This window comes from Jaculus jaculus, chromosome 2 (assembly GCF_020740685.1).
Source record: "Jaculus jaculus isolate mJacJac1 chromosome 2, mJacJac1.mat.Y.cur, whole genome shotgun sequence".
In the NCBI taxonomy this organism is placed as follows: Eukaryota; Metazoa; Chordata; class Mammalia; order Rodentia; family Dipodidae; genus Jaculus; species Jaculus jaculus.
Window position 1 is genome coordinate 125,538,591 of NC_059103.1, and position 121,896 is coordinate 125,660,486.

The 121,896-nt window shown below is 39.4% G+C and overlaps 2 protein-coding genes and 1 pseudogene across 9 annotated transcripts; 2 read left to right on the top strand and 1 right to left on the bottom strand.

Moving 5' to 3' along the window:
- The first annotated feature begins 35,005 nt into the window (after nt 1-35,005).
- On the top strand, nt 35,006-36,325 carry LOC101606644 (annotated as a pseudogene).
- A 9,905-nt stretch (nt 36,326-46,230) lies between these two features.
- Nucleotides 46,231-86,229, bottom strand: Tmem68 (transmembrane protein 68). 5 transcript variants are annotated; one of them, XM_045142868.1, is made up of 9 exons: nt 85,844-85,960; nt 81,912-81,951; nt 79,357-79,428; nt 78,004-78,397; nt 68,096-68,263; nt 58,876-59,069; nt 53,114-53,174; nt 50,162-50,301; nt 46,231-47,478 (listed from the first exon to the last, which is right to left on the bottom strand). In XM_045142868.1, exons 4-9 carry the CDS (start codon nt 78,326-78,328, stop codon nt 47,374-47,376), a joined length of 993 nt encoding a protein of 330 aa, XP_044998803.1. In that variant the 5' UTR covers nt 78,329-78,397; nt 79,357-79,428; nt 81,912-81,951; nt 85,844-85,960; the 3' UTR covers nt 46,231-47,373. The 5 variants fall into 5 exon arrangements, with proteins under 5 accessions (XP_044998803.1, XP_044998800.1, XP_044998801.1 ...); XM_045142865.1 differs by lacking the exons at nt 79,357-79,428; nt 85,844-85,960 and adding an exon at nt 86,126-86,229; XM_045142866.1 differs by lacking the exon at nt 79,357-79,428.
- Nucleotides 86,230-86,280: 51 nt separating this feature from the next.
- Nucleotides 86,281-121,663, top strand: Tgs1 (trimethylguanosine synthase 1). Of its 4 annotated transcripts, none has more exons than XM_045142861.1 (13): nt 86,281-86,512; nt 93,344-93,408; nt 94,962-95,134; nt 95,320-96,094; nt 97,587-97,704; nt 101,428-101,511; nt 103,888-104,062; nt 105,952-106,255; nt 107,669-107,818; nt 110,250-110,393; nt 114,994-115,210; nt 116,239-116,317; nt 120,630-121,663. In XM_045142861.1, the coding sequence occupies exons 1-13, from the start codon at nt 86,409-86,411 to the stop codon at nt 120,756-120,758; spliced, it is 2,517 nt and encodes an 838-aa protein (XP_044998796.1). In that variant the 5' UTR covers nt 86,281-86,408; the 3' UTR covers nt 120,759-121,663. The 4 variants fall into 4 exon arrangements, with proteins under 4 accessions (XP_044998796.1, XP_004653525.2, XP_044998797.1 ...); XM_004653468.2 differs by having other exon boundaries at nt 95,320-96,136; nt 120,630-121,662; XM_045142862.1 differs by having other exon boundaries at nt 86,358-86,475; nt 95,320-96,136; nt 120,630-121,662.
- The last annotated feature ends 233 nt before the right edge of the window (nt 121,664-121,896 follow it).

Below are 121,896 nucleotides of genomic sequence, written 5' to 3' on the forward strand. Positions count from 1 at the left end.
CTTTCCTGGAAAGAGGACTTTGAGGAAATTTGTATTCTATGAGAAGCGTGGGTTGAAGATATTTTCTGAAAGCACAAATCTCCAGCTCTCACTTGCACTTAAACCTTACAGATGAATTCATAATCCCTGCTGTCTTCTAAAACTCCATAAGAAGTGACAATGACACAATGTTTTTAAGGGTTTAAGAAGAAGGCAGTGAGGAATGTCTGTATGAGTGCCATGTCTACTAGTTTGGTGGAAAGATGATAATACAGCCACAGGGGAAGCTGAGCCTTAATGCTCTCCAGAATAATGCCTACAATGACCCACAATCCCCATTGGGATAACTGGCACCCCAACGAGGAGGATCCCTTCCGGGGGGGAGCAGGGATGAGGGTAAGGATGGTACCAACATGGGCTGTTTACACCCTGAGTATGTACATAAGTAATTTAAAAGAAGAAGAAGAATGCCTACAAAAGCAAGCTGACACTCAAAACAGAAAGCAAGAAGGTCAGGAACTGAGTCTATTGCCTTCAACATCAGATTTGAGAAGTGTGGTGCATGGTCCAAAAAGGGATATTCATCAAAGTCCTGGGAAGGAAAAGCAAGGCTCACTTCCTGTGGAAATTGAATCAGGGAAGTCTTGGGATTTTCCATTGGGCAGAGGGGTAGGAAGCGACATGGTTTTGGAAGGTGGAAGCTAATTGCACCTTTACGTTCTGAATGGTGAGACTTCTTCCCACCCCCCAGTCCTCACAAATTTGATCAGTCAGTTAAGAGGGTGCTTATTCATTTTATCCTTGTAAAGTTACTTATTTTCCCCTCTGTAATAAGCAAGTTATGGACAGATACATTGAGACATCAAATTCTCACCCACTAATATCTGTTTCTTCAATGCACAGGGCACAGGATAAGCTAAACTTTGGTGATTAATCTTCACTTTCAACTTGATTGGATTGGTAATCACCTAGAAAATGAACTGCCGGGTGTGTCTGTAAAGTCAGTTGCTTGTATTTAACTGAGGTGGAAAAACACTCCCTGAATGGGCTGGGGTACCATTACTGGTATGCTGAATGTGGTGCTTTGATTCAGGTGTCCCCCATAAACTTAGGTGTTCTGAATGCAATGTTCCCAGCTGATGGAGATTTTGGAATTAAAGCCTCCTGGTGTCAGTGTATTGTTACGGGCAGGCTTATGGGTGTTATAGCCAGCTTCCTCTTGCCAGTGTTGGGCACACTCTTCTGTTGCTGTTGTCCACCTGATGTTGGCCAGGAGGTGATGCCCACCCTCTGCAGATGCTGTTGTTTTCTCTTGCCATCACAGAGTGTCCCCTCAAGTCTATAAGCCAAAATAAACCTTTTAAACCACAAGCTGCTCTTGGTGAGGTGTTTCCTGCCAGCAATCTGACTGCAATACTGAACTAAATAAAAAGGAGAAAGTCAGGGATGTGGAAAAAGAGGAACCCTTCTACACTGCTGGTGGGAATGCAATCTGGTCCAGCCATTGTGGAAATCAGTGTGGAAGTTCCTAAAACAGCTAAAGATTGATCTACCATATGACCCAGCTATAGCACCCCCAGGCATATATCCGAAGGACTCATCTCATTTCCTTAGAAGTACGTGCTCAACCATGTTTATTGCTGCTCAATTTATAATAGCTGGGAAATGGAACCAGCCTAGATGCCCCTCAAACTGATGAATGGATAATGAAGATGTGGCACATTTATACAATGGAGTTCTACTCAACGGTAAAGAAAAATGGAGTTATGAAATTTGCAGAAAAATGGATGGACCTGGAAAGGATTATACTAAGTGAGGTAATCCAGGCCCAGAAAGCCAAGCGCCACATGTTCTCTCTCATATGTGGATCCTAGCTACAGACGACTGGGCTTCTGCGTGAGAATGAAAATGCTTAGTAGTAGAGGCCAGTAAGTTAAAAGGGAGACATAAAGGGAAGAGAAAGGAAGGAAGGAGGGTACTTAATAGGTTGATATTGTATATATGTAAGTACAGTGATTGTGATGGAGAGGTAATATGATGGAGAATGGAATTTCAAAGGGGAAAGTGTGGCGGGGTGGAGGGAGGGAATTAACATGGGATATTTTTTATAATCATGGAAAATGCTAATAAAATTTTTTTTAAAGGAGAAAGTGAGGGAAGCATGAACATGCCTCTGCTTCCTGATTGCATACTTAATGTGACCAGCTGCCTCACTCCTGTTGCCACAGCTAGAACTGCTTCTCACCCAATGCCTATGCTCATAAATCATAACCAAATCACTAGTGATATTAAAGAGAAACCCCATGTTCTGCAGTGGGGCAATGGAAAAGGAAAGGTTTCCTGGGGGCAAGACCCTACCCACTGAAGGCACTAATTTAAGAAAGTACAAATTTCTCCCTCCCTCTCTCTGTCCTCCTAATCTCTTAAATAAATAAATAAACAAAGTGTTTCAAAAAAAGAAACTACAAATCATTTTGAAAGGAGAGAACCTAAACTGAGAATGCCACTATAGGAGGGTTCTCTTCTTAAAAATGACTGCCTAGGGAAATATTATGTCAGAATCAGACTCAAAGTCACACCAAATCTAGTGCAACTATGGTCCAAGAGGGCTCGGGTACATCTCAGGCTGACAGCAGAACTTGACAGTGTTGTCCACACGCTATCAGTTTCACTGGCATAATAAAGACGCAAGTGTGAGGAGGTCATAGAGGCTTGCACCAGCATTCCAGAACGCCACTGAAGCAAGGCAAAGGTTGGGTTCTCTGAGAGGAGGCCTTGAAAAGCCATTACATGGGCTTGGAAAGGTTGTAGGGAGCACAGCATGTCTGATGAGGAAAGCTACAGGCATAAAGTGGAACTGGCCCAAGTTTCACAAGAGTTTGTGTGCTGCAGAAATGATGGGTCCACTCAAAGCTGTTGGAAACTTTATGATTCCAACTACAGCCTCAGGTGTTGGACATGGAGACGCTGAACTGGGCATTTGCATTGCTGGGTTCCAGTATTGCTTTGGCCTTATCTTTCCTTGCTATGCCACTATGCCTCCCTGTATCATTGTACTTTGGAAGTGTGTACCTTCTGGAGTTTTTTAAATAGGGACACATACAGTTTCACTTACACTTTTTTTTGTTTTTTTGGTTTTTCGAGATAGTGTCTCACTCTAATCCAGGCTGACTTGGAACTCACTATGTAGTCTCAGGGTGGCCTCGAACTCACAGTGATCCACCTACCTCTGCCTCCCAAGTGCTAGGCGTGCACCATAGCTATTTGATAGAACACACAGAAAGTATGCACAAAGCCCTGTGTCCAGTCTTCAACACACACACACACACACACACATGAAATGTACTTACAACAGTTCCTAGAGAGAGTTTTATGGCTTTGAACGGATATATAATAAAATAAGGAAAGTTAAAACATCAACAATCTAAGTGTTCAACACAAGAAATTATAAAGTAAATAAAAATTTTAATGGAAAGGGGAAATAAGAACAGAATAACCAAAGCAGAAACTATGAAGAAAAAGGACCAAAACTGAACCATGAAATTAAATGTTCTGTATCAGGAATGGACAAATGACATCTCTTAAGCCAATCTGCCCAACATCTGTTTTTTGTTTGTTTGTTTCTCGAGGTAAGGTCTTATTCTAGCCCAGGCTGCCCTGGAATTACTCTCAGGCTGGCCTCAAACTCACAGCAATCCTCCTACTTTAGCCTCCCAGGTGCTGGGATTAAAGGTGTGCCCCACCTTGCCAGGCACAGAGAGAGAGTGGGCGCAGCAGGGCTTCCAGCCACTGCAAATAAACTCCAGATACATGCATCATTGTCCATCTGGCTTATGCAGGTTCTGAGGAATCAAACTTGGGTCACTAGGCTTTACAGGCAAGAGCCTTAACTGCTGAGCCATATCTCCAACCCCCAACATCTGTTTGTTTCTGTTTTGGTTTTTTGTTTTTTTGTTTTTTTTTTTTTTTTTTTTTTTTTTGAGGTATGGTTTCTCTCTAGCTCAGGCTGACCTGGAATTCACTATGTAGTCTCAGGCTGGCCACAAACTCACAGCGATCCTCCTACCTCTCCTCCCAAGTGCTGGGATGAAAGGCATGGGTCACCATGCCCAGCCTCAACATCTGTTTTGAAAGCCCAGTTTTGTATGAACAATGAGCAAAACGTGGTTACTACATTTTTAAATATTTGAAGAAAAATCAGAAGGAAAACACTATTTTATGATACAAGACATTTAATTTCAGTGTCTCTAAACGTACTTTTTGTTTTTGTTTTGCTTAAGACAAGGTCTTGCTATAGAATCCAGGCTGGCCTCAAACATGCTAGCATCTCCCTCAGTTTCCCAACTGCTGAAATTACAGGTTTGTACCACCATGATGTAGAAGGTTTTTGTTTTGTTTTTTGTTGTTGTTTGGTTTGGTTATTTTTGGGGGGGGGGGGAAGGTGTGAACCAGGAAGCTTTATTTACACAGTAAAAGTAACAAGCAAATTCCTCAGACTAGAGAGCTCTGGTGCAAGACAGTCAAGGCCTGCGAGGAAGGCCAGGCTGTGTTGGCCGGTGTTGGCAGACAGGATCCGCGTGGTTTTTTTTGTTTGTTTGATTGTTTTTACATTTTACAATGTTTTAAACCTGCCTGCTATTTAAAAACTTGACAAATGAATAAAACAAGCAGCTGAGGAGATGGCTCAGTGTTTAAAGGTGCTAATTTGTAAGCCTGCAAACCCATGTTCAGTTCCCCATATAATGTCAGATACAAAGTGGTGCATATATCTGTACTCCCAATGTGCCTGCAACAATGAATGAAGGGTGGAGGTGGGAGAATCTGGAAGTTCTAGACCAGCTAGACTGATATATATAAATCGTAAGGTGGGATAGGGGAGGGAGGCAACAAGTTAGACTCTGTCTCAAGCAAATTGGAAGGAAAAGACAAACACTTTGAGGTTGTCCTCAGTCCTCAATAGCACACACACAGAGAGAGTTACAAAAAGAGAAAATGTGCTGGAACAATGGCTCAATGGTTTAAGACACTTCTTTGCAATGCCTAACAGCTTGGATTTGATTCCTCAGTAACCCTGTACAGCCAGATGCACAAAGTGGAGTGTGCACATGGACTTCATTTGCAGTTATAATAGGCCCTGGCATGCCCATCCCCACCTCATTCTCTCTCAAACAAACAAATTAATTAATTAATTAATTAATAAAAATATTTCTTAAAAATGAAAAAAGTGATCCAAAGTTTGTAGTCCACACCACTTAACATTTTTACTAGAACTGGCTTAACAATAAAAGCTTAGGAACCCCTGTTCTATGGTAGCAAGACAAAAATAAAGGAAAAGTAGCCAGGCATGGTGACACATGCCTTTAATACAAGCACTTGGGAGGTAGCAGCAGGAGGATTGTTGTGAGTTTGAGGCCAGCCTAGGACTACACAGTGAGTTCCAGGTACCCTGGACCAGAGTGACACCCTACATTGAAAAAAAATAGAGGAAAAAAATGAGTCATTCAGGGGTAGAATTAAAATGCACAAATTATTATTACCAGGTATTAAAGGACAAAATATAACCTCGAATCCTTAAAAATATTAAGAACAACTTTATTTCAATAAATTTAAGATGTTAGAGAAATGGAAAAATTCAATATGCATCTTAACAAGACATTGTTTTTCTTCTTGGTAAGAAAGACATATGGTTTTCTTCTTACAAAGAAAAAAAAAGTATATTTACAGAAAGTAAATGTGTAAGTGAAAACTTCCCACAAAGAAAATTCCAAGACCAGACAACCCCACTGGTAAATTCTTCCATTTGTCTAAGAAGAAATACCAATAATATTAAGATTCCTCCCAAGTATAGATAAAGCTCATTTTTATGAGTTTTATAAAGTTAGAATAACCTTGATATTACAATGTGACAAAAACATTATAAGAGATAAAAGTTAAAGCCAGATGTGCATGTATATTACACTCACTTTTTCACTATTTAAGATTTAAAAATTAAAAATAGAACAGAAAGAAAATCATGCAACAATAAAATATATAAATTTTCAGGATAAAAGAATCTACTGAATACCCAGCTCATTGGAGAAGCAATGATAGGATAAGCAAATAGTTGCTAGAGAGTGAATTAAATGGGATGATATGTACTAAAGAAATGTTTCACAGATATTAAATAATGATTTAAAATAATACCATAAAGCCACTCAGAATAAGAAATAACTCACAAGCCTTTGTGATGTGTGGCTGTCAATGTGTGCAACATGGAAAAGATGACAGATTCACATCCATTCTTTCATTCAGAATAATAGAGATCCTTGAAAGTACAACAGTTCTTTGAAAATAGAAAAGAATTTCAGTAAGAATACTTATTTGTCAAGAAGCACTATACATATTCAAGGGAGTTGAGGCAAGAGGAAAATTTTAAAGGCAAAAATGGGGAGGGTTTCAAAAGACATTTGGAAATAGTGGTATTTGACTGTAAGAATTAATAACAAGAGTGATGCCAGTCCAAGGCTGAGCCTTGCCTTACTTAAGGGGTACATTTACTCAAAGACAAGAAGCATAGACTGAAAATTATAAACTGTTGTTCAAGAAAATTAAAGAGGATATATAGAAATGGAAAGGATCCCATGTTTGTAGATTGAAAGACAGATTTAATCTTAAAAAAAGGGTAGTAAGAAGGGTTGATGATCATGGTATATTATTTAAATTTATGGACCAATAAATAGATTTTAAAAGGCCCCATTGTACATGCATATGCATGTGTGCACATGCATACATAGAAATTTAATAATTTCTGAACTTGCAAATATTTTTAAAAATAAAAAGACTGTAGGCAAAAAAAATCATTTTTTGTTGTTTTTTTCTTTTTTTTTCTTTTTTTTTAATTTGAGAGCGACAAACACAGAGAGAAAGACAGATAGAGGGAGAGAGAGAGAGAGAATGGTAGCGCCAGGGCTTCCAGCCTCTGCAAACGAACTCCAGACGCGTGCGCCCCCTTGTGCATCTGGCTAACGTGGGACCTGGAGAACCGAGCCTCGAACCAGGGTCCTTAGGCTTCACAGGCAAGTGCTTAACCGCTAAGCCATCTCTCCAGCCCTGTTGTTTTTTTCTTTTTGAGTAGGGTCTCACCTTAGCCCACACTGATCTGAAACTCACTCCATCGTCCCAAGCTGGCCTCAAACCCACAGCAATCCTCCTACCTCTACTTCCTGAGCACTGGGATTGAAGGCATGGACAACTACACCCAGCTAAAAGATTTAATTTTAAAATGATAATATTAATGAAAGAACTCTACAGATTCAAAGAAATCTCAATCAAAAAATTCATTGTTTTCTTATTTGTTCTTCAAAAATAGAAAAATCCATTATATAATTCATACTTAATCTCAGAGAACCCAAAGAAAGAAAAACAATATTGATAAAAATACACTTTGAAAATGAGGATGTTGGGCTGAGGAGATGGCTTAGCAGTTAAGGTGCTTGCCTGTGAAGCCTAAGAACCCATGTTCAACTCCCTAACCACGTAAGCTAAATGCACAAGGTGATGCAAGTGCTCACTTGCACACAAGATAACACGCACGTCTGAAGTTTGATTGCAGTGGCTGGAGGCCCTGGCATGTCAATTTTCTCTCTTTCTCACTTTCTCTCACTCTCCTAAAAAGAAAATGTGAATGTTGGTAGCTGTTCACAGACCCTCATTGCTGAGTCCACCTGCTTCTCTAAGTTCTAACTCAGAAAGCATAGCATCCTTTCTTTATTTCTCTTCTTGGGATACTGGCTGAATTCTAAGCATATTTTCCCTGACACTTTGGGTTTTCTCACTCTGACTCGAAACTCTACCTCCCTCCATGCATCTGTTTGCTGACTTCCACTGCTGAACCTGCCTGTTTCCTGGGCCCAAACTCAAAAGGCACTACTGTCTCCTCCTGTTACCCATCTCTCTCTGTGCAGTAGCTGCTGAAATTCACAACTTTCCTTCTCTACAGGTTTTCTCTCAAATGGTAATAAAATTGTCCTTGAGCTTCCCCAAAAAATGTAAATATTGAAAACAAAGTGGAGAGAATGACCACTTCATGATTCCAACACTTTCTATAAAGCTACAACAAATGAAATGGGAAGGGTACTGGCTTAAGAACATACAGATCAGTGAAACAGAATAGAGGACTCTGGAAAAATGTCTTGAATATATGGTCATTAGATTTTCGTTAAGGGTGCCAACACCATTCAGTGGAGAAAAGACTTAACAATGGTGCTGGAAAAACTAAATAACCACTACCAAAAAAAGAGAAAAAAAAATGACCTTATACCTTTATCTTATGATATGAAAAACCTAGCGAAAACAGAGCAAACATCTAAGTGAAAAAGCCGAAACTATAAAGCTTAGGAGAAAACATAGTTCATGGCATTACCTGTGTGTGACAACCAAAGCACAATCCATGCCAAAAATAAACACCATTAAACTGGATCTTATCAAATAAAAAAAAAAGTTTTATGCATCAAAGGACATTATCAAGTGAAAACAAAAGACCCAAAAATGAGAGTAAATGATAAGTGATTACTGTTTAGAATACACAAATAATTCTTGGGGAAAAAAAAAAAAAAAAAACAGGGCTGAGAGATAGCTTAGTGGTTATGGCACTTGCCTGCAAAGCCTAAGGACCCAGGTTTGATTTCATATAACCGACGCAAGCAAGATGCACATGCTGGCACATGCATTTGGAGTTCATTTGCAGTGGCTAGAGGGTCTGGCATGCCCATTCTTTCTCTCTCCTTCCCTCATAAATAAATAAAAAATAATAAAATAATTTAAAAACTTTAAAAAAAACAGGAGCTGGGGAGATGGCTTAGTGGCTAAGACATTTACCTGCTAACCCTAAGAACTCGGGTTCAATTCCCCTGTACCCACATAAGCCAGATACACAAGGTGATGCGTGTGTCTGGAGTCCATCTGCAGTGGCTTAGAGGCCCTGGTGTACCCATTCTCTCTATCTGCCCCCCCCCCCGTCTGTCTGTCTGTCTCTCTCTTTATTAGTTGTGTACATACTGAGTGAGTAAACAGCCATGTTGGTACCATTGTTAGCCTGTTCCCTGTCCTCCCCCCTCTAAAGGGACCCTCCTCATTGGGGATTGTGAGTAGTGCATTGTGGGGGTAGCCACCAGTTATGGGGAAGAGGCAATGTCTATGCATAATGTCCAAACTTGTGGCTCTAACAATCTTTCTACCCTCTCTTTGGTGAATTTCCCTGACCCATGTTGGGTTCGTTTTAGGTCTACTTCAGTGATGAGGTCTTGAGAGCTTCTGTGTATCTGGTTTGGTAGAAGTTGAGTGTTCTCTGTGTCTATCTCCTTCACCCTTGTGCTGATACCAGGTTCGCCAAGAAAGCAGCACACTTGCTCATTTCCCCAGTTGATCTATGGTTTCAGCTGGGGCCCTGGTGAGGTGCAGTGGGCTGATTCTCTCCTCAGGTTCTGCGTCCATCTGAAAAAGAGAAGCAGATTCTCCTATGGAGAGTGAATTCAGCACCAGATAAATAAGATAACCATTATTATTTTAGAGAGAATTTAATAGGTGTAGGCCCTCTTGTAGCCCAAGATTAGTAGGAGCTTGATACAGAGAGCGAATTAGATTTTTGGATATGGTTCTGACTTGTTTTCCAGTTCCAGCTATTAGTTGTGTTCCGCTGAGGGGATCCATTAGCTAATTCAAGAGCAGTTGGCTACACACCATGGTTGTGTGCCACTATTGCACTTGGGTGAGCATCATGCCAGTTTGTTTGCTGCTGAGTAGCTTAGATGGCAAGTTACTGAGACAGATGTTGGCCATTTTCCCCCAGTCACTCATGTAGCACCTCTGGCACTAGACAAGCTAACTGCCTGGGGAGTAACTCTCTTCCAGATTCCAGCCATGTCTCTCCATGTTCCATACCAAAAACATATGGTGGCTTTGGTAGTCGGGTCTTACCATTAACCTTTGGTGGGGAATCAAGTGCTCTGACAGAAATCTGTCTTCTTTTGGGAAACCTTGTAGGTCTCTCTGATCAATAGCTCATTGTGGATATTAACCACATCCTGGTACTGAGAGTTGCAGGCCAGTGCCAAGAGAAAAGAAGGAATAAAAAGATAGGGGATATGGAAGAGAAATAGAGGAGAGAGAGGGGGATAGAAAGAGAGAGAACTAGGAGAAACAGGTAAAGATTAAAGTTAGTTTTCATTATAACCTCTCCAGGGCCCTTTGATTAAAGTATTCCCTCAAAGGACCTGTCCTTGAAGATGCCTATTAGGTATATTAGCATCTGGGGCAGATTCAGGTTAGGAGCCACAGATGAGTGAGACCATGAGATGATTGTCTTTCTGTGATTGGGTAAGTTCACTGAGAATGATCTGTTTCAAGTTCTACCATTTTTCTTCAAATTTCATTGTGCCATTTTTCCATACTGCTTGTAGAATTCCATTGGGTAAATATCCCATATCTTGGTTACCCATTCATCTGATGATGGACATCTATGTTTATTCCAGCTTATAGCTATTATGAATTGAGTAGCTATTAACATGGTTGAGCAAATCTCTCTAAACTGAGGCATGGAGCTTTTGTTATAAAGGCTCAGTAAGGGAATAACTGAGTCCGTAGGTAACTCTATAGTTAACCTTTTTAGGAATCACCATATTGCTTTCCATAGTGGTTGTGCCATTTCACATTCCCACCAATAGTCAATGAGGGTTCCTATTTCTCCACATCCTTGCCAGCATTTGTTTTCATTTGATTTTTTAATGTTTGCTATCCTTGCTGGGGTAAGGTGGAATCTCATACTTATTTTAATTTATGGTTAGGTATGTTGAACATTTTCTTAAGTGTGTGTTTGCCATTTGTATTTCTTAACTCCCTGTTTAGTTCTATGGCCCATTTTGTGAGTGGGTTGTTTGACTTTTTATTGCTTAAGTTTTTGAGTTCTTTGTAGATTCTAGAAATTAGGCCTCTGTCAGTTGTATAGCCATTCTGTGGGTAATCTGTTGGCACTGTTGATTGTATATTTCTCTGTGAGAAAACATTTCTGCTTCATGAGATCCCAATGGTTGAGTAATTGTTTAATTTTCTGAGCTACTGGTGTTTTGTTTAGCAAGTCTTTTCCCACTCCTATATTGTGGGAAGTTCTTCCTCTTTTTTCTTCCAGTAGTAGCAGAGTTTCTGGTCTTATATCGAGGTTTTTGATCCATTTGGACTTGATTTTTGTGCATGGCAAGATGTGTGGATCTAGTTTCATTTTCCTGCATATGGTTATCCAGTTTGTCTAGCACCACTGTTGAAAATGCTGTCTTTTTTTCCATTCTACATTGTTACAGCCTTTGTTGAATATCAAGTAGCTATACTTACTTGACCCAAAATCTGGGTCCCTGATTCTGTGCCATTGGTCTATACTCCTGTTTTTATGCCAGTACCATGTTGTTGTTACTATGGCTTTGTAATATAGCTTTATTTCAGGTTTTGTGATGCCTCCAGTGGTGTTTTCCTTTCTTTCTCCCTTTCTTTCTCCCTTTCTTTCTTTCTTTCTTTCTTTCTTTCTTTCTTTCTTTCTTTCTTTCTTTCCTTTTTGCTGTGAATGTGCTTGGATATTTGAGGCCTTCAGCCAATCTATATGAATTGTAAAGTTATCTTTTCTATCTCTGTGAAGAAAAATGTTGGGATTTTTATTGGTATTGCATTAAATCAGTATATTGCTTTTGGTAAGATTGGAATTATCATAATGTTAATTCTGCCTATCCAGGAGCATGGGAAGCCTTTCCATTTTCTCAAGTCCTCCTCTATTTCATTCTTGAGTGTTTTTATGTTTTCATTGTATAGGTCTTTCACATCCTCAGTTAATGTTATTCCAAGGTATTTTAATTTTTGTTGCTATCAAAAATATGACAATGTTACTAATTTCTTTCTCTGTATCTTTGTCTTTTATATTTAAAAAGGCTACTGATTTTTGTGTGTTGATTTTGTGTACTGATTTTGTGTATCTTGCTACTTTGCAGAAGGAATTAATCACCTTTAAGAATTTTTAAATGGGGGTTCTCCGTTAACTTATATATAGAATCATGTCATCTGTGAATAGGGCTAACTTAACTTCTTCCTTTCCAATTTGTGTCTCTTTTATTTCTTTCTCCTCTCTTATTGCTTGAGCTAGGACTTCCAGTACTATATTGAAGAGCAGAGGTGAAAGTGGACACCACTGTCTTGTTCCTGATCTCAATGGGTCCTTCAGTCTCTCCCCATCAAGTATTGTTTGGGCTTTAGGAACATTATATATCGCTGTTATTATGTTTAGATATAAACCATCTATGCCTGTTCTCTCCAATGTTTTGATCATGGAGTGATGTTGTATTTTGTCAAAGGCTTTTTCTGCATCTATCGAAATGATCATGTGGTTTTTGTGTTTAAGCTTATTTATGTGGTGTATTACATTGAAAGATTTCCACATGTTGAACCAGCCCTGCATTCCTGGGAGGAAGCCTACTTGATCAAGGTGGATAATGCTTTTGACGTGTGCTTGAATTCAGTTTGCAAGGATTTTGTTCAGTATCTTTGCATATAAGTTCATCACTGAAATAAGCCTATAGTTTTTTTTTTTTTTTATTGTGGCATCTCTGCCTGGTTTTGGTAATAGGGTGATATTAGCTTCATAAAAGGAGTTGGGGAGCTTTTCCTGTTCTCCAATTATGTGACACAGTTTGAGAAAAATTGGTTTCAGTTCTTCCATGAAGGTTTGATAGAATTCAGTTGAGAAGCCATCTGGTCCTGGACTCTTCTTTTAGGGCAGATTTTTTTTATTGCTTTTTCAATCTCAATGGGTGTGATAGGTTTTTTTATTTTATTTTTATTTTATTATTTTTTTTTTTAGGAGATTAATCTACTCTGAGTTTAGCTTTGGTAGGTGGTATATGTCCAGGAATTCATCCACTTCCTCCATATTATCCAGTTTTATGGAGTAGAGGTTTTTGAAATAGGTCCTGATGATTCTCCCAACTTCATTTATGTTTGTTGTGATTTCTGGTTTTTCATTTCTACTTTTGTTCATCTGAAGAGTCTTTTTTTTTTTTTTTTTTGATCAAATGGGCAAGGGATTTATTTTTTTCAAATAACCAGCTCTTTGCTTCATCAATTTTGTTAATTGTTTTATTAGTTTGTAATTCATTAATTTCTGCTCTGATCTTAATTATTTCTTTCCATCTGGAGCTTTTTGGGTTGGAGTCTTTTTATTTTTACAATGCCTTTAGGTGGATGGTTAGGTTAGGTCTAATTGGTGTATGGTGTTGTTGAGCTCTCTTACTTATCTGTTAATTTTCTGTTTGGATGATCTATCTATTGTTGACAGTAGAGTATTGAAGTCCCTGTCTATGATGTGTTGGTGGTTATTTGTTTTGTTGTCAAGTAGGTTTTAGTTTATGAATTATGGTCCACCTGTGTTTGATGCATAGAGATTGATGATTGTGATATCCTCTTGTTGGATCATTCCCTTGATAAGTAAGATGTGGCCTTCTTTGTGTTTTTTGATTACTTTTGATTTGAAGTCTATTTTATCTGAAATTAGTATAGCTATACCTGTTTGTTTCTTTTTTCCATTTGCTTGGAATATCATTTTCCACCCTTTCACCCTGAGGAAGTCTCTGTCTTTAGTGGTGAGGTGGGTTTCTTGAAGACAGCAGATTCAGTGGTATAATTTTCTGATCCACCCTGTTAGCTTATGTCTCTTGATGGATGAGTTAAGGCCATTAATGTTTGGGGTAATAACTGTGAGATTTGATTTAATCCCTGCCTTATGGTGGTAGTTTATGTGGTTTGGTGTTTTGTTGGAATTTGTAGTTTTTTGTTTTCTCCAAGTTTGATTATTGTGATCTGCTTCCTGTAAGCACTTGAGGTTGGTTATTTGACGCTTCTGCGTGGAGAATTCCATGAAGTACTCTCTGTAGGTTTGACTTTGTGTTCATATAGTTGTTAAGCTTAGTTTTATCGTGGAAAATCTTTCTTTCACCATCTATTATGAGGGACACTTTTGCTGGATACACTAGTTTGGGTTGGAATTCATAACTTCTTAGACTTTGCAGTGCTCCATTCCAGGCCCTTCTGACTTTCAGGGTTTCCATTGAGAAGTCTGAAGTAATTCAGATGGGGTCACCTTTATATGTAATGTGTTGTTTCTCCCTAGCTGCTTTTAGGACTTTTCTCTATGTTATTGATGTTTAGGGGCTTAATGATAATATGTCTTGGAGAATTTTTCTTTTGGCCCCGTCTGTTTTGAGTTCTGTTAGCATCTTGTAACTTGATGGGACTTTCTTTTCAGAGGGTTGGAAAGTTTTCTTCAAAAATTTTGTTGAATAAGTTCTCCATGACTTTGGTCTGAATTTCTTCCCCTTCTGGTATTCCCATGATCTGAATGTTGGGAAGTTTAAGGGTATGCCACAGTTCCCTCATGTTCTGTTCACAAAAATTTTTGAACTTATTGAAACTTTTGGACTCATGAACTATTTCTCTGTTTTGTCTCCTAGTTCTGAGTTTTTATCCTCCACATGGCTGACTCTATTCTTGAGAGTTTCTATAGAGTTTTGGACTTTTTCAATTTGGTTTGTATTTTCTACTGCCTTTTTACATATGGTTTCCATTCCTCTGTCAAATTCCCTTGTCACATCATTTTCTGATTTTCTTAATTCTTGTTGGAATTCATCCTTGCATTTATTTATATCTTCATTGAACTTAGCCAGGTGATTATTATTGACGTCCTTTTTTTTTTTTCTCTCCTTCAGATCATTTAACTGTCTTTGGAACCCTTCCTGGTTCTTCTATCTTAGGTCTCATCTAGTGAGGACAACATTCATACAATTATTGGACCTTTATTGATTTTCTGCAAGTTCTGCTAATTGCTTGGCCAGGGTTGCATAGCTTGTATCTTCATTTTGGAATTCTGATCCTATTGTATCTTCCATTTTGTGATTACAGAATTTCATTGTGTGACTGGAAACCTGTTGGATTTACTTGCATTTGATTTTTCATGTTATTCCTTTTGTGCTGGGCTCTGCTCATCACAGTGTAGGAATCTAATTTAGGAGGAAGAGGTGTCTAGAAGTGTCTTTAGTGATTATTCTCTCTCATGTTTGCTTCGATTAGGCTTCTGATGGCAATGTGGCCTTTCTGCTCAGAGGAAAGGAGCCCACAAGGATCTGGTGGCGTCCTGAGGACCCAATGAAGGGGTTTGTTGGTAAGCGGTTTGGAGTGTGGGACTGAGTGGTCAGGGGACCCAAGGGAACAGGGGGTAGGAGGGAATGGGATAAAGCAGACTGGTGTTGCAACGGGGTGGTGAAGTGGGGTGGAATATGGGATTGTATGGTGGTTCTGTGATGCTGAGGGATGAGGGAATGGGACTGAGGGGTCTGTTGGGACTGTGTAGCAGGAGGTGGATGGGACTGATGGGTCCTGTGGCATGACAGAGTGGGGATATGGGACTGCTGCAGGTCAGGTGACACACTGGGGGGGGTGGGTGCTGATCCTGGTGGGGTGGTAGGAAGAAGGAGAGAGGCTGAGTAATAGCCTGCTGACCAGGGCCAAGTAGCAACAGGAAGTTCATGAAAACTATGGGGGGGCGGTCACATGTGGAGGTGCTCAGTGGCGGAAAAACCAAGGAGGGGGGGACACTAGCCTGCTGACCTGGGTCTGCTTAGCCTGCAGGTAGTGCATGAGGAATGGGCAGCTGGGACAGAGGATGGGACTGCAGCTGGGACAGGTGGATGCTTGAGAGGATTGGAGGACTCATGGGCTCCCCAAGAGCATGGGAATCACCAGATTCCCTATTTTGCTCCTCCATGCCCTCCTACTGGAGGTCCACTAAGATCAGAAAACCCCTAAAAACTCCAAAGATATTTGCTTTCATTCCCCAAGAGGTGAGGTGTGGTTAGGCTGATGCCATCTTGACCAGAAGTCCTCCCTCTCTCTCTCTTGAATAAATAAAAATATTTTTAAATTGGCATTGCTCTCTCTCCCCCAAAACGTACAATTCAAAAATGAACAAAGTCCCAGTATTCAAGAGGCTGAGGTAGAAGGATCCAGAGCTTAAGGCTAGCATCAGCTACATAGTTAGACCCAATCTCAGCAAAATAAAATGGACAAAGCACCTCCCTTAGTCATAGGATGGCTATTCTCAAATTAAAAAGTAATAATTTTAAGGGGATTGTTAGATGTGTCCGTTGGTAAAATGCTTGCTTCACAAACATGAAGACCTGAGTTTGGATCCCCAGGACCCATGTAAAAGCCAAGCATGGTAATATATATTTATAATCCCAGCACTTCCCACAAATAGCCAGTCTCAGGAAAGACAACCAGTGCTATAAAATTTACTACTTAATAAGATGCTTGCTCATCTACACAGATATGTATCACACACAAATGGTACAGAAATGAGACCAAATAACTTCCCTTTACAAGCACTCCTGCTCCCCCTGGTGGGTAATTCCCTCTCTGAGAATATGACAGCTCTATCTCAGTGTCTCCTGAATCATTTCTTTATTAAGTCCTTTCCATATTTGTCTGGTTCAGCAAATGCTCTTACTCTTGCATCTTTAGTTTGCCACCATTATTCCCGGCACACTTGGCCAGTATGGTGGACTCTCTCCTTACCTCCCTTTACTCTGGTGTTGGTTGTGGCCAGCCAATCAGCCTATGATCAAAGGAAGTTCCCTGGCTGGGGCTGGTTGCCATTAAGATCTGAAGGTTTCCAGGCTGTGATTCTAGACCACGGTTTCCTGTCAAGGTAAAGCTAATGACTTTCTTTTGGCCTTTGAGAAAAGCCTTACTTGATATTTTCAACCGAAGGACCCTGGCTAAGGCTGCTCTTCAGTGGAACCAAAGACATGCTGTCCTCCTTCTGGGACCCTCTCACTCTCAATGTGGCATGGCTGGCAGAAGCATCTCATCTCCACACATATTATGAAGACTCCATCTTCCTCCTCCTCTCACTCCTTTCTCCATCGTAGCATTTGTCGCCATTCTCCAGAATGAAAGAGAGCAGAGCTGGTGGCTGACAGTGTCTGTGCCCACTCATTTTTCCTCCTAGCCAGACTTCCTGATCCAAGAGACCTGTGGGTCACTACATTTTTTTCTTTCCTTCAGACTGGAAACCCTTACCCCAACACACATGTACCCCTTTCTCTCATGACAGAGTGTAGGCTAGTTTTAATTTGTGAATTTCCCATCAAGGATTGGACAGTCTAGCCAGACCAACAAAACCTGTTGGGTTTTCCTTTTGTGAGCTGGAAGGGGTCTAAATTCTCAGGTAGTGTCCCAAGTTGTAGCATACCTCACACCTTACTACAGGGGAAGGGACAATTTCACGATTAACACAGAACCTCATGTAGGACCCCATGATGAGTCTTATTTTCTCTACTGACTCCTTGATGTATTGAGAGAAAAATTTGTCTAAATTTGATCCTCATACTCTCAAAAAGCAAAATTGTGTTTTCTTTTATAAGGCGCACCCAATCCATAAATCACTGCCTCTCTTATTAAAGAGGCAACAGGAGCAAGGTAGCTTTTCATAGGAAGTCAGTCCCTTTAGTCCAGGGACCAATCAGGTCTCTCCCCCACACACCTGTGTCTGATGACAAAATCCATCCTAATTAACTATAAAGTGCTTGTAACTCTCGCTTGGTGACTAATATTCTTGGCATTTGAACCTCCTTATCCCTGGTTCAGTAAGCTCTTTCCCCTTCCAAATCTGTCTGGGAATAAAGATCTCCCATTTGTCTGACTATTTCTCTACTCATTATGTATATTTTGTTTTCACATGCTTTCTCAATCTGCTACATGTATGATTCTCCTCTAAACTCTGGCTCTGTCACATGCACAATAACTCACTTGATTCTATGCTGCAGGCATGGAACTCCTGATTCCTGTTTTGGTGTTCCTGCTCTGTTACCGGTGCAACCTTTCTTCAAGCCCAAGTCCTTCACTGTCCTAATTCTTAGGCTTTCCTGCCTGCTCTGTGAGTGTGAATTTGAAGGGATTAATGCTCTCATGCTGCACTTCCCACAATTGTGGGTGTGTGTATTTCTTTTAAACCTTTTGGCATGGCTTCTTAGGTCTCACCTTCCACGTTGTTTGGGCACCAGGCTTGTACTCTCTTGCTCTTCCCACGTATGAGTATACACCCATTTTCCCTACAAAAAACTTCATAATTCATAATTTACCCTACTTGGAGTCTGTTTCCTCAATTCTTTGTTAAAATGGGCTAGATCCTGAAAGTTGGGATTTAAAGACCAGGGAGGAGGTTGGGAGGGAACCCTGTGCCTCTAAATCCCATAGCATTGTGGCACACTAAGTATAAACTACATCCTATAGTTAGATATCCTTGGTCCTAATTTTCAAAAAAAAAAAAAAAGAAAGAAAGAAACTATGAGATCCCTTATACCCAAACCTTCATGGTTTTGCCACAGGACCTTCAGCTGAGTGGGATGTCATATTTGCCTTACTAGATTTTTGTATACTGTCCCATGTCCCTTAAATTTATTCTCAAGCTTCCTCTGTATGCACTCAAAGTCCTGTTCAGCCTCTGGCCTCCTTCTTCATAACAACTCTGCTTCTACTTATCCCTCTTCAATTTCTTTTTGTTTTTAATTTTTTGTTCCTTTTATTTATTTATTTGAGAGCAACAGACAGAGAGAGAAAGAGGCAGATAGAGAGGGAGAGAGAGGGCCTTCAGCCACTGCAAATGAACTCCAGACACATGCACCCCCTTGTGCATCTGGCTAACATGGGTCCTGGGGAAACAAGCTTCAAACCAGGGCCCTTAGACTTCACAGGCAAGTGCTTAACCACTAAGCCATCTCTCCAGGCCCCTCTTCAATTTCTTCTTCCCACCGTTTCTCTCTGCCTATAGCCATCTCTTCTCATTTTTCACAGGTTCTCCTCCCTCACACCCTTGTTGTGTAACTTCACATAGGAAGCCCAGGGAACAATTAAAATCTAACCCTTCAGAAAACACTCATTATTCCTCTTCATAAGGTGACAGATGGGGACCTCCATACCATCTAGGTTCTTGTCCCCTTCCCCATGTCTGACTGTCCCAAACAGAATCCATACTATGGTTGTTTAGCCAGGATTCCCCTACCTTCATTAAGGAATTTTGACCTAACCTGATGTTATAGTCAGGTTCACATTGCTGGCAGAAATCAACTGACCAAGAGCAGCTTGTGGGAAAAATGGTTCACTCTGGCCCACAGACCTGAGGGGAAGACCCATGATGGCAGGGGAAAATGATGGCATGAGCAGAGAGTAGACACGACCCCTGGCCAACCTCAGGTAAACAATAGCAACAGGACAGTGTGCAAACACTGGTAAGGGGAAACTGGCTGCAACACCCACAAGCCTGCCCCCAAAACACACCACTTCCAAGAGGCACCAACTCCCAAATCTCCATTAGCTGGGAACCTAGCACTCGGAACACCCAAGTCCATGGGGGACACCTGAACCAAACCACCAGACTCCACCCCTGGCCCCCATAAAACAATAACCATCCATTATGTAAAATGCAATGCATTCAGCCCAATTTTAAAAATCCCCTTAGTTTTTATTAATCCTAATGATGTTCAAACATCCCCATAGTCTGAGATTTTTTAACTGAGACATAATACCAAAAACAATCCCCCCAAAACCATAATGGTACAGAATAAACATTCACACTGCAAAAGATACATTTGGCCTAGCAAAGAAATATTCAACCAATATAAATTTTAAAACATCCAGGGCAAGCATCAAACTCTGTAGCTCCACGTCCAATAACTAACCAGTGCAAGTCTCCAAGTCTGATAATCCTAACCACTAATAAGTCTCTGGAGTTCCAATTTCACCCCTCCAGCTACTCACAGTCCTGGAAAACTTCATCTGGTGCTGGTAGCTTTTCTTAGAGCCATCTCATGGTCCTAGCATTTGTACCGGGTCTCCACTGCAACTCATAGTTCATCCCCAACAGCTCCATCAGGGCTCCATGCAGGCAGTGCAGCAAACCTGCTATACACTGCCCATGGCCGTTTCCAAAATACAAGACCATGTTGCAAATTCAATGACCCTCTCTTTCCAGCATTTCTTATACTCCATAATACCAGGTAGGGTGCCAATTTGTTATTCTGGAGGGGACAAGAGGGGAGAAGCAGACTTTGAAGAACAGGACAATCCTTCAGCAGTCAGGCTCCTTCAAAAACCGCATTCTCTCTGCTGTCCCAGTGCAGGTCAGCTGGCCCAATATCAATGGTTGTAATCTCTCATAAAATTGCAGCTGAACAGGCAGCAGTTTTGACCCCCAGATTTCATTGCTTTCTGTGCCATATCTCTTTGCTCACATCAGTCAATTTCTACACAAAGTAACCCTGAACAAATCCTCAGGACATGGGCATAACACCAAGCCTCTCACACAAACTGCTTGCATCCCAGTCCAGGCAAAGCTCTTTATCACCCTCACAAGCCAAACCTCACAGTCCATAGTTCTCACTGCACCCAGGGCTCTCAACTCTGATCAAAAAGAACATCAAGCTGCAATTACAGCACTTCTAGGCATCTTTTATACCAAGGCTCCAAATCCCTCCACATTCCTCTCAAAAATCAGCTTCAAAAGGCCAAAGCCACAAATTTAGGTAGCAATGTCAGACACAGACAGGGTCCTGGGTTGAAGCAACCCTAAGCTGTCAGATATAACTAATGCCACAGGCTATGGAGAGGTCACAGCAGTCTGGACCACTGGACATATCTCACATCCCAGACCAGCAGGGAGGCTCCTCCCCCATTTTCAGGGGTCACAGTGAGCCTGGACCCCTGGACCAAAATCTCAGGCCCCAAGATTGGCAAGAAGTAGCGCCACTCCCTCTCCAGCCCAGGACACCTGGATGCCCTGATAAGACTTAGGTTTAGCTTATAGCACTGTGACCTTTAGCCAGTTACCTAGGAAATTCCTTGTGTGGTATCAGACAGCAGCCTTCACACAGCCCATCCCCCTGCAACTCATGCCCCATACCTTTTTCCTCTACTACCTAGATCACCTACTCCCTTCGTGCTGGAATGAACATCCCTAGGCATCAGCAAGCAACCTTTGAGCCCACCAATCCCCTTAGGACCCTCTTTCTTCTCTCTCTAAACTGATTATAAAAACTCAGTTCCCTGACAAATAAACAAGCTGTTCTCTGAAGCTATCTCCCAGGTGTTTCCCATTGCACTCACAGCCACTCAAGACCCTGCTTCACAGTCACCTGGACACCTTCAGGGAGCTAGTGTGCAATGGCACCCTGAGGAACCAGGGACCCCACAGAGTAGGAATCCCACTACTCTGGTACCAAATTTACAGTTGCAGTCAGATTTGCATTGCTGACAGAAATCACCCAACCAAGAGCAGCTTGTGGCCCACAGACCCGAGGGGAAGCCCCATAATGGCAGGGAAAAATGATGGCATGAGCAGAGGGTATATACCACCCCCCAGCCTACCTCAGCTGGACAATTGCAACAGGAGAGTTGCCAAACACTGGCAAGGGGAAACTGGCTACAACACCCACAAGCCTACCCCCAACAACACACCACCTCCCAGAGGTGCCAACTCCCAAATTTCCATCAGCTGGGTACCTAACAATCAGAACACCCAAGTCCATGGGGGATACTCAAACCAAACCACCACACCTGGCAAGACAGCTATATCATCATAACTACATGCATAAGAATTCCTATATCTTGGGCTGGAGAGATGGCTTAGTGGTTAAGTGCTTGCCTGTGAAGCCTAAGGACCCTGGTTCGAGGCTCGATTCCCCAGGACCCACGTTAGCCAGATGCACAAGGGGGCGTACACATCTGGAATTCATTTGCAGTGGCTGGAAGCCCTGGTGGGCCCATTCTTCCCCCCACCCTCTGTCACTCTCAAATATATAAATAAAAATTAACAACAACAACAAAAAGAATTCCTATATCTAGTTCTTAGCATGAATCTGGGCTGAGGCTCATGCTTGAAACCCAGTTTCAACAGCTAGGCCAGTTTCTATTGCTGTACTTTATGCAGGGCCCTGTCTATTAGTGGAAAATTTAAAAGGCCATTATCAAGTCTATTGACTATAACAAGCTATAGGAGATAACACAGAGAACCCCTGAGAACCGTTTTCTTCCTAACTACACTGCTTCAAACCCTGCACGTGTGTACTAATCTGAATCCCAAAATTCAGAAAGTCCAAGACTTCCTGGCTGTACATTTTAGGAGCCAAATCTTTCCAGATATTAGACAAAAATTTCAAAAACTAGGGCTGGAGAAATGGCTCAGTGTACCAGAATACCCAAGTTCAGATCCCCAAACACTATGCAAAAGAAAGAAGCCATGGAGACCTTCTGTAATTCCAGTATGCTGAGGAGGAGATAGTAAGTGCAGACAAAATTTTCCAGAAGTTCTTGAACCAGCTAGCCTGGGGAATGCAGCAATGAACAATGACAATGAGAAACCCTGGTGGAAAGTGAGGATTGACACCTGAAAGATGTCCTTTGATCTCCATATGTGTGCATGTATCTGTATTCACACACACACAATCAATAATAATAATTTTTTAAATTTCAAAAAGTAGTCCAGGGATCCCAGTTTCCTTTCCCCTTAATTAGACATGAATTTCAAGGTCTCTTATTCCTGGGAGGAGTGTCCACAAGACAGAAGAGCCAACTAGAGGAGGAAAGAGGTAAATGGCAAGCTCAATAGGCAGCCTGTTCCTTACCCATCTCAGGAGAACCTAGAGCTCCACCCAAGAGCGACCACCCAGTTCTAAGGGAAATAATGAAGCTTGGGTCAAAGGACTCTTTGCTACTATCCTTATAATTGGCCAAAGCATTTCAGCCTGGAGTATAAAAAGAGGAACCAAGTGACAAGCACCTCTCTCCTAAGACATACCTAACCTACAGAGTAGGAACCTTTCTACTTCTTGAGGAAAGGACAACCTCTATCCAGGGACCTCAAGAAAAGTCAAACCTGGAAAAGGAAAAAGGCCCATGAAGCTGTTTCTGATCTATGATGAGCTCAATGAGGAAAGAGGCCCCTTTCCTTTTGAGAATTGATGGGGCTCACAGGCTATAGAAGTTCCTGGACTCTGAAAGGAAGGGAGGATACTTAATAGGTTGATATTGTATATATGTAATTACAATGATTGTAATGGGGAGGTAATGTGATGGAGAATGGAATTTCAAATGGGAAAGTGTGGGGGTGGGGAGGGAGGGAATTACCATGGGATATATTTTATAATCATGGAAAATGTTAATAAAAATTTAAAAAAAAATCAGAAGACAAAAAAAAAAAGTTCCTGGACTCTGCATCTGTACAGACAATCCTGGATAGCCCTAGATGTGGCAGAGATCAAATTTAGATTCCTTATAGAAATGAGAGTAATGTCTTTCCACCCTGACTATATTCTCTGTGTTGACTTTCCAGCCCAGGTCCTCTTCACAGGTATTGTTGGCAAGCCCCAAACTGCCTGGTTTTACACCCCTCTTATCTATAGAAAAGTCAGATAAACATCAGTTAGCATTATGTCTTAATTTCAGATCCATTTGAGGCTTTTTTTATACTCCAAAAGATCATATGACAATCCTGACACTGATTCCCCTGTGATATGATGGCCCAGAGCCATCTGGCACCCCAGAGCCCCTTCCTATAGACCCCTACATTACCCAATAGGTCCCCTACCCCAAAGTCAAATTTCTGGATGCTCACTAACAGCTACTCCTTAAGGACACTAACAAACACCTTTCCCTGAAGGCCCCAGTATTCTTTAGAGCCTGAAGTTCTGAAAGGCCTACAGCCTCTTGTTATACAATTCTTGACTACTGGGCTTCTGTGTCCATGTAGCTCTGTGCAACAACCCCATTTTAGCAGTAGAAATGTCAGATGGAACCGTTCAGAATGATCTAGGACCTGGAGGCCATAATAAGGTGATGGTCCCAATCCACCTGATACTCCCCAACCTTACATCGTCTTGAGGCAGATATCCTCCAGCACCTCCTGGTTCCTGGTGGTAGACATTAAGGATGCTTTCTTTTCCTCACCACCCAGACTGTTTCCTATTTGTCTTCAAATAGCAAGACCCTTCTATCCAGGTTACTTAGTAAATACCCTGGACTAGTTTACCTTAGAGCTTTTAGAATAGCCCCAAACATTTAGGACAGGCCCTAGCTAAAGACCTGTACTCTTTTAAATTTCCTTCTGGGAGTAACCTTGAATACATAGATGGTTTATTAATCTGCAACACAGAAAACCCCATTTCAGATCAAAACACTGTCCTAACTTCAAAAACTGGCCTCGTGTAGATATAAGATTTCTCTTTCAAAGGTAAATCTCCCTACCAAAGGTCTAGTTCTAAAGGTCATCTTGCTTGTTGTCAGATCCATCTGGAGGAGGCCCTCTGACCTCTCCCCTTTACAGCCCATTCAGCACAGAAGAACTATGTGCTAAAGGAAGACTGGCAGACAGAGTTTTTTGATATGCCCCAGGCAAGGGACTCAAATATCTACTGGTTATAGTAGCTACCTTTACCAGATGCAGACATTCCCCACTAAAATGGAGAACACGTCAGAGGTAACCACTGTCCTCTTAGAACACATGTTCCCAATTATCAGCTCCTGTGGTCCCTACCATCTGATAATACCCTGACTTTTACATCCATTATCACAAAGGGGATAAGTAAAGCTCTCAAATTCATCTCCAAGCCACCTGAAAACCTCAATATTCTAGAAAGTCTGAAGAGGCTACTTAGTAGCTCTAAAATGACCTCTCACCAAGCTTATACTGAGACTCAACAACGTTAGTCCAGTCTTCTTGGAATTTCAGCTTTAAGACTCCATTTTACTCCCAAGTCTACCTCTTACCTTGGACCTTTGGAAGTCCCTTACTGTAGTTCTTCATCTAGGCAGGCGTATTTCTTATTAGACTTCCAGGCTCATTATCTGTCTCAGTTTTATCACTGGAGACATGGCTATCTGTAAACACTAACTCAGGCCTGCTATCACCATTATGGGATCACCCACTCATATTAACATCTGGGACTGGAGCTATCTTAAAATCCTCCCAAAGGTAAAACACCATTCAAACTTTTTAGACCTGGCATTATCAAGTCTTACTCATGTCTTCAAGAGGAAACCATAATGTCTATCACCATGGATTAACTTACCCAAAGTTAAGCCTCTTCTATTCTGTGCCTCTTGGAAATCTCCATCTCCTTTTCCAGGGAGGCCCAGGTAAAAACCACCCTCAAACAACTTTAGATAGCAATGAGTATCCAAGATTCTTTTATTCACCTGAGTTCTAGGATCACATGGGTGGGAGTTATTTACCAGAGCCTGGACAACTTCCTAATAGCTACTAGTGAAAAAAAAAAAAAAGTTTTCCCCTCTCTCAGAAATCATTTAACTGCCAACTTCAGAGAGAAGTGAGGAATCTCATGATTTCCTCCACCATCGAGGATGGAATACTGCTGGGCCCAATATTGTGTAGATCTTGTGCAGGCAACTACAGCTACTGTGAGTTCAAGATAGCATTTCACACCACTCCTCTCCATCTTCTGGCTCTTACATTCTTTCCATACTCTCTTCTGTCTCGGCAGGGGTAATATAGATGTCACATTTAGGACTGATCACTCAACAATCACTTTTCCTAGCACTTTGACAGTTTTGAATCTCTCTAGTGGTGCCCAGAGCAAAGAAAAGCTCCTCTGATCAAAGCTGAGAGCAGCACTCTCTATTGGCATAAACATAAATAATAATATTTCAGAGGAACATATAACATAGTTATAGTAGTAGCTTTCCTCCTAAGTCCTAATGACTTCCCAAACCATAGGCTTTTGACTAGGTTTTCAGAACAAGGCATGAATTCCCTTCTATGGAGTGGGTCTCAAATCTAATCAGAAAGCAGCTGATTATTCTCATAACAGACATGCCGCAAGTGGGCACACCTTGCCAGGCTAGTCAGTTATGTAACATGAAGAGTCCACCACTGTGTATAACTGTTTGTTATTTTTCATCCCCATCAGCCTACATAGAACTTTCTAGTACTATGCAAGCAGCAACTAGGGAGGAAATTTTCTTAGACCATTCCTGAACTGAGGTCACCACTTACCTTGAGTTGTGACCCCTGTTCTTACTATCTTGCTACAAAATTACTGAGCTCTTTATACTGGATTTAGGGTTTCTTCTCTTTATGATTGCTACTTACCCATGTGTCTTCCTGAAATCAGTCTAATGTGTCATTTTTAACACGTATGACTTCATTTTCCCCAGTACTCTTCTTATCTCCTTCTCCAAAAGCCCCATATCCTCAAACAACACAACTCAACCTTCGCAGAGGACTGATCATTTGCTTGCCCTTAGACCCTAACTGGACTGGCAACACTTAATCTGCCACTTTATTCAAATGAACCCAATTAGTAGTCACTCTCCACACACATTGTCTATCTTGCTGGACTCAGTCACTCCAACATTCTCATGGCTGAATATAAACTCAAATTAACTCCTCACTCATGAGTTTAGGACACAATCTTGTCAAGTATTGGCTTCTGAAACCAGACCCCCATTTGCCTCAAGGCCACTAGTCACAGGAGAAGTCCATTCTTGTGGATACTACCTTACCATGCAACTTCACTCTCCTGTTACATAGGGAAACAAAAATTTCAATCTCTCCTCTCTCACACACACATTCCAATACAACACATACAAGCACATGCTCTTGATATTCTGGCAAAACTTTTGAGTAAAAACTCTCTCCCTGGGTGGGAGGATTTCTGTGAGTTTGAGGCCAGCCTGGGACTACAGAGTAAGTTTCAGATCAGCCTGGGCTAGTGCAAGACCCTACCACAAATGGACAAAACAAAACAAACAGCAATTCCATCAAGCGAGATTGCCCAATGTCCTAACTTTTCTCGTTGGCAAAATTGTACTTCTCAAAAAGACAATCAAGAATGATCCTTGAAAAAAATTCTCATATCAAATATTATATATATATGTATATATTACACATGTACACACAGAGATATGTAGACATATGATCTTTATTACAAGTTGCTGACACAAAGTTGTTTTCTGTTTGTTTGCTTGCTTATTTTTTTTTAATATTTTGTTTCCTTATTTATTTGAGAGAGAGGAAGAGGTAGAGGGAAAGACAGAATGGGCATGCAAGGGCCTCCAGCCACTGCAAAAGAACTCTAGTTACATGAGTCCCCTGTGCATCTGGTTTACGTGGGTTCTGGGGAATTGAACCAGGGTCCTTAGGCTTCGCAGACAAATGCCTTAACTGCTAAGCCATTTCCCCAGTCCCTGCTTGCTTGTTTTTGAGCCAGGGTCTCATCTAGCCCAGGCTGACCTCAAACTCCTGATGCTTCTGTTTCTACCTCTTAAGTCCTGGTATTACAGGCTGTGCCACCATGCCTGGCTCAAAGTTCTTAAGACACTTTTAATTTTCCAAATAAAAATGTTTTTGTACATTAATGAGATGACTCATAACAGGGGGTCCCTATTTAGCTCCAGGAAAGACTGATTATTAGGAAAAATAATTACAAGTGTAAGAATTAGAACTTTTAGCAGTCTCTCATCTTGGGGAAAGAAGAGAGGAGTTGTAACTATTTCTATCATCTTCAGCCAATAAATAACTCAGTGATTTAATGAGTCACTCCATGATATCAGGATGAAGTTCACATGGTGAGGCAAAGCTTTCATGTCCTCTGGACACCATCCTCATGATTTCATTTTTCATAAAATTTGTGGATAAGGCAACACCCAGAAACCATCCTCCTGGCGTTATGTGCTATTATAGTGGTCAGCTTCTTCTTGTACAGAGAAAGATAAATGAGGCCAGATTAAACTAGTGTGAGCACAAGCACAGTGAGGGACATATGCTAAAAATTCCAGGATGTATGGCCTGTGCACATGCAACCTATCCAAACCAGAACACCTGGCAAGCTCCTTCTTCTACCTAGACTTGTAAGAAAGAACCCTGAAAATAAGACCCCTAAGTCATCTTGCCCAAAACCACTGTTCTCTCATAGCATGTGGTGGTTTGATTCAAGTGTCCCCCATAAAGTTAGGTGTTCTAAATGCCATGTCGCCAGCTGATGGCAATTTGGGAATTAAACCTTCCTGGAGGCAGTGTATTGCTGGGGGACAGGCTTATGGGTGTTATAGTCAGCTTAGTCTTGCCAGTGTTTGGCACACCCTCCTGCTTGTTTTCCACCTGACATTGGCTAGGAGGTGATGTCCACCCTCTGCTCATGACATCATTTTCCCCTGCCATCATGGAGCTTCCCCTCGAGTCTGTTAGCCAAAACAAACCTGTTTTTTTTCCCCACAAGCTGCTCTTGGTTGGGTGTTTTCTGCCAACAATGCAAACCTGACTGCAACACAGCGTATCTACCTGCAACTGTTTCTTTCACTTTAATTAAACCATTCTCTGTCAACTGTTTGTGCATGCTGCTTCAATGCTTTATTAAGCCACCAGGAATATGGTGCTCCAACTAGTCAGGAGGGACTCCACAATGATATCAAATACAAGTTGAGGGCTTATCTAAAAAAACAAAGATGCTTTCTCATTTCCAAATTTTGAGCATTACTACTGACAAAATCAGGCTAAAAACTCATTCCTGTGGTAGGAAAACTAACTGAAATGTGTGATTCTACTACAGATGAAGTGCCAGGAAAAATGTATAGAGACAGTATTATTGAGAAAACGGGTACAATGTAATATGGTATAACATGAATGTTCTTTATCAATGACAAACATCCTGCCCACACCATGGCCCATGTGTGGAGGCCAGAAGACAACTTTGGGGTATGGTCTTCTCTTTTTACTGTGCTGTTGGTTTTGCCCCTGGGAAAGTCAGACTAGCTGACCCCTGAGCTTAGGGTTCTCCTGACTCTGCCTCCCACTGCTGTAGGCATGTTTGGATTAAAGACACATGCTCTGCTTTGCCTCTGGCTTAACATGGGTGCTGGGGATCCAAACTCCAGTTGTCTGGAATATGGAGTAAGTACCTTCAACCACTGAGCAATTTCCCAAACTCCAAATTTTCTGGTTTTGATTACTGTTCTATAAATAGATGACTTCACAGTTGCAGTAACAATGAAGGACATGATGTTTTCAGTTACTATTAGGTGCCTCAGGAGAAAAACTATGGATATTCATGTGGAGAGAGGGCAAATACTCCCCACTGGGAAAAGAAAAAACAATGTGACATATTAAAAACCTATGGATATGAGAGAAGAGTACATGAGGGATTTCACACACTGCCATTTTAAGTTTGAAATTTTTTTCAAAATGAAAGTTAATTTTTTTTTTTTTTGAAGGGCATGAAAAATTTCACCAAAAGTATAGCAAAGTCATGTTTTAGTACACTGAGAAATGATCAAGCCCACAGACCAGGAAGCTTCTGGTCAAGATGGCAGGCTTGTGATCAGCTAGAATTTCAGGGGAGAAAGGAGGCAAGGTTCTGGGGCTCCAGCACTAGAGGGGACTTTTTAGATCCCACCACACTGAAGTGCACATATGGGAATCTGTCAGATACCTGCCTGCTCTGTGCTCTGCAGCACAGCTAGGCACCCTGGCTGAGTACTGGCAGGAAGGGCAGGTGGGTGATCAGCCTTCCACTACACCCCACCCCCATGCTCCTAGACGTGGGACCAGCCCATGGAGCAGGTGCACGCACATGAGTAGCTGCTGTGGAGCTGGGAAACAGGGGCTGGGCACACATTCACGAAGGCAAGTGGCCTGAGCAGGTGGTCTGTTCCTCCACAGAGGGGCAGGCTGGAGACACACACACCCTGAATGTCTCCCAGGCCTCCATATACACCAGGGTAGAGTGGGGCCAGTGGAGTGAGCTGGGACCATGCCTGTGTACCTTATCAGCCCAGGGACACAGGCTTGCATTCAGTATAGCTCCACTACCTGCACAACTTAGGCACAGGCAGGGAGCTGGGACACTTGTGGGGGCTGACGAGTAGTTCTGTAGCCATGCAACCAGGTGGACTGTTCCCCTGACCTCCACGGCATGGCACAGATGGGGACCTGACCTCCACACAGGCATGGGAAGAATGAGTGGAAACCATACCTGTGCACTTTGGAACAAATGCTCAGCCCAGGACCACAGATTTGTGCTCAGCTATAGATACACTAACTGCTCAGCTTGGAAAGACTAGGAGCTTGAGCACTAGCAGATGTTGCTGGGTAGCCTAATATTCATGCAACCAAGTGGACTACCCTGAACTCCATGGACAGGGCACAGCTAGGGACACACAGGTTAAGGTCTACCTGACCTCCACACAGATGGGTAGCTGAAGCTTGCTGGGCCCAACCTCCCCGTGAAGGTCTACAACAGGCAACCACCACAAATCTGCACAATCAGGCCACAGGTGCTGAGGCTGCCAGACCACCACACACTGTCCTGTTAGAGTGAACAAACAGGCAATCTTCCTGAATTTCACACATTGACCAATAAACCACAAGCACCTGCATTACCGAGGACTCTGACATGGTTACACAAAATGGTCCTCACCAAAGCACCAGTACACTCCACAAACTCTGAAAGTTCAACTCCCTAAACCATCCACATAGCCATGTGAGCCAGAGAGAGCCCTTCATACTCCCTGATTAAGGCTCATCCCTAAGAGTGGGATCTACCTCTTCAGCTGAGTTTGCCATCTGAAGCTGCAGCCAATGCCACCACCAAGGACGAGCAAGCAGCCAATATGGAGTAGAATGAGACCCTGCTCAGCCACAGACTAGGTCAGGCCTTCCAGAGTCACATGCAGAACCTCTAAGAGATAGCACCCACAATGAAGACCCTCTGTAGATCCAAGTGCACCCAACCAAAACCTGCAATGCCAATCCATTTCCATCTGGATTTACCCAGAACAGATCACTATTTGCTACATCCATAGCAAAACAAGCCTGAGATGGGCAAACCTCAATTAAAAAAAAAAAAAAAAACTGCACAAGACAAACAGAGAGATGACATCCACCAATAATGTCTCCAATGAAAACAGAGAATACACTGGACATACAAACCCACATGAAAGCATGAAAAGCTTACTAAATAAACTTAATGAAAAAAATAAACTTAATGAAACAATAACAAAATCGATGGTAGAACTGAAAGCAAATCATAAAAAAAAAATCCAGTAGTTACATAAATGAAATGTAAAAGAACCATAAATTACAACAAACAGCTCTCATGACTTGTCTTAACATAACTGAAGAAAATCAGAGAGACCTGAAAAGACACAAGCAAATTGAAAGGTGAGTCAACAAATCTCAACAATTAGCTGATTAAGCTTAATGAAGGCATGATCAAATGCAAGAGTGAATTAAAAAAAAGATTTAAATCAGGAAAATCAAATGTGGTCCTGAAACTGGAACTCAACTAAGAATGGATTTGATGCATAAAATTACAATAGAAAACTAATATCAAATAGATCTTTAAAAAGCCTCTCTAGATTATGGTGGTGTAAGAACCATGCCAAAGAAGCCTATAAGATAAAAAAAAGAAAAAAGCAAAATACCCTCTTCCACTAAAAAGTGAAGGTGTATAAGAAATTATCAACCACAGCAGAGAAGTAAAAGAGATCCAGAGCATCTAGAGACCACAGATGCAGGCAAAAGTGGCCGCAGCAGTGGCACCAGGTTTTACACAGCTACCCAGCTTGGCATCAGCTGCAGAAAAAGCAAGATGAGGGGATCTTCCATTCATACCAGTCTCATCACAAACTCAAGAAATGTGAGGGGGAGAACAGCAGGGTTGGTAGAACAGATTGTGAGGAAGAGAACTGAGGACCAGCAGGACAACTTTAGCCACCATCCACAGCCTCCCATCCCCCCACAATCAGTGTGAGCACTAGCAAGCACCAGAGACCTGGGGAAGGGAATTCACCTACACGGCACCTGGCACAGGCAATCAGAGAAGTGATTCGCTGCCAGCCTACATGAGCCCACAGTGCAGCAAAGTGAGACCCAAGAGGGCATGCAGCATAACTGAGTCTAAAACCATCCCAAAAGGTAACTGGGATTACACCAGGTCAGTGTCCACCAAATAAGCCTGGTTTATAGGTTTGCATTGGAAGTGCTAATTGCACCTTACATGTCAGGGTAAACTGTATGTTAAATCTGATGGGTGGTCAGATTTGCCAATCTTAAATAAGCTATATTTTGGGTTTGTCATTTGTTGCTTCATGTTTTATAGTGCCTTTGACTCCTCATCTTTCATTCATAGAGGAAGGGTCTCACTCAGTCACAAACTAACCGTGGAACCCTCTGCAGACCAGAAATCTTAGCCTTCCAGTTGACAGGATTAAGGGTGTGGGGTAACACCTTAGGGACTGTGACTTTGTTAGAGGATCTGTTTGTCATAATATTATTTGTGCTGTTTTTCAATGAATGTATATATTGCTTAGTTAAATTTTAGAATTTTCCTGTATTTTATTCCACCCAGCCTACTAGAATACTCTCATAGCAAGCAAACTCAACCTCCAGGGTCACTTTTGTCATTACTCTGAGAGTCTTAAGAACCAAACCTACCTGGAAGATATATAACATCAGATTGATTGATATATATCTGCCGAAAATGAGAAAAGCCAAGCATTAAATTAATCCAAGATGCAAAAATCTCTATATTATAATACCAGAAACTCAAAAAAATCAAGACAATATAAATCCACCAAAAAATATAAATCCATCAGAAATGACCTCCAGTGAGACTGATTTAGAGGAAATACCTGAGAAAGATTGCAAAAGAATGATTATAAATATGCTCAAAGATATCAAAGAGGAAATTAAAGGAACCAAAAAGAAATAGGAAATAAATTTAATGAAATAAAGAGGTCAATACAAGACATGAATAAGGAAATAGAAATAATAAAGAAAAACCAGTCAGAAATACTAGCAATGAAAAACACAGTCAGTCAAATTAAAAAAAAAAAAAAAAAAAAAAACTCTTGTAGAAAATCTCACCAGGAGAATGGATGAAGGACAGAACAGAATATCTAAACTAGAAGACAAGGTGGCAGTCCAACAAAGTTATACAAAGTTAAAACAGTACAACAAAGACAAAGACAAACCAATAGGAAGGTATGGATGGGAATTTCAAGATACTCAGGACACTAGGAAAAGACCAAACATTCAGGGTATAGTAGAAGGAGAAGAAGTTCACTCCAAAGGCATAGCCGGCGTATTCAACAAAATTATAGAAGAAATCTTCCCCAAAATTGGGAAAGAAATGCCAAGGCAGATACAGGAAGTCTTTAGAACACCAAACAGACAAAACCTGGAAAGAACCTCTCCTCACCATTTTATTAAACTACCCAACACACAAACCAAAGGAAAATATATTGAAAGCAGCTAGAGGGAAAAATCAAGTCACAGAGGCAAGCCCAACAAGATCACAGCAGATTACTCAACACAAACTTTAAAACCCAGAAGGTCTTAGAATGATGTATGCCAAGTTCTGAAAGATAACAACTGTAAACCTAGGATACTTTATCCTGTGAAGCTATCCATTCAAATAGGTGGAGAAATAAGGACATTCCATAACAAAAGCAGGCTAAAGGATTTTTTGAAGATAAAACCAGCTCTACAGAAAATACTTCAAAGGATCCTCCATGCTCAAGAGAAAGAAAAGCACCCATATAAGGAACCTAGAAGAAACAAACCATACTCAAATATTACTTAATACAAGATAGCAAAGTTAAAACTGGAAGAACTACAAAACAAGAAAAATTTACAAAAATAAATACACACCTTTCAATAATAATTCTTAATATCAATGGCCTTATTGCCCCAACCAAAAGACATAGGTTTGCGGACTGGGTTAAAAAGCAGGATCCTACAATTTGTCCAAGAAGCTCACCGTTTCACAAAAGATGGACACTATTGTATGGTGAAAGGTTGGAAAACAGTATTTCAAGCAAATAGGCCTGGAAAACAAGCAAAGGTAGCTGTCCTAATACCTGACAGTATAGACTTCAGACCAACATTACTTAGGAAAGATAAGGAAGGTCACTTTATATTGATTAAAGGAACACTTCAACAGGAGGACATTACAATCCTAAACATATATACACCTAACATGGGGGCTCCCAATTTCATCAAACGAACACTATTAGAACTAAGGTCACAGATAACACCCAACACAGTTAGAGTGGGTGACTTCAATACCCCATTCTCATCAATTGACAGGTCGTCCCAGCAATAAAATAAACAGAGATGCAACTGGATTAAATGAGGTCATAGAACAAATGGACCTAAAAGATATATACAGGACATTGCATGCAAATGCTGCAGAATACACATTCTTTTCAGCAGCACATGGAACATTCTCTAAAATAGACCATATAGGGCTGGAGAGATGGCTTAGTGGTTAAGTGCTTGCCTGTGAAGCCTAAGAACCCTGGTTCGAGGCTCAATTCCCCAGGACCCACATTAGCCAGATGCACAAGGGGGCACACATGTCTGGAGTTCATTTGCAGTGGCTGGAAGTCCTGGTGCACCCATTCTCTCTGTCTCTATCTGCCTCTTCATCTCTCTGTCTGTCACTCTCAAATAAATAAATAAAAACAAAAAAAATTAAAAATAAAATAGACCATATATTAGGACACAATGCAAACCTTAACAAATACAGGAAAATTGGAATCATTCTTTGCACTCTATCTGATCACAATAGGGTCAAACTACAAATCAATAGCAAGAAAAGCTATAGAGCATACACAAAATCATGGAAACTAAACAATACACTGCTAAATGATGAATGGGTCAATGAAGAAATCAAGAAGGAAATCAAAAGTTTCATAGAATTAAATAATAATGAGAACACAACATACCAAAATCTTTGGGACATAATGAGGCATTCCTAAGATGGAAATTTATAGCTTTACATGCCTTCATTAAGAAATTAGAGGTGTAAGCACAGTTGAAGCTTTCCAGCATTGCCAGCCCATGTGTGAGTCTCGTCTAAACTGTCTTTCCAGGGAAAAAAGAAAAAATAAAATGCCCAAATTTAAAGCATTTTGTGGGGCTGGGAGTCAGCAGAAGTATGCGCCTCTGGCCAAGTAGATTCTGGCCGGGGACACCTTGCAGGCTGGGACCCGGGAAAAGCAGCAGGGTCGCGGGAAGAGGAGGAAGAGTACGTGGGGCCCGGCTGAGCCGGCGGATCTTGCAACAAGCGGGACAGCAACAGGAGGAGCTCAAGACCAAGCTTGGCACTGGGGACCAACCCGCCAGGCCACAGAACGCACCACACGCCTGGGGCCAGGAGTGCCACAGGATGGATCTGATGATGAGGACGAGGAGTGGCCCACTTGGAGAAGGCAGCCAAAATGACGGGGTAAACCACCAAGCAGAGGTGGTGGTAGACCCTGAGGATGAGTGTGCTATTGAAATGTTCGTGAACAAGAACCCGCCTGTCAGGTGCACCCTCGCAGACGTCATCATGGAGAAGCTGACAGAGAAGCAGACAGAGTTGGAAATTGTCATGTCAGAGGTGTCAGGCTTCCCTATGCCCCAGCTGGATCCCCGGGTCCTGGAGGTCTACAGAGGGGTCCACGAGGGGCGTTGTGAAGACCAGGTGCTGTCCAAGTACCTCAGTGGGAAACTTCCCAAGGCGTTTAAGATCATCCCCGCACTCTCTAACTGGGAGCAGATCCTGTATGTCACAGAGCCTGCAGCCTGGACTGCAGCTGCCATGTACCAAGCCACAAGGATCCTTTCTTCTAACCTGAAGGAACGCATAGCCCAGCGTTTCTACAACCTTGTCCTGCTCCCCCGGGTCCACGATGACATCGCTGAATACAAATGGCTCAACTTTCACCTCTACATGGCCCCCAAGAAAGCCCTGGTCAAGCCTGGAGCCTGGTTCAAAGGTATCTTACCCCACTGTGCGAGTCTGGCACTTGTACCCGCCGTGAAGCCATCATCGTGGGCAGCATCATCACCAAGTTCTCCATCCCTGTGTTGCACTCCAATGCTGCCATGCTGAAAATTGCCAAGATGGAATACAGTGGTGCCAACAGCATCTTCCTGTACCTACTGCTGGTTAAGAAATACGCACTTCCCTACTGAGTGCTGGACCCGCTGGTCTTCCACTTCCTGGGCTTCCGGACTGAGAAGCATGAGCTTCCTGTGCTGTGGCATCAGTGCCAACTAACGTTGGCACAGCAAAACAAGGCCGACCTGGCTACCGAGCAGGAGGAGGCCCTCCTCGAACTGCTTCGGCTACAGCCTCACCCACAGCTGTCCCCGGAAATCAGGCACGAGCTTCAGAACGCAGTCCCCAGAGATACAGAAGATGTTTCTGTTGCCATGGAGTGAGAAGTCACCTGCCCTGGTCCAAGGGCATGGAAGGATTCTAGTACCCTGTTGAGATGACTAGAGATAACTAAAGGCCTACAAAAGGACACCAAGGGATCCCCGGGGCATATGGGTCCCCCAATCCTGGGCATGAAGGACTAACTCTAAATAGCAGTCTGTGCTGGCTTCTGGGACCTAGCAGGAGTTGCCCCACCCAGGCTGGCAGTTGGTATAAGTACCCTCTCCCACCATAGTGTCAGTTCACTGGGATGTGATAAAAACAAATCAGATATTTATTTAAAAAAATAAATAAATTAGAGCCTATCACTAAAGTAGACTTAAAAGGCACCCATCATGGCACATGGGATTTTGCAGAAAGGGGGCAACAAGATTGTTGGGGCATTTTGCACAAAGACATTGCCTTTCCCTCTCCCCATAATGCATGACCCACAATCCCCATGGGGCTGACCATCATAAAAGAAGAAGGCCTCACCAGAAAGGGACAAGGAAGTAGGAAAGGATGGTGTTGTTTGCATACTAAATATGTCCAAATCTACTAAAAAAAAAAAAAAAAAAGAAAAAGAAATTAGAAAGGTCACAAGTAAACAACTTAATGCTTCACTGTAAGGCCTTAGAAAAAGAAAAACAACACAAACCGAACATCAGTAGATGGGAAGAAATTAATTAAATAAAAATTTTAAAAAATCCAAAGAATCAATGAAACAAAGAGTTGGTTCTTTGAAAGGATAAAGAAAAAGATTGATAAACCTTTAGAAAACATGACCAAAAGAAAGAGCAAAGAGACACAAATTAATGAAATTAGAGATGAAAAAGGATCCATCACAACAGATACCAGAGAAATCAAAAAATCATAGGGACATACTATAAGAACATATGCTCCACAAAGTTTGAAAATCTGAAAGAAATGGATAATTTCCTTGACTTATATGACCTACCAATATTAAACTAAGATGAGATTAACCTCTTAAATAGACTTATAACAAGTATTGAGATCTAAGTGTGGTGGTTTGATTCAGGTGTCCCCCATAAACTCTGAATGCTAGGTTCCCAGCTGATGGAGATTGGGCAATTAATGCCTCCTGGAGGGAGTGTATTGTTGGGGGCGGGCTTATGGGCTTTATAGCCAGTTTCCCCATGCCAGTGTTTGGCACACCGTCCTGTTGCATTGGCCAGGGGTTGATGTCCACCCTCTGCTCATGCCATCCTTTTCCCCTGCCATTGTGGAGCTTCCCCTCGAGCCTGTAAGCCAAAATAAATCTCTTTTTCCCAGAAGCTGCTTTTGGTTGGGTGATTTCTAACAGCAATGCAAACCGGACTGCAACGCTAAGCAATTATATAAAAAAAATTCCCAACTAAAAGAAGTCCAGGCCCAGATGAATTCACTGGTGAATTTTACCAGACCTTCATGGAAGAACTAACACAAATGTTTCTAAAGCTTTTCCATAAAATAGAAAAGGAAGTAATCTGGCTAAATTCCTTCTACAAAGCCAGCATCAACCTGATACAAAAACTACACAGATAGAAGAACAAAAATAATTGCAGTTCAATCTCCCTCATGAATATACATGCAAAAATTCTCAACAAAATACTGGCAAACAGAATGCAAGAATATAGAAGATAGATCATTCACCCCAACCAAATAGGCTTTATCCCAGAGATGTAAGGATGGTTCAACATATACACATCGATAAACATAATACATTATATAAATGGACTGAAAGACAAAAATCACATGACCATCTCATTAGATGCAGAAGAAGAATTTGACCAAATCCAACATCCTGTCATGATAAAACTCCTACAGAGACTGGGAATAGAAGGAACATACCTCAACCTAATAAAGGCTATTTATGACACAGCCATCATAATACTAAATGGAGAAAAACTTGAAGCTTTGTACACATTTTTATTTATAACATAGTACTGAAGTCTTAGCCATAACAATAAGGCAAAAGACACTCATAAAAGGAAACAAATTGGAAAAAAAAGAGATCACTTTATTATTATTTGCAGATGATATGATTCTATATATAAAGGACAGCAAACATTCTGATAAATACTTATAGCCATGTAGTAGGCTACAAAATAAATACACAGAACTCAGCAGCTTTCCTATATGCTAACAACAAACACACAGAAGATGAAATCAGAGAATCACTTGCATTCACAGTTGTATCAAAATAATAATAATAATAATAATAAAGTACCTTGGAATAAACCTATCCAAGACAGTGAAGGATCTATACAAAACTTTAAAACACTCAAGTGAGAAATTGCTGAAGACACTAGGAAATGGAAAGACATCCCTTGTTCTTGGGTTGGAAGAATCAATATTGTGAAAATGGCAATCTTACTAAAAGCAATCTACACATTTAATGCAATCCCCATCAAAATTCCAATGGCATTCTTCATGGAAATAAAAAAAAGTCCAAAAATTTATTTGGAAGCACAAAAAACCTTGAATAACTAAAGCAATTTTGAGCAAAAAATAATAATAATAATAAGGCTGGTGGTATCATCATACATGATTTTAACTTATATTTAGAGCCATAGTAACAACAACAACAACAAAAAAAAAACAAAAAACAGCATGGTTCTGGTACAAAAACAGACATGTAGATCAATGGAACAGAATAGAGGACTCAGATGTAATTGTGGGTAGCTATAGCCACCTGATCTTTGACAAAAATGCCAAAAATACTCATTGAAGAAAAGGCAGCCTCTTCAGCAAATGTTGCCTGGAAAACTGGATATGTATCTGTTGAAGGATGAAAATAGATCCTCCTCTCTCTCCATGCAAAAGAATTAAGTCCAAATTGATCAAAGACCTTAACATCAGACCTGAAATTCTGAAACTGCTAGAGGAAAAAGTAGGGGAAACCCTTCAACATATTGGTCTGGGCAAAGACTTTCTGAACATAACCCCAATTGCTCAGGCAATAAAACCACAGATTAACCCCTGGGACCTCATGAAATTGCAAACCTTTTGTATAGGAAAGGACACTGTGAATAGAGCAAAGAGGCAATCTACAGATGGTTGAAAATCTTTGCCAGCTATACATCTGACAAAGGATTAATAACTAGGATATACAGAGAATTCAAAGCACTCAATAATAAGAAATCAAACAACCCATTAAAATTGAGCTATGGAACCAAATAGAGAGTTATCAAAAGAAGAAATACACATGGCATCTAAAAAAACTGTTCTACATCTCTAGCCATCAGGGAAATGCAAATTAAAACTATGTTGAGATTCCATCTCACTCCTGTCAGATTGGCTACCACAACAATAAATGCTGGTGAGGATGAGGAAAAAAAGAGGAATCCATCTACACTGTTGGTGTGAATGCAATGTAGTCCAGCCATTGGGGAAATCAGTGTGGAGGTTCCTGAGACAGCTAAAAATAGATTTGCCATATGACTTAGTTATAGCACTCCTAGGCATATATCCTAAGGACTCATCTCACTACCTTAGAGATACTTGCTCAATTATGTTTATTGCTGCTCTATCCACAAGACCTAGGAAATTGAACCACCCTATATGTCCCTCAGCTGATGAGTGGATAATGAAGATATGGCACATTTACACAATGGAGTTCTATTCAGCAGTAAAGAAAAATTAATTATGAAATATGTAGGAAAATGGATGGATCTGGAAAGGATTCTACCCAGACCCAGAAAGCCAAATGTCACATGTTCTCTTTTATGTGGATCCTAGACAAATGATTGGACTTCTAAGTGAGTAGGAAGAAAACTCAGTAGCAGAAGCCAGTAAACTACAAAGGGGACATAAAGGGAATAGAAAGGGGGGGGGGGAGACTAATAAGATGATATTGTATATACGGAAGTATAAGTACAGATCAATGGGGGTGAAAATGTAGAGCACTAAACACCCACATAACAAAGATGGAGAGATCTCAAGTTAATAACTTAATGAACTACCTAAAGGCATTGAAAAACAAAAACAATCCAATCCTAAGAGTTTCAGATGGAAAAAATAATTAAGATCAATTAAGCAAAACTCATTGAATTGAAAAACCAGAAAACAATTTTTTTAAATGATGAAACAAAGAAGTGGTTCTTAAAAAAAAATAAGATTGATAAAACTCTTGCCAATTCAATAAAAAGAAAAGAAGAGAAAAAGCAAACTGACATGATTAAAAATTAAAAAGAAGCCAGGTCTAGTGGCACATACCTTTAATCCCAGCACTTAGGAGGCAGAAGTAAGAGGATCACTATGAGTTCAAGGCCAGACTAGGCTAGAGTGAGACCCTGCCTCATAAAAATAGAACAAACAAAGAAGGTCACAACTGACACCAAGGAAATTGGAAGAATCATCAAAACATATTTCCAAAGCCTCTATCCCACAAAATTGGATAATCTGGAAAAAATTCCTAGACATATACCACTTACCAAAATTAAACCCAGAAAAGATAAGATTCTTAAACAAACCCATTACATTCAATGAGAATGAAAATGTAATTTAAAACCTCCCAACAACAACAAAAACCCTCTAGAAGCAGATGGATTTCCAGCCAAATTCTCAAGTTATTTCACACAACTAGAAAAGAGGAGCTACTCCTAAACTCCTTCTATGAAATCTTAACATCAAAACCAGACAGAGACACAAAAAGAAAACAGTAACAGACTGATATGATTACTAAAATCCTTGAAAACAGATTCAGAAACACATCAAAATCGTTATTTACCTTGATCAAGTAGGCTTTATCCCAGGGATGTAGGGAGGGTTCAACATATGAAAATTGATTAACATAATACACCATATAAATAAATATAATTTTTAAAAGCCACATGATCATTTCAATAGATGCAGAAAAGGTCTTTGATAAAATACAATATCACTTCATGATTAAAATGATGGGGAGACTAGGGATGGAAGAACCATATCTCAACATCCTAAAGGCTATTTATGAAGTATCTAAGGTCCAAATCATACTAAATGGGGAAAAGTTTGAAGCACTCGTGTTGAGATCGAGAATAAGAAAGGGCTACCCACTCTCAGCACTGCTCTTCAACATAATACTAGAAGCCCTAGCCCAACCAATAAGAGAAGAGAAAGAAATAGAGGAGATACAAATTGAAAAGAAAGAAGTCAAAGTAGCCCTATTCACAGACAACATGATCCTATAAGTTAGTGACCTGAAAAGCTCTAAAAAATTTTTAAGAAAAACTTCTACAGGTGATAAATTGTTTCAGCAAAGTGGCAAGATACAAAATCAACACACAAAAATCATTGGCTTTCTTATATAAAAAAAATACACACAGAGAAAAGACATCTGTGAGGCTGTCCCATTTTCAATAGACATAAAAAAAATATTAAAAATCTGAGGCTATTACTAACCAAGAAAGCAAAAGACCTATTCAAGAAAAACATAAAAGCACTGAAAAAAGAAATTAAGGAGGATAGAAGATATAAAGACCTCCCATGCTCACAGATTGATAGAATTTTGTTAAAATGGCCATTCTACCAAAAGCAATATACAGATTCAACATAATACCAATAAAAGTTCCAGCATCATTGTTCACAGCAATAGAAAAAAATATAGTCTCAAAACAAAAAGAATTACAGCGGCCATAGATATCCAAAACTATCCCAAGCAAAAGAAACACCACTGGGAGTATCACCATACCTGATTTAAAGTTATACTACAGGCACTAGAGAGATGACTTAGCAGTTAAGGTGCTTGCCTGTGAAGCCTAAGGACCCAGGTTCAATTCCCTGGTACCCACATAAGCCAGATGCACATGAGTCTAGAGTATATCTGCAATGGCTAGAGGTCCTGGCACTACCATTATCAATCTCTCTCTCTTCCTCAAATAAATAAATAAACAAATAAATAAAATATTAAAAATAAAGTTAGGGCTGGAGGGATGGCTTAGCAGTTAAGGCATTTGCCTGCAAAGCTAAAGAACCAAGGTTCGATTCCCCAGGACCCACGTTAGCCAGATGCACAGGAGGTACACGTCTGGAATTCGTCTGCAGTGGCTGGAGGCCCTGGTGCACCCATTCTCTCTGTCTCCCGCTTTCTCTGTCAAATAAATAAATAAATAAATATATTTTTTTAAGTTATACTACAAAGCCATAGTAATAAAAAATAGCATGCACTAGTACAAAAAAAGACATATAGATCAATGGAACATAACACAAGATTCAGGCCAAAGAAGCCAACAATGCACACTGCAGAAAAGACAGCATTTTCAACAAATGGTGCTGAGGAATAGGACAACCATATATAGAAAAATGACTAGATCTACTTCTCTCACCCTACACAAAAATCAACACCAAATGGATTAAGGATCTTAGTATAAGACCTGAAACTCTGAAATGAATGGAAGAAAAAAGAAGGGAGAACACTCTAAGATATAGGAGTTGGGAAAGACTTCTTAAATAAGGCCACAGTAGCTCAGGAAATGAAACAAACACTCAAGTACTGGGAATTCATGACACTAAAAAGCTTTTGTACAGACAGGCATGCCATAAACAGAGCCAAGAGATAACCCATAGAATGGGAGAAAATCTTCACTAGCTATACCTCCAACAGAGGCTTAATATCTAGAATCTACGAAGAACTAAAAAAAACTAAGCAATAAAAAAAAACAAAAACTCAAACAATCTACTCCAAAATTTTGGACCAGAGAACTGAACAGAGAATTCTCACAGAAAGAAATACAAATGGCCACTACTCACTTAAAGGAAATGTTTAACATCTTTAGTGATCAAAAAATGCAAATTAGAACTGGAGAGATGGCTTAGCGGTTAAGCGCTTGCCTGTGAAGCCTAAGGCCCCCAGTTCGAGCCTCAATTCCCCAGGACCCACGTTAGCCAGATGCACAAGGGGGCGTACACGTCTGGAGTTCGTTTGCAGTGGCTAGAAGCCCTGGCATGCCCACTCTCCTCTCTCTCTCTGCCTCTTTCTCTCTCTGTTTGTCACTCTCAAATAGATAAATAAAAATAAAAAACAAAATTAAAAAATGGAAATTAATAAGCCGGGTATGGTAGCACATGCCTTTAATCTCAGCATTTGGGAGGTAGAGGTAGAAGGATCACCACAAGTTCGAGGCCACCCTAAGAGTACATAGTGAGATCCAGGTCATCCTGGGCTAGAGTGAAACCCACCCTCGTAAAAAAAAAAAAAAAGAAGAAGAAAGAAAAAGAAAGCAAATTAAAACACTTTGAGACTCCACTTTACTCCAATCAGGATGACAATCATTAAAAAATCAAATGACAACAAATGTTGGCATGAATATGGGGAAAGAGGAACCCTTACTCACTCCTATTGAAGTCAGTATGGAGACTACTGAAGAAGATGAAAATAGATCTATCATCTGACCCAGCCATTCCACTCCTGGGAATTTACCTAAAGACTCACCTCTTTACTTCCGAGCTAGCTGTTCAACCATGATTATTGCTGCTCTATTCACAATAGCTAAGAACTGTAATCAACCCAGATGCCCATTGACAGATGGATAATGAAGACGTGGTACATATACACAAACGAATTATACTCAGCAGTATGGAAAAAGGAAATAATTAAATTTGCAGGAAAATGTATGGACTTGGAAAAATATCATCCTAAGTAAGGTCACACAGTTTAAGGAAGTCAAATGCCAACGTTTTCTCTCATATGTGGCTCCTAAAATGGACCAGCCAAAGAGAAAGGCAAAAGACAGCAAGCATTAGGTCCACCAGAGTGAGTGAGGAAAAAGTGAAAACAGGGAGGAAAGGAGGAGATAGAAGACAACTGAGGTAAGCGAAAGAATATAGGGTGGAAGGTGGGTCCGGGCAAGGGAGAGGGAGGAAGGGAATGACAGAAAACTAAAGTCTAAAGTATTAGTAAATTAGATATAGCCCTGTGGGATACCAGTATACAAGATATAACCCCCCAATGAAGTAAGGGGGACAGACAAGACTGATATGCCCAGTAGAGGAGGTGGAGAAAGCTTAATCCTAAAACCATAGGCTCTGGCTTATGAATCCCAGGAGCAGAACTGGGTCACCCCCCACCCCCACCCCAGTGAACAGCTGTCCAGGGAGATCCATGAAGTTCCCAAAACAATGTAGGCCATTGTCAAACATTTGGTTACCCATCAGAGCTAAAAGGTAAGACCCTATCTAAAGACACCACAGGATGGCATCCCAGGATACCAAATTACCACATGGGAATCTCAAAGAAAGCCAGACCTCTCCTGCTAAACCCTCATGGCACTGGGAAGTACTATAGGCACTACTATGTAACAGTGGTCACCAGCAGCACGAATAATAAAGCCCTGCAAACTATACCACACAGACAAGAAGCACACACTTGTGCAATGGTATCACATAGCCCATGTGGGTAACCAACTGTCCTTCATTTGGACATGAGCCCCACTCAGTGGGAAAGAGTTCATATCTGGTACTGGGAACCAAGCCAGCTCCTCATGGGCAGGAAACTCACAACCCCCAGAGAGAAGCTCCCATTGTTCTCTGGACAAGTTGAGTAGGTATCCTCACCAAAATATCTCTCAAAATTATATGCATATCCCCATTAATCAAAACTGCTCTTATCCTTGGCTGAAGAATCTGTTCTATTTTACAGATGGCAGAGAATACTGGGGAGATCCAACACCCAACAATTGAACAGGAAAAGATAGCCGACTGCTCACCAAGAGACATTTATGGAGGTCTAGAAGAAACCACAATGGAAGCAGCAACCTGGGTATTGACTGCTCCCAATGCTAGCCTAGCAACCACCTCCAGGGAAATAGCAACAAACACGGAAGTGAAATGAAACACATCATAACAGAAACACAGAGAATTCAACCCTAAAAAGAAAAAACTGCAAACACGCCCAAGGCTCAGGAATTGTGGAAAAGCAGGGCAGGAACATTGTAAGAGTCACAGGGTGGGTAGAACTGTCCTATGGTAGAGCTCACCCCACCCCAGAAACTACCAGAGGCCCTAATTACCCCACAGTGAACACTGAAGACCCTAATGATAAGGGCCCTCAGGAAATGGAGACCAGGGGACCATGCTATAATCTGTGTAAGAAAAATTGTATATATAAATTAAAAAGTGGGCTGGAGAGATGGCCTAGGGGTTAAGCACTTGCCTGTGAAGCCTAAGGACTCCGGTTCGAGGCTCAGTTCCCCAGGTCCCACATTAGCCAGATGCACAAGGGGGCGCACGCGTCTGGAGTTCGTTTGCAGTGGCTGGAAGCCCTGGCGTGCCCATTCTCTCTCTCTCCCTCTATCTGTCTTTCTCCCTGTGTCTGTCTCTCTCAAATAAATAAATAAAAAATGAACAAAAAATATTTTAAAAAAGTGAAAATGGAAAGAAAAATAAATTATCAAGCTGTCTCCTCCTCATTGCTTTTCTGTATATTTAGTCACTTGCCTGGGTCTTATGAAGGAGATATGTGTTCATGCAGCAAAGATCAAGATTCCTCCACCAAGATGGGAAACCTGGCAATCTGCATTTAGTAAAGTGGTGAAACCTAAATCCTGCAAAAATAACAAAAAGCTCTGCTACATGAGCAAAGAATGAGGTTCTTCTCTCAAATTTTAAAGCATGAGTGCTTCTCTTAAAAAACTTTTTTCTTTCACTTTAGAAATATTTAGCAATTTTGAGTCAAACATTATTCACTGTTAAGAGGGAAAAGACTCAGTAAAATGGTTCTTGTCATTGAAAGTGAAACAGAAATATATTTATTACATGGGAATGTAAGGTTTATTCATTGTACCTAAAATAAAATAAATGATTGTTGAAGATAAATGTAATGAGTAAACAAAAGAACCAGTTAAAAATAATACCACATGTGCAATTTTACAAGAAAATGAATTGTAATTCAATATATTTTACATTATTTAATTCTAAGTACATTACACATATCATAAATATACACTTATAATACAATACAAAAGTCTGTAAAAACCCAAGTACTTCAACATCTAAAAAAGGGAAAGGGAGATAGATACTGAATTTAATTTCTGATACTTTTCTGTTTAAATACTTTTTAAAATCATTTTTCAAGCAGACAAGAAATTAAAAGCCATCAAATGTTCACAAAGCTTTGTGTCTACAGAGATTTTTCATTCAAGTACATTTTTATTAACTCATAAGCCATCCAACAGGCTGCAAAGTCAAACTGAATAAGCCACAATATTGAGCAGAATCTGTTGTCTTTAGTTCTACTTTCTTCAGCCTCAAATCAGCTTCTAACATGAAGTCCAAAGCATTGACAGTGATTTTGTCCCTACACCATTAAAGGCCATCCATGACAATGTACCCTATACTGATAGCTTAGATTATTTAAAATAAATATTAAAAATAACAATTATTCAATTTAAAAAACAGTATGTCTCTTTCACTGTGCTTGGCACCTGAACATCAAGCCAAAGGAGTAATTTCATCATCCAATGAACAAATATGTACATAATTCTTAAAGGAGTTGAGAATTAATTCAGTTGTAATTTCCACTTAATAGTTTTTTTTCCCTTAGTAAATATAAGCAACTTAGAAGAATGCTTTTTACTACAGTATGATCATGTTTTTAAAAAAGAAATTGTTGAGGCACAAAAGAGTTAAGACTTCCTCAAAGTCATGAAGAGAATAAAGGACAAATAAAAGTTATTTCTTGTCTATCTTAAGCAACTGTGCTATAACCCAGCATAAGCCCCCTCAAATTAGCTCAGCACAACATACAGAAACTAGATGCATTATTTAGGAATGTCTGCTTAATCTAAATGGCTATTACTTTAAAAATTAAGTGTAAGAGTCTTTTTACTGTATGTTATGAATGTTTATCATAAAAAGATTAACAAATGAAATATGAACATTTTCTGAATTACTAGGCATGTGACAAGTTACTGATTAAATTTGACACCATTGATTACAAAAAGATTATCAATATAAATTTAAATAAGTAAGTTCTAAGAAGGATGCTTATTATCATGATTTAAACAAAAAAGGTGCCACTTTTAAGACCTATAAAATTGGAAGACAGTACCACAAATGCAAACATGTTAGTAAAGATGCACCAAATCATCTTCTAGGTGATCTTTTGCTTTGTATGAAAACGTTCCAACAAAGCACTCATAATGTTTCCTGGTATTCTTTGGTGCTTATCAATCAAAGCTTGAATGGCATCCTTGGTCTATTAGGAAAACAAAATGAAAAGAAAAACCATTATTGTTTTTATCCTCAATATAGATCATTTATCCTGTAAAAATTTAGGTACTTCTATTTTCAGTGGGTTCTGCTGCTGGGAATGTAGCTCCATGATATAACACCTGCCTATCATATGCAAGAACAATCCAAGAGAGAGGAGGAGAATGGAAGAGAGGGAAGATTAATTCATTTCTAATGGTGAACAAATTATAGGGTACCTTTTTCTTTTGGGGTGTGGTATGCGTGTTGGACACGTGTGTGTGCAGATGCCGAGGCCGGAGACCCGTGTGGGCTGTGCTTCTCTACTACTCATCCACATTTCTTCCTAGAGAGAGTCTCTCACTGAACCCAGAGCTGTCACTTTCGGTAAGACACACTGACCAGCAAGACCCAGAGAGCCTCTCCGGTCTCTGCTTCCCACGTGATTTCCCTACAGGTGCTTGGGCCACATCCAACTTTGTACATGGTCCCAGGGACGGAACTCAGGCTGGCTGAGACCCTCTGAGGCCCTCATATTTAAATGGAAAACGCTCCTACCCACTGACCCATCTCCCCAGCCCCATATGTTTCTTTTATCACTTAGCATTCGTATCAAGCAATGCAGTATGGGCAATTGAGGAAAATCAAGACCACGCCAATAGAATGAGCTCAATACCTCAATTCTAGACAACTTAATGAGAATCTTAATTAAGTCAAAGCAATTGAAATATCGATTAGGACATATTAAAATTTTGTTTTTTGAGCTGGGCATGGTGGCACATGCCTTTAATCCCAGCACTCGGGAGGCAGAGGTAGGAGGATCACCATGAGTTTGAGGCCACCCTGAGACAACATAGTGAATTCCAGATTAGCCTGGGCTAGAGTGAGACCCTACTTTGAAACCCCCCCAAAATTTTCTTTTCTTTCCCTCCCTCCCTCTTTCTCTTCCCCCGTTCCTTCCTTTTTGCCAGTCCCTTCATTTCTTACAGGGTTTCACTCTGTTGTCAAGCCTGAAACTTCAGATCCTTCCACCTTAGTTTCTGAAGTGCAAGGGTTAAAGGTACTAACCACCATACCTGGCTATGAAATTTTCTAGTGCTATTTTTTCCCACTAAAGTTTTCCCCACTAAATTTCAGTGGTTTTTGTTTCTAAATCAGTTTATCACAATTTAAAATTTTTACATATGCTTTGTGTTTGTATTCTAATCTTTAAAATAATAAATGCTAGGCTAAAGATATATTTTAATGTTTTTTGTTTATTTTTATTTATTTATTTGAGAACAGCAGAGAGAGAAAGAGGCAGAGAGAGAAAGAGAGAGAGAGAGAATGGGCACGCCAGGGCTTCCAGCTACTGCTATCGAACTCCAGATGCGTGTGCCCCCTTGTGCATCTGGCTAATGTGGGTCCTGGGGAACTGAGCCTCAAACAGGGGTCCATAGGCTTCACAGGCAAGCGCTTAACTGCTAAGCCATCTCTCCAGCTCCCAGGCTGATCTTTAATTCACAGCAATCCTCCTGCCTCGGCTTCCCAAGTTCTGGGATTAAAGGTATGTGCCACCACGCTAGGCAGTCTCACTTTTTTAAGGAAACATTTTATTTATTTGAGAAAAAAAGGGGAGAGAGATGAGAAAAGCATGTAGAGAGAGAATGGGGGTCAATAGGGGGAGAGAGAATGAGTGTACTAGGACCTCCAGCCACTGACACCTGAGCTGCCTTGGGCATCTGGCTTATGTGAATACTGGAGAATCAAACCTGAGTTCTTAGGCTTCCCAGGCAAGCCATCTCTCTGGCCCAGTCTCACTTTTTAAAAAACTCCACCCTCTAAGTCTGTCACCACACTTATATGTTCTCCTACCTCTCTGCCAGTTCCCTTTCAGTCAGGTATGATTATCCTCCTTCTTCTGCTACCTCTCCTGCAGCATGTGCCTCTTAATGTCCACCTTTAAACCTCAAAGCTTCAATAATCATCAGAAATCATGGCTTCTAAATCCTCAGCACCTGTTTGGCTTCCTTTCTTAACTCTTAACTCCATATTTCCAAACTGATATATAGAAATACATTCTTAAATTTCTTGCCTATAGTTTCTATTACTGGCCTCTAGGCACTAAATGTCTATAACACCACCAACCCCCTCTTCTTCATGTTGTTACAATGTGAATGTCACCAGACCTTGCCAAACATCACCTATGGGGCAAAATTAACATGGTTGAAAATCTGACATAGAACATGTTTGAAGAATATATAAATAGAGCTGGAGACATGGCTTAGCAGTTAAGGCACTTGCCTACAAAGCCGAAGGACCTAGATTCTACTCCCCAGTACCCACATAAGCCAGATGCACAAAGTGGTACATGTGTCTGGAGTTCATTTGCAGGGGCTGGATGCCCCCAGCACACCCAGCCTCTCCCTCTCTCTGCCTCTTTCTGTCTCAAATAAATAAAATAAAAATATTTTATAAAGAATATATAAATAAATAATGAAAATTTAAAATAGGGCAGGAGACATTATATAGCAATTAAAGGTTCTTGCTTGCAAAGCCTGACAGCCTGGGTTTGATTCCCTAGTACCCACATAAAGCCAGACTTCCAAGGTGGCACATGTATCTGGAATTCATTTGCAGTGGCAGGTGGCCCTGACATGCCCATACTCATCCCTCATTCTGCCCAAAGACTAAAATGAAAAAGAATTTACCTTTTCAGCTAGTTCTTCTGCTGTCATCTTTGGGTCATATGGAATGGGATCACCTAAATAGGTCCGTAACTTCACTGGAAAACCCCCATACATTGGAGCAAATGGATAGCGGAACTTTTCGTATAGCCATTTAAATAACACTGTTTTAAAACAAACGAAAACCATCTTATTAGCCAAATATGTGTGTGTCTGTAAACTTTTAAATTAATTACACGAGACTTGCAGGAAGGAGGCAAAAATACCAGTTCTTAGCAGTTCATACTGCTGTTCTTGCGCTTGTGTACTCTGGGATTGAAACTAGTGCCTCACCCACACCAGGAAAACGTTTGCACACCGAGCATGTCTTCAGTACAGCACCATAAAAATGAACATTTGTCAGTTATAACAAATGAACCACACCAATTATAGGGAAACCTAGAGAATGGTGAGGGGTGTATAAGAGTTCTATATACTTTGTACTCATTTGTTTTCTATCCATCTAAAATTTTTTTTTAAACAGGTAAGAATTTTTAAAATATGAAATTTGAAAGATAACACCTTTACAGAACAAAGGATAAAAAAATGTCACCAGAGCCGCAGGTGGTAGCACATGCCTATAATCTCAGCACAGAGGAGGTAGAGGTAGGAGAATCACCAAGAGTTCAAGGCTACCCTGAGAATACATAGTGAATTCCAGGTCAGCCTGGGCTACAGCGAGATCCTACCTTGGGCGGGTAGGTTACCAAACGCTAAATGTTTAAAAAAAAAAAAAAGAAAGAAAAGAAAGAAAACTAGAGACTCAAAATATAAAACAATAACAAGATAGCACAGGATAAGCATATACAAACATGAGACTGGAAAGCACTGACAAAAATGCATAGACTAAAGCCAGGTATGGTGACGCATTCCTTTAATCCCAACACTCAGGAGGCAGAGGTATAAGGATTGCCGTGAGTTTGAGTCCACCCTGAGACTTCGTAGTGAATTCCAGGTCAGCCTGGGCTAGAGTGAGACCCCACCTCAAAAAAAAAAAAAACAAAAACAAAAAAAAGCATGCACTAGAAAACACTGTAATTAGGAAAAAAACAAAAACCCTAATATTTACCAGCAAAGAATTACTTATGCTAATGTCTACATTTGAAGCTTAGCGAAATTAAATTATGACTATTTAAAACAAACAAAAAAATCAGCCAAGCATGGTGGCGTATGTCTTTAATCCCAGCACTTGGGAGGCAGAGGTAGGAGGGCTGCTGTGAGTTCAAGGCCACCTTGAGACTGCATAGTGAATTCCAGCCTGGGTTAAAGCAAGACCCTTCCACAAAAAAAAAAAAAAAAAAAAAAAAAAAGACAACGTTACAAAAGCAAAAACTGGGGACTGGAGAGATGGCTCAGTGTTGAAAGGTGCTTGCTTACAAAGTCTGATGCCCTGGGTTCGATTCCTCAGTATCCATGTAAAGCCAGATGCACAAAGTTGTGCATGCATCTAGAGTTCATAAAGTTTGACTGCCTGTGTGCTCGCTCTCTCAATCTCTGTGCTTGAAAATAATGAAATATTTTTAAAAATTGTATCCAAAGAATCCAAAAGATAAGTTTCATGAAATACATAGTCATGTGTGCCACTGAAAGCTGAAAACAGTTTATATATGGAAATACTAAATATAATCAGACATAAAGTAGCACTTAAAAATATAAAAATAAAAACACTAAAATTTATAGAATGATTTCTGGTTTGCCATTATGAATAGACTAAAATAAATCAGAAATATTCCAAATCAAAGTTAAATGCCACATTAATTTGCCCTTCTACTTCAATTATAAAAGAAAGAAAAATTAAGACTTAGAATAGCAACCCAGTGCTTCCTAAAAGGGGCCTTGTCTCTGACTAGAACAAGTAGTAACAAGGGTACTATGCATACAAAGCACACTAAATGAATCTAATATATACACCACAGGCAAAAGAGGACTAAATAAAAATTATATATAATAAAAAGGCACTAGTTAGAAAAAATGCTTCAATTCTTATCATTACTATAATCAAACTAGAAGTTTATTAATCAGTACATTAAAGACAGATGAAAAATATGATGCAAATATGTCATGGTTCACATTGTTCAATATAGTTTTTGTTTGTTTGGTCTTTTTTTTTTTTTTTTTTGGTTTTTCAAGGTAGGGTATCACCCCAGTCCAGGCTGACCTAGAATTCACTATGTAGTCTCAGGGTGGCCTCAAGTTCATGGTGATCCTCCTACCTCTGCCTCCCGAGTGCTGGGATTAAAGGCATGCGCCACCATGCCCAGCTCAATATAGTTTTTAAAAACCAAGAAATAAAAATAAGCCAAGCAAATGACATCTCCATCTCCTTAGGTTGTTAATGTTAGTTTACTCTGTAGTTCATCCATCTTCACAGCTAGTTTCAACATGGGAGTTAAAAAGATAACATGCAAATTTCTTCTAAATCTATCAACAAAGCTTAACAATAAGTAAGATAATAATTTTGAATTTTTAAATTTTTATTTATTTGTTTTTACTTATTTGAGACACAGTGAGGATGGGCTTACCATCCTACCACTCACTGCAAATGAATTCCAGATGCATGTACCACTTTGTGTTACTGGGGAACTGAACGCAGACTGTCAGGTTTTGCTGAGCCATCTATCCAACCCTGCTTTGAAATTTTTAAAAGCCAATTATAAATAGCTATAGTATGTGTCTGGCCACTTCCTGCTACCCAGAATGCTAAAGCTGCAGATCACAAGTCTGTCCCAGCCTGGGCTACATAGTGAGATCTTGTCTCAACTCCTAGTCCCCCCAAGCTGCCATTACTCAGAACCAGTCATTCAGAGTGTATATGGACCATTTAAATAGTACTCACTTTCTAAAATTAGTAACTCAAAAGTCTTCCTTATAAGGTTCCAATACCCAAATGTTTTAAATATTATTCTGTAATTTAAAACAATACAAATTAGAACTTACTTGTTCCTCCAAGTGATCTAAATCCTTCTCGAATATTTTGTGTAAACATAGGAATAATGGGCTAAAGAAAAGAATTTGAATTAAAAAGTAAATAAATAAATCCATGATATCCATTGAGTCACTGCGAAGGAAAGCTTTTGACTGCATGTTTGAAATTCCGAAGTTAAAATTTAAAAAATAAAGGCGAAAAAATGCACATTTGGCTAGTGTGGTTTTTATCAGTCTACATCTGTAAAAGCATAAATTGAAAACACTACCCTCCAGTGGTAACATAAAATAACTCATCTACCAATTTTCTTAAAATTCCAGAAATATCCTTGAAACTCAAATGATAGATTATGCGATTGGGGAGTGGGTCCTGATGAACAAGTGTGAGGACCTGAGTACTGAGCCCTAAGAACCCATACCAGTGCTGAGTGAGTATGATTACTGCATGCAGTCCCAGTGCTTGGGAGGTCAAGACAGGGATCCCTAGGGCAAGTTGACTCTTTTAGATGAACTGCATCAATGAGCTCTGTGTTCAAGGGAGAGACTATGCCTCAGTAATTATCATCGTTAGTACAATCACTAAAACATAGTTCCAAGAGGAAGGCTCTTTCTTTGGGAAAGTTCTCATCAATTTATAAATCAATTTAAGGCTCTGGCACGATGTCATCAGGGAATTTATCAAACATCAATTTTGTGAGTGTATTAAATCTATTATTATTAGTTCAGAACTAATGAAAAGTAAGTGTAAGACAAAAATAGGAAAAAGGAAAAGACTATATATTAAAGAATTCTTGGTATCATTAATTGTGGAGGACAGTCCATGAATATCAATGATTATAAATTTTAATAATGGAAATATTAACTAGATGTCACAATGTAATGAAATATCATCAAGTATATAGGGAAGAGCCGGGAGTGGTGGCACACGCCTTTAATCCCAGCACTCGGGAGGCAGAGGTAGGAGGACTGCCGAGAGCTCAAGGCCACCCTGACACTACATAGTTAATTCCAGGCCAGCCTGGACCAGAGTGAGACCCTACCTCGAAAAACCAAAAAAAAGAAATGTATATATATATATATATGTATGGAGGTCATGCTACTGTAAATACTTCAGTACATTAAACTGAATATTTTAACATATACATAGACTGAATGTTTAAGGATAAAACTATGTGTACGTGAAAGATACCATTACTTACAGAACTAATAGTCCATGCCCAATACAAAACTACCTGCTTAACATGCAGATATTGACATAAATGAGCTGACAAATACTAAGTTTTTCTTATTTAGTTTTAGAAAACATTATGGCAGAAAGAAAGAAATCCCAGGTATAGATTTCTTCATAAAACTCGCCACGTATCTCCTCTTACCAAAAGGAAGATACAAATACATTTCAGGAACATTGTTTTGCTCCTTGCTTTATCCCTAGCACATGGAACAGAATAGATGAGGTAAAAGAAAGTGATGTCCTCTTTCAGAGATCAGAGAAACAATGCTTCTAATGAGTAAGTTTTTCTGTGAATAGAAATGTCAGAAATAAACCAACTTCAAAATTTGAACAAGAAATCAAATAAGTATTCATATTTAAAATGTGGGCTGGAGAGATGGCTTTGCAGTTAAAGCATTTGCCTACAAAGCCTAAGGACCCACATTTGATTCTCCAGTACCCATGTAAACCAGATGCACAAAGTGATGCATGCATCTGGAGTTCCTTTGTAGTAGCTCAGAGGCTTTGTTCTTCTCTGCCTCTCTACCTCGTTCTCTCTTAATAAATAAATAAGTAAAATATTTTTAATGTGATATAGTTGACTCATGTGATAGTTCGAATGGATGTCCCCCAATAGACTCAGGGTTTTACATAAAGCTTTTAACTTGGATTTCAATCTGAAGAGGTGTCATTGGGGTGGATCCTGGGTCAGATCTGATTTCCATGCCAAAGGCATACAGAACAGTCTGAGTTCAACCTGGATCCCTGCTACTTCCCTGTGTTTATGCTGTTGTTATGGTGCTTGCTGTGTGGTTGTGTCTCTCTGCTAGGACCTGTGAAAGGAAGGCAGCTTCTTCTCCCATTAATGGAACCTCCCCTGGATCTTTAAGCTTCAAATAAATCCCTTCCCCCCATAAACTGCATCTGGTTTGGAAGTTCATCCAAGCAACATGGAGCCAACTACAACTAACAAAGCTAGTATGTAAAGAAGATAATGCATACTAAATTCTTTTGTAAGAAGTTCATATTATAATCTAAGAAATTACTACTAATTTCTTTTGTAAGAAGTTCTTATTATAATCTAAGAAATTACTACTTATTTCATGAAATAAAATGATGGCTAAGGTCCTAATGTATTAGTTATATCTTCAGGGTCAAAAATTAGACTCCTCAAGAAGGAACAGGAAATGTTTCAACTCACAGATTCACCATTTTGCCTATCTCTTTTTTTTTGTTTGTTTGTTTGTTTTTGTTTTTTGAGGTAGGGTCTCACTCTAGCTCAGGCTGACCTGGAATTCACTATGGAGTCTCAGGGGGGCCTTGAACTCACGATGATCCTCCTACCTCTGCCTCCCAAGTGCTGGGATTAAAGGTGTGCGCCACCACGCCCGGCTCCATTTTGCCTATCTTCACTACACTGGTAGACTATGTTGATGGACTAGCATGATCCCAAAAGCCCATACTAAAGAGTGTACTGACTAAACACTTCTAGAACCCACTTTAAGATAGAACCCTAGCTGGCTCAGTATTCCATGTTACACTCTGAGCTTACAGTTTCTAAATTTGCTTACAAGCTTATAGCTTAAAAACACAAGCACTAGCTTATTACAACTTGATCTTATAGTACAATCTTTTTTTTTTCACAAAACAAAAGCCTTTTATTTTTTTCTTAATTGATGTTTAAATTGTACAATTAGTATCTTTTTTTTTTTTAAATTTAATTTATTAGTTTTCTTTTCAGTAAATACAGGCAGTTTGGTACCATTATTTAGGCTCATCTGTGATCTACCCCCTCCCATTAGACCCTCCTTATTATTGAAAATGGGTCGTGCATTGTGGAGTTAGCCCCCAGTTATTAGTATGATAAATGTCTCTGAAAATCATGACCCAACATGTAACTCTGACATTCTTTCCGCCCCCTCTTCCGCAAGATTTCCCTGAGCCTTGTTGGGTTCATTTTTGGTCTGCTTCAATCATTTAATCCTGCTTTCTACACACAAATAAAGCAGCTACATAAATAACTTAAAAGTTATTGTTTACATATAACCATGTATCTCTATATATGCATGTGTGAACACATGTGCAATGCAGTTCTAAAATCATTCTTGGGGGCTCAAGTTAGCCTCGTTCTGGAGTCTCACTTCTATTAATAATACAGGAAACACTACACAAGTTTCTTTACCAAATCTAAGCCCCATTTTCTTCATGTGTAAGGTAGTGTAAAGAAGTAAAAATACTTATCTTTGGCTCAAAGTTTTTATGGATGAGAGAATACAAATAAGTTTTAAACTTTTAACTTTGTTTTATATGTAAACTTTTAACTTTGTTTGTTAGTTATTTTCAATTAAGTGTTCTAAGTAGTACCTAGGGCCAGACCACCCTGAACACACCTGATCTCAAGTAAATGGACTAAATGGTCCTAACTTAGATGTGAACTTACCTAAATATTCTTCTGGAACATATTATAGTCTGCCACATTTGAAAAAATCTTACATATTTCCTGGTAATATTTTGTGAACTACAATGACAGTTAGGCTTTTTCTTTTTTTAGTTTCTGTCAGTGTATCATAGTTTGTTTTTTTTATTACTTGTCTCCCCCCCTCCCAGTCCCAGCCTTTTTTTTTTTTTTTAATTTGAGAGCGACAGACACACAGAGAGAGAGAGAGAGAGAGAGAGAGAATGGGCGCGCCAGGGCTTCCAGCCTCTGCAAACTAACTCCAGACGCGTGCGCCCCCTTGTGCATCTGGCTAACGTGTGACCTGGGGAACTGAGCCTTGAACCGGGGTCCTTAGGCTTCACAGGCAAGCGCTTAACCACTAAGCCATCTCTCCAGCCCTTTTTTTTTTTTTTTTTTTTGTATTGCTGGGATCAAACTAAAGGTGTCAGGCATTCTAGGCAAGTGTTCTGCTGAGCTACATCCTCAGCTCAGTACTCAAAATTTATATGCAATTAATCCTTCAACAATATTCTTAAGTATCTGCTCATAGTTTATGATGCTTTTGTTAGGTATATCAAGGGATTTTCCAAATAGGGTATTTGGATTTTTTTGTTTTGTTCATTTTTTATTTATTTATTTGAGAGCAACAGACACAGAGAGAAAGACAGATAGAGGGAGAGAGAGGAAATGGACGTGCCAGGGCTTCCAGCCACTGCAAATGAACTCCAGACACGTGCGCCCCCTTGTGCATCTGGCTAATGTGGGACCTGGGGAACCGAGCCTCGAACCGGGGTCCATAGGCTTCACAGGCGAGCACGTAACCGCTAAGCCATCTCTCCAGCCTGTATTTGGATTTTTTATTTACAAGTATGTAAGCACATTACTGGAAGATTTCCCTCAGGTTTCTGGAAGGCCGCTATCATCTCGGATATCGCAGACTCACTGTGAATGCAGTCAGTGATGGCAACAGCACCATTGCCTCGAGTCCTGAACTGTGCTCTGCTCTGCTGCTGCCTTGCTGTGTGATCAGATCCCTTCCATCCCTCCATCTCTCTGTGCCTCAGTCTCTTCATCTGTAACACTGGAATATCACATGCATCACTGCCTTACTGTGTCGGAGTATAAAAGCCTTCAAAAGTGCTACAAGATGTTGGGCTGGCACTATATTTATCAAACATATGCTATTTGATAAATTTGTGACATTAAAAATCTGAGTTTGTTTTACAACTTATACAAGATTATTTCTTAAATTTTGGGAAGTTGTATATAAAATCTTAATTGAATTATCTACATTCTCTTAAAAAATTATCAATAAACTCAAGAACTTTAAGGTTATCACTTTCTTTTTCTAGGCATTCTATGCAATGTTGATTAAAACCATAAGCATAGGGTGAATAACTGGAATTTCATGATAAATTTGTGTGATTTCAACTAAAAAGTGCTTCAAATATATAAATTAGACCAATGTCTATTTCTTATCTTTAAACTAAAAAATAGGTAATCACATTTAATTGATGTTGGTTCAGTCATCTAAAAAAAAAAAAAGACTGACTGCCGCTCCCACAATACATACCCAACAACCCCATGGGGAATACTGGGGGCAGAAGCAAGAGAAAAGAGGGAACCAACACATGATGTAGCCATATAAAATATGTTGTCAATAAAAAAAGACTAAGGGCACATATTATTTGTGTTTTATTGTTATAAAAACTCATCAGATAAAAGAAATATAAATCAATGTCCATCAGTGAAATATTACAACTGATTCATGTTAAAGTTACCAAAGGTTTAAAATACATAGAACTGTACTGATTCTACTTATCAAAAAAGGTAGCTGAAGGCATAATGTTGCTATTTGAGTAAAATTTAAAGTCCTATTTTTAAAAAGCTGGATTTTAAACTTTCCCTGTAAAGTCAAACCTTGCTCGACATTTGACACATTTCTAGATTAATTTTATTTCAGATGGCTTCTCATGCACAATAATATTTCTATATTTATTTTTATATATCCTAGAAACTGATTCATGTACTGTTAAGCTACTGCAATAGAAAGGTCTAGGCTGATACACTTATTCACTAAACACTTATTTGAAACTTTACTTGAATAATTACTTTTATATAACTTACCACTTTTGCATCAATTGCAACCTGGGCAAAGCCTTTACGATTACCCCATATGATGTTGTAAGTTTCATCACTAAGTAAGGCTTCTCGAACCCCACCGGGTGAAATAGCTAGCAAGTGACCACTCCTCAGAATCTCAACACATTTCTCTCTTGGTCCATGAAGAACACACAGCACATCAAGTAGCAAACTAAACCCTGTAAGAAACATGAGCACAAAAATATACCTTTAATCCTTCTTGTTCAATTCTTCAAGGGCAAAAAGCTTCATAACCTACATAATCTGTCACCTATTCTTATAGCAGTAAACTTTATTTTATAAAGTCAACAACTCCTATGTTAACAAAAGATTAGTGTCATTTATAAAGTAGTAACTACCTCTTACTGATCACCTACTACTGATTACTTTCTTACTGATCACCTACTTCTGACTACTTTATTTATTCCGGATTTTTCAAGGTAGGGTCTCCTTGTAGTCCAGGCTGGCCTGGAATTCACTCCGTAGTCCCAGGTTGGCCTTAAACTCACAGTGATCCTCCTACCTCTGACTCCCAAGTGCTGGGATTAAAGGCGTGTACCACCATGCCCGACTCTGACTACTTTATATATATACTTTATATATATTCAAGCTCTTAATTAAAATTTGGAACAATCATGAAAAATAGAGACTTTTATAACCTTTTTTTTTTTTTTTGAGGTAGGTACTCTAGCCCAGGCTGACCTGAAATTCACTCTGTAGTCCCAGGCTGGCCTTAAACTCACAGTGATCCTCCTACCTCTGACTCCGAGTGCTGGGATTAAAGGCATGTACCACCATGCCTGGCTTCTTATCCCAATTTTACAAATGAGGAACATTGGGATCAGAAATTAGAAGCAAGTTGAGTCAGACAGTAGACAAGATTCCCATTCTGTCCAGCCAAAGTTCCTTCCACTGAATCTCATGGCAAAATTTTGAACCTGAATGTTATATAACTTTTCAAATTACAAGTATTTGTGGATGAAAGACATAACCATGTCAATAATTCAAGCCGGGCATGGTGGCGCACGCCTTTAATCCCAGCACTCGGTAGGCAGAGGTAGGAGGATCACTATGAGTTCAAGACCACCCTGAGACTCCATAGTGAATTCCAGGTGAGCCTGGGCTAGAGCGAGACCCTACCTATTTTATATACATATATATGAAATATATAAAACAAGGTAATAAAGGAGAAACATTTTTTAAAGATAAAAGTGATCCTATTTTTTTTATTTATAAAAAAGAAAAATTGGCTGGGTGTGGTGGCTCATGCCTTTAATCCCAGCACTTGGGAGGCTGAGGTAGAACTGCTGTGAGTAAAGGGCAGTCTGGGCTAGAGTGAGACCTTGCCTCAAAACAAACCAAATATTCCTATTAAAAAAGGGGGGAGACTGGAGAGAAGGTTCACCACTTAAGGCACTTGCCTGTAAAACCTAGGGACCCTGGTTCAATTCTCCAGTACCTATATAAAGCTTTACATGTCTACAGTTTGTCTGTAGCAGCTGGAGGCCCTAGAGTACCCATTCTCTCTATCTCTTTCTCTGCTTGCAAATAAACTAACAAAAATACTAAAAAAAAAAAAAAAAAAAAAAAAGCAAAAAAGAAAGATGGAATCAAACTCAAATTACATAAGGGAAAAATAATTAAGTAAACATTTTTAGTCATACATTAAAACTGTTCTGGGCTGGAGATAGAACTTATTGGTAAGAGTACTTGGTTAGCATGTGGAAGGCTCTGGGTTTAGTCTCTAGCTCTTAGACAGGGGTAGGAACATATTTTAAAATGTAATGCTCACTTCCAGTTAACATGTCAGAATAGGAGCCTCGCCAAAAAAACCTGGGAGAGTGGGGAGGCAAGATAGCACACAATATGCTCTTCTATCAAAAAGTGAAGGTATAAGCCAGGCATGGTGGTGCACGCCTTTAATCTCAGCACTCAGGAGGCAGAGGTAGGAGGATCACCATGAGTTTGAGGCCATCCTGAGACTACATAGTGAATTCCACGTCAGCCTGGGCTAGAGTGAGACCCTACCTCGAAAAAACAAAAAAAAAAAAAAAAAAGTGAAAGTATAGAAAGAATTAATAACCCAGATGAAACCTCAGCAGAGAAACAGGAGGGAGCTAGGTGCTTCCAGCAGTCACACAATTAGTGAAGATCAGTTCCAGAGGCCTCTGAGAAGAACATCTACTCCCTGAGCCGACAAGAGCAGAACTAGAGGGAAGGGATTCTCTACTCAACTGGCCTTGCAAAATCAACACACAACAGGGACAACAACAGGGACCAGCTGAGCAGCTCCAGAACAGCTTGACTCTCCACACCCTTCCATTACTCCATAAGTTATCACTAGGAACCACTGGAGACCTCAGGCCTCCAAGGTATCTGAGCCACTCTATCCCCACACAGCATCTAGCATAGGTGATCTGAAGAGGAGACCAACCTAACAAGCTGAGCTGAGCTCATAGTGTGCCAAAAAGGGAACCGTTTCACACTCAACATAGGGTGAGACAGAAAGTCACCCTAAAAGGTAACTGGGCTACATTACAATAGGGCAATACACACACCAAAGCCAAGAATATAGGCTTGTATTGGAAGTGCCAGTTGTACTTTCCATATCAGGACAGATTACTAAAGAAAAGAAATGCAGAGCCCAGCATCGTGGTACATGCATTTAATCCCAGCACTTGGGAGGCAGAGGTAAGAGGATTACTGTGAGTTCAAGTCTTCCCTGAGACTACTTAGTGAATTCCAAGTCAGCCTGGGCTAGAGTGAGACCCTACCTAAAACAAACAAACAAAAACAAACAAACAAAAACTAAAACAACCCTAAGGTGAGGTGGCATACACCTTGGGTAACAGATGTAGGAGGATCACCATGAGTCCGAGGTCACCTTAAGACTACACAGTGAATTCCAGGTCAGCCTGAGCTAGAGTGAGACCCCAACTTGGAAAATAAAACTTAAAAAAAAAAGAATTTCAAGAAGAAAAAGAATTCAAAAACTAGCCCCTAAGGGAGGGGGGGGGAAACACTGATGAGTTAGATCTGACATGTACTTAGTGTACATTGCCATTCTTAATTAAGTTGCAGTTTAGGGTCAACTTTTTTGTCATTTTTGATATTTCTTAATTTATGGTGCCTTTTTTCCTTCTGTCTTTCTTGGGGGCAGGGTCTCACTCTGGCCCAGGCTGACCTGGAACCCAGTTCAGGAATCTCTGCTTCTTCCTAGCTGAGTAGATTAAGAGTGTGGCCAGTTTAAGGTCTTTTGTTTTATTAGGTGGCCTGTTCTTTTATTAATCCCCACTCATGCATGAATATTCCATGCTAGTTTTATTTAGGTTGTATATTGTTCAGCTGGATTTGAGGATTGTGCTATACTTTTCTCTGCTCAGCCTTCCATTAGAATCTTCCTACCACTCTTCCCACCCACAACTTGTTTACTTTCCCTCTTCACAACCCCATATCCACATTTCCTTCCCCTTATACATTCCTCCTCATTCTCTGTAATTAAGCTTTTCAAAGCCATAAAAAAAACAACTTCTAAAATCTATGGAAACTAACAATACCCCCAATTCCCTCTCCCAGATACCTATTCCACCTCCATCTTTTTCAAAATTAACATAGCCCTCAGATTAATTCACCCTACTCAGCTCTTACTTGTAAGTAACCAAAACTCTTCTACCAGCCTTGTTCTTGTACCCACAGGCAATTAGTGAAATCAAAAGGAACGCTGTTGATAACTGGATACTAGGATATTTGCCTAGCATGCACAGCCAACAGCTTGAGTAACTCCTGCTGTTACTGCAGTAGTAATATAGATGCCTCATCTGGCACCTTGAGCTCCTCCTACCTCAGAGACATAACTTCTGATTTACACATCTAAGCACACAGCAGATAACTAGAAAGCCTAAGCACTGAAATAACTCAACATGCAAAAATCTCTATGTAATAATACAGAAACCACAAAAGCATAATTCCTCCAAAAATTATAAATCCAACAAAAATGACCTCCAATGAGACTGAATTAGATGAAATCCCAGAGAATTCAAAAGAATAATTGTATGTTCAAAGCAATCAATGAAGAAATCAAACTCGTGAAGGAGAACACAGAAAATCAACTTGATAAAATAAGAAAGTCAAGACAAGACATGAGTAAGGAAATACAAATATTAAAGGAATACCAATCTGAACTACTAGAAATGAAAAACACAGTAAGTCAAATAAAAAATAACTCAGTAAAAAGTATCATCAATAAAATGGATCAAGGAGAAGATGGAATATTTGAGCTAGAAGACAAGGTGCCAGATCTAGAACATTCTAACAAACAGAAAGACAAACTAATAGAAAGGTAGGAGTAAGAATTTCTAGACATTGGGGAAACTTTGAAGAGATTAAACTTAAAAATTCTGGGTATAGTAGAAGGAGAAGAATTTCAATCTGAAAGCACAGTATTTTCAACAAAAATTGTAGAAGAAAAATTCCCCCAAATAAAAGAGATGTCCACAGATACAGAAGGCACTTAGAACACTAAACAGACAAGACCCAGAAAAGACTTCTCCTAGTCATATTATAATTAAACTACTACATCTACATACACAGGCCAAAGAGAAGATATTGAAAGCAGAAAGAGAGAAGCACCTAGTTACCTATAAAGGCAAGCCCACCAGGATAACAGCAGATTACTCAGGAGAAACTTTAAAAGCTTTAAAATCATGTACTCCAGATTCTGAAAGACAACTGCCAACCCAGACTACTACAGCCAGTAAAGCTATTCATCAAAATTGAAGAAGAAACAAGAACATTCCATGATAAAAACAGGCTAAAGGAATACATAACCTCTAACCCAATGCTATAGAAAATACTTGAAGGGACCCTTCAGACTGAAGAAAGAAAAAAAAAGCACATGCATGTGAATACAGAAAAGAATAAGTTATGTTGAAATAATAGTTGATGCAAGAGAGTAATGAATAAACAGCAAGCACTACAAAATCAAGAAGACGGCAGAAATATACACCTTTCTATAATAACTACTGGCTGGAGAGATGGAGTAATGGGTCTAGCAAACAAGAAGGTGTTGCTATTCTAACACCCAATAGGATGGACTCCAAACCAACATTAGTTAGAAGAGACAAAGAAGAACATGTTATACTAATTATTGTATAATCCAACAATTACATATAGGACATTACAGTCTAAATATATATGTACCAAACATGGGTGCACCCAATTTCATTAAACAAAGACTATCAGAAGTAAACATTGCATTAACCATTGGGACCTCATGAAATCATAATGCTTTTGTCCAGCAAAGGACATTGTGAATAGAGCAAAGAGGCAATACAAAATGGGTAAAAATCTTGCTAGTTATGTATCTGACAGAGGATTAATACCTAGGACACACAAAGAACTCAAAAAACTAAATAATAAGAGATTAAACAACCAATCACCATGGGATATATTTTATAATCATGGAAAATGTTAATAAAAATTAAAAAAAAAGGAAAAAAAAACAACCAATCAAAAAATGGGCTATAGATCTGAAATTTTCAAAAGAAATACAGATGGCTAATAAAAACCTAAAAACATGTTCTACATCCTTAGCCATCAGGAAAATGCAAATTAAAACTACTTTGAGATCGCACTTCTGTCAGAATGGCTATCAAATGACAATATATGAATTGAAGAAATAAAATGACAACATACACTGGTGAGGATGTGAGGAAACAGGAACTGTTGCTGGGAATGTAAACTGACACAACTATTATGGAAATCAACTATTATGGAAGTTCCTGAGGCAACTGAAAATAAATTTACCATATGATTTACCTATACCACTCCCAAGGACTCTACTCATTACTGTAGACATATGTGCTTACCAAGGTTTATTCACAATATCTAGGAAATAGAACCATCCTGGATGCACTTCAACTGATGAATGGATAATGAAGATGTGGCATATTCACACAACAGATTTTTAGCGAGTTGTAAAAAATTAAAATTATAAAATCTACTGGGAAACAGACAGATCTGGAGAACATTGTAAGTGAGGTAACCCAGGATCAGAAAGTCAAACACTGTATGTTATCTTTCATATGTGGATCCTAACTTCAAATGTTTACATTTGTAAATAAAAGTCAGCAGTGGAGGCCAGGAAACTAGAAAGGGGTTATAAGGAAGGGAAGAGAGGGGAGGACTTAAGAAGAAGGTATAACAGATACATAAGTAGAGTGGCAGAATATTGGGAAAAGGGGAAATGTTCTAAGAGGAGGGAATAAGAGAAAGAATAATCAAAATTTAAGATTTATATATAAGTTATATGGAAATTCACTTATTTGCTAGCTAATTGTGTACGTGTGTGTGTGTGTGTGTGTGTGTGTGTGTGTGTGTGTATGTGTTAAAAAAATAGAGAGTTTGGTTAGAAGCATATTGTGGAGGTAGATAATGAATCTGAAGTCAGAGATTGTTATGAGAAAATTTTCAGTGCCAGAAGTGGGGTACCTTCCAGTGACTTATTGACCAGGGAGGTCTCTGATTCCCCTAAAACATTATAGGCCATTGCCAAGGATCTTGGTTTCCTACCGGAACTATATGGTAGGACTATATATTTGAAGACTCCACATGATTTGCTTGAAGGACACTAAGAAATTAAGCTGGAGCTGAGCTGGAAGTCTGTTGACTAGCTGTTAGGATGCTGGAAAGATCTATGCAGCCTGCTGGAAAAGAAAAGTCATCAATGGTCTTAATCAGCAGTGGCCCCAGCAAGCTTTACTACAGCTGGCCAGCTAGGCTAAATGTACCAACTGGTACAATAGTCTGTTATGGGGGAAACCAATTGCTCTGTGATTGAACATAAGGCCTGATCAATGAGAGGGAATTCTTGCCTGGTATTGCAACCCTCATGAAGTCTATGGCTAGGAGGGTCATTAGCCCTAGGAGGGGGAACTACTACTGTTGCCTGGCTAAATGGGTATTTTATGCCAACGAAACTGCTCTCTCAATATTTATGTTTATGTCCATATATTAATGGTTCTCTCACTTCTGGTTTAGAGAAGCTTCCATTTTCAAATGGCTTTGACCACTTGGGGTGACTCTAAACTCACTAAAATGCTAAGAAGTGACAGTGGGTTATTCAGCCTTACATAAGACATCTCTATTATATCCTCCAAGGCTCAGGCCATTGCAGAAGAGGTGGAGGAAAGAATATAAGAGCCAAAGGAAGGGAGGAATGCTTACAATACTGTCTTCTAGACACAAAGCTGCCTTAATATTCATGACCTCACAGTAGCTGATGCTACCTACTCAAGACCTGTATAAAAGGATACTAGTTGGGAAAAAAGGGAATCAGTGGAGAGGCAGATTCAAGGGAGAGAAAGGGAGAATGGTGAGAGGGGGTTATGGTCATGGTATATTGTTTATATTAATGGAAGTTATCAACAGGGACTGGAGAAATGGTTTGCAAGGCTTGACAACCCAGGTTTGATTCTCTAGTACCCATGTAAAGCCAAATACACTAAGTGGCACATATGTCTGGAGTTCATTTACGGAAGCAGAAGCCCTGGTATGTCCATACTCTCTCTCATACTTTCTCTCTGTCTCTCGCTCAAATTTTAAAAAATAAAAATAAATAAGTTTTAAGAAGATTAAAGATGTAATGAATAGGCAAAAAAGAAAAAAGAAAATAAAATATTAATGTATACATTAAGTCTTTGGTGCTAGAACCCATAAAACTATTCGCAAACTATGTAAAAATTTAAAAATGAAGTAAGAAGCCAGGCATGGTGGCATATGCCTTCAATCTTAGCACTCAGCGCTCAGATGGTAGAGGTAGGAGGAACTGTGAGTTTGAGGTCAGCCTGGAGCTACAGAGTGAGTTCTAGGTCAGCTTGGGCTATAGTGAGACCCTATCTCAAAAAAAAGAACAACAAAAAGAAAAATGCAGTAAAACAAAATAAAAATAACTGGTTAGGTGAGGAAGTTAAGATTATAATAATGTTGTTCTATTTCCAAACCTACATAAAATGTTCATGTTACTTTCTAAAGGAAAACCTTAAAGCCAGTTTAATTTATGCACAAAGTGCAAATGGGTACTTGTGACACAATGCCAGCTACAGCTCGAACCATGCTTGTGAATGGCACTAAAGGCGACCATTACTTAACTCACTGCTGCGTTTGCGCCAACTGGTTGATGGGTCAGCTGTGTTTATATTATTCCAGAGAATATACTACCAACTTTCTTGTCTTGTTTCTAGTGATTTAAAATAAGATTTAGTCTCAGTAAGGTCATTCAACAATGGTTTTAAAAAATAACTATTGTAAGTGAAGCCATTTAGCTAATTAATCTTTTCAAAAAGGTACAAAGCCTTCATCAACAAATTTTAAAAGATGTACTTAGTCTTAACGTTTAAGTCTATTCTCAAATTGTATACTGTAAGACAATGTAGACACTCTTTAATGTAGTATGAAGACAAAAAATATCATAGTTAACGTTTTTTTCCTAATATTGGTTTGCTATCAGTCTAAATTACCAAAATCATTATCTCAGGAAAACTTAACTACTATATATGTGTGTGTGTATGTATGTATGTATGTATGTATGCATATGTATACACACACACACACACACACAAAACTACACTGTTTTACAAAATTATAATTTATTTTTGAAATTCAAGATTTGGGTTAGGAATATAACTCAGTGGTAGAGCCCTTGCCAGCAAATCCAAGGCCCTGGATTTGATTTCCAGTATGACAATACCCAAACAAAGAAATAAACAATGTTCAAGACTTAAGCCAGCTGAGGAATGCCTGTCTATCGTCCTATCTATGTGGAAGACTGAGGTACAGTGTTGCTTGCTTGATACTATGAACTGGAAGGCAATCCAGGCAACACAGTAAGACCCTGTCTCAACTTAAGGAGGAAAAACAAAATAACCAACCAAGATTTAACCTAGAAAATGACTGGTTGCTATTGAATAAAAATACTGGAGGCTGAAGCAGGAAGGTTACAAGTTCAGGTCAGCCTAGACAACATAGAAAAGTGCCCAGTCAGAGAGAAGCAAGAGGAGGAAGTAAATCATATTTTTGACCATAATTTTTAAATATATTGGATAGAGTATAATTAGATGTAACAGTTCAAATTGCAGTTCCATGTTGATTACTTTAAAAGGCAAAAAGGGTTTTATAATTTATATCACTATCCACAGTGAAATTTTACCTGGAATCTTAAAGACAAAGTGATCAGCTACTACTCGGCAAGTTCTGCCTGTGTGGATAAAGATTTTAGCCATGAAGTAGTAAAAATCTATGGGAATGGCTCCATGATAAAAAATTATAAGTGCTGGTCCATCTTCTGGTATTTTTTCCATTCCATGCACTTCATAACCTGTTCAAAAGACAAAATGCAGCTACTTAAAATATATTTATTAGTTGTTTTGGACTGAAGGATATTAATTCAAAAGCTCAGTTATTTTTAACTTTTTATTGACAACTTCCATAAACATAAATAATATATCATGATCATAAACATTCTCACCATGCTCCCTTTTTCCTCTTTCACTGAATCTCTTCTTTCCACCTTGTCTCTTCTACTTTGCTGCAAAGCTCAGGTTTTTCTTACAAAAGCACATGAGGGGACTGGGAAGGTAGCTCAGAAATTAAAGACACTTTCTTGCAAAGCCTAGCCACCCACATAAAGCTGGATAGGCATTAGTATGCAAAGGCAAGAGACTCGTGCATACACTCATACACACATGCAAATAAATAAATACATTTTTAGACAGGCATAGTGGTGCACACATTTAATCCTAGCACTTGGGAAGCAGAGGTAGGAAGATCATTGTGAGTTCAAGGTCAGCCTGACACTATATTGTGAATTCCAGGTCAGTCTGAGCTAGAGCCAGATCTTACCTAGAAAAACCAAAAAAAATACTAATAACAATAAAGTAATAAAGAAATGCATGTTTTTAAAACTTAGAAAATAGGGCTGGAACGACCGCTTTAGCAGTTAAGGCACTTGCCTGCAAAGCCAAAGAACCCAGATTTGATTCCCTAGGACTCACATAAGCCAGATGCACAAGGAGACACATTTCTCTGGCGTTCACTTTACAACCGCTGGAGACCCTGGCATACCCATTCATTCTCTCTCTTCTCTCTCCTATCATCTATCCATCCATCCATCCATCCATCCATCCATCCATCCATCCATCCATCTATCTATCTATCTATCTATCTATCTCTATCTCTCTGCCTTTCTCTCTAATAAATAAATTTTTTTTAATTATTTATTTATTTATTTGAGAGCGACAGACACAGAGAGAAAGACAGATAGAGGGAGAGAGAAAGAATGGGCGCGCCAGGGCTTCCAGCCTCTGCAAACGAACTCCAGATGCGTGCGCCCCTTTGTGCATCTGGCTAACGTGGGACCTGGGGAACCGAGCCTCGAACCGGGGTCCTTAGGCTTCACAGGCAAGCGCTTAACCGCTAAGCCATCTCTCCAGCCCTAATAAATAAATTTTAACAAGTAGAAAGTAGGGCCGGAGAGAGCGGTTAAGGCATTTGCCTGCAAAGCCAAAGGATCCGGGTTTGACTCCGGTAAGCCAGATGCACAAGGGGGGCACCTGCATCTGGAGTTCATTTGCAGTGGCTGGAGGGCCTGGCGCACCCATTCTCTCTCTCTCTCTCTCTCTAATAAGTAAATAAAACATATTTCTTAAAAACATGTGCCTTCCTGGTTCCTTTCCACTTTCTGTTATTTCCTGTCTTCCTCGTCCTTTTATTCCATGAAAGAATTAGTCCTGCGGCCCCATAGGACAGGGTAAGGAAGACACTTGGGTGGAGAGGTAGCCCAGAGCCTGTACTAGGACTCCAGGCGGGGGAATATGCATCTTCAAGGGGCAGCCTCGAGCAGGGAGCCAAGGCTGGAGAGGCGGAGGTGTTCTGACAACAGCCATACAAGGTGTTGAGGAGTGAGCGGGAAAGGGGCCCAAAGGTAGGCAAAGCATGTGGAGGGCATCCCCACATAGGGGCCCTGCGCAAGGGGTTGGAGCAGAGTTGGGTAAGGAAGGATCCAGTACAAGAGATGTTCTGGGACAAGGCATCAAACCCTGAGCAGAAGAGGGAGGATACCACATAGCCTGGTGGCCTGGTCCTGGAGGTCAGAGCCCAAGCAGCATAAAAGCATAAGCATGGCAGGAGAGCCATTACACAGAAGGGATTGACCACGTGAGCACTGCATGTTAAGCATTATGTGAGGAAGGTCCTCATTGCCAGGACAGTTACAAATGCATAGAAAGAACTAGATTACGAGCTGGGCGAGGTGGCGCACGCCTTTAATCCCAGCACTTGGGAGGCAGAGGTAGGAGGATTGCCGTGAGTTCGAGGCCACCCTAAGACTCCATAGTGAATTCCAGGTCAGCCTGGGCTAGAGTGAGATCCTACCTCGGAAAACAAAAACAAACAAACAAAACAACAACAGAAAGAACGAGATTATGTCTAACTACAAGAAAACCCTTCCCAACTTGAAAAAGCCAGACAGATATAACCAAGCTTTTCTTAAGACCAGCAAAAAGTGAAAACAGCTAGCAGTTTTCAGAAAATATGGTTTTGTCTCCTTGAGCAACCATAACAACCTAAGAGTGTTTCAAGTTCTAATGAGGCTGGAACTTTGACTTTATATATTCTGTAATATTTTTTATTTTATTTTATTTACCTGAAAGAGAGAGACAGACAGTGGGTACTGAGGAAATCAAACCCAGGGCGTCAGGCTTTGCAAACAAGCACCTTTAACTGCTGAGCCCTATAATTCACTATAATCTCTCCAGCTCTATAATTCTTTGAGTCTACCATTTTTCCAAAGAAAGGTGTTTGCTTTGTTAAGTTTTTTTTTTTTTTTTTTTTTTCTTTCTCTCTCTTCTTGTTGTGAGCTTTCATATATTTTGAGATGAGCTTTGTAAAAAGCCCAAGCTGGTCTCAAAATCTCAACTGACCTGCTTTTGCCTCCCAAGTGGTGGGATTATAAATGTATGCCACCATGCTCTGCTTGTTTTTATTCATATATTGTAAGAAAATCCAACTATTGTACAAAGAATTTATTTTCCTTCCAATTAGTTAATTCTAATTCAAGTAACTCAGTTTGCTTTAAGCTGTGCAGAACAATCAGAGGTTTTACAAGGTTTCTCAAAGGGTCAATTTCCCATTGGGTAAATTTTCTGTGAAATAATAATCCTTTGAAGGGTACTTAATACAGAACATTCCTAAAGTTCTCTTTGGCGTATGAAACATTTTTTTAAGTTATGAAATAATTGAACTACTTATATAAGAGGATTTGCCAAATCCTCTGGTTTGAAACAGAAAAATTACAATAATTATTGACAAAAAAGTTAGCCATGTTACTTTGATGTCATTTGATGGCTCTTTGATGTCATTAAATACAATTTAACTCCTCTGCTGATCCTATGCTCACCAAGAACTCTGGCAATCTCCTGACTTCTTATGTAGATCAGCCTCCAGGGAGAGGACCAGGAGGTCAGTCACATGGAACCCAAGAAGTTCCTATGTGGTAGAGGTAGCTTACTGTGTAAAGAGCTCTCTGCCTTCCAACTTTGGACATTAGATCAGGAATTCAGATAATGATAATGTTCTGAGATAATTATTTGTGTTTGTTTTCTTTTTTAATATATTTTACTTTTATTTATTTATTTATTTAACAGAGAAAAGGGGAGAGAGAGACAGAGAGACAGAGAGGCATGCCAGGGCCTCCAGACACAGCAGTCACAAGCGCCCCCTTGTGTATCCAGCTAAACCTGGGGAATTGAATGTGGGTCCTTTGACTTTGCAGGCAAACGCCTTAACCACTAAGCCATCCCTCCAGCCCTGTTTTCTTTCTTCAAGTTAGGATCACTCTAACCCAAGCTGACCTGAAACTCACAGTAAGCCTAGCTCTGCCTCCCAAATGCTGGGATTAAAGGTGTGTGCCAAGCCCAGCTTGAGATAAATCCTTTGTTATCTTTCACCCAAATTCTACTTTTAAGATTTTATACCTATATACTATGGTAAATTATATGATGATGTTTTCCTTTTGAATCTTTCTCAAGAAAACAAATCAAACAACTACAAAATAAAGTCCAAATTTCTGACCAGAGCATTCAGTACCCTTTATAAACTGGGTTCAGTGTCTGTCCAGGTTCATCACTCATTTCTCACCTTCCGGTTCTGAAAATACCTTGTTTGACCTACCAGTGTATGTTTAACATAAATAATACCCTACTATGAATACAGTCATGAATCTTTTCTGTTCAACAATCTATCTTGGAGATCTATAGTACATAAAGCGATTTTGTTCTTTCAGTGCTACAAAATAGTCCATAATAAATTCCTATCAGTTTAGTCTTTTCTCTACTCAGGAACACTTGATCATTTCCAGTGTCTAACAAATATTACGACAGTGACATCCATTCATATGCCTCCTTCCACATGTGCACTGTACATGTGGGTGAGTATACCACTAGAAGAGGTGCTGAGGACAACTATGGGTCATACACCTACCTTGAATCATGACAGATACAGGACTAAAGTGCCCTTCCCTCCCAACTGACTAGATATATTCCTTCCACACATAAACAGAATGAAGGGCTCCATTCCTCCCCATTCTCAACCCTTGCCAACAAATCTAATTCTTGTCAATCTTATAGGTAAAAATGATCTCAGTGACACTCTTATTTTCCTAATTTCATATAAGGCTCATGCATCTGTTATAATTATTGGTCATTTATTTTTTAGATATATTTCCAAGACACGTTATCTCATTAGTCTGGAACTCACCAATTAGGACAGACATGATGTCTTTTGTTTGGTTTTTGAGATATGTTCTTACTATACAACTGAGAGCATGGAACTTATTATGTAGCCACAGCAGGCCTTGAGCCAAAGATCCTCCTGTATCTGCTAAATGAGTACTAGGATTAAAGGTGTGTACTACTATACTCACCTCTCACTTATTTTCTAAGGTATGCTTTAAATAAATTATGATGTTCTATCTCACTACTCAACATGCTATATCTTTTAAAATAGCTTGATATTTGTGTTTTCAGGCCCTACTTCATGATCATCAAATATTACTTTCCTGCTAATAGGAAAGTGGTAGCTTTCAACACTTACTAAATTCATGTTGCTTGGACTCCTTATCTGTTTTATTCTCTGTGACCATTTTTACCTGGTATCAAGACCCCAATTTTAATCATTATGAAAAGCAAGTAAGATACATTTGATAGGATAGGGAAAATACCAATTTTTTTTTTAATTAAAGTGAGCTTCATTATGTAGTTTACTGACACAATACAAATTTTTGAAATTAATGAAAAACCAGTTGGAAATGCTCTGAATTAATAGAATTTGGAGTATGGCATGTAGAGTAACACCTTTACCATACTGGGACTTGCCATGCATTTAGCTATTTTTTAATTCCACCTGTATAGTTTCTCCATAAAGATCTTATGTACTTACTTTGTTAGATTTAGACCTAAATAGAATTATTCCTATTTAAGAAAAATACATTAGCATAATGGCTTAAGATAACTACTTTAAAAGCAATTACTAGCTGGGCATAGTGATTTATGCCTTTAATCCCAACACTCAGGAGGCAGCGATTAAGAGGATCACTGTGAGTTCAAGGCCAGCCTGAGCTAGAGTAAGACCCTACCTTGAAAAAAACAAAAGGGAATTACTGGTGGTGTACTGGCAATCACTAATTACATGCTGATCTTATGTCTAGTTCCTTTAACTAACCAGTACTGATAAACCTGTTTTTCTCAAGTGCCTCTTATTTTCTCATCACTATTGTTCCTACTTCTTAGACCTTCAAGACAATGTTAAGTAGTAATGACAGTGGCATCCTTGTAAAGTTCCAGATTGTTGGAATTGTTTTCATACTTTATCCCTCTTCCTCCACTGTATATGTTTAAGTATTTCTAGTACACTCCCTTAAAGTTCAAGTATTAGTTTTTATTTCTCATTTGATAACCATTTTTATCACAGACACTGAATTGTATAAAATTATTTTATATCACTAACCTATAAACTGTTTTGTATGAAGGAAATTCTTTGTTTGAAACAAAAACTAAAACCACAATATACACAAAAAGCACAACAAAAAAAAATACCTCAAAAGTATTCCTTATTTCTTTTTAAAATATTTTATTTATTTAGTTATTTATGAGACAGAGAACAGGCATACCAGGGCCTCTAGCCAATGCAAACTCCAGACGCATGCACCATATGCATCTGCATTTACAAGGGTACCAGGGAATCAAACCTGGGTCCTTTGGCTTTATAGGCAAGCAAGCACCCTAACCACGAAGCCATCTCTCTAGACCACATTCCTTATTTTTCTAAAGGAAAAGTTATGATTCTCATGAGCTGTAGAGCTCTCCAAAAATGCATAAACTTTAATTTTCAGAAGAATATCTAGGCATCTTATTAATGAGTCTCCTTCATCATATTAATTTTCAAGGGAAATTGATAAATAGTAAGAATCCAGCCTTTAAGAATGTAATTCGGAGCTGGGCACATGCCTTTATTCCTAGCACTCGGGAGGCAGAGTAGGAGGATTGCCATGAGTTCGAGGCCACCCTGAGACTCCATAGTAAATTCCAGGTTAGCCTGAGCTAGAGTGAGACCCTACGTCAAAAAACCAAAAAAAAAAAAAAAAAGAATGTAATTCGGGGGCTGGAGAGATAGCTCGGTGGTTAAATACACTTGCTTACAAAGCCTGCCATTATGAAATTATGGGTCTCACTCTCTGGTACCCACATAAAACCAGATGCAGAAAGTGGCACATACATATGGAGTTTGTGTACATTGGTAAGAGGCTCTGGCACACCCATATTCATATTGTCTCTTTCTCTCTCATAAATAAATAAATATTTTTTTAAAAAAATTCAATTCTCCAGGTGTGGTGGTACATGCCTTTAATCCCAGAGCTTGGAGGCAGAGATAAGAGGATCACCATAAATTCAAGGCCATCCTGAGACTGCATAGTGAAGTCAGCCTGGACTAGAGTGAGACGATACCTCAAAAAACAAAACAACAACAACAAAAAAAAGTGTAATTCATAGTCTTTAAGAATAATTTAAGAAAAAAAACCACAATGAATCCAAAGTTTCTGCTGGTAAAGGCAACTTGAGACTTCACTGACCCATCACCAACCAAACTATCTAGAAATTGAGCTACACAGAAACATCAAATTAGTGTTTCTTAATAAAATGTAGGCAATATGCTATGTAACACATAAGAATCAGAATATTCTAAAAAAAATTATATAGTCTAAAGTTAAGATTTAACTTCAAAATACAGCATATTAGATTCTTGGGGCTGGAGAGATGGCTTCACAGTTAAGGTGCTTGCCTGAGAAGCCAAAGAACCCAGGTTTGATTCCCCAGTACCCATGTAAGCCAGATGCACAAGAGGACGCATGTATCTGGAGTTTATCTGCAGTGGCTACAGGCCCTGGCATGCCCATTCTCTGTCTGCTTCCTCTCTTTCTCTCTCTCTCTGTCTGCAAATAAATAAATAAATAAATAATAAAAAATAGATTATTGAACAAAGATACTATATTTAAAGTGGCAACAACACAAACAAGTTACTATTAAATAATAAGTAAATAAATTACAGGATTTATAGAATTCCATGTATGTAAATCATTAAAAGTCTTATTTTTGAGTTTTAATTGTATGATAAATACATTCACACATAAGAATGATAACAGATCAAAATTTTAACAGAATTCATTTTCATGGTTAAATTTTAGGGTGGCAATTTCTTATATCACTATATTTTTACAGTGATATTAATTCTTATTATCAATGTTTTGGTTTGAAGCAGGGTTTCACACAAGCTGATGTGGAACTTACTAGGGTTACAGTAACCCAGGCAGGTTATGGTGATTCTCCTACCTCAGCCTCCTGAGTATTGGTACTAATAGGCATGAGCCACCACACCTGGCATGATAATTTAAAAATTATTTAATAATGTATACCTAATAATTTTACAAGTAGAAAATTGATTTAAGTAAACAAAAAATCCAAATATAAACACAAATGCCTTTTATGTTACAAAATCAACCATTTATCCTAATAAAATATATCATCATAAAAAAATCACTAAAGCAGACTAAGAATTAAATGGTTTATTTCCCCTGAGTTATAATACATATCTGGAAATATCTTAGAATCCTGCTATGTAGGGGGTAGAGAATGTAACTCAGTTGGCAGTGTACTTGCCTAACACACACAATGCTAGGATTGATCACCAGAACCAAATATATCAGTCATGGTAATAATCACTTTTAATTCTAGCACTTAGAAAGTAGAAAAAGGATGACCAGAAATTTAAGGTCATCCTTGGCTATATAGCAACTTTAAAGGCCCAGCTGGCATAAAGAAAACCCTGTCTCAAAAAAAAAGAAAAAAAAAAAAAAACCTGCTATAAAATAAACTTAGTGTTTAATTTTACCTATGTTAAGCCATCCTCTGAAATATACATGAATTCAAATGCCTTAATATATATTATTTGGAGCTCTGTTCTGACAAACAGGATCTTTAATGAGCAAGTATCAAAAATTCAAAGCATGTAAGGCATATATGATTTCTGTATATGCTGAATGCCAAAGCTCTGAGACTGGATCCCAAACACAGGACAGACTTTTATCCAGTGAAGAATACATGCCTTAGAGGCCCCTGTCAGAAGCTGGATCCAGGCTTTGTCCTTATGTAGCTTGTAAATAACTTTTCCAGTCTGTTTCCTCATGGATAAAATGAATACAGTACATAAATTCTAGATGAAGCATTTGAAGGTGCTTAGAATAATAAGCAATCAAAAGAATAAGGCTGGGGAGATGGCTCAACAATTAAAGGCACTTGAATATAATTCCCGAAGAGAAATTTATTGCCAGCTCGCCTACTCAGAAAAACACACCAACCCTTAAGAAAAATCAAGTACCCAATGGGTAAATGTTAATATACATATTCTAGTTAATGTAATATAAATATTATTTAATATTCCACTCTTTAGAAAGTATACTTCACATTGGTAAATCCAAATTTGTTTTGCACAGAATGGAAAAAAAAAATACTGAAGTCTTGAAACAGCTTCTTAAAAAAAACATTCAGCCAAGCACAGCTGCATGTGAGCCCAGCTTGTGATTCCAGAAGCAGTCAGGGAGCCAAGGCAGGGGAGTGGTTATAGGTTAGCAGAGCTACTGAGCAAGATCCTGTCTCAAAAAGATTAAGAACAAAAGCCAAACCCCAATTTCCATAAAAGTACAAAGGGACTATGAAGAGGGAAAAAAGACTAAAGTGAAAAGAGGGGAACAAAGAAAGCAATGGAACATATATGAAACAAAAACAGAAGAGATTACTTGGGATAGCAGAGGAATCAGCAAGAGGTGAGAAAGGAAAATAGAAGGAGCTGGAGAGATGGCTTAGTGGTTAAGGCGTTTGCCTGCAAAGCCTAAGGACCCAGCTTTGATTTCCTAGTACCCACATAAGCCAAATGCTCAAGGAGGTACAGGTGTCTGGAAATCATTTGCTATGCCTAGAGGCCCTAGCACAACCATCCTCCCTCTCTCTCTATCTGCCTCCTTCTCTCCCCTCTCTCTCTAATAAATAAATAAAATATTTTAAGAACTAAGAAAGAAGAAAGGGAGATAGGGATGTCTATTCAGAGGGAATAATTAATATATATATATATATATATATATATGGAACATGTTACAATAAAACCCATTACATCATGTGCTAACCAAAAAACATAATGAAAGGAAAAACCAGTTTACGCAGTTTTAATTGGTTGCTTAGTTTTTAGGTATTTTCAACATTAATTTCATATTTTAGCTTAGAGTAGCAGTATATATAAATCTTTAAATGGAAACAAATGTGTTTGGGAAAATTCACTTAGATACTGACATACATATGAACATGTATAAATAAATATATGGAAATACATAACAAGGAATTATAACTGTTCCTTCCATTATATTGTTCAATAATTTTTCATTCAGAAAAAAAAGGAACAATAGCATAGTGCCATGGCCACACAACTGGGCACAGAGCCTGCAGCCGTCTTGCTTACCATGCCACACCGCTGCATGTCCATCCCACAGAGATGCCACTGTTTTCCTTGCACCATCCCATAAGTTATGAGAGTAGGCTTCTTTCAATACATTCTTCCTCTTATAAATATGTAGGAATATAATACTAAGATAGAGAAGGAAGATAGTAAAGTATGGGAGAATTAAAAGAATTAGTGGTGTGAAAACCCACAAAAGATAGTTTGCAAAATTCAAATAGTCCTCCAATTGCTCCACACCAAACCACTGTTCAAATACGTGAATCAGACAAGTCATGTAGGGCACAGAAACTTGTCCCGCAGTGCAGGTCTCATTTTTGTTTATCATTTTTCCTTAAGACAAAACAACAAATTCAGGCTCTTTCTTCATTGCAAAAGGAGGTCTTTAACTTCAACACTGGAAGGAAAAATAACCCAGAGTTACTCTCTTTACAGCTACAAAGTTAAAGGCTTTCGTCTACAGAAGAACTATACAGGGTCATTTTTAATACCAAAAAATGAGATTTTTTTTTAATGCTTAACTTTTTGCAGAGTTAAATGTGAAAGCTATAGAATTCATCTGTACAATTATGAAGAAGTTTAGGTTTAGTTTTTGATGTAAGTTTCAAGCTATAATAAAGAGAGGCAAAATCTGAAGAGGAATAAAATTTCAACTTTAAGTTGTATTTATTTTAAGTGGGTACTGGGGATTGAACTCAGGTCCTCATAATTGCAAGGTAAGCACTAAAGCTATAAACAAGCAATAAAATTTCAGATCAAACTTAATAATCTGATTCATATTTTAAGTGGACTGTGCTGATTAATTGCATCTTAAACAAGGTAACTGTGGTAGTGTGAATGTATGCCCCCCATAGACTCAGTTGTTTTGTTAAAGCTTGTAACTTGGGTCTCCAGCCACCTGGCTGGAGGAGGCGTCACTGGACTCAGGCCCTGAGGTCCAGCCCAAAGGTGTGAGAGACTGAGCTCTGGTGGGGTCCCTGCTGCTTTTGGTATTGTTGGCTGCTGGTGGTTTCTGTCTCTCTGCTTGGATTCATGAATAAGAGCCACTGCTTCCACCACTGATGGAACCTCCCTAGACCCGTAAGCTTGAATAAATCCCTTCCTCCCCTAAACTGAGCCAGGGGTGGGTGTTCATCCCAGCAATGTGGAAGTGACTACAACAGTAAGATTAACTGTCTCCTTTACAAAAGAAAATGTCATTATCTGTTCCGTAAAGGAATCAAAGCCTCTGGAAATGATGACATACATTTTTGGATATTTTCTTCTACAGAGTAACAGATTTACCAAAAAAAAAAAAAAAAACCTGTTCTTTTGACATTACTAAATAAAAATTAAAACCGACATGGTAATGCATACCTTTAATCCCAGTAGTTGGGAGGCTAAGTTAGGACGATCAATGTGAGCTGTAAGCTTGAGGCCAACCTAAGACTACAAAGTAAATTCCAGGTCAGCCTGGGCTAAAGTGAGACCCTACCTTGAAAAATAAACAAACACACACAAAAAAAACATAGCTAAACTTTTTTTTTTCTTTTTCTCCATAGGAACTAGATATCTCTTAAAACTTAGAAGAGCATCAACCACATCTGTGTGTTCCTCCAGGTGCCTAGTGGAGCCAGAAGTACTAAGTGAAATAACTCAGGCTCAGAAAAACAAAGGCCCCAGGTTCTCTTTCATCTGCAGATTCTACCTTTGAATTTTCATATCAGTATTTAAGTTGGAGTAAGAGTCAGTAGTAGAGGCCAGGAAGTTAGAAAAAGGGCCAGAAGGGAAGACGGTGGAGAACTTAGGAGAGAGGATAGTAAGAGGGACAGAACACAAGGCATAAAGGTCTATGCTGTGTCAGGGAAGTGGGAGAAGGGAGGGCTAATCGAAACTAAAAACATGGGCTGGAGAGATGGCTTAACAGTTAAGGTGCTTGCCTGCAAAGCCTAAGGACCCATGTTCGACTCTCCAGATCCCATGTTAGCCAGATGCATGAAGATGAGGCAAGCGCAAGGTCTGACACGCCCACTAGGTGGTGCAAGCATCTGGAGTTCGATTGCAGTGGCCAAGGCCTTGACGCACCAATTCTCTCTCTCACTTTCTCTGAAAAATAAAATTAAATTAAGAAAAAACTAAAGATATGAGTGAGTCACAAGAAAACCTACTTCTTAGCTAATTAAAAAACATAATTGAAAAAGACAGAGTTTGGGACTGGAGAGATGGCTTAGTGGTTAAGGCGTTTGCCTGCAAAGCCAAAGGATCCTGGTTCAGCTCTCCAGGACCCACGTAAGCTGGATGCACAAGGGAACGCATGTTTCTGGAGTTCGTTTGCAGTGGCTAGAGGTCCTGACGCGCCTATTCTCTCTCTCCTTCTCTCTGCCTCTTTCTCTCTCTCTTAAGTAAATAAATAAAAAACAAAGTTTTTTTTTTAAAGAGAGAGAGAGCGCCAGGCATGGTGGCACACGCCTTTATTCCTAGCACTAGGGAGGCAGAAATAGGAGGACTGCCGTGAGTTCGAGGCCACCCTGAGACTCCATAGTGAATTCCAGGTCAACCTGGGCTAGAGTGAGACCCTACCTTGAAGAAAAAAAAGAGAGAGTTTGAGCAGATTTAGAGTGCTAGAAGGGAGAATTCTGTGCCCAGAAGTCACAGGTAGTTACAGGAAAAGCACCAGTGCCAGATACGAGCCATGTCCTCACTCAAGAAACGGGTAATCATGGAGGCACCTGAGAAAAATGGGACAATCCAATATGCCAAGGCTACTCATTAGAATGAGATGGTAAGACCCTTTTGCTGAAGATACCACAATCTGTGGTCTCAGGACACTGAGAAATCAAGCGGAACTGAGCTGGAAGTCAGCTCCCTGCTGAGTGGCTGTCATGGTACTGGGAAGTGCCATACAGGATGCTGGGGGAGAAAAATCAACTGTCTTAACCAGCAGTAGACCTGCAAGCTACACAATCAGCCAGTAAGATGTGCCTGCTAGTACAAGAGTGGCACGTCAGTTATTGCTCTCTTATTGGATTTGAGGCCCATTCCATGCCAGATACTGAAGATCAAGTTGAAATCCTGTGACTTGCAAGGTCATAGGCCCTAGGAGGAAGCTACCACTGCTCTTTGGCTAAATTGATACGTTATACCCATCAAATTGCCCTCTAAATATTTATGTTGTGCCTATGTGTTAGAGCTGCTCTCATTTTAGTCACAGAAGCTTCTTTTTGCAGACTGCACTGACTATTAGGTATACCAAGACTCATCAAGGTACTGAGAAGTGACAGTTGAGTGCTCAGCACTGGATGAGACATGTCTATCATACCGAGCAGGGCTCAGGGACATCACAGAGGAGGTACTGGAGCGAATACTAGTGTTGTTCTCACTACTGGACAGGTTAGCTTCTTCTGGGAGATGGTTATGGATACTGGAGAGTTTAAAACTCAACAAAGTGCTGATCAGTAGTTGTTACTGAGAGCTCAGTGCTCTCATGAGATATTCTGTTATGCCTTCAAAGCTGCGGGACATCACAGAAGAGAGGGCAGAAAGAATGTAAGAGTCAGGGATGAGGGTAGGAAGGAATACATTGGGACATTATCCCCTGGTCATGAAGTGACCAGTGTATTCATGACCTCATAGCAACTATATGCTATCGTTAGCTCCATAGCACCTGCACAATAGTGAGCCCATCAACATTCTGACTAGATGATGGAGGTGGGCAAAAAAAGAGACATCAAAACAGAGGAAGGAATATTTGACAAGAGGACGACATTTGTGGTATAAGGGTAAAGCAAGGGGGAAAAGTGAGAAATGGGAGTGGATTATAATCAAATTACAGTATGTTCACAGTTAAAATTCTCAATAAAAACCTTAAATGACTGAAAATATAGCTATGCAAATATTTTATGAACTCATCCTCTAGAAGTTATTTTACTTACCAGAAGTTAGACAAACGTCTCAAGTTTCCATGTATATATCCTGAAAACACAGGAAACAAATTAAATGTATGATTAAACAAAGATAATAATCACTAGGACTTAGAATTAAAATTTCCAATAAAATATCAGGGTAGCACATTGACAAAAGTTTCATAAGTCTACAGCCCTAAGCTAGAATACTACAAGTAAAAGTGTCACCTAAGTGACCACTGGCTTACTGGGAACAACTATTTACTGCCATTATATAAAATCCCACTAAAGAAATTGTTTTTCTAAAACTATGTTCTTTGAACATAGATATAATCTTTTTGATTTGAAATCTTTGTCAGGCATTTCATCTAAAGCAGTCTCACCTTCACTTTTCAGTAGAAGGTGTAATTTGCTATTTATTTCCCTCCCTCTACTACTTTGTTGTGGCTACTACATCAGCATCTTATCTGGAAGTCCTCAGAAAACATCTTTCATAGAACTAGAACAGTCCCAAAACTCATATGAAAACACACACACACACACACACACACACACACACACACACACACACGAAGAACTCAAACAATCAAAGCAACCCTGAGTAACAACAAAACAAACCCAGACTCATTACAAAATCAGACTTCACAGCATCCTACCATAAGTGACCAAACGAACATGGAACTGGCACAAAAACATACATGCAGCTAGGAGAATGGGAAACATTTTCTTGAGTAGGTATGTAGTCATTAACTTGTATATGCTTTGGGAAATAATGAACCACCTATGCTCATGTAAAGAATCCTAATTAAACTCAGTTGGACAGACAAACACACACACACACACACACAAGACATCAAAGGTGAAGACAGACTAGATGGGAAGAAAAAGAGATTCAGTAGGAAGTGGAAGGGGGACAGAAGTTAAGAGGAGGTATTATTATCAAATATAAAAATTATAAAATATTATGTTATCAAAATATTATCAATATTATCAAAAGGGCTAGGGAGACAGCATAGAAGTGAAATGCAAATCCTACAGGCCCAAAATTCCCTACTACCCACATACAGCCAGATGCACAAAGGGATGCACTTCTCTGGAATTCATTTGCAGCAAGAGGCCCTGAACCTTCTCTCTCTCTCACTGCAAATATATAGAAATACCATTAACTCAGGAGGCAGAGGTAGAAGGACTGCTGGAAGTTTGAGGCCAGCCTGAGATGACATAATTAATTCCAGGCTAGAGCAAGACCTTACCTCAATACACACACACACACACACACACACACACACACACACACACATTAAATAATAAACAAATACATGCAAACCAGTAGAACAGAAGAGAATACAGGCATAAGTTCACATACTTACAGCTAATTAATTCCCTTCAATAAACTGTGCTAGGAAATTTGCATGAAGAGAACTAGACCCTTACCTCTCACTACAAACAAATAACCAACTCAAAATGAATCAAAGACTTATATGTGAGCCTTTATAACTTTAAAACTAGTAAAATACTAGAAGGAAATTTAGAGGAAACTCTTCACAACCTTACTCTAGGGATGACGATGATAATGTGTGCCCCAAGCTTCCAAAGCATATGCAACAAAAGAAAAAACAGACAAATGGGAAAATATTTGCAAACTATTTACTCACCAGTAGATTAATTTCCAAACTCTGTTAGGAACCCAAAAGGTTTATGGGCAAAAGAAAATCCTAAGATCTAAACAGTCATCACTCAGGATACAGCGTCAACAAACATTAAGAAAAAATGCTCAACATCACTAATCATCAAGAAAATGGATAAAACTACAATGAGTCATCATCTCACCTTACTTAAAATGATTAATATTGAAAGAAAAAAACAATAAATCATGGATTGAAGGTGTATTTGGTATTTGTCACATGCTAGAGTGTAGCTTACTTAGTATAACCAAGGCCCTAACATCAAAGCAAATAAACAAAAAATAGTAAGTACTAGTGAGAATGCAGAATAAGCAAACTCTCATGGAGTGTTGGTGAGAATGTACATTAGAACTGTCACAAAAAAACAAACCACGATGGTTCCTCACAGAAAACAGAAATACAGCAACTATATCATCCAGCAATCCCACCACTAGGCATGAGTCCAAAAGAAACAAAAGCATACTGAGCAGACATTGGCACATCCATGTTTATTATAGTCCTGTTCACAATAACTGAAATATTGAATCAATGTAGGTGTCCACCGACAGGTAAATGGACAAAGAAATTATTGTTTATATAGATAATTGAATAGTGTAAGGCTACAAAAGGAACTCAACTCTCTTATTTACAGAAAAAATGTGAAGGAACTGGAGGACATAATGTTAAGTGAAATATGTCAGCACAGAAAGACAAATACTTCAAGGTCTCATATATAGAAGTTACTCTCATGAAAAGCAAAAACAAAAACAAAAAAAGAGTAGTTACCAGAGTTTGGAGAGTGCAGAAGAAGAAAGGATCCAGAAAAGATGACTAATGGGTACAGGAATGCCACTATGAAGGATTAACTTCTCATGTATAAAGCACACTGGACAAATATGGATGACAAAATTTGAGTATTTCAAAATTGCTAACTAAAGAAGATTGTGAATGTTCCCAACACCAAGAAATGCTAGGTCTGAGACAGTAAGAGCGGTTACTCTAATCTGGTCATTAATACATACTGCATACACGTACACGTATCAACATGCCACCTTGTACCCCATAAATATATACAATTACTAGATATCATTTAAAAACGTTGACAGGAGGGCTGGAGAGATTGCTCAGTGGCTAAGGTGCTTGCCTGCAGAACCTAAGGACCTAGGTTCAATTCCCCAGTACACATGTAAAACCAAATGCACAAAGTGGCACGTGCATCTGGAGTCCATTTGCAGTGACTGGAGGTCCAGGCAGGCTCATTGTCTCTTCTATCTCTCTCTGCTTGCAAATAAAGAAATAAAAATAAAAATGTAACCAAAAAAAGGACAAAAAAATTTCTGTGAGATTTCATGCTTCAAACTACGGGCTCTAATATTTAATTAAAAACAAAAGAGGGGGTGGGCTGTAGAGACAGCTTAGCGGTTAAGCGCTTGCCTGTGAAGCCTAAGGACCCTGGGTCGAGGCTAGAATCCCCAGGACCCACGTTAGCCAAATGCACAAGGGGGCGCATGCATCTGGAGTTCCTTTGCAGTGGCTGGAAGCCAAGGCGCGCCCATTCTCGCTCGCTCTCTATCTGCCTCTTTCTCTCTTTCTGTCACTCAAATAAATAAAAATGAACAAAAAGTTTTTAAAAGTCTTTACATTTTTTAAAAAAAAGCAAATTTAGAATGCTATTCACCTTTTACCTTCCACTCCACTGTTGGATGAGTATTTCAATTTTCTTAACTTAGCCCCTCATCCCAACAATGTTATGCATCTAAACTGGTCTATCCAAAACTGCAGTACTCTTACCTTCTTAAATGCCTTTATTTAAGGTGTGGAAATAAACATTTCCTTTAAAAATGAATCAAATCTCCATCCACTAGTAAATGCAGCCCAAATTTAAATGACTATCCTGAATGTCTGAATTTGAACTCAGTTTTTATATAGGTCTAAAAAGTACCCATGACATTTCAGGCTTAATAACACGAACTCAGCACTTAAGGTAGCAATAATTTTCAATACTCAAGGCACACTACACCATGTACTGGGCTGCATTGTTTTAAACACACACACACCCCAATGCTATTAGTCTTCTTCTAATGTTTGTGCACATGCACATTTCTAAGTACTTACTAGCTTGAAGTCAGAAACCTGTTTCACAGCTTTACAAAACCCAGACATCAAGCCAGCCCTCATCGACTTAAAACTATTAACAGCACAAATGAAAGGTATAGTCCTTTCAGCAGTCCCACTGGGTAAGTCACTCATCCCCCATCTGACAGCCGATCCCGATGAAGTCCAGAAAGGTTAACCCACTTGCCAGGTCAGCCAGGCAGGAAAGCGCACAGACGTGGGTGTGGACGCGAGCACTCGGGACCGGCTCCCGCGCGACCTCCCCCGTGGCTCTTGCACCGGGAGGTTCGCCCGGGCGCGGGGCTGGGAGTCACCCCGCGAGCCGGCGGGCCTCCGGGAAGGCTCGAGCTCGCCGGCTGCTGCGGAGGCCCGGGAGAGATAGCACGCGCTTCCCCCGCTCCAGCCCCGCGACGCCAGGCCACGGCTGGGAGCAGCGCGGGGCGGCCGAGGCGGGCGGCCACGCACCTGAGAGCGACCAGGAAGCTCCGGCGCTGGGCGCCCGACGGGAGAGACGGACACTTTTCACAGCCCCGCTCTCCCGGGAGGAAGCAGGCCGGGCCAAATTGATTGTAACACCGCCCCTCACCCACCCCTTCCCGTGGCGGGGGAGCCGCTTCCGGTGGCGCGGTCCGGGCTCGGGCGGCCCGGGGTGCGTACACAGTAGGTCTCCCGCGGCCGCGGCTGGAGGCCTCGTTTTGGTCTCCAGGCACCCAGCCGACGCCGGCCCGGAGCCGCGGACCAGCGCAGGATGTGCTGCGAGAAATGGAGCCACGTGGCCGAAATGTTTCTCTTCATTGAAGACCAAGAGGAGGACCGTAAGATCCTGTGCCTCTGCTCCCGGGCGTTTGTGCAGTGAGTGTGAACGTGCTGCTCTTCTCTTCTTCCCATCACTGTCCGGGAATGGGGGTGACGACCCTAGTTGTAGTGTTGCCCCGAATACAGCCAGGTGACCTACCTCCAGGGCAAAGTGATGGATGGCTAGGAAACAGGGAACCACTCCGGCGTTACGGAACGCCCACCTACTACTATTAACAGAAGATCGATTCTGATTCTGATGGGGGAAAAAAAAAAAAGTGCTAGCTGATTAGGCTAGTTCATGTTTATAATTGTAGGGGACAGCTAAAAATTGGACGAGTCGGGCGACTTGGTGCGAGCTCGTAATCCCAGCGCCTCGGTGGGTGGAAGGGGGAGGATTCCGAGTTCGACACCAGCCTCGGCTACTCATAGTGAGACTTTGTCCCCAAAAACGGCGGAGTGGGGAGTGAAATGACAAATGTCTGACTGACGGGTGTCACATAATAAATTGAAGATTCAAAGCTGAGTAACTTGATTTTGATAACATCTCGTTTTAAACCTTAAAATCTATCGAAACACAAGCCGGGCGTGGTGGCGCACGCCTTTAATCCCAGCACTCGGGTGCAGAGGTAGGAGGATTGCCGTGAGTTCGAGTCCACCCTGAGACTACTTAGTAAATTCCAGGTCAGCCTGACCTACAGTGAGATCCTACCTCGAAAAAAAAGAAAAAATCAAATCTATTCAAACACTAATAATTGAAATTTATAACTATTTGAGATGAAAGGCTTAACTATTTTACATAGTTTTAAAGATCTTTCATTTAGGAGATTTATTGATTTCAGATAAAAATTGCCCTGAGGGCTGGAGAGATGGCTCAGCAGTAAGATGCTTACCTGAAAAACCTAACGACCTTGGTTCGATTCCCCAATACCCATATAAAGCCAGATGTACAACGTGGCACATGTATCTGGAGCTCATTTGCAGCAGCGGGAGGTTGTGTTGTGCCCATTCTTTCTGTCTGTATTTCCACCCTCTACCTCTCCCTCTTTACAAATAAATAATTTTATTCACTTATGACCCTGAATAGAAAGTTCCTACTAGGTAAGAAAAGAAGTGACAAGGAAATTTGAATGTAGAGATTTGTTTTCATTGTATGAATTAATCCACCTGAACCATTTATTATGTCGAGAAAGCCCTAATCTCACATGCTTCATACTAGATTCACATCTTTGTAGAAATGAATTTTATGTGATAGTCATTCAGTATGGTTTAGTGTAATACATTTTAAATCTGCAAGAATTATTTTTCATTATGTATTTTTGTGGAGTAATCTGAAGTTCACGTAAAAAAGTAAACAGCTTGGTTTGCACGCTCCTTTAATCCTATCATCAGAAGGAAGAGGTTAGGTTGCCATGCGTTGAAGGTCAGCCTGGGCTAGAGTGAGACTCTACCTTGATAAAAATAAACACCATATTAAGATTAAGGTAAAAAACACTGCCCCATTTTATTTAGGCACATATTTATTCAGTGGATGTTTTTTGTATTCCTGTGTATGAAGGATGCCAGAGGATTGGGAATATACGATAGGACCTTTTTTTTCCCCCCTAAATGCACAGTTGGGGTTTTGTCCATAGATAGTGTCTCGTGTAGCCCAGGCTAGCCTATAACTCACAGAGTTGGGGTTTTATTGAAGCTATTTTAATATAGACTTTAAGAATAATGGTTAAGAGAAAGAGGAGCTCAGAAATGACATACCCTAGAGCAAGGGTGTGAATCTATCAAAAGAAGAATCCCTGGAAGTAACCCTTCTCAAAGGAGACCAATGTCACTAAAGACACAGTAATTAATGCTCACTTAATTGTACATGCAGGTGTTTAGTTTATGTGATACAATCTGAAGATTGAAAGACAATAGAGACAACATTTTTTAAATGAAATTTAATAAAGTGTTTAGTTCCTTTTTAGATTAGCTTTCAGGTTACTTCATGGGGATATGAAAAGGAAAAAGGACCCTCTATTGTAGAGTCTCATGGACATTTCTTGTCAGCTGAGAGTCTAGAATTCCAGCACCATCAATGAAATTTGCTGTAAAGATTTTCCAGATAGACAATATATATTTTCCATTTATAAAAAAGATAATTCAAGAAAGAAAAGGCAAAAAGTATTTAAAAAAATAAAAGAGGGCTGGAGAGGTTGCTTAGTGGTTAGGGCGCTTGTCTGTGAAGCCTAAAGGCCCAGGTTCAATTCTCCAGGTCCCACTTAAGCCAGATGTACATGGTGGTACATGCATCTCGAGTTTGTTTACAGTGGCTGGAGGCCCTGGTGGGCCCATAACCCCACTACCACCACCACCACCTCTCTCTGCCTCTTTCCTTACTTCTCTCTTAAATAAATAAGTTAAATATATAAAAATAAAACTTTTTAAACAACATTACTGTCTCCCTCCTTCCTAGTGCTGAGGCTCAAACTCAGGACCTTTCATATGCTAGGCAAGCACTGTACCACTAAGCTACATCCTCAGCCAGTGCATTAGCAGTTTTTAAAGATTTATCTGGTGCAGTGTGGTTGATGGATTAGAGAAGAACCATTGCATAGTATTGTGCAGGAAAAGGATTAAAATGAATGCCACTAAGCCAGGTGTGGTGGTGCACGCCTTTAATCCCAGCACTTGGAAGGCAGAGATAGGAGGATCTCCATGAATTCAAGGCCACCTGAGACTGCATGGTGAATTCCAGGTCAGCCTGGGGTAGAGTGAGACCCTACCTCAAAAAAAAAAAAAAAAATTCCACTGGCTGTGGTGGCACACACCTTTAATCTCAACAGTGGTAGGAGTGTATCTATGAGTTCCAGGTCAGTCTGGTCTAGAGTAAGACCAACCTCCAAGGAAATTAATAAACAAACAAACAAACAAACACAGATAGCATTACATTCTTGGCTTACCTGCCCTCACCACAAAAAAAAAAAAAAGATAAATTAGACAGATTGAGATGGGATTAATTTTGGGAGTTCAAATGCAAATCCCAAACCTGAGCTCCTGTCTCCTTTACTTAATGAATTGAAAGAAGGGCTGGAGAAATGGCTTAGTGGTTAAGGCACTTAACCTACAAAGCCTAAGGACCCAGGTTTGACTCCCCAGGATCCATGTAAGCCAGATGCACAAGAGACACAGCACCTGCAGTTCATGTACAGCTACTGGAAGCCCTGGTGCACCCAATCTCTCTCTTTCTCTCCCTCTCTCTCCCTCCCTCTCTCCCTCTCTCTTCCTGCCTATGTCTTTCTTTTTCAAATAAATTAAAATATATTTATATATCTATTCTTGAAGCCAGGCATGGTGACACATGCCTTTAATGTCAGCACTCAGGAGGCAGTGGTAGGAGGATCACCATGAGATTGAGGCTACTCTGAGACTACACATAGTGAATTCCAGGTCAACCTGAGCTAGAGTGTGACCCTACCTTGGAAAAACAAAAACAAAATAAATCTCACTAGTGCATCTGATAACAACCTTTATTTAATCCATGTCTTCTTTCCATATGTCTTTTAAATATATAATTTATATACTATCATTAGTATTCTTAATTAATTAATTAATTTATTTGCAAGGAGATAGAGAATAGGTACACCAGGGCCTCTAGACACTGAAAACACTACAGATACGTGGCTACTTTGTGTGTCTGGCTTTACATGGGTACTGGGGATTTGAACCAGCAGGCTTTGTAAGCAGGTGTCTTTAACCACTGAACCATCCCTACAGCCCATTACTCTTACTGAGCAATTGAACAAGCTGTACACATGAATCTAAATTTTTTCTTGTCTATGACCTGCAAAATCTCCTACATAAGAACCTCTGTACTAAATAAAAATTCAAGGTTCCCCAGCAATACATCTCTTTTCTTTCTGATCCATGACAGGAATTTGTTGTATTTACTTGTTGTCTTGTCAATCTCTAGTTGAAAAACTCTGACTCCTTTAGGAGCTATATGCAATGTTGCATGTCCTCAACAATTAAAGAAGTCAGTGATGTCCTTACATCCTACCCTGTAGGATAGCCTTACCTGACCTGGGTCAAAGTCACAGCAATTCCCCTGTATTAGCCACTGTCCTGAACAAACCTACCAGCCTTGCCTTTCATTGGCAGCTTATACCTCCATCTTTCCATATTTACTCCTGTATTTGTTTACTCATTTGATTATGTTAAGTTGGATTCTTTTGTGTGTGCGTGTGAGGTGAGGTAGAGTCTCCCTCTAGCCCAGGCTGACCTGGAATTCACAATTTACTATGTAGTCTCAGGCTAGTCTTGAATTCACAGCAGTTTTCCTACCTCAGCCTCCCCAGTGCTGGGAAGGCATGTACCACTACACCTGGCTTGGATTCTTTTTTCCCCCCATATTTAATTTATTTATTTATTAGAGAGAGAGAGGCAGATAAAGGATTCTTTAAAAAAAAAAATACAGGTTTTCACTATGTAGCCTAAGGTGGCTTTGAACACATGATCTTCCTGCCTCTGTCTCCAAACTGCTGAGATTACAAGCATGATGAGCCACCATGCCATGTCTAACATAGATGTCTTGATTCTTAGTTTATAATGATTTAGATGCCATCACTGTCATTGCTTTTGATGTTCGTATCATCTTGGATTTTGCCATTAAGATACCCTTTAAGGTGGGCAGAGTTGAACACATGCCTTTAATCCCAGTACTGAGGTAGAAGAATGGCCATGAATTCAAGACCAGTCTAGACTAGAGTAGACCTTGCTGCAGAGAGACCAAGGCCCTTTAGGGTTTGTCCTGATGCATCTGTCTCATTCTTTTTTAAAAAATATTTTATTTATTTGCTTGTTTGTTTGTTTATTTATTTGACAGTGAGATAGATAGAGGCAGATGGCGAGAATGTGCACACCAGGGACGCTAGCCACTACAAAGGAACTCCAGACACTTACCACTTTCATGTATCTGACTTTAACATGGAATCAGGCCCAGGTCCTTAGGTTTGGTAGGCAAGTGCCTTAACCACTGAGCAATCTCTCCAGCCGTCACTCTCACATTCTTTGCATGCTTCCTAATCTTTTGACACAAGATAGCCTACACTTTTCAGTCTGTCCAATGTACCTTTCCTATAGTAGAAAATAGTACTTAAAAAACAAAAGCTGGGTTCTCATTGTATTTACTGTTCCCTGCCCTATCAGGAGACATTTGGGCAGTGTTTGTTTATATTTTCATACAAGCAGAAATATGTATATATGCATACTGACATATGTATACACACACCATTTTAGATCATTTGTTTATTTGAGAGTGAATGGTAGCAGCAGGACCTCTAGCCACTACAAATGAACTCCAGACACATGTACCACCTTGTGCCTCTGGCTTATGTGAGTCCTAGGGAATTGAACCTGGGCCCTTTGGCTTTGCAGGCAAGCACCTCAACCACTAAGCCATGCCTCCAGCCCTTAAACCATTTTTTTATATGCTGTGTACTTTATGCCATGCGTTTATAATATTGGTCCAGAACTTTGGGATTCCTTTCAGCAGTCTTTGCTTTTAGATGATGTTTTGTATCCATCATGTTTTTGAGATTCTTGGCTATCATTATCCTCAATATACTTCTTTATTTGCTAGTCGTGACCAGACTAGCAATAAGTGTCCCTCTCCTCCACCTGACACCTTTTCCTGTATCTTTGAATGCTGAAGGACATGCTATCGATGCCTGCGTGTGTCTCCCACTCCCTCCGCACCTACAGTGCCTGGACTTCTTGCAGGGGAGATGGGGTGGGGGGATAGTTGCAGTTCACTCCCTCTCCTGTTCACTGCCTTTCTGGAACTTTCCAGCTACTTTATGACTTCTAAAACTTTTCTTCAAAAGCAAGAGGATATGAATAGAGCAGGCACACAATAACTTTTGGGGAAATTTATTGTAACTCTGTTTGAAAATTAATGTTAGAGCCAAGCATGGTGGTGCATGCATGCCTATAATCTCAAAACTTGGAATGCTGAAGCAGGAGGATCTCAAGCTCAAGGCAGTCTTGACTACATGGCAAGCACCTATCAAGGGGAAGGGGAAGAAAAAGATGTAATGTTAGCTACAGCTTACAATAGAGCCTTTATGCTGTAGTTACAATGGAATTCAGCATAGCCAAACTTGTAGGTAAGAAGATAGGAATAGCAAAATTTCCTACTTCAAGTGCTTTGTTAGTTTTTATACTGAAATTTTCAGTCATGATTGCTAAAGAAAAAAACAATTAGAAGTAGGCACAGTAAGAACTTCATTGTTAATACAACCTGTGCACAGACCATGGATGCTTAGTCTACTAGATAATAGGCAGCTAAGGTCTGCATATAGGTTTGTATGTTGGCAAACAAAATCTTCTCATTGTTAAGACATTCTCAAATCTTATAACAAAATTTAGAAAACATCTCATTGTTCATGTAACATAAAGAGGATTAGACACATCCCCCAGTACTCAGGAGGGATTCCATTTAATTTAAATTTGTAGTTATAAATGATACCTACTGTCAGGAAATGTGTTATTTTATATATCCTATCAATCTTTACATCTCCATGGGAAATACACTGTTTCTATCTATCACTTGAGCTATCTATCTATTATTATGAGCAGAGAGAGAGGTGGTGAGGAGTATGACAGAGCCTCTTGCTGCTACAAACAGCTATGCACCTGGCTTTATTTGGGTACAGGGGAATGAAACCCAGGCTGGCAGGCTTTGTTAGGAAGTGCCTTTAACCACTGAGTGATCTCATCAGCCCCAGTTCCCTGTTTCTTAACATTTTTATTAGCTAATTTATTCTTTCTCCTTTTCACTCTTCAAATTTAAAGTTCAATTTATTTTAATGTGGATTTTTAATTTAATTTATTTTATTATTTGCTTCACAGGGATCGAAAATTGTACAATTTAGGATTAAGAGGCTACTATGTCAAAGGCAGTAGCAATAATGCAGGTAATATAAAACTACATAGCTGCCTTTCTTTTTTTTTTTTTTTTTCTTTTCTTTTTTTTGGGAGGTTTTTCAAGGTAAGATTTCACTCTAGCCCAGGCTGCCAGGCTGATGAGAAACTCACTAGATAGTCTCAGGCTGGCCTTGAACTCATAGCAGTCCTCCTATCTGTGCTTCCCAAGTGCTGGGACTAAAGGTGTCCATGACCATACCCAGCTTTACATAACCCTTTTTAAATTAACTATGATACCATAATAATTTTCATATATTTTGTATTAGTTTGCTAACATAAAATACTGTGGAAAGTAGACCTAGAAGAATCAGGACAAATTCCATATGGACGTGCTTAAGTCTTTGTCTGAAGTAAAGAGAGGCTGCTATCTCATCTGAATTAGCTTTCCCAAGTTAAAAAATAGAATGTATTCACTAATATAAGTTTCACCTTGATTTCTCTAAAATTCTCTATCCCAGTTGTCTTTCCACACAAACCTTATATTTCTAAACATAAACAGAATTGCAGCACGGAGTTAAAAACCAAACATAAATCCACTTGCAAATCTTTGAAAATCTTTTTAACTCTTACAAAGATGGGAAAAGTCATTGTTGGCTCAGATGCACTCTGAGTAAGATGTTTGGTTTTATTCAGGCATGGTGACATACACCTTTAATTCCAGCACTCAGGAGGCAGAGGTAGTAGGAGTATTGCTTTGAGTTTGAGGCCAGCCTGAGACTATAAAGCAAATTCCATCCAAGTCATCCTGGCTTAGAGTGAGACCCTATCTTAAAACTCCCTCCCCCAAAAAAAAGTAAAGGAAAAAAAGTTTGGTTTGGATTTTAGTGCTGTGCTGTACAAATAAGATTTCTTGTATTGATGTGTTGTTTTGTTTTTGTTTTGTTTTTTGAGGTAAGATCTTACTCTATCCCAGGTTAATGTGGAATTCACTATGTAGTCTCAGGGTAGCCTTGAACTCATGGTGGTCTTATCTCTGCCTCCCAAGTGCTGGAATTAAAGCCATGCACCACCATGCCTGGCTATAAATAGGATTTCTATAGATTAAAAAAAAAAAGCAAAAAAAAACCTCCTACTAAACAAGAAACTGTTTATTAGGAGAGAAACATGGAATTTAGCTGACTTGTCTTCCCTATTGTGCCCTTACCTGAATTTCATTATTAAGATAGATAACCTTTTTCCGTCATTTTGAAGCCTAGCTAGCAGAATTTTACAGATATGAGATTTCTCCTTTTATCGGTCTTTATTTTTGCTATGGAAGAGTCCCTGTTCTGTTGCCTGAAATCATGATGCTACAATGATTTTTCATTAGCTGTTTTAATACTAGTCCACATTACCACCAATCCTTTGTTGTTTTTTGTTGTTGTTGTTTGTTTGTTTGTTGGGTCATATGTATGTATGTATGTATGTATGTAAAGGGCTCATAACATTTATGTGACTTTGGGCAATTCATGCATTTATCCTGTGTCTCAAGTATGTTAAAATGAGGACAAGGAACCTGCCTATAAATTGCCTCTAAAATTAAACTAACAAATACTGTCTGTAGGAGACCAAGCTATAGAAGAAAAGGAAGATGGCCACTCCCGTGGTATTTCAAAGTCACAAGACAACAAAGATATGTGCCCTGATGAAAGTGAACTTGATTCTGAGGCTGAACTCATGAGAAGTATGGGATTGCCAATTCAGTTTGGTAGAATATCTGCACATAAGAATTTTGAGGTAAGTATTAATGTACTTTTATTACTTCTATTTCATGGTTTTCTTAGTAAATATTACAGTATAATAGTAAATATTGTTTATGGGGTTTTAGATGTGCTTTATTTAGCTTAGTATCAGAATAGATAATGCTTTTCTTTTGTAGATAATGAAGTACATTTATATTTGCTATCATTTATTTGATGTAGGTGTCTATGAATGCTAGAAATAGAGTTAAAGTAAAGCAGAAAAAGAGAAAACCCCAAAAGAAGTACTTAGATGAAATTGTGCAGGAATATTGGAGAAACGAACATGAAGAAGATGACCTTTTGGTTCCAGGTGATCCACCTTCACTTGAACAATGTGAGACCATCAGAGCCTGTGAACTTCAAGACAAAAAAGATACTGAAACAGAAAACCTCCCCATTGAAAACATATTATCTCCAAAGCTACAAGTTACAGAGAACTGGGAAAAGTATTGGAATGAATATGGAGAAGGACTGTTATGGCAAAGCTGGCAAGAAAAACATCCAGATCAAACACTATGTCCCGAGCCTTGGAACTTTCCTGATACAAAAGAAGAATGGGAGCAACATTACAGTCAACTTTATTGGCATTATTTAGAACAGTTTCAGTATTGGGAAGCTCAGGGTTGGACTTTTGATGCCTCACAAAGCTGTGATGCAGACACATGTGCTTCTCAAGCAGAGGTTGATATGAAAGAGGAAAATACTATGCAAGCAGATTTGCTGACTTTCTCATCCTCACCTGACACAGCTGATAAAGAAAACTCTGGCTCAAATGATAAGGATCATAATGAAATACTTGATGGGATTAGTAAAATAATTCTGAGCTCAAAGAAAATTGAACAGAGTCAATTAAATTCCTCTGTAAGGTGTGATGAGCAGCTGTGTGAAGTTAGCAGCAGGAGAGAGTGCCCTGCCTCTGGCCAAAGTGACCCATGTAATGGAAACTCCAAGGAAAGTAACTTATCTGGAAATAGAAGCACATCCCAGCCTGCTCAAGGTAACATTAGACAGATTTATTCTGCTCACAAGCAGTCAGCGAAACTGCAAAATAATTATTACTATTTCTTTGTGGTGAACTTTTAATACAACTACATTTCAATGTATAATATAGAAAGCATTTAATCCATCATTTTTTCCATCATATTTTTGTATCCTAAATCCTATTACCCTTGTGTATTGTTAAGAATTTATCCATATTCTTTTTTCTGTGCCTTTATAGCCAATGAAATCAAACTTGGAAAGCTTGTGAAAAAATCTAATTTAGACTGAATTTGGAACCTGCAGCTTTGTAGAACACATGAATTAGAGTAGGTAACATTTGACATTAGGCAAATACTGTGAGTTCCTATATGGAATTCATGTAGGACCAGTAGTCTTGTTCTATATAGAATATTAAGTGGCCATGATTAATTTATAAGTGGAAAAATTTCACGATTCTCATTTATTATTTCTCTTGCTGGTGTGACCAAATTCCTGACAAGAAGAAACTTAAGGGAAGATTTCTTGGGTTCACTATTGGAGGATACAGTTTATCATGTCAGGGAAGCATGAGGCTGTTTACATCAGAATGTACGGTCTGTGTACATATAATTTCTACTCTTTGTCACTGACGTACTCCTGAGTCTGTCGGTACACACAATGTCCCACTGTCCACTCTGCAAACACCCTTCCCTTTTAGTCATATTTACCTACTGTCTTCAGTCTAATGAAATAAAAGTCAAAGACAGGTATGTGCCTCAGTAGAAGTAAACAGTTGCAAATACTCTTTTTTCTGTTAGTTTTTAAGGTAGTACTTGTCTTGTTTACTTCCATTATGAATTTAGGAACTATGTTGAAAACAGTTGTATTTGTATTTGCTTTTAATTCATATGACCATGCTACCTTTATAGTTATTTGAAGTTCCTTGACAATGTAGCTACCAACAGCTATCATTAAAGGTAACCCTATAGGTTAATTTGTATAGATCTGGACAGCTAAGAAATAGAATCCATTTGCTTTTAAAAAGTGCAGCCATACTTTGTTTTAATTAGGATATGGAGATCAAGTTCTAAGAAATATATCACTAGGGAATTTCATTGCTGCACAGACATCAGCATATACTAAAATTTAAGCAGTTGGAATGTAACTAGGTATTATGTAACCACCATTAAATATGGAATATGCAGTCCTGTCATTGACCACAATGTTAAACTACCCATGACTACATAGTTATGAAAATTTCAACATTATAATCATGGCTGTTACTTTATTTATTTAGCTGTTAATGTATTTAATACCTAACATTACTCACATTGCCTGTAGACACACAAATAGCTATAGCCTGGCACTTGGCCTGATGTATATAAACAGTTCCTTGCAGGATGTGCACTGAAGTATTTACCTTTGCAAATGGCAGAAAAGTTGTCTAACCAAAGATGAAAATCACTGCCGTTCCTCTACCTCTTTAGAGTCACGAGAGTCACCTACAGCAAGTGCAAGAAAAGACAGATTACGCACCATTGGCAGTGACGGAGATGAGAGTGATGATGGACCACCTGAGCACAAGCTCAGCAAACTGAAGAGGAGGTAATTTGCATATTTATTGGCTTTGGAATGCATAAAATATGCATATTTATGTCCACACATGAGTAGTTATTAAACACTGCTACATGTACAGCATTACCCTGTGAATAAGACTAATGCCTTTTTAATTTTTACTTCCCTAATGTTTTTATTATTTGCAAGCAGAGAAAGAGAATGGGTACACCAGGTCTTTTTGCCTCTTCATACAAACTCCTGGCCCATGCACCACTTTCAGCATCTGGCTTTACATGGATACTGAGAAATCAAACCCAGTCTGTCAGGCTTTGCATCAAGCACTTTAACCACTAAGCCATCAGTTCAGCCGTGTGTGTGTGTGTGTGTGTGTGTGTGTGTGTGTGTGTGTGTGTGTTTTGGGGGATAGTTCTCGGGGTAGGGTCTCACTCTAGTCCAGGCTGACCAGGAATTCACTAGTCTCTGGGTGGCCTTGAATTCATGAGGATCCTCCTACCTCTTTACCTCTGCCTCCTGGGTGCTGGGATTAAAAGTGTGCACCACCATGCCCATTTTTTTTTTCTTCATGTGAGATCATTGGGTGGACTGGAACTAGCTTTCAGTATATTTGACACTTGGTAGCTATCAGTGATTATAACTTTTCAGTAATGTTTACGGAAACCTCCCTCTTGCAGTCTTGTGCCACCTCAAAAGTGTATATATGTGATCTCAAACTTTATTTCTGAAATAGACCTGAATCTAATGCTCTCATTGAATGCATAGTGATTGAGACAGGTAGTACCTTTCTATATTACTCTGTAACAGTGGCCATGCTAAAGCTAGAACCCAGACCATCTCTACGCAAGGCAGTGCTCTTTCTGTTTACCACCTATACAAATAATTAAAGCAATATAGACTGAGGTAAATACAAAGGTAAAGTAGAATGTACCCAAATGCTAATCTTGTAGCTAATAAGGAAAGGAGGCTTCATTGCATAATTTCGATGAGAATGTTTTATTTCTCTGCTAGATATGAGGTGTTCCACATATGACCTTGGTCTCCCATAAAGCTTCTATACAAACAGTAAGCAGGCTCTAGAGACTTAGTATCATGGTTCAGAAAAGCATGCCTTTGATGTCCCTACCTCTACACGGTAGACATCGCTTATTGCTTGCCACATTAGTTCTTGTAAGTTCCTCTTCCATGTTAGTGTAGGTAACATCCCTAGTACTCAGTAGATACTCAGTAAATATTCAGTGAGCTTTGCTTTCTTGAAAGAGCAAACTGTGTAAGAATTATTTCTTGCTGTATGTGTTTATTCAGTGCTCTGGTTCGGGTATTCAGAATTTCTAAAAGGTACATCTATTAGGTACCTCTTATTTCTATGACAAAATACCTGACAAACCAGCTAAAGGAAGGAATGGTTTATTTTGGCTCACAGTTTAAGTAGAGAGCCATGGTGGCAGGAAAAGCATAGTGGTGGAAGCAGCTTGGGGGTTTGTCTGCAGAAACATGATGCAGCTGGTCACATTGGGCCCACAGTGAGGAAGCAGAGAGATGACTACTGGCTCCTTACTCGCTTTTTTCTGGTTTCCTTTTTATCCTACTGGACAGTCTAGCCCATGTGAAGGTGCTGCCCACATTCAGGGTGGGTCTTCTCTCCTCATTTAAAACTTTGGAAACACTAACAAACATGCCTAAAGATGTCTCTGAAGTGTTGCTAAGTCCAGTCAAGTTAACAGTAAAGATGAACCATCACAGTCTCTAATGAGTGGATTCTCCTATAACACAGCCTTCTTTAAAAAAATAAAAATTAGCCGGGCGTGGTGGCACACACCTTTAATCCCAGCATTTGGGAGGCAGAAGTAGGAGGATTGCCATGAGTTCGAGGCCAGCCTGAGACTCCATAGTGAATTCCAGGTCAGCCTGGGCTGAAGTGAGACCCTACCTCGAAAAAAATAAATAAATAAATTAGGGCTGGGGAAATGGCTTAGCCATTAACGCGTTTGCCTGCGAAGGACCTGGGTTCACTTCCCCAGGACCCATGTAAGCCAGATGCACAGGGGCACATGTGTTTTGAGTTCGTTTGCAGTGGCTGGAGGCCCTGGCGTGCCCCTTCTTCCTCTGCCTCTTTCTCTCTCTCTCTCAAATAAATAAATAAATGAAATATTTAAAAATATTATTTGCAAGCAGAGAGAAAGGGAGGGAAAAATGGGCAACCAGGGCCCACCTGCCATTGCAAAAGGAATTCCAGATGTGTGGGCCACTTTGTGCATCTGGCTCCATGACACTGGAGAATTGAACCCAGGCTTTCAGGCTTTGCAAGCAAAACCTTCAACCAGTGAGTCATCTCTCCAGCCCCACCTTATTTTTCTTTATTTTTTAAGTTTGTTTGTTTATTTGAGAGAGGAGGCAGAGAAAAAATGGGCACAGTGGGCCTTTAGCCAATGAGATGAACGAACTCTAGATGCATGTGCCACCTTGTGCATCTGGCTTTACATGGGTACTGGGGAATGAAACCCAGGTTCTTAGGCTTTCCAGGCAAACTGCTGAGCCATATCTCCAGCCTTTATTTTTCTTATAACATGTTTTCCTCTTAGAATTTTTGGTCAGATTAATACTTTTCCAGTATTTCCTTGTTTGGTTTTAGAGAAGACCTCTAGAAAAAGTACTCCAAACAATTAATTTCAAACTACAGGGGTTTTTTTTTGTTTTGTTTTTTTATGGAGGAAGGGATTTATTGAAGATAGAGGGAAGTTCCATAATGGCAGAAAAAAATGACCCACTTTTTCAGGTCCAAACAGGAAGAAAAAAGCCCCAAGCTACCACCAAAACACAAGCAAGCACACTACAGAACTTCAAGCAGACACTTTACATATCTTTAGACTGAAATTCCGAATCTACCCCACACCTTACAGCTGGGCCCTAAGATCTATCTAGTGACACCCCTTCCAGCCAGATCCATATTACAAATGTTAATAAAATCCTAACTATATTTGGGGCCATCCCATTCAACTACCACAGTAGCACACCCATGCACACTATATAGAAAGAACAAAGTAAGCCAAAGGGGGTTGGCTGGGGAGATGGCTTAGCAGCTAAAGGTGTTTCCCTGAAAAGCATACCGGTCCAGTTTTGGTTCTCCAGTGCCTATGTAAAACTATTTATTTCCACAACAAAAAAATTAGCATTTCCGCACATATGCACACACATGTACAGATTAATAAATAAAAATTTAGGCCGGGTGTGGTTGCGCTCACCTTTAATCCCAGCACTTGGGAGACAGAGGAAGGAGGATCGCCATGAGTTCAAGGCCACCCTGGGACTACATAGTAAATTCCAGGACAGCCTGAGCTAGAGTGAGACCCTACCTCAGAAAAACCAAAAAAATTAAATTAAATTAAATTTAAAATAAATAAAAATTTAAAAGATTTAAATGGAGCCGGGCGTGGTGGCACACACCTTTAACCCCAGCACTCAGGAGGCAGAGGTAGGAGGATCACCATGAGCTCAAGGCAACCGAGACTACATATCAAACTACAGTTTTTATTTGTGTTTTTTCAAAGAAGCACAGATATCCATATTTGTACAATGTTCAGGAATAGAGTTAGTTACTTGGCAAGTTTAAGATTTGAGTGCCTATTGTTTTGCTCAAACACAGCTGGATACTGTAAGCCATCTGGGGAATCTGATTAAAGTACTCTTCCTGCAGTTGTGAGTTCCTGATGACTCTGGAGGTAATGACTTACCACTCTGCTTGTTCTGTTTGTTTAGCCATGAACTGGACGCTGATGAAAACCCAGAATCAGACCATGATGACAGTGGCTTCCTAGGATTCAAGCATGGTTCAGGACAAAAGTAACTACTCATAAAAGCTATTGCTATCTACCTCCTGCCTCAGTCTCCCCATTGCTGGGATTATAGGCACGCCACCAACACGCCAGGCTCAAACTACAGTTCTTTAGTTGTACACAAGGCCTGAATTGTATTCAGATGCTGGACCTTATTGTTTTAAGTTCTAGTGAGGTGTTCTTTCAAGTCAGTTAAATCTGTGATTATCATACAAATGTAAAGAAAGGAAAAGTCGGAGGGCAGGACAGATGGCTTAGCAGTTAAAGGTATTTATCTGCAAAGCCAAAGGACCCAGGTTCAAGTCCCGAGGAGCCACATAAGCCAGATGAACAAGGAGGCACATGTGTCTAGAGTTCATTTGCAGTGGCTGGAGGTCCTGATATGCCCATTCTCTGTCTTTGCCTCTCCTTTCATTCTCAAATAAATAAATAAAAATAAAATAAGAAAGGAAAAGTAAGCTCAGTAGATTTTTTTTCTTAGGTTAAGATCTTTTACTGTTTCTGTCCACTCCTATTGTCCTGTCAGTTCTTTTCTTCTCCGTGATACTGGACAGTGAGCCCAGGATCTAGTACGTGCTAAGCACATGCTTGAGCAGTGAGGTATCATCCCCAGCCCTTATTTCTGGGTGTTTTTACCTCACTAAGGTGTTTACCTGTGATATGAGATGTTGTTTCTCCTCCAATCACTGTTCATTTCTGAGAGCCAACTATAATTGTGGGGAAGCATCTAGCATAGCAGTGATTCTTCTAACCCAAAAAAATTGACATTGGTTTTTAATTTTTCACATTTAATTTTTCCATACTGGATGTAAGTGGGAGGTTATTATCCACAAATATGTTTAAGTGACTTTCTTTTTTTAAAAAAAAACAAGGTATTGCCATCTAGAAATTTAACCACATCAGCTATCTTAAAGCCCTTTGGTATTTTTCACAGAGGTAGTATATGATACTGTATTTGACAGCATGTGATATGTTGCAATTATAACATTAACTTCTCTTGTTAGTAAAATTTTTAGTAGGGGCATTACTATAAAATTTAGAAAGATAAATTTTCTATGAGGTTAAATGCCCAAATATTAAATATAAGGAAAATAAATGTAAGTGGGTAGCTACATAAGAACAACTGGCAATTTGAACTCCTAGGACAGAAAGATTTGAATTTCAGTTAAACAAGCTCACTGTACTATTTATGTCAGCTCAGCCTGCCTGGTCTTTGAGTTAGGTTTCTAGAGATTCAGAATTCTACTTTCTACTTCTCTGTACAAATTAAGAAATTTAAATAGATAACCTGCATATTAGGAAGTCAGCAGGAAAAGAACATGAAAAATATCTTCTGATTAATATAAATTGACATGCTTATAATTACAATCCTACTTGAAAGTTACCTCCTTTGGACAATTGTAGTTCATATAAATCATCTAAGGTTAAAGATAAACTTTAGCAATATAATTTCTTTAATTCCTAGTAGAATTGGTTACAATGCACAATTTATTTGAGAAATTTATTTAGCTCTTGCTAGTAAATATCCATAGAGATAAACTTGGTTAGTTGGGATTTAACTTTCTCCAACTCTTTTTGTAACTAAATTATACTTGAGGATAAGATTATTTTTCATTATAAAGAACTTTATATGACTCAAAGAAATTTAGTGAGGCTTGATACAGTCAAAGAAAGCTTTGGGGCAGATACCTTTTAGGACTGGAAAAATTCAGATGGTTAGCTAAGATGTTTTACCCATTTTGATGATATAGATTTGCCTCTTATAAATGTAGATTGCGGTAGGTTAAGAATTTAATGACTACTCTGAAAGTTAATTTGTACATGTGCAGTTATATGCTAAGAACTTTGCCATTGTTCTACTTTAAGAAAAAATTTCTTAAGAAGAGAATATGGGTTTTTTGTCAGTCTGCTTTACAGTTTGTATTAACTTTTCAGTTTGTTTATTTTTGGTGGTGGTGTTTTTTCCAAAGTAGGGTCTCCCTCTAGCCCAGGCTGGTCTGAAACTCACAGTGATCCTAGGATTAAAGGTTTGCTCCACCATGACAGCTTCTATTTTCTACTCTACATCAGAAGTATATGCTGGTTGTGGTAATATATCCCTGCAATTCAATAATCAAGAAGCTAAGGCAGGAGGATTAAGAGTTCAAGGAAAACCTGGAGTATAGGACCCTGCCTCAGAAAGAAAAAATAATGCTGTTATTCCTATATCTGGTGTTTCATATTGGCTTTGAAATAACAAATGCTAGAGCATTTTGTACTTGATTCCATCGTTTTTGTAATTTAATGAAATAGTGGCTATGAATAGAATACTAGTGAAAAATGTTAGTTTTCTTCTTTTCTCCCAAAACTAAGGTATGAGTCACTTCTTTTGATCTGGTCATAGATATGGTGGAATTACCAGTTTTAGTCATCGAAACGTCAGGTATCTAGAGAAGAACCTGAAATCTAAGTCACGGTGTCTGGACATGCGCAAGCAGATGAAGATGAAAAACAGCCACATCTTCTTTACTGAAGACTCTCAAAAACCACTTCTCAAGAAAAGCAAAGCCCTGAGTAGGGTGTGTATAAATATTACAGTCAGATCTTATAAACATGACTTCTTAAAATTGTTATATTCAAGCCGGGCGTGGTGGCGCACGCCTTTAATCCCAGCACTCGGGAGGCAGAGGTAGGAGGATCGCCATGAGTTCGAGGCCACCCTGAGACTCCATAGTGAATTCCAGGTCAGCCTGGGCTAGAGTGAGACCCTACCTCGAAAAACCAAAAAAAAAAAAAAAAAAAAAAAAATTGTTATATTCAGATGAGAGTTGTGTTTCTTCAAGATAGGATGTCTAAAGGCTTATATTATGCCAACTAGTTTGGGGGGATAAAAGAGGTTGAGGTAATGGTAAAAGGGATATTTGCAAACTATAAGGAATTGTATCTAAAAAGATAACTGCATTGCCTATGTAGTAACAGACCAAGGACAAATGAATTTCTCATATGTTTCACACAAAGTAGGATCCTAGTAGTCTACATTCTTTTTAATGTAAGCCTTAATTCTGAGCTCACCCAAAGATGATCATTTACACTTGGAAGTAATATTCCCAATTCAAAAGTATGAGCTACAGGACCAATTTATTGATTGATGGTATAGCCTGAAAAATATATATCATCTTCTTGGTCTTTGCTATACATAACATTTTAATAGTAGGAAATGAAAGTAATTACAGGATTTCATGGTTTAACAAGGTATTCTTCTATTTTTTAGGGGAAAAAAAAAAACTTCCTAATGAGAGCCATCATCCCTTTAAGGGCAAGGGGACCTAATTTCAAACTTCTCAATGTTTTTCTTTTGTCCTCAGTGAACATTATCCTTCCAGATTTCAACATACTTGCAGAATATGTTACCAATTTGTAGCTGGTTTTATTTTTTTTATTATGTTTGAAGTTGGTTGGTTGCTGGTAATATTTTATTGAATATTTTAGTGGGCCTGATTATACTTGAAATAGACTGTCTAGTACCAATCTTGTAGGACCTTCTGTAATCTATTGGGTGCAACAGTTCCGATGGTTCATATGTAGATGAGTGTAGAAACACAGCTGCTAAGGAAATGTGGCTGTGGTGTTCTTCAGTCTCTGGTGAGGTATAGATGGCATATTATTCTCAAGAACATTGTGTGTCTGCCACTCAGTGGAATTTACTCATTATGTCATAAAGACATAATCTGAAGACTGTTCATGTTATAGAGATAAAAGGAAGTTTGTCATATAACCTTGAGCCTTCTTAACATTTAACAAATAAACCTTCTTTGTTAGAACTTAACCTTTCTAGCTCTGCTGCTTGATTTAAAAAGTGTTCATTCTTTCCAAAGTAACACCACTTTTATTTTTAAAAACAAATTAGCACTATTCATTTGATGCCATGTAGCTTGTAGCATAGATTGTGGTTTAGTTTTGTAAAAACCTCTATGTAACTTTGAAAAACTAAAATTAATAAGTATGTTTCAGGTTAATTGGCTGCTGCTGGTATTTTAATTAATATTTTAGTAGTCCTGGTTATATCTGAAACAAATGGCCTAGTAACCAATCCTATCAGGAAGCTGTACAATATGTTGGGTATAAACTTAATAGATACTTTCTGGTAATAATTTCATAGCACAGCCATATTCTTAGAGGCCATTATGGAAAGCTACTGGGATAGTTTGGGTTTACCCTCCTGGTGTTAATAAAGCAAGGAGTGTTTAATGTGTTATTTTCTTTCTTCTAAGAAAAAATCTTTAATAAGATCATATGATGACTGGATCATTCCAATTAGCTCAGAATTATGTTTTGCTTGTGTAATACATTGTACTTCTAAGAGCTAATAATACTGGCTATACTTGTTAAGATACAAATGGTGAAAGATGGTAAAATTCCATGCCGTTTATAGTTAACTTGTGCTCCTGGTGGCATCTTAACATTTCAGGTAGAAAAATTCCTAAAATGGGTTAATGAACCAGCAGATGAGGAAGCATCACAGGAGTTGTTTTCTCACGATAAAATGCAAGACACTTGCACAAGCAGTGAGTCTGAGGAACAAGACATGTCTGCTCCAAAAGCTGACCACCTAATGGAGGTGAGAAATCCCACACCTGAGCAGTGTCACCCCTCTTCAGCCAGTGAATTTGAAACGGAAAAGAGTGAAGGCAGCAGCTTGCTGCCAGCTGCTCCAGAGATGCGGGACCATGTAGCTGAAGAAATAGCAGACGCTCCTCAGATAGAAAGTAAAGGTGAGTCTGGAACGCTCAACTTGCTTGGATTTATAGAAGCCCATATTTCATTGAATTGTGTTTCCTTAGTTTTCATTTTGTATCACCTATGCCTTGGTGGTTCTTCGTAATTAATTGTAAGTGTAGAGATGGCATATTAAGTGTAAATGTGCTAACTGGCTGTGATTTGGCACCTTTGACTCCACTGTTGCCTAAGCAAAATGTGATAAACTCAAAGAAAACCTGAGGGACACATTTGCCCTTGAACTTCAACTCTTCTCCCATTCTGTCCTCTGGGCCTCAGGGGATATCCCTCATGAAATCTTTTGAAGCTCACCTACTCTTTTATACTTTTGGTTTTGTGGTAGTTGGATGGTTAGATGGTACATTGACATACATAGTGATTGGCATAGTAAACAGTAGTAAATATTTTCACATTATATACTTTTATATATAAATTTTTATGACCTGTATGCTTTTATAAAACATTGTTGAGCCAGGTGTGGTACACGCCTTTAATCCCAGCACTTGGAAGGCAGAGGTAGGAGGATCACTATTAGTTTGGGCCACTCTGAGACTACATAGTAAATTCTGGGTCAGCCTGGACCACAGGACCAGAGTGAGACCCTACCTCAAAAAAAAAGTATTTTTGTGGCTAATAATTGCTTCTGTATCTATAATAGTGTCTCTGTGTACAGGTTGAATATTCCTTACCTGAAATGGTTGAAAGTATTTCAGATTCCTAGTTTTGGAATATTTGCATATATTTAATGAAACATTTGGCAATAGGACTCAAATCTCAACATATTCGTTCATATTTCCTTTGTATCTTTACACATACCCTGAAGAGAGTTAAACAGTATTTCAGTGTGTCTTAGTTCTTACTTAGTCACATGAGGTAAGTGTGGAATTTTTCTACGTGTAGAATCATGTCTTTTAAAAAAAAATCCCTTGTTTTAGAAGATTTCAGAATTGCAGATTAAGAATGCTCGAGGCTGTATCTCCTGTGAATGCTATGAATAAAAACAGAAAAATACTACTTTTGAATTAATTAATTCCTTGTTGTTATCTCAAGGTAGGGTCTCACTCTATCCCAGGCTGACATGGAACTCACTCTGTATCTCCAGGCTGGCCTTGCACTCACAAGTATCCACCTATCTTAGCCTCCTGAGTGCTGTGACTAAAGGAGTGTGCCAGCATGCCTGTCTGTAGGAATGAGAAATTGGGACTAAGAAAGCCAAGCTTTGAAGCCAACAAGTAAGGAAGCAGAGGCTGTGGTCTGAAGTCTGTGGCATTCCCGTGCTTCCCTGGATTTGTCATTGCACACACATTCTGGAGCCACCCACAGCTGTGATTGTCCCATATGATGGACCCTTTAGTTTCCCTGTGGTGTCCTATTTTCATAGCATCAGTATTCCTTGTATCTTATTTTAGCCAAAATAAAGACAAAGAAGAAGAAAAACAAGAACAAAAAGATAAATGGTCTGCCTCCTGAAATAGCCTGTGATCCAGAGCTGGCAAAATACTGGGCCCAGAGATACAGGCTCTTCTCCCGTTTTGATGATGGGATCAAGTTGGACCGAGGTAAAATATGTTTTAACTTAGTTAGAAGCCACTTCAAGTTTACAGAAGATGATAGAAGTAAAATAAATAGAATTTCCATATGCTTTCTAACCAGAGCCAGCTATGTATAACATTTTGTTGTATTTGTCATACTCTGTATATTTAAGTTATTCTAATCGAGTTGCTTGCATTATACCACTATCCTTTATAATTGTAGCATGCATTTTTCTAAGAACAAGGGGATTTTTATGTGGTAGTAATAATAATAAGGACCTGAGCTTGGTCCCTAGAACCACAAGAAAATAAAACAAAGAACAAATTATTTATATAACCCATACATTGTTCCATCAGTTGTCCTAATTGTGTCCTTTGAAGAATTAGTTTCCTTCCCAGAAAGGATCATATTGTTTTCATGTTTCTTTACTTTCCTTTAGTCTATGAAAGTTCTCAGACTCCTCCACCCACTTAGGCTTTTTGCTTAGACTAGATCTATATACCTGTATATATATACAGATAATTATTTTACCTTCAGATTCAGGTCTGATCTGTATTTGTGGCAACTTATGATAGATAACAAAAGTAATTATGTTACTAAAAAGGACATCTGATGGACATCTACTCAATGGAGAGAATTATTTAATTGGAACTGGAAACTTTGAATTGTTTCTTGAGCTTTCCTGCTCTAGCCTTGAATAGCTGCTTGTTCTTGCAGACAAATCTACATTTGCATATTAAAGCCACCTAAATATTTATCTTTATTAACTATCAAAAGCAGGAGGTCTTAACTTGTAGATTTCAGAGGATTCTGTGCCTCCTTTACATTGATGATGATGTTATTGTTGTTTTTACTAAGGTAAGGACACATTCTTAACACATGCTGACCTGGAATTCACTATGTAGTCTCAGGCTGACCTCAGACTCACAGCCATCCTCCTACCTCTGCCTCCCAAGTGTTGGGATTAAAGGTATGTATGTGCCACCATATAATAATTTTGCAAAATGTTGTACATTAAGGAAGGTACATAGCTATTAGGAGAAATAAAATTGGGAAAACCTTGAAGTTATATTGAAAGAAGTTTAGATTTATTCTTCCAGTAATGAGGAGACATGTAAAATTTTAGTAAGAGAGGGCTGCAGAGATGGCACAATGGTTAAAAGCACTTGCTTGCAAAGCCTGCCATTCTAGGTTTAGATTCTCCAGTACCCACATAAAACTGGAGCATCTGGAATTCAGTTGCAGTGGAAATAGGTCTTGGTATGCCCATTCTTTCTCTTCCTCTCTCTCACACAAATAAAAAAAAAAAAATGAGAGAGAGAGAAATTAGTTTTAGTAAAGAATGGAGGGACTGAAAAAATTGTACATCATTTTGTTCAGTTGTTTTTTGTTTTTTTTTTTTTTTTTTGGTTTTTCGAGGTAGGGTCTCATTCTTGCCCAGGCTGACCTGGAATTCACTGTGGAGTCTCAGGGTGGCCTCGAACTCAAGGTGATCCTCCTACCTTTGCCTCCCAAGTCCTGGATTAAAGGCATGCACCACCACACCCAGCTCAGAAAAATCTTTTTAAAAATTCAATTATCTTCTGTTGGAAAAGAACAATAGTGGTCTTTAGGGGGAGTTGTAGAGTGTGTGTGTGTGTGTGTGTGTGTGTGTGTGTGTGTGTGTACATTGTGAATGCATTTTTATGTGTAGGTGTGCATACCCTGTGCACACCTACAGAGACTAAAAGAGGACATCCCCTTTTTTGCTCGTTCAACTTATTTCTCTGAGAGAGTCTCTCATTGAGCCTGGAGCCCACACTATTTTTCAGATACACTGGCTGAGCAGTAAGCCCCAGCAGTCCTTCTGTCCCTGCCTTACCCAGCACCAGGGTTACCCTCATACATGGCCATGCAAGGCTTTTTACATGGGTGCTGGGGGATAGAACCCATGCTTGTATGACAAGTTCTCTTACCCACTGAGTCATCTTCCCAGCCCAGAAATAATACTCTTTCCTCTGTAGTGAGTACATAACCTCATTTCTGAACATGATGAAGATTATACTATTTATACCGTACTTAAGCAACTCTGGCCATTTGCTATCAGATTTTTGGCTTTTTCTGACCCATAAAACAAATTTTCACACAGTGTCAGTAAAAATCTGGGTCATTGCTTCTCTATTGTGGCCGAAATGACTCACTGGAGTGTGGGGAGCCAGCCAGTGAGAACAACTAACTCTACATTTTCCATAGTAGATAAGAATAGTATCTCAAACATGAAAGTGGCATTTCTATACAGTTCCTAGAGAAATGTAGGTATATTATACAGGAACTGGGATATAAAACAACTTTTTAGAACCTTTCTTTAAAGCTCAATAATTTATGAACTAAGCTTTTTTGCAACATGTTTGCTTTATGTTCTTACTGGCTTGGTATTTTGGAAGTGACCATCTTAACAGAAATAAGCTTCCCTTGCAGAAGGCTGGTTTTCAGTTACTCCTGAGAAGATTGCTGAGCACATTGCGGGTCGTGTCGCTCAGGCCTTCACGTGTGACATTGTCGTAGATGCATTCTGTGGAGTTGGAGGAAACACTATTCAGTTTGCCTTAACAGGCAAAAGAGGTAACTAGCCATCTGTGCAAGTTTTATTTCCAGTTAATGCAATTAATGTTTCAATTCACTTTTGCCTACCTTTGCTGAGATTTATGATAATTAATAATTTCATACCAAGTATAAAACATAGTAGCCTGTTGTATGTATTAAGTATTCCATATACTGGGTAAGTGTTTGATGTGTATTTTCTTAGCCAACAGATTTGTAAAGTGTGCCATTTACTGTCTTCATTTCACAGATAAATTGAGACATAAAAAGACATGAAGTAAATTGTTCATATTACACAGGCACACCTACTAACCTTAGGAGACAAGATTGTAATAGTCTGTAAAACCAAGAATGCTAAGTTGGAGCCAGACCCAGTTCTGTCTCTTCGTTAGTAGCTTTATGACTTTTGATGTCATTTAACTTTAAAGGATACATTGAGTTCAACTAGCCTTGTACTGCCTTCTGGTTTAAGATCCTAAGGCCCCCAAAACCCTTTAAATATTGTCTCATCCTCTTGGTTGTTTGACTTTGGAATCAGAGAAAGAAAATCTCCAGTCCTATATATCTGCTAGTGACTGTGTCAAGTAGGTAATATGCTTGCTCCATCTTTGACGACTGAAATGTTCTCATGGAGTATGGTGGTAGATACCTGTAATACTACACAGAAAGGAAGATCATGAGTTCATGATTAGCCAGGCTATATAAAAAGACCTTGTCTCAAATAGCTACAGGAGAGTGTGCCAAACACTGACATGGGGAAACTGGCTAAAATACCCATAAGCCTACCCCCAACAATACACTCCGTCCAGGACGCATTAATTTCCAATTGCTATCAGCTGGGGAACCTAGCATCCAGAACACATAAGTTTATGGGGGACACCTGAATCAAACCACCACTCCTATTATAACTTGAAAAGCATAATATGTTTGTCAAGAGAGGATATAAAAGAAACTGCAGTTAATTTTATCTTTATCCAGTTACCCCTATGCTTAAGCCATGACATTTGCTAACTTTCAGTTCCAAAAAACCTAGATGAAACCTGTTTTTCATTTATCTACTTATCAAAGTAGTCTTCTTAAAATATTTTTATTTATTTCCAAACAGAGAGAGAGAAAGAATGGGCACATCAGGGCCTCTTGCCACTGCAAAAAAAAAAAAACAAAAAAAAAAACCTCCATATGCATGCACTATTTTACTGAGGAATTGAACCTGGGCTTTGCAAACAAGTGCCTTTAACTGTTGAACCATCCCTCTAGCCCCTTTATTTTCTTTGAATTCAGTATTTACTCAAAAGTCTTCTCAGACCTCCAGATAAGCCATTCCTATAACTCTTAATATAAATTGTCTAAAATAATTTTTCCTCAAAGTTAAACTCTTTTTTGCTGGGGCTTTCACCATGTTATTTTAAAATTAACTGTTGGGTAAAATATGATGATAGCATGAAGTCTTGAAATGGTTCACATAGGTGAGGTCCATATTTTGTGGATAAATGGAAAGTACTAGCCTCTGCATCCACAGACATTATGTCCATTAAATGTGATGCCAAGATTTTCTGAAGTTTAGTACACATTTGGTAAAAGAAAGAATCTAAACGTATCTAAGCTAAAGGGAAACTACTTCCATGTTCTCACAGATCAATTCCCATCATACCCACATAGTGTCGTTTAATCACTCAACCTTACAGACTGCCAGTCTCTGAGACAAAAAGGAGGCAGATACCCAATATGAGGCTTTCCCAGTGCAGTAACAGCTTGGCCTCTGCCCTGGCAACACACTGGATTGGAAACTCAGAAACCTTCCTATGATGGTTTATACTGATTGTCAGTTTGACAGGACCCACAATCACAGGTGAGGGATATGTACACTAGGTGATCCTCTGTGCATGTCTATGAGGGATTATCTTGACTAGATGAATTGAGGTAGGAAGACCCACCTTAACTGTGGATGGCACCATTCCTTGGGCTGGGGTCCTCTACTATATAAACAGGAGAGGGGGCTGGAGATAGGGCTGAGTGGATACAGTACTTACTTGCAAGACCTGACAGCCTGGGTTCGATTCCCTAGTACCCACATAAAGCCAGATGCAAAAAGCAGTGCATGCATCTGGAGTTAGTGTGCAGTGGCAGAAGGCCCTGACATACCCGTTCGTTCATTCTCTCTCTCTCTCTCTTTCTTTGCATACAAATAAATAAACAAATGATTCCCCCCCCCAAAAAAAGGGGGGGTGAGAGCTAAGTAGCAGCTTATCACTGCTTCCTCCCTGTGGACTGAATGTGACCAGCTGCCTCAAGTTACTGCCACCATCATGCCTCCCTGTCATGATGAACTATAACCTGGAACTGTAAGCTAAAATAAGCCTTTCCTTACCTAAACTGATTTTTGTTTTTTAAAAAGTAAGGTTTTACTCTAGCTCAGACTGACCTGAAATTCACTATGTAGTCTCAGGGTGGCCTTGAACTAACAGCGATCCTCCTACCTCCGCCTCTCGAGTGCTGGGATTAAGGGTATGCGCTACCACACCTGGCTCCTGAACTGATTTTTGTCAACTATTTTGTCCCAGCAATGAAAAGATAACTGAGACACCTCCCATATACATATTCAGTACAGCAGTATCCCAGGACTTGATCAACAGAGAAGTGGTTGCTCTCAGGTGCTCTTTGATTACTAGGTACATGTATTGCATCTAAAGTCCCCTTAGCATGGTTGAGCTGACTGTAATATGACAGGGAATTAATTAACAGTTGCTGAATAATTAATTGTATTTAAGTATATATATGTGCATACAATTCATTATACTTAGCCATATTATCCCTTCATGCCAATTTCTTACTATTCACTATGAATATACTCAATGGAATGACAAGAGAATCCTGTAGTTTTGTATTGTATTACATACTTTCCCTGCTATGGACTCTAGCAGCATTTATAGTGTTAACCCAGTAGAACTTTCCATGATAGAAATAAATGTTCTCTGTGCTGTCCAGTGTTGTAGCTAGTAGTCACCTGTGGCTGTTCTGTTTAATGTGACCGTGTAGATGAGGACTTAACATTCATCATATTATTTCATCATAGTCAGTTTACAGGCAATGGTCACATGTGGTGGTTATTAGCTGGCATTATCTGTCACAGTCAGCTTCACATTGCTGTGATGAAATTCCAAACCAGACACAAGTTATGGAGGAAGGGGTTTATTGAAGCTTACAGATCCAGGGGAAGGTTCCATAATGGTGGAAGAAGCTGGCCCACTTTCACAGGTCCATGTGGAGAGAAAAGAGAAAAAGCAACCACCAACAACACAAGCCAGCTCACTGCAGCAGCCCTGGCAGAGCGCAAGCACTCTGCATAGCAGGAATTCAGACCCGCCCCCAAACACAACTTAGGGCTGTCCCCTAGGGTCCACCCACAGTGACATCAGGTTACAAGCTTGAATAAAATGAGTCATTGGGGAGCATCCATTCAAACTACCAGAACTGGCATGATTTGACAGTACATCCTATGTAGTATCCAGTGTTTATCAGCATTTCACTTCCATAAGAGTACTTACATTGTTAGCCCTAACATCGAAGTTTGCTTCAAGAAGAAATGCAGGTGGAAGTAAGAATTACTGAGTAGATAGGATGACTTTGGAAGTTTTGTGAGTTGCCAGTGTGTATTTTCCATCTTTTTCTGAACTCAGCATAGTAGCTGAAAAGAATCATAAATGTGAATATTAATTTATTAGACTAGGAAACATAGTATGGTAAATGGCTGATTTGTGTCATATATATATAATTTATTGTTTGTGTTCATTGTTCATGTGATTTAACACATTGAATTTTGAGACTGGCAGTTTCTGGACAGCTCTATTTCCATGATGATCATGCTGTCTGCACCAGAATTACATTTAGCCAATATCTCACTAAACATTATCAGACAGTGCTTTTACATTTCTTATTCATGACTTGTCTATACGATTTATAAAAAAAAATTTTTTGGTTTCCTTGCAAATTGTTAAAGTTTATTTCCATTTGGACAATTCCTCATTTTGAGGTAATTTGTCTTCTCTGAGAGCAAGCATTGGGCTTTACATGCAACTAGTGATTTTGCTAGTAGTAACTGCCTGGTCTGTACATCATCAGCAAAAGCAGGACTACGACTATCACTTGGTTTGGTGAGGTAGGCTAGATAAGACACCTCAGAAGCCTTTATCAGGCACATTTCCTTGATATAATATAATGGTAAGTCTTTCTAGTTTAAATACAAACTTATAACTCAAAGTTATATATATATAATATATATATATAATTGTACCCATGTTTCTTAGTCTTAAAAGATAGTTTTTATTTGTTTTTTTTTTTTTTTTTTTTTTTTTTGGTTTTTTGAGGTAGGGTCTCACTCTACCCCAGGCTGACCTGGAATTCACTATGTAGTCTCAGGGTGGCTTCGAACTCACGGTGATCCTCCTACCTCTGCCTCCCAAGTGCTGGGATTAAAGGCATGCGCCACCACGCCCAGCCAAGATAGTTTTTATATCAGCAGTATTGTATTTATATAATTTATATCAGTATTTATATCAGCAGAGTATTGGAAGGATGAACTCTGTGACAATTGACCCATTTTTTTTTCTTGTCCTGTTTTTAGTGATTGCCATTGATATTGACCCTGATAAAATTGATCTCGCTCGTAATAATGCTGAGGTTTATGGGATAGCAGATAATATAGAGTTCATCTGTGGAGATTTCCTACTGCTGGCTCCCTGTTTAAAGGCTGATGTTGTGTTCTTAAGCCCACCTTGGGGAGGACCGGATTATGCCACTTCAGAGACCTTTGACATTAGGACAATGATGTCTCCTGATGGATATCCTTTGGAAGTCCTAAGAGTTATTATACAAATGATTTTGAAGAGGAAATGTGTATAAGAGAGAGATGATAGCTAATAGGTTGATAGATTTAATAGATTCCACAGATACCAGAAAATGTAAAGAGTGTGTAACAGAAGATTTCTAAAAGAAATGGCAAGTATGAGGTTCCTTTGATTATTACTACTATTGAATTTTGCCATTATAAAATAAGAACTAGAATACATTTATTGTTTGGAATTTTGGAGTGATCTCTTTTTTTACTTTTCATCAACTCACAGACATGGACTGATTTGCTATATATCTTGAGACTTTTCACTCAGAAGAAGTGAGCATTCCTATTTCCTATTCTATGGTTTTCAATTAAGAAATAGCAGGATGTGAGGGTGATCTGGCATCAGTCACCCCATTGGTCACCAAGGTTTATTTGGCTGATCTGGCTGGCTCAACAGGTGTCCCCTTCCTGAACACTACATGTGTGTCCTTCCCAAAGCTGCACACTTGGTTGGTCGAAGAGGACAACCTTCCCCAAATAGAGGTGGACCAGTCTTTAGTCAAGGGTATATGCCTGTGCTTCCCTGTTAGAACTTCCAAACAAGCTCTCAATTAATAAATAGTATGGGCCTGGAAAGATGGCTTACCAGTTAAGGTGCTTACCTACAAAACCTAAAGACACAGTGCCCATGTAAGCCAGGTGGCTATCTGTAGGTAGGTGCTTCTTTCTTTCTCTCAAATAAATAAATTTTTTAAAACAGAAAATAGCAAAAAGATAGAGTATGTATTATTTCTGACTTTTGCCTACCAGCAGTTGCACAAGTAGATTTAACTCCTAATCTAACTTGTCAGGGACAGCATTGCTGCTGGGTTATCAAATCTTAGGTTGTTAAGGTCTCTTTTAGGTTCTATTAGCAGGGTTACATTTGTGCCTTTTTATTGCACACCAACATAGGCTTCCTTTGGAGAAATAAAGATCATCTCTTTCTGATCAGAAATTAACTGGTTTTTTTTTCCCTTAACTACTCTCCACATTTGAAATTTTCAGACTTTCCCAGAAGATCACTAATAATATTGTTTATTTTCTTCCAAGAAATGCTGATATTGACCAGGTAAGCCATTATTAAAGAACTTGGGACGAGCCTTTCCAAGAATAAATAGAAAAAATTACAAGGGCATTTCCTTACAGCAAACCTCCACTTATGAGAAATCTCCGGCCTGTCTTCCACTCTCTGTATCACCACAGCTTCTGAGTAATATAGGCACAAATGGTGTACACCAGACTTTTATGAAGATCTATTGAAAGGATGATTGATGGTGTTGTGTACAGGTGCTGCACAGCTAGACTATCCATCTTCTGCCTCTACTGAAACTGTCTTTAGAGTAGAAGGTTTACATATCATGGAAAATAGTAACCTAGCCAATATTACTGATGCAACACCTTCCCCAGGTGTGGTGGCCTGTGTCTTTAAAAGCAGCACCTGGGAGGCTGAGGCTACAGGTTGCAGAGTGAGACTCTGTCTCAATAAAGAGACAAAGCAAACCTTTAACTTGAATAGTTGTAACTACCTTCTGGTATCACTGTCTCCTCATCTGTGTTCTCATCATCTCCTCCTGTTTTTCTGGAATATCCATTAATGTCTGTCTTTTATTTTTCAGTATTTCAGATGTTCGTTTGCCCTCTAGATTATCTCAGCCTCCTTTCAGCGGTTGTATTCATCCCATTATTAGGTTCAGTTTATCTGTTTTATATGAGTGTGTTACCTGCACTTTTGGTGTTCCACGTAAGAATTTTATGGCTTTAACTCAAAAGCATTTTAAACCGCTAATACCCTTATTCACTAGAAGATAGTTTCTGGGTTATATTCTGTAATGAAAGCCAAGCATTAAAGCTCCCTAAGTGATTATAGAGTGCCCCATAGTTGAGACTATCTGTGTTAAAGAATAGGTGAAATTAACATGGTGGGCGCTCACATAATGAGTTAGAAATAAATGAACTTTCATCTTACCGGCGGTCATATGTTTATGATCCACATGTCTAAACATTAGGCCTCCGAACATAGTTGTATTTATTTTACCAACTGTAAGAAAAGTTCTATCACTTAGTGTCATAAAATTTTATATCACACTTTACATTAAACCTGTTACCTTTTACTCATGACTCAGACCTGCTTTCTGGACTTCTAGGTCAGGCTGAACATGTAGATTCCATAATTCTTGTTTTTCTCACAGGAAAGTATAATGCTTCATAACTACCTCAGAAGAGATAGTGTGATCTTTGTGAACTAAACCGTGGCCCTTAATATTACTTATAGGTTGACTCGTTTAGGTGTTTGGATAGCAAAGGAAAAGCGACTGATTAGCTTTAAAAAAAAAATCAGTTATTAAATTTCTTCTAATTACATTAACATGAGAAAAATGTGCTTTTTTATATGTGACATATGTTTATTTGTACAACTGATTTTATGAGAGTACTGAGTGATCAAATCCAGGCCATCAGCTTTGCAAGCAAGCATCTTTAACCATTAAGCCATCATCTCTCCAACCCATCATGTATTCATTATTTGTATATAACATTCATATTCATATAGGTGGTTATCTCATATACATTTACAAAAGATACAATAAGAGTTATTTAATTTTATACTTACATATTTTCCTTCATAAATTTCTACAACGAACAATTCATATTTTTATTCTCAGGAAAAAAAATGCTTTTAAAGCTAGGGCTTTTTGTTTCCAGCTGTTTAGGAGCTGGGCATGGTGGCACATGCCTTTAACCCCAGCACTTGAGGTAGAAGGATCACCGTAAGTTTGAGGTCACATACATATGTGTGTGTGTGTGTGTGTGTGGGTGGGTGGGTGGGTGGGTGTATGTTTGTGTGTGTATACACCTGTTTAAGCCAGGTGTGGTGGCACATGCTTTTAATCTCAGCATTTGGGAGGCAGAGGTAGGAGGATACCCATGAGTGCAAGGCCACCCTGAGACTACATAGTGAATACCAGGTCAGTCTGGGCTAGAATCAAACCTCACCTTGAAAAAATATGTGTGTGTGTATGTACACACATACATACAACTTCCATTTATCTTCTCGTCTCACTCATTTCCATTGTCCTATTTGTAAGATGAAACAGCGTCTTGCAGTGACATGCGGAGCTAGAAGAGATTAAAGGCAGATTGCTCCTCTTGGTGGGTGTACTTGGTGACAGCCCTGGTGCCTTTTGACAGACACAGTGGGCTTTGACCAGATCTGCATGCAGGCATATGGCTATCTGGATCTTCCAGGACACAATGGTTGAGCTCTTACTGTAATGCACCAGGCATGTGCCATGGTATGCTCTGAGGTGTCGTTAACCAGTGAGTTCATGGTGTGTATGGCCTTAGACGAGATGCTCTTGTCTGGAGTGCACCTGCTGCAGCAGCCCGTACAATGAGTAGCTTCCCTTACGGCTGAATTTACGCTTCTTGCTGTCCTGATTCTGCACCTTGCTCACCGCCTTCTTCTGGGCCATGGCGGGCTTCAAGGGCTCAAGCATCTGGAGAGTCTAAACTGGAAATATAGCTGAGAAAAACTGCTTTTGTTTTGTCTTTAAAACCCCATAGAATTAGACTTGGTAGTTCATTCTTGTTTTCTTCCTCTAGGGGGAGTAATAACATTAGAAAATGATTTTTAAAAATCCAGAAACAGTGGGTAAATTTTCAAGTATGTTTTTTTATTTGGTATTAAGTTTACATTAAATTACAGTGGGAAGTCAGCTTTTTTTCTTTTTTAAAACAGAAAATGTTTTCATATGTGGGAATCTTAAAATGAAAGGAGACAGTAATATAAGATTGAAGAAAATAATATTTCAAATAGCAGATTCTTTTCAACTAACTTCCTTGTAAATATGAAAGCCTTTTTAAAATTTATTATTATTTATTATGTATGCAGGTTCATGTGGATGAGTGTAAGGTAGGCATACATGTGCCATGACATACATTTATGGAGGTCAGAGGACACCTCTCTAGTCAGTCCTCATCTTCTCCATCTCATAAGGCAGGGTTTCACGCTCTAGATTCCCACTCAGCTGCACTGCACCCAACAGGAGCTTCTGGAAAATTCTCTTGTCTCTGCTTCTCATCTGTCCATCAGCATCGGTGTGATGGCATTACAGAAGCCCACCATGGGTTCTGACTTTGCTTTTTTGTTTTTGTTGTTTGTTTTTTTAAATTTATTTGAGAGAGAATGGGCTTACCAGGGCCTGCTGCAAACAAACTCCAGACAAGGTCCTTGCTGGCTCTATCAGAAGGGCATTTATTACCAAGAAAAGATTCATTGAGTACAACAGTGGATCACCATGAGATTATGAATGCTGAATAGAAACTGAGGTGACAAGATAAGCAAAAGGAACATGTTAAAGGCTAGGGGTATAGATCAGTTAAGTAATAGTTTCTTGCTCACCATGTATGAGGCCTTGGGTTCAATCCCCAGAAGTGCATAAACTGGATGTGGCGATGCACAAGCCTGTCCCCACACTCAGTGGGTGGAGGCAGAAGGATCAGAAGTTTATAGTCATCTGGCTACATAGCAAGCTTAAGAGCACCACTATCTCCAAAAATATTTTGTGTTTTTTGTAAACATTTAAAAACTCCCATTTCTTGTCCAGGGTACCCCTGTGTAAGGAGCCCTGTAAAAGATACACAGAAAGAAAAAGCAATAAGTAATCAAGAGATTACTTTTTAGGTAATTCTCTTTATGATGTATATAAGAAATACTGGGCTGGAGAGATGGCTCAGTGGTTAAGGTACTTGCCTGCAGAGCCCAACAACCTGAGTTCACTTCCCTAGTGTCCACATAAAGCCTGATGCACAAAGTGGTGCATGCTCCTGGAGTTCATTTGTAGTGGCTGGAGGCCCTGGCCACGCCCTTTCTTCTCTCTTCCCCACCCCTTCTCTGCTTGCAAATAAATAAAGTATTTTTAATACTTTATTTTTATTTATTGATTTATTAGAGAGATAATGGGCATACCTGGTCATCTAGCCACTACATATGAACAAATACCAGACGCATGTCCTATCTTTATCTGGCTTATGTGGGTTCTTAGGAAAGTTGGTCATTCTTTAAATGTTGTTAATAAATATGACCTGTGAAGGGTTTTATTTGTTTCTCTAACACTGTACCTTGTGGCTCTGTTTAAGAGACCCAGATCTTTATAAGACCATAACGCAGTGATCTTACCCATAGCATAAATGCTGTCTGAAACAAGTATTACTGCCACCAAATACTGCATTGGTACCTAGAAAAAGCAGCAGTGAGCATTCAGGTTGCTTCGTTATGTGAATGACTTAAGTAAGAAGCCAGTCTTCCACGTTCTGATAAAGCAGTAGGCATGAAAACTGTTTTGAAATTGTGTGTGTGTGACTTACTCTTTTCATCTTTGTAGGTGGCATCCTTAGCTGGGCCTGGAGGGCAGGTGGAAATTGAACAGAATTTTCTTAACAATAAATTAAAAACAATCACTGCTTATTTTGGTGACCTGATCCGAAGACCAGCCTCTGAAATCTCTGAGTGAGGCATGTAGAGTGAACCATCATTCAAATGATAGACATTGTGAATGCCTTCCTCTAATCATTGTTGTCTTGTTCACATGGTTTTATATCACCGTGAGTTATGGAAACATGTGAATTTTAATGAATATTAATGCAGTGTTTCAAGAGCTTCAGGTAAAATTAACTAAACAGCGTATTATATGCTGAAGACAGTAAACATCAGCATGGAGGTGCTTACCTATAATTCTAGCACTTAGAAGGAAGAGTACAGGATGATCAAGAGTTCAAGGTCATCTTCTGCTACTTACCAAATTCAGGCCTGAGCTACATGAGGCTCTGCCTCAAAAAAACAATAAACAAAAAAAAAATGAAGTAAGAAGATATGCATATTTCTGTGCTTTAAAATCTGTACTTTATCTATGTATGTATATTTTTTTATTTTGTAACTTTGTTTTTGTTTAACATCACGTATGTTTGTATGTGTACACTGTTTTTAATGGAGACAGACAAAACGTTTCTGTTCACTCCTACTGAAATAATGCTAAGACAGTAGACAGTATAGAATTGTACAAATAAAAGTAAAAGCTCTCCATCCCTTGCCTGCCCATTATCCATCTACCTAAAGATAATCACGGCTAACAGTATTCATAATTCTTTGACCAGAATTACAGTCAGGTGTGATGGCTCACACCTATAACCCCAGCACTCAGAAGGCTGAGCTAAAAGTATCATCATGAGTTTGAGGCCAGCCTGGAGCTAGAGTTTTAGGTCAGCCTTGCCTAGAATGAGATCCTGCCTCAAAAATAATTAACTAATTCATGAATTTCAAAAATGGAAAGTAACCTGAAATACTTACTTTCCTTTTTTGAATACTTAATATATCTTTTTCAAGATAGAAAAGATAGCCTTTTTTTTTTTTTTTTTTTTTTTTTGGTTTTTTGAGGTAGGGTCTCATTCTAGCCCAGGCTGACCTGGAATTCACTATGGAGTCTCAGGGTGGCCTTGCTGCCTCTCAAGTGCTGGGATTAAAGGTGTGCGCCACCACGCCCGGCTGAAAAGATAGCATTTTTATCAGTGATTTGTTTGTTGTCTCCTATAAGCCCAGTCTGGCCTCTAATTTATTATATACCTGAGGGCAACCTTGACTTTTTTCTTTCTGCC

Bases quoted from the DNA above. Each gene is read 5' to 3' on its own strand.
- Tmem68 (XM_045142865.1), bottom strand. From the start codon at position 78,328: ATGATAAACAAAAATGAGACCTGCACTGCGGGACAAGTTTCTGTGCCC. The intron at 50,302-53,113 runs GTAAGTTCTAAT...GTTTTAAAACAG, and splicing joins TAGATCACTTGGAGGAACAA to TGTTATTTAAATGGCTATAC. The intron at 47,479-50,161 runs GTAAATTCTTTT...TTTTCCTAATAG, and splicing joins CAGAAGAACTAGCTGAAAAG to ACCAAGGATGCCATTCAAGC.
- Tgs1 (XM_004653468.2), top strand. From the start codon at position 86,409: ATGTGCTGCGAGAAATGGAGCCACGTGGCCGAAATGTTTCTCTTCATT. The intron at 96,137-97,586 runs GTAACATTAGAC...CTACCTCTTTAG, and splicing joins CACATCCCAGCCTGCTCAAG to AGTCACGAGAGTCACCTACA. The intron at 107,819-110,249 runs GTAAAATATGTT...CTTCCCTTGCAG, and splicing joins TGGGATCAAGTTGGACCGAG to AAGGCTGGTTTTCAGTTACT.